This window comes from Scardinius erythrophthalmus (assembly GCF_964197995.2).
Source record: "Scardinius erythrophthalmus genome assembly, chromosome: 24".
Lineage (NCBI taxonomy): Eukaryota > Metazoa > Chordata > Actinopteri > Cypriniformes > Leuciscidae > Scardinius > Scardinius erythrophthalmus.
The window spans coordinates 13,539,711-13,681,499 of NC_138244.1; the positions used below are offsets into that span (position 1 = coordinate 13,539,711).

The 141,789-nt window shown below is 37.9% G+C and overlaps 11 protein-coding genes across 18 annotated transcripts; 4 read left to right on the forward strand and 7 right to left on the reverse strand.

Annotated features, from left to right (window-relative positions):
* Window positions 1-6,432: 6,432 nt before the first annotated feature.
* Window positions 6,433-23,281, forward strand: cnot1 (CCR4-NOT transcription complex, subunit 1). Of its 5 annotated transcripts, none has more exons than XM_081356389.1 (48): window positions 6,433-6,668; window positions 7,176-7,283; window positions 7,392-7,490; window positions 7,603-7,671; window positions 7,764-7,818; window positions 7,919-8,122; window positions 8,249-8,417; window positions 8,664-8,790; window positions 8,910-9,023; window positions 9,489-9,659; window positions 9,761-9,888; window positions 9,975-10,215; window positions 10,301-10,420; window positions 10,515-10,637; window positions 12,649-12,800; window positions 12,894-13,044; window positions 13,142-13,343; window positions 13,475-13,597; window positions 13,994-14,118; window positions 14,232-14,518; window positions 14,629-14,707; window positions 14,836-15,087; window positions 15,173-15,313; window positions 15,410-15,589; window positions 15,683-15,799; window positions 15,910-16,020; window positions 16,124-16,201; window positions 16,289-16,466; window positions 16,545-16,693; window positions 16,784-17,080; window positions 17,184-17,324; window positions 17,406-17,510; window positions 17,590-17,709; window positions 17,794-17,988; window positions 18,264-18,406; window positions 18,497-18,605; window positions 18,680-18,849; window positions 18,942-19,173; window positions 19,256-19,501; window positions 19,590-19,753; window positions 20,041-20,158; window positions 20,449-20,550; window positions 20,642-20,815; window positions 20,935-21,129; window positions 21,269-21,449; window positions 21,530-21,662; window positions 22,065-22,199; window positions 22,287-23,281. In XM_081356389.1, exons 1-48 carry the CDS (start codon window positions 6,567-6,569, stop codon window positions 22,363-22,365), a joined length of 7,194 nt encoding a protein of 2,397 aa, XP_081212515.1. In that variant the 5' UTR covers window positions 6,433-6,566; the 3' UTR covers window positions 22,366-23,281. The 5 variants fall into 5 exon arrangements, with proteins under 5 accessions (XP_081212515.1, XP_081212517.1, XP_081212516.1 ...); XM_081356391.1 differs by having other exon boundaries at window positions 20,935-21,084; XM_081356390.1 differs by having other exon boundaries at window positions 14,836-15,066.
* Window positions 23,282-23,749: 468 nt separating this feature from the next.
* setd6 (SET domain containing 6, protein lysine methyltransferase) lies at window positions 23,750-28,857 on the reverse strand. The gene is made up of 9 exons (XM_081356394.1): window positions 28,666-28,857; window positions 28,446-28,529; window positions 27,661-27,805; window positions 27,438-27,579; window positions 27,154-27,348; window positions 26,385-26,511; window positions 26,130-26,310; window positions 25,903-26,045; window positions 23,750-24,860 (listed from the first exon to the last, which is right to left on the reverse strand). Exons 1-9 carry the CDS (start codon window positions 28,690-28,692, stop codon window positions 24,534-24,536), a joined length of 1,371 nt encoding a protein of 456 aa, XP_081212520.1. The 5' UTR covers window positions 28,693-28,857; the 3' UTR covers window positions 23,750-24,533.
* Window positions 28,858-30,307: 1,450 nt separating this feature from the next.
* LOC308684773 (cytochrome P450 2F2-like) lies at window positions 30,308-34,147 on the reverse strand. Of its 2 annotated transcripts, none has more exons than XM_081356047.1 (9): window positions 33,939-34,147; window positions 33,689-33,851; window positions 32,787-32,939; window positions 32,497-32,657; window positions 31,962-32,135; window positions 31,661-31,799; window positions 31,132-31,319; window positions 30,918-31,059; window positions 30,308-30,818 (listed from the first exon to the last, which is right to left on the reverse strand). In XM_081356047.1, exons 1-9 carry the CDS (start codon window positions 34,098-34,100, stop codon window positions 30,625-30,627), a joined length of 1,476 nt encoding a protein of 491 aa, XP_081212173.1. In that variant the 5' UTR covers window positions 34,101-34,147; the 3' UTR covers window positions 30,308-30,624. The 2 variants fall into 2 exon arrangements, 1 of the variants encoding a protein (XP_081212173.1); XR_014029397.1 differs by having other exon boundaries at window positions 30,310-30,818; window positions 30,918-31,019; window positions 33,939-34,146.
* A 623-nt stretch (window positions 34,148-34,770) lies between these two features.
* On the reverse strand, window positions 34,771-38,422 carry LOC308684772 (cytochrome P450 2F2-like). The gene is made up of 9 exons (XM_081356046.1): window positions 38,150-38,422; window positions 37,822-37,984; window positions 37,483-37,635; window positions 37,232-37,392; window positions 36,866-37,039; window positions 35,672-35,810; window positions 35,407-35,594; window positions 35,195-35,336; window positions 34,771-35,107 (listed from the first exon to the last, which is right to left on the reverse strand). The coding sequence occupies exons 1-9, from the start codon at window positions 38,309-38,311 to the stop codon at window positions 34,914-34,916; spliced, it is 1,476 nt and encodes a 491-aa protein (XP_081212172.1). The 5' UTR covers window positions 38,312-38,422; the 3' UTR covers window positions 34,771-34,913.
* A 749-nt stretch (window positions 38,423-39,171) lies between these two features.
* On the forward strand, window positions 39,172-47,323 carry e2f4 (E2F transcription factor 4). Its single transcript, XM_081356049.1, has 10 exons — window positions 39,172-39,654; window positions 40,734-40,843; window positions 41,733-41,894; window positions 42,561-42,604; window positions 42,732-42,796; window positions 43,040-43,340; window positions 44,528-44,677; window positions 45,105-45,149; window positions 45,293-45,337; window positions 45,634-47,323. The coding sequence occupies exons 1-10, from the start codon at window positions 39,499-39,501 to the stop codon at window positions 45,747-45,749; spliced, it is 1,194 nt and encodes a 397-aa protein (XP_081212175.1). The 5' UTR covers window positions 39,172-39,498; the 3' UTR covers window positions 45,750-47,323.
* A 1,198-nt stretch (window positions 47,324-48,521) lies between these two features.
* Window positions 48,522-70,731, forward strand: elmo3 (engulfment and cell motility 3). Its single transcript, XM_081356714.1, has 21 exons — window positions 48,522-48,800; window positions 51,343-51,444; window positions 52,927-52,967; window positions 53,082-53,154; window positions 55,568-55,618; window positions 55,769-55,938; window positions 56,043-56,142; window positions 57,044-57,195; window positions 58,638-58,716; window positions 59,600-59,650; window positions 60,496-60,618; window positions 60,707-60,829; window positions 60,923-61,027; window positions 61,137-61,245; window positions 61,480-61,616; window positions 67,051-67,214; window positions 68,130-68,242; window positions 68,329-68,433; window positions 68,543-68,622; window positions 68,928-69,008; window positions 69,103-70,731. The coding sequence occupies exons 2-21, from the start codon at window positions 51,367-51,369 to the stop codon at window positions 69,313-69,315; spliced, it is 2,148 nt and encodes a 715-aa protein (XP_081212840.1). The 5' UTR covers window positions 48,522-48,800; window positions 51,343-51,366; the 3' UTR covers window positions 69,316-70,731.
* A 799-nt stretch (window positions 70,732-71,530) lies between these two features.
* fbxl9 (F-box and leucine rich repeat protein) lies at window positions 71,531-77,324 on the reverse strand. Of its 2 annotated transcripts, none has more exons than XM_081356715.1 (8): window positions 76,914-77,306; window positions 75,594-75,695; window positions 75,169-75,483; window positions 74,158-74,829; window positions 72,894-73,112; window positions 72,580-72,792; window positions 72,040-72,257; window positions 71,531-71,963 (listed from the first exon to the last, which is right to left on the reverse strand). In XM_081356715.1, exons 1-8 carry the CDS (start codon window positions 76,938-76,940, stop codon window positions 71,795-71,797), a joined length of 1,935 nt encoding a protein of 644 aa, XP_081212841.1. In that variant the 5' UTR covers window positions 76,941-77,306; the 3' UTR covers window positions 71,531-71,794. The 2 variants fall into 2 exon arrangements, with proteins under 2 accessions (XP_081212841.1, XP_081212842.1); XM_081356716.1 differs by having other exon boundaries at window positions 71,532-71,963; window positions 72,580-72,738; window positions 76,914-77,324.
* Window positions 77,325-79,731: 2,407 nt separating this feature from the next.
* Window positions 79,732-103,593, reverse strand: LOC308684577 (uncharacterized protein; the record flags this gene model as incomplete). Its single annotated transcript, XM_081355841.1, has 39 exons — window positions 79,732-79,800; window positions 81,134-81,156; window positions 84,132-84,318; window positions 84,481-84,673; window positions 84,819-84,965; window positions 85,067-85,185; window positions 85,296-85,379; window positions 85,583-85,680; window positions 85,786-85,945; window positions 86,034-86,175; window positions 87,410-87,532; window positions 87,631-87,695; window positions 87,790-87,876; window positions 88,170-88,220; window positions 88,309-88,517; window positions 88,970-89,161; window positions 89,748-89,902; window positions 90,116-90,214; window positions 91,575-91,728; window positions 91,980-92,275; window positions 92,397-92,793; window positions 93,982-94,015; window positions 94,331-94,601; window positions 95,429-95,488; window positions 98,054-98,194; window positions 98,287-98,563; window positions 100,223-100,247; window positions 100,330-100,402; window positions 100,492-100,552; window positions 100,661-100,770; window positions 101,248-101,338; window positions 101,452-101,476; window positions 101,921-102,026; window positions 102,129-102,157; window positions 102,273-102,375; window positions 102,452-102,515; window positions 102,643-102,664; window positions 103,001-103,079; window positions 103,589-103,593. 39 exons carry the CDS (start codon window positions 103,591-103,593, stop codon window positions 79,732-79,734), a joined length of 4,626 nt encoding a protein of 1,541 aa, XP_081211967.1.
* Window positions 103,594-107,447: 3,854 nt separating this feature from the next.
* mmp15a (matrix metallopeptidase 15a) lies at window positions 107,448-119,124 on the reverse strand. The gene is made up of 10 exons (XM_081356086.1): window positions 118,128-119,124; window positions 116,727-116,875; window positions 116,042-116,164; window positions 115,647-115,951; window positions 115,295-115,456; window positions 112,697-112,956; window positions 112,282-112,420; window positions 111,517-111,664; window positions 109,430-109,545; window positions 107,448-109,071 (listed from the first exon to the last, which is right to left on the reverse strand). Exons 1-10 carry the CDS (start codon window positions 118,242-118,244, stop codon window positions 108,629-108,631), a joined length of 1,962 nt encoding a protein of 653 aa, XP_081212212.1. The 5' UTR covers window positions 118,245-119,124; the 3' UTR covers window positions 107,448-108,628.
* Window positions 118,781-122,530, reverse strand: zpd (zona pellucida glycoprotein d). Of its 2 annotated transcripts, XM_081356088.1 has the most exons (10): window positions 122,228-122,371; window positions 122,090-122,138; window positions 121,914-122,018; window positions 120,998-121,206; window positions 120,762-120,919; window positions 120,657-120,693; window positions 120,451-120,566; window positions 119,439-119,622; window positions 119,257-119,362; window positions 119,034-119,173 (listed from the first exon to the last, which is right to left on the reverse strand). In XM_081356088.1, exons 1-10 carry the CDS (start codon window positions 122,249-122,251, stop codon window positions 119,061-119,063), a joined length of 1,101 nt encoding a protein of 366 aa, XP_081212214.1. In that variant the 5' UTR covers window positions 122,252-122,371; the 3' UTR covers window positions 119,034-119,060. The 2 variants fall into 2 exon arrangements, with proteins under 2 accessions (XP_081212213.1, XP_081212214.1); XM_081356087.1 differs by having other exon boundaries at window positions 118,781-119,173; window positions 120,451-120,693; window positions 122,228-122,530.
* Window positions 122,531-122,920: 390 nt separating this feature from the next.
* Window positions 122,921-131,155, forward strand: vac14 (vac14 homolog). The gene is made up of 19 exons (XM_081356089.1): window positions 122,921-123,581; window positions 123,948-124,098; window positions 124,213-124,380; window positions 125,886-125,948; window positions 126,025-126,132; window positions 126,233-126,342; window positions 126,448-126,569; window positions 126,645-126,782; window positions 126,906-127,046; window positions 127,823-127,886; window positions 128,070-128,214; window positions 128,648-128,713; window positions 128,795-128,942; window positions 129,054-129,186; window positions 129,347-129,521; window positions 129,616-129,734; window positions 129,954-130,033; window positions 130,108-130,258; window positions 130,372-131,155. Exons 1-19 carry the CDS (start codon window positions 123,478-123,480, stop codon window positions 130,532-130,534), a joined length of 2,349 nt encoding a protein of 782 aa, XP_081212215.1. The 5' UTR covers window positions 122,921-123,477; the 3' UTR covers window positions 130,535-131,155.
* The last annotated feature ends 10,634 nt before the right edge of the window (window positions 131,156-141,789 follow it).

The following is a 141,789-nucleotide window of genomic DNA, read 5'->3' on the forward strand; positions in this document are numbered from 1 at the left end:
TAATTTATTTTTGTGATGCAAAGCTGAATTTTCATCAGCAAGTACTCCAGTCTTTGGTGTCTTATGACCCTTCAGAAATCATTCTAATATGATGATTTGATACTCAGTTATTATCAATGATGGAAACAGTTGTGCTGTTTAATATATTTTTTTTTTGGAATATTTTTTTCAGGATTCATTGATGAGTAAAACGTTAACAGCATTTATTCATAAAAACAGCATTTATTCAAAATAAAAGCATTTCTAACAATATAAATCGTTACCATCACCTTTTATCAATTTAACGCATCCTTGTTGAATTAAAGTACTAATTTCTTTAAAAAAAAAAGTTAGTAGTGTATTAAGTTAAACGGTAGTGTATATTGTTACAAAAGATTTATATTCTAAATAAATACAGTTCTTTTTAACTTTTTATTCATCAAATATTCCTTTAAAAAAATATCTCTGGTTATAAAAAAAATATTAAGCAGCAAAACTGTTTCCAACATTGATCATAAATCAGCATAAATCAGACTTCTTTCAAAAACATTAAAAATAGTAATGTTTCCAAACTTTTGACTGGTACTGTATATATATATATATATATATATACATATACATATATATATATATATATACATATACATATATACATATATATATACATATACATATATACATAAATATATATATAAATATATATATATATATATATAAATACATATATATATATATAAATACATATATATATATAAATACATATATATATATAAATACATATATATATATATATAAATACATATATATATATACATATATATATATATATAAATACATATATATATATATATAAATACATATATATATAAATATAAATATATATAAATATAAATATATATATATATATAAATATATATATATATATATATATATATATATATATATATATATATATATATATATATATATATATATATAGAAGTACAGTATATAAAACTTAAACGAGACAATTAAAAAATAACTGGTCAAAATTAGAGCACTGATTCAGATACCTCCAAGTTATTGGTGATAATGTGGAACCTGGTGCTAATTTCTTTAATAATCTGGCAAACCCTATTTAACTGGCAGCAAACTTTCCAATTTTAACTGACTTTGTAAGACAGCAAGCCACTCTAAGGTGACTGAAATCCTACGACACCAGGTTGTCCAGATGAAGCCAAAAGGATGACCCTTTCAGCTATTGCAACAGAAATTGGTCGTTCCAAATCTGTGGTTTCTATTGAAGCTTTACAAAGACACTCACGCATTCATTCAAGTCCTCCAAAAAGGCTGGTCGTCCACTTAAGACAAACGCATGAGAGGACAGGACGATGCGGAGACTTCCAACACTGCAGCTGGAATTGCTCGCCAGTTCAGAGTTCTCTGCATACAGTGTTTCGTCGTTTAAGAGAATTCGGACTGAAAGCTCTCTCTGCAGTGACCAAGCCTCTCATCAGCAGAAAGAATAAAAAGGCTAGACTAACCTTTGCGGAGGAGCATGTTGTGTGGACAGAGGAGAACTGGTCAAAAATTCACTTTAGTGATGAAAGGAAGTTTAATTTATTTGGGTTATAAACCTGATTGAAAATCTATGGGAAATCATTGGCTACAAAGTTATGGCTAAGAAAGCCACTAGTTACCGAACTGTGGAAGAGACTAGAAGAGTGGACCAAGATCACACTAGAGCAGTGTGAGAATTTAGTGATGTCCTGCAGCCGCAGATGTGCTCAGGTCATTCAGAGCAAGGGCCTGTACACTTCCTAATAAATTGTGACTGCTGTAAGCCTCAAATTTGAGTTGTAATGTTTTCTTTTGTGCTGCAATGGTTATTGTTCTCTAATTTTGATTTTGAAGTACCTTGGTTATTTTGTAAAACATGCCAGTAGAACAATGGTATACCCACAGCTAATATTCCTTCAAATTTCAAGTAACGAAGATTAACAATATTTCTGAAAATAATCAAGTGTTTCTAATTGTTCTCTAATTTTGATCTCTACTGTATGTATATATTACTATTACTAGAAACATTACTATTTCTGTGTTTTTGAAGTCTCTTATGCTCATCAAGCCTGCATTTGTTTGATCAATAAGAATAATAATGTTATATATATATATATATATATATATATATATATATATATATATATATATATATATATATATATATATATATATACATACATACATCAATTGATATTATAAGATATTTTACAGCTGAACATAACTAGAAAACATTACTTTCACTTGAAATGTTCATTACTTTTTTTACAACTTTTTTGTGATCAATTTTTATTTTTATTTTAAAATAAATGTTGTTATATGCAAAGCAATTCTGGCATTTTAAAACTAATTTCCAGGACTGGAAATCACAGCTTACTCCACAATTGATTATTAGCCTAACTCCATTTTAATTTTAGAAGGCATTGTTGAAACAATTTTTGCATATTTTTCATGAACAATCATAAACGGATTTTTCATTAAAATGTGTTTTTAGAGATATTCAATTCTTATTTAGAAAAAAAAAAATAATGAAACCACAATCTTGCACAGCAGAGATCCAATCCATTCACACAGCAACAGGTGTGCGTTTGCATCTGCGCGAAGCCTCCATCACTTTGCACCACTTGTGCGCATGGGGGGGGGGGGGGGGGGGGGTTGCGTAGTCGCGAGCTCGTGCGTCGTGCGCGAGCTCAATAAGCACCGCACTAGGTGCGCGCGCGTGCCGTGCCAGTCGCCATTTTACTTGAAAAACCCAAATCGAACCGAGGGAGAAAGCGACCTTTTATCAGTCAAGATCAGAACGAAGAAATACGACGAAAATGATCATCCGCTCGTAATTTTTCCAGGATCGAGGTAACGCGTCCTCTCGCTGCGATCGGGGTTTCGTTAAAATCTTACAAATAGCTGAATATATGAATTGCTCATCATATGTTGTCTGCTCGGCTAATTTAACGTTAGCATTTAGCTTACCTTGCTGGTGGTTTTAACGGCCAAAAAGTCTTAAAATCCCAACCGGCTCTGCGCGCACTGGTACGAGCACAGTTAACGGTCGTTAGTAGTTCGGTGGATGTGACCATTAATGTGCATTTTTGAAAACATTATGAATATAAGTAAAGCTCTTGTGGTGCGCGCTATAGCTAACTACATGGTCACTGGAGTGATTTCAGACACCGAGTTTGTTGCCTTGCTCTGTTTCTCCAACCATATAAATGTGTTGAGTGAGGCCCGGGCGACAGCAGTGTAGCTTTATGCAAACCTGCTTATGTTCACTTGCACTGATTTACATGCTCTTACATGTATACCAAATTGTTTTTACGCAACTATCAGTGCATTTAATACGACTTTATACATGAGTTAGATGTTTGTTTGCCATATTTTAGCAATATTCATGTTAGAACTGTATGGTATGGAAGTGTTTGCCAGTGTTTTACTTGTAGTGCTACTGGCAATCATAACTCTTGTCTGTTGTACATTTCTAACATTAATGCCCAAAGCAAACAAGCAGACTGGTCCTGTCAGCTAACTTAAGTGATCTCGATGAGCATGTCGGGAACAGGCTAGTGCTCGTCACCGTTCGAAACAATGAGGTTTTAGGCTGTTAGCTTAGCCTAGCTGTTAGCCAGCTCTGGATTAGCACGACTGCTGTTGGATCTGACAGAACTGGCCGTTAAAAAGCTATTGGGAGTTAATTTCAGGATAATACAGTTGAGTAGGGGATAAAACTTTATCCGAAGAGGCGTTTCGTGTCATAAATAGGTAGATATTGATAAATAAGCAACTTGGATGAAAGATGAGTTAGCACTAGGAATGCTAACGGTGTTGTCCACAGACAAGTTGGGAGTGTTTGATCGTTTGAAGTCAAATTGTTGTTGGGAGTTGTTTCGTGAAAACGACAAGTTACCCATTTGTAATACAGGTTAATCTCTTTGTAAATTATTGAACGTTTTCGCCAGTCATGTGGTGTTTTACGTGACTAGTGTTTGTAACTGAAACTATAATGTAGTATTGCTTAATTATTACCCTTAATAATCATTTGTCTTTTTCTGTATTTTATTTCGATTGTTTACACTCAGTATTTCAAGAAGGTGCTTTAGCAGTTAACGTAAATGAGTTTAGAAAACATGTTGTTGTGGAAATCAGTCTTGCTTGTTTTATGTTTCAAAACGTTACATTTCATGCATCTATTTTCTCATAAATGTACTTGCAAGCCCTTGGCGGCTTTAATGTAGCAGGAACCGAACGTTCTAGAGGTTTATTTACTCTGTTTGTGCGACCCTTCAACTTTAGTCGAGGCCTGTGAGTCTGAGTGTGTTTGACTTCCGGTTTTGCAGCTGTACCGTTCAGTTTCTCTCCGCGCGTTAAAAATAAAACAGAAAGTGACAGAAAATTTGGAACTGGAGTTTTGAAACCTTTTTAAATTTAAAGTGGTGCAATTTACTTATACACTGTAAGGTTTTAATGAATTGAGCGTTAGAATCTTAGTGTGTTGAAAGTTTTTAAAGGGACAGTCCCCTTCAAAATGAAAATTCTGTTATTTGCTCACCCTTGTGTCGTTACACACCTGCATAGCGGCATCCTAATTTGTATACTTATGGAGTCTATTATATAACATTGTGTAATATAAGTAGCGTTCAAACTGAAAAATCTAAAAAATAAAAATATTTTTTTATTTAGCTCGTGAGATACCTCGATGGTGCACTTAATTAAAGGGTTAGTTCACCCAAAAATGACAATTCTGTCATTAATTACTCTCTCATGTTGTTCCAAACCCGTAGGAATTTCTTGGAACACAAATTAAGATCTTTTTGTTGAAATCTGAGAAATTTATGTCCCTCTATAGGGACAGAATGCAGTCCCTCGCAACTGACAATTCGACACTTAGAAAAAATTCATAAAGACGTCGTAAACCTTATCCATATGAATTGAACGAATTTAGTCAATTTTCTGAAGACACCCTCGCTTTGTGATTAACAGATTGAATGTCGTCTTTTATTCACACAAACATTGATCCGCTAACATAAACAGACGAACCTGATAAACGTGTAAACGAACCTGCTTGACGCGTGAGAAAAAAACTCTTGCGGAAGCTCAAACGTGCTGTGTAACGCATAAGAATGAACCTCATTGGTTCTTGCTGAAGCTCAAACGTGCTGCGTAACATGCAAATGAACCTCGTTGGTTCTTGCTGAAGCTCAAACGTGCTGTAACACACGAGAATGAACCTCATTGCTTCTCATGCTTCAAGCGAACATGCTTGAGCTTCCGTTTACCACAACTGATGTGCGAGTAGATGAATATTTGTGAATAAAAGCCTAAATTCAATCTGTTCATCATATAAATCGACCGAGTCTCTTCAGAAAATTTTAGAAAAAAAACACTTAATTCAAATGGATTAGTTTTAAGATCTCTCTATGAACTTTTTGAAGCGTCAAAGTGCTATTTGTGTAGTGGTCTATGGAGGGACAGAAAGCTCTCAGATTTCATCAAAAAGATCTTCATTTGTATTCGGAAGGTGAACGAACATCTTACGGGTTTGGAACGACATGAGGATGAGTAATTAATGAAAGAATTTTCATTTTTGGGTGTACTATCCCTTTAACCGGGGGAAAAAATGAAGCATGGAATGTTGGCCACTTCATGCTGTCAACTGTTGCTGCTTTCCTTGTGTAGTGGAGGGACAATCAGACTCTGATGTCGAATGACAAAATAACCTTATAAGACTAATACATTAGACAAGGGGTCGGCAACATTAAAGCACTCACTGCGCTCTCCTAGCTAATTAGGTGCTAAGACAGATGTATCGGTATATAAAAATGCTAAAAAGTTTGCCAACATTGGCGCGCAGAGGGATAATAGCTAAAGAGGTGTATGTACTGGTATTTGATTTAAATAAAAGCTCTCAAACTTGCATACACATGTACATTTTGTTCTCACAGCCTGTTTTATTAAGTTAGGTGCTATAAATACTATTAAAGCGTGAGATTTTATCCTGTGCTAGCGGACTAATCCCTCTGTGTGCCTTGAGGTTCACCGATCGCTGCATTAGACCGTGTAATGCATTGTATGTGTAGTACGCCATTTGAGTTCCACAGAAATAATTAAGTCCGGTCCCAAAATAAGAGATTTTGATGAATGTTGACTCATAATATATGGACCAAAAACAAGACATTTCTCAAAATATCATCTTTTGCATTCATACAGGTTTGGAACAAGTAAATGACTATTTGTTTTTGGGTGAACTGTCTCTTTAATGTGTTATGGACATATTGTTGAATGTTTTATATGATAACTGAAGATCTACTCGTTTTAATTTACCCTTTCTTTTTGTATCTCATTATGTTTGTCCAGATGTTACACTAAGAAGTGCACTGAAGGACATTACTTGGAATCAGCATCCACCCAGAGACTCTGCTTGTTGGAAACTAGACACTTTTCACACCTTTTGGGGGGGGGGGGACCGACAGAAGTAACCTATCACTGAAGTGACTAAAGGGGAATAATGGTGATTTTGCGCCGGGCTCGGCCGCCTGCTTCCGCCCCAACCAGCAATGAATCTTGACTCGCTCTCGCTGGCTTTGTCTCAAATCAGCTACCTGGTGGACAATTTAACTAAGAAAAACTACAGAGCCAGCCAGCAAGAAATACAACATGTGAGTGCATTAGTGTTTTGGTGTCATAAATACATTTATGCTATGTTCAGACTGCAGACAAATTGGATTTTTTCCTCAAATCAGATCTACAGGCAGACTGTCCGCACTATTATTTGCAAGTGATCAAATAAGATTTGTCCAAACAAAACCAGCACTGCTGCATGGGTTGCTTTGGTAAAGATGTACCCACGTATGTGATGAGGCTTTCAAAAAGGATGCAGTAAAAATGGTGCCTCATCTCGCTCTCCAAATAGGCACCCTATCGAGTTCGGACAGGAAAATGGCAAAATCTTGGGACATACCATTTAAACATCGTATGAATAGCAGCGTTGCCGTCACCAGTTTTGATGTTTTGTGTTGTCAAGTGTGATGCAAAAAATTAGTTTTTTGCTTGCAGTCTGAACATTGCCGTAGTTATCAGTTTTTAACCTGGAATATTAAGTGAACATTGTTAGTTCCATCAGTGAACTAAAGTTATTTACAATTTGATGCATCACTTTTTCTCAGATTGTGAATCGTCACGGCCCTGAGGCAGACCGGCATTTGTTACGCTGTCTCTTTTCCCATGTGGATTTCAGTGGCGATGGTAAAAGCAGTGGCAAAGATTTCCACCAGGTAATATATGTAGCTTCTGCTTTGAAAATAGAGACTGTTTATCAAAAATAAAAGCATATTAGTTTCAATATTTGTTTAATGTTATCTCCCATCTCTTATTTGCTTCAGACACAGTTTCTGATCCAGGAGTGTGTCTCTCTTATTACAAAACCAAATTTTATTTCAACGCTTTGCTACGCCATTGACAATCCCCTGCACTATCAAAAGGTTTGTTCATCTACCTTTCAAATTTAACCTTTTATATTCAATGCCAGTCTTGTGATTAAGTGCTTGTTTATAATACATTTTGTTCATTGGTTGCTTGTCTGCTTGTTTGTAGAGTTTGAAACCGTCACCTCATTTATTTACTCAGCTGAGTAAAGTTCTCAAGCTAAGCAAGGTTCAAGAGGTAGGCAAAAAGCTTTCCAATATATTTCAAAAAGTAAAAAATAGTAGTTTTCATCAAATTAATGTGAGAACTAAATCGGTCTCTTTCACCAGGTGATTTTTGGCCTTGCTCTGCTGAACTCCAGCAACGCAGACCTTCGAGGGTTTGGTAAGTGTTCACTTCCTGAAGTATTTGTTTCAGTTTCGCTTCTGGGGCATTAGATGTGAAAGTTTTCGGCGCAACAAACCCTGGTTGCTTTCTTTCACAGCTGCTCAGTTTGTGAAGCAGAAGCTTCCTGACCTTCTCCGCTCGTACGTGGACGCGGACCTCGGAGGGAATCAGGAAGGTGGCTTCCAGGACATTGCCATAGAGGTTCTGCATCTGCTCCTCTCCCATCTTCTGTTCGGGCAGAAGGGCACGAGCGGAGTCGGACAAGAGCAGATTGACGCGTTCCTCAAAACACTGTGCAGAGGTTAGTAGAAAAACCTACTACAAGATGGCTTCTTACATGTTAGATTTTGCTAGTTCTCCAGATTGAAATCAGTTCTCATGCTGTGCTCTAGAGTCATTTAGTCCTGTGTTTTTGTTTGTGTCCCAGATTTCCCGCAGGAGCGCTGTCCTGTGGTGCTCGCACCACTGCTGTACCCTGACAAACGGGACATTCTCATGGACAGGATCCTGCCAGACTCTGGAGACTTAAACAAGACCATGATGGAGAGTTCCCTTGCTGACTTCATGCAAGAAGTTGGCTATGGCTTTTGTGCAAGGTATTAACAAACACCTGAAAATTAAATTAGTCATTTGCACATTCCCATGTTGTTCCAAACCTGTAAAAAAAACTAATTTTTGAAGGATTTTGGCATGTTTTTGCCATAAATGTGGTTAGTGTTTAGAAAAAGTTTTGCGCTCCATTGGGGAAAATGTAAATTGATAGAACTTTTAATTGGAAAACACCTAAAATGTGCTGTTGACATTTAAAGGGATTCACATGTATTGATTGATTGTTTCCACAGTCTTGAAGAGTGCAGGAACATAATCCTGCAGTATGGGGTGCGAGAGGTGACAGCCAGTCAGGTGGCCAGAGTGCTGGGCATGATGGCCCGCACTCACTCCGGGCTGTCAGACGGCATTGGCCTACAGGTACGTTCTCTGTCTGGGTGTGTTTTTGGTTCTGCTGGAATTCTATTGTACCAAAGCTTGATTTAAACCGAGATTAGGGAGTGTGAGCAGGTTTGAGTAACTGGTTTGTGTATCTGTAGTCCATTTCCAATCCAGTGGGCGGAGGGATCTGGAGTGATGGGAAGGACAAGAGTGATGGCTCTCAGGCCCACACCTGGAATGTTGAAGTTCTGATTGATGTGGTCAAAGAAGTGGTAAGGTTCTCGTTATTTTAGATGGGACTGCAGCTGCACAGTCTGTGGGGAAAATCTAATTGTTTTTATCCCTGATGAAAATTGTGATTGCAAGTAAAAATGTTACCATTAAAAAAAGCTCCATGTTTGCGGTGCTTGTATGTAGGGCAACATAATTTGGCAAAAAATGTATTGTATATCAATATGATATTGGCAGAAAACCACTTAACTTAAGCTAGTTTAATAAGCGCTTGTTCTTGTCCTAAATGCATGTTATAAGCGACAAAAAAAATCAGAGCATAGCATTGCAGTGCATACATTTAAATCAGTCTGTTTGCGATTGGATAATTGCACTAAGCCATATGATGATTTTATTTAATCATGCAGCTCTCATTTTTAAATGCTTTACAAGGTCAAATGTTAGTTATTATGCAGTTAAATTTCCCCATATTTTTAGCTGTATTTGACTGTGCTTGTTCTCCCCAGAACCCCAATCTGAATTTCAAAGAGGTGACCTATGAGCTTGATCACCCAGGCTTTCTGATCCGGGACAGTAAGGGGCTTCAGATAGTGGTATATGGGGTCCAGAGGGGTCTGGGAATGGAGGTGTTCCCAGTGGATCTCATCTACAGACCATGGAAGCATGCAGAAGGACAGGTAAAGTTTTTAATTGATGCCAAATCATATTAAATTAGTCGTCCAGAACTTTGCAATGGAAATGAAGTAGCATATTGAATCCCTGCTGTTCTGTTCTCCAGTTATCGTTCATTCAGCACTCCCTGATGAGTCCTGAAGTGTTCTGCTTTGCTGACTACCCCTGTCATACGGTTGCTATTGACATCCTGAAGGCCCCACCTGAGGATGACAACAGAGAGATAGCTACATGGTTAGTGTTGAGCAATTTAAACAATCTTTGTTTAGTCCAAGTTTGGTCCATCTTTGTTTAATATCTTCTTTCATTTTGGTCAACAGGAAGAGCTTGGACCTTGTGGAGAGCCTCTTGCGCCTATCTGAAGTTGGGCATTATGAGCAGGTGAAGCAGCTCTTTAGCTTTCCCATCAAGCACTGCCCAGACATGCTGGTGCTAGCGCTGCTACAGATCAGCACCTCCTGGCACACCCTGCGTCATGAGCTCATCTCCACCCTCATGCCCATCTTCCTGGGCAACCACCCCAACTCCGCCATCATCTTGCACTATGCCTGGCATGGACAGGTGGGTGGATTTGACATCTGTTTGAACGGCACAAAGTTTCATTATAGTGTCACCGTGTACTAATGTGCCTGGGTTATGTTTCCAGGGCCAGTCCCCCTCAATCCGCCAGCTGATCATGCACTCTATGGCCGAGTGGTACATGAGAGGAGAGCAATACGACCAGGCCAAGCTATCTCGCATCCTGGATGTGGCTCAGGACTTGAAGGTACCAATCTTCTCAACTCCTGCACGACATAGAGAATAGGTTTGCAAAACTGGTTCTGAAATATTTTTTTTAATTATGTTTCTGTACATTGCAGTCTCTATCGATGCTGCTGAATGGTACTCCATTTGCCTTTGTAATTGACCTTGCTGCACTTGCCTCTCGCCGTGAATACCTCAAACTTGACAAATGGCTCACTGACAAAATACGAGAGCATGGGGTAAGTAAACATTCAAATTTACACTACTGTTCAAAAGTTTAGGGTCTGTAAGTATTTATGGTCAAACTTTAGTTTGTCCAATTCTTGCTATTAACTAACTATTAACTATGATTTTTGCCTCAAATTCCTAATTACTGCTGCTTATTAATAGTTAGTAAGGTAGATGTTAAGTTCAGGTAGTGGGTAGGAATAAGGGATGTAGAATGTGGTCATGCAGAATAAGGCATTAATATGGGCTTTATAGTTACTTATAAACAGCCAATATCCTAGTAATATGCATGCTAAGTAGTAGCTAGTTAATAGTGAGAATTGGACCCTAAACTAATGTGTTACTGTATTTACGCTGACCATAGCTGCATTTATTTGATCAAAAATACAGTAAAAGCTGTAATTGAGATTTTTGCCATTTAAAATAACAAATAAAATAACTGCTATTTTAATATATTTAACTTATTATATAAAATGTAATTTATTCCTGTGATGGCAAAGCAGAATTTTCAGCAGCTATTACTTCAGTCTTTAGTGTCTCATGTTCTTTTAGTTTTGTTTTCAAGAAATATTTTATTTTTATCACTGTTGAAATTTTTTTCGGTTTTGATGATATATCGGTAGCGTTAGTTGATTGGTGGAACTATCGTTATCGACAAATCCACACCAATAGTTTTTTGGGGTTGCTAGAGCGGCTGAGAAGAGTTTGCTGTACGAGAGCACTGAGAAGAGACTGCTGTCATTATACAGAGTGAGAGTGGCCTTTAGAGGCCAAATAACAAACGATCACTGGCTGAGTTGTTTATGTTAACGTGAGGCTACGCGCAGCACAGAGAACACGCTGCATGGAGAGCGCTGAAACTTCAGATGCACATTTAAGACTTCGACAGTAAAACAGTTTGAATACAGAACACTGAACTACATATTGCCATATCTTTATAAAGTTGCTGCATTAGCAGAGAAAGAACAGCAGTATGTTTGCCATCGAGGCTGAGAGGTCTAACATTAGTACTGGCTACCTCAAGCGATTAAAGCAATGACAAAAACGAACACAAACGTGACACAAATGTTTTGTTGCAATTGCTACCATCTATTTCCATTAGTTTATATCCATCTGGTCACTTATGTATTCATTAGCTGGCGAAGTTGCATATTTAAAGCTAGTGACGTGATTGCTTTCTCAACATTGATATGTTCATGCAGCCGACAGAAACAAACAAATCAGAAACGCATTCGATTTTAAGTTCTTTTTTTAATCACTACAATACATAAGTTATTTTGATTAGATAGTCAAGTGTTTTAAAATAGAAATAAAATAAAGTGAGAGACTGTACATGTAATACTGGTCTACATTTGTTATTTTAATGCTCTGGCCCTTGCAGATATTTAAATATGGCCATCTTTAAGCATGACTCTTATATGAAATGGTAAAACTTAACAAGATTCCATTTTTAGCATTAACTAAAGTTAATAAAGTTTGTAGAAGTATTATTCATTGTTAGTTTAATTTCAACATTTAGTAATACATTTTAAATTAAGGTAATAATAGATAAAATAAAAAAACTCAATGTACTATGAACTAACATAAATGATCAAGGTACAATTGTACTCAAAATGAATACATGCAGTAAAAACGTATATTGCATATAGTTCATGAAAGCTAGCTTATATATGTTAACAAATGGGACTTGCAAAGTGTTACCTAGAAATTTACGAGAAGTATATTAAATTCATATTTATACATTTCTTTAATTTAGCACATTTCAGTTCAGCACTTTTACTTTTGTTTGATTTTAATCCAGTATCCATTAAAAAAAATATCGGTTGAATAATCGGTTATTCGCGATTATGTACGTACGGTCAAACCTAAATATCAGGATCGGTAAAATCCACTATCGGTCGACCTCTAGTCTAAACAATTGATTTCTTTCCAAAAACTAAAAATCTTACTGACCCCAAAACTTTTGACCGGCAATGTATTTGAAGTCACTAAAGACTGACGTGTTTTGTCTTCGTCCATTAGGAGCCGTTCATCCAGGCGTGCGTCACGTTCCTGAAAAGACGATGTCCCTCTATCATGGGTGGTTTGACCCCAGAGAAAGACCAGCCGAAGAGTGCTCAACTTCCTCCTGAAACACTGGCTACAATGCTTGCATGTCTGCAGTCTTGTGCAGGGTCCGTATAGAGCCTTTACATGTTACTAAGCATTTCAAGAAATGGTTGGGTTGCAGTTAAACACTTAGTTTTGTTGCTGGCTTCTTTGAGCAGGAGTGTGTCTCAAGAGCTGTCCGAGACAATCTTGACCATGGTGGCCAACTGTAGCAATGTGATGAACAAGGCCCGACAGCCGCCACCAGGAGTCCTGCCAAAGGGACGAGCTCCCAGCACCAGCAGCTTAGATGCTATCTCACCTGTTCAAGTAACTGTGACCTTACTTACTGAAGATTGCTATAAGTGTCAAGATTCCCTGAACTGATTTTTGATGATGTACTCAAATCTGTCCTGTTGTATTCCAGATGGACCCTCTCGCTGCAATGGGCTCTTTGAGTCTAGGTGTCTCGTCCACCTCTCATACCCCGAGCATGCAAGGATTCCCCAGCCTGCAGGGCTCTGCCTTCAGTAACCCCCAGTCCCCAGCCAAAGCCTTCTCAACCCTACCAAACCCAAACCCCAGCACAGCTTTCCCAGGAATTAACCCCCTCTCTTCGCAGCTGCAAGGTACATAAGACTCGTGTGAATTTATAAACTCTGAAAATAAATAAATTTTGATAAACAGTAGTTCAGCCTCAAGTTTGGACCAATTACAAATAAATTAGATTTTCAACCAATTTCTTGAACTGCTTCTCAAGGTCCTCTGAGCTCAAGCTTGACTGGGATTGGCTCAGGTTTGGGCATGCCTGCTGTCAGCAGCGACCCCTTCGGCACCAGGAAGATGAGCACACCGGGGCTAAACCCTCCCACATTTCAGCAGAGTAAGATGAAGGCCTGTAAGTGGTGGTGTGGCTGAGAGAGTGCCAGGTGCCTCAAGCTGTATTTCCTCTCAAAACTGGCCCTCAGTTTCTCAAAGTCCTTTTGACATCCATTTCAAAGTGTCTTTAATCTGTGTAATTTTCATCCCTGGGCCCAAAAAAGTAATTACAATCTAAGAGGAAATACAGGTCAGTCTACATTACAGCAAGATGTTTTTGGCAACTAGTTTGGATCTGTGTGAAAATATCATCCGTTTTCTTCCATTAGACCTATGAAGGAAAACAAGCTGTTTGCCAGAAACTTCTGTTTTGTTTTCTCTGAATTTGTACTTTTGTAGTTCTTTTAACATGTGATGTTTAAATGCATAAAGTGTGGTAACTGGTTTTTCTATGTTGTAGCTGACCTTTCTCAGGTGTGGCCCGAGGCAAACCAGCACTTTAGTAAGGAGATTGACGACGAGGCAAACAGCTATTTCCAGCGCATCTACAACCATCCGCCACACCCCACAATGTCTGTGGATGAGGTGAGATTGAATTGGAACTGAATGAGAGGAATGACACACTTGTTCATTCCTAATACCTCAACACTAATTTCCCAGGTGCAGTCTTCACATTCATAGTTATTCTTTTAATGTAGGTGCTGGAAATGCTGCAGCGATTTAAGGACTCGAACATCAAGCGGGAACGGGAAGTTTTTAACTGCATGCTGAGGAATCTGTTTGAGGAGTACAGATTCTTCCCTCAGTATCCAGACAAAGAGCTGCACATCACCGCATGCCTCTTCGGGGGAATCATTGAGAAGGGCCTGGTCACATACATGGCGCTGGGCTTGGCCTTACGATACGTCCTGGAAGCCTTACGCAAACCTTTCGGATCTAAGATGTATTACTTTGGGATTGCTGCACTAGATAGATTTAAAAATAGGTACTGTCACTAGTTCATGCTTTTCCAGCCAACATACCATAAATATCTCATTTTGACTTACTATACTGAGTTGTGCATTTGTTTTAAATCTGAGCCACTCTCTTCCTCAGACTGAAGGACTATCCCCAGTACTGTCAGCACTTGGCGTCAATAGCCCATTTCCTGCAGTTCCCGCACCATTTACAAGAGGTAACCTAGTTCAGTTTTATTTTGGTAGATGCCTATAGCATCTTTCCATAATTTCTCACTCTGCACTAGTCGGTTAAACTTCCAGCTGAATAAGTCTCCAATGCATGTTGTCCATTTTCTCTGTGTAGTATATAGAATATGGCCAGCAATCCAGAGACCCTCCTGTGAAGATGCAGGGCTCCATCACCACCCCAGGCAGCCTGGCTCTAGCCCAGGCTCAAGCTCAGTCTCAGACCCCTAAAGCCCCCCTACCTGTCCAAGCCAGCACCTTAGTGACCACAGCCACCACGACCACCACTGCTGCCAAAACCACCACCATCACAAGACCTACAGCTCTTGGACCGAAGAAGGATGTGCCAGTAAGTGAACACAGATCAATGGTAAATATAAGAAAATTACATTTATGGAACAGTGACTAAGACTAAGACACTCATCTGTTATTTGATGTTTTAATTTCTTCCCCAGCCTTCAATCAACACCACAAACATTGACACCTTGTTGGTGGCCACAGACCAGACAGAAAGGATCGTTGAACCCCCAGAGAACGTTCAAGAGAAGATTGCGTTCATCTTCAACAACTTGTCCCAATCAAACATGACCCAAAAGGTTTGTTTTTACAATTGATTTCATTGGCATGCTACATTTTATATCAAGACGTTTGTGTTTTTAAATCCTAAACCATCTCTTGCTGTTTGTTTGAAGGTGGAGGAACTGAAAGAGACTGTGAAAGAAGAATTCATGCCCTGGGTGTCTCAGTACCTGGTCATGAAGCGCGTCAGCATTGAGCCCAACTTCCACAGCCTGTATTCTAACTTTCTGGACACACTGAAAAACCCAGAGTTTGTTAAGATGGTTCTCAATGAGACTTACAGAAACATCAAGGTAAACTTTTTTTAAAAAAAGCAAGTTCAAGGACATACAAAAGGGGTATAGCTATGTTAAGGTGACTTCATGTTGTCCTTTTTTGTTTCTCAGGTCCTTCTTACCTCTGATAAGGCAGCTGCTAACTTCTCAGATCGATCCCTGCTGAAGAATTTGGGTCACTGGCTTGGAATGATCACCCTTGCTAAAAACAAACCCATCCTATACACAGTGGGTTCATTATCAATCACCTGTGATTGAAACATTTATAGATGTTTAAAAATGAATCAAATTAGTTTATACCTGCAGTGTGACTGCATTTGTTTTGCTCTCTTCTATAGGATCTGGAGCTAAAGTCTCTCTTGCTGGAGGCTTATGTGAAAGGTCAGCAGGAGTTACTGTATGTTGTTCCCTTTGTGGCCAAAGTCTTGGAATCAAGTCTGCGGAGTGTGGTAATCATGCAATTTTCTCTACCAATCTTGCTGTCAGGTGTTGTGTGGGCCAGTTTTGCAAATACCTGGACGACATAACCTTAATCTGTGCACTGTTTTGTAGATCTTCAGACCGCAGAACCCTTGGACCATGGGCATCATGAATGTACTGGCTGAGCTCCACCAAGAACATGACTTAAAAGTCAGTCACTTCTCATTGACGCTAAGCATATGGTGCCATAAGCATCTAGTGTAGTTTTCACTGAATCCCACAATTCGTTTGTTACAGCTTAACCTCAAGTTTGAGATCGAGGTGCTCTGCAAGAATCTGTCTCTGGACATCAGTGAGCTGAAGCCAGGAAACCTGCTGAGAGACAAAGAGAAGCTGAAGAATTTGGAAGAGCAGCTCTCTGCACCAAAGAAAGAGACCAAGCCTCCTGAAGAAATGCTGCCTATAGTTACTACAGGTATAACACTAAAACAGGCACATTTAAAGTTTTATACTCTTTCTATAATTTTATATTTCCATGTCTAACCATAAGTAGACTCAGTTTCATTTACAGTTGCTCCCTCGACTCCGGCCACCACCACAACCTGTACGGCCACTGGGCCACCCACGCCACAGTTCAGCTACCATGACATCAATGTGTATGCCCTGGCTGGCCTTGCCCCGCACATCACCATCAATGTTAACGTAAGTCTCACTTATATAAAGTCAATTTATAAACTTTATTTTTGAATGCTTTTAAATTGTACTCTACCTTTTCTTCACTGTTTTTTATAGATCCCACTGCTGCAGGCCCACCCTCAGCTGAAGCAGTGCGTGAGACCAGCAATTGAGCGTGCCGTACAGGAGCTTGTGCACCCAGTGGTGGACCGATCAATCAAGATCGCCATGACCACCTGCGAGCAGATAGTCCGGAAGGACTTTGCGCTAGACTCCGAGGAGTCTCACATGCGCGTGGCTGCCCACCACATGATGCGCAACTTGACCGCCGGCATGGCCATGATCACCTGCAGAGAGCCGCTGCTCATGAGCATTGCTACCAACTTGAAGAACAGCTTTGCAGCAGCTCTTAGGGTACGGAATAACTTTCTCTCATTCAAAATTTACACCCTTCCTAGCTCAAAATCAAGACTTCTAGTCACTTTAAGAATTTTGACTGGATGAACATACATTTCAGGCTCCCACACCCCAGCAGAGAGAAATGATGGAAGAGGCAGCTGCTCGCATCGCACAGGACAACTGTGAGCTTGCGTGTTGCTTTATCCAAAAGACAGCAGTGGAGAAAGCTGGACCTGAGATGGACAAGAGACTGGCAACTGTAAGTCCCTGCTCTGTCCTAATTGTTGCAACAGTTGCTTTTCACGTCTAGTGTAATCTGATTAATTTCTGTATCTTGCAGGAATTTGAGCTGAGGAAGCACGCTCGCCAAGAAGGCCGCCGCTACTGTGACCCCATGGTACTCACCTATCAGGCTGAGCGTATGCCAGAGCAGATCAGACTGAAGGTGAGCGCTCTTTGCAAAGGTCATTGAGTGTATGTACTGCTCTCTGACTGTTAGATTCTAACTGGCTGCTCCTCTCCAGGTCGGTGGAGTGGATCCTAAACAGCTGGCTGTTTATGAGGAGTTCGCCCGAAACGTTCCTGGCTTCCTACCCAGTAACGACCTGTCGCAGCCCACGGGTTTCCTTGCTCAACCAATGAAGGTACAGCCCCTGTCGTTCTTGAAGAGATTTTGTATGGTTGTCACATTGGGTGAGTAACTCACAGGTTCTTTTTCTACATTGCAGCAACAGGCATGGCCTACTGATGATGTGGCTCACATCTACGATAAGTGCATCTCGGACCTTGAGCAGCACCTGCATGCTATTCCACCTGCGCTGGCCATGAACCCACAAACCCAGGCCATACGCAGCCTCCTGGAGGCAGTTGTCATGGCTAGGAACTCCCGTGATGGCATTGCTGCCCTGGGACTTTTGCAAAAGGTTAGATAAACTCTGGGGGAAAACTTGGGGAATAAGCCTATATGGCAGTGTTATCCAATCCTGCTCCTGGAAGGCCACTTATCTGCAGAGTTTAGCTCCAGTCCTAATTAAACACATGAAATATCTGAAAGGTCTTCAGGATCACCAGAAACTTCCAGGCAAATTTTTTTAAGCTAAACTCTGCTGGACCATTGGTCCTCTAGGAGCAGGATTGGACACCCCTGCAATATGGTCTCAGCTTAAATCTAACTTCTCTTTTGCTTGCTTGCTCTCAGGCTGTGGAGGGTCTGCTGGATGCCACCAGTGGTGCTGATACTGATCTGTTGCTAAGCTACAGGGAGTGCCACCTGCTGGTGCTGAAAGCCCTACAGGACGGTCGTGCCTATGGTCCACAGTGGTGCAACAAACAAATCACCAGGCCAGTACCACAACTGTGATGTAAACTTGTTTGTCTCAGGCATAGATGGGTCTTAAAGGTCCTAACCCTTTCTTCTATGCCCCCCTGCAGATGCCTGATTGAGTGCAGAGATGAATACAAGTACAACGTTGAGGCCGTAGAGCTCCTCATCAGAAACCACCTGGTCAACATGCAGCAGTACGACTTGCACCTGGCTCAGGTGAGGATAGTGTCTCTCGGACTTCAAAGGAAACCGTTGTAAATGAGCCGATTCTTACTCTTCTGTGTTTTCAGTCCATGGAGAACGGGCTGAACTACATGGCTGTGGCGTTCGCCATGCAGCTAGTGAAGCTACTTCTGGTTGACGAACGCAGCGGGAGCCACATCACTGAAGCAGATCTCTTCCACACCATTGAGACGCTGATGAGGACCAGTGCCCACTCCAGAGCCAACGCTCCTGAAGGGTAAGATACCACTTATGCCACTGGTTGAAGTGAATGTTAATTTTTTTTCTGAACATTTTAAGTAATCTGGACAACTTCTGTGTAACCACTAGTTTGCCCCAGCTGATGGATGTTGTCCGCTCCAACTACGAGGCCATGATCGATCGTCACCATGGTGGGCCAAACTTCATGATGCACTCTGGGATTTCTCAAGCCTCTGAGTATGATGACCCACCAGGTCTTAGAGAGAAGGCAGAGTACCTGCTGAGAGAATGGGTCAACCTGTACCACTCAGCAGCTGCAGGAAGGGACAGCACTAAGGCCTTCTCTGCGTTTGTTGGACAGGTTAGCCAGGTTAAAGAGCACTCAAAAAGGCTAGAATTGGCCTGCATTACTTCATTGTCACACCTGCATTGTTCTTTCACAGATGCACCAGCAGGGCATCCTGAAGACCGACGACCTCATCACTCGCTTCTTCCGGCTGTGCACAGAGATGTGTGTGGAGATCAGTTACCGTGCTCAAGCCGAACAGCAGCACCCGACCACCAGCCCTGCCATCATCAGGGCCAAGTGCTACCATAACTTGGATGCTTTTGTTCGGCTCATTGCCCTTCTGGTCAAACACTCCGGAGAGGCCACCAACACGGTCACCAAAATCAACCTGCTCAACAAGGTTGGAATGCTTACAGTGGTTTGTGGCTCAATGTTTACTTTTATTTTTTGAGGTCTTGATTAATGCTGCATTTCTTGTCTTGGTGCAGGTTCTGGGCATTGTGGTGGGTGTGTTGATCCAAGATCACGATGTGAGGCAGACAGAGTTCCAACAGCTTCCATACCACAGAATCTTCATTATGCTCCTGCTGGAGCTTAATGCACCAGAGCATGTTCTGGAGACCATCAACTTCCAGACCCTCACTGCCTTCTGGTAAGCACACGGTTTTAGACTTGGGACCTGGTTAAATTTATCATTGTTCGGCCAATTTTCATGGGCAAATTCCAGTCATTTCAATAGGAATCCATGAGGTTGGGAATTTGATGTAGGTAAAAGATTTTTCCCAATATGCTTGGTTTGAAAGTGACTTCTTTGTGAGCTTGGCTTCATACATCTCTACACTATTGATAATAGATAATGGTTAATGAAATCTTGCTAATGTGAACACACCTTTATGGTTCTGATCAGTCTGAGTATTAAAGGACCATCGTCTCTTTCAGCAACACCTTTCACATCCTGAGGCCGACTAAAGCACCTGGTTTTGTGTATGCTTGGCTGGAGCTCATCTCTCACCGCATCTTCATTGCCAGGATGCTTGCGCACACACCACAACAAAAGGTCTGTATTTCCTGTATGATATACATCAGGGGTTTTCAATCCTGCTCCAGGAGGACCACTTTCCTGCAAAGTTTAAACTAAGTTTAAATAAAACACACCTGAAATGGCTAATCAAGAGCTTTCAGGATTACTCCGAACTTAAATGCAGTTGTGTTGGAGCTAAACTTAGCAGGAAAGCAGCCTTTCAGGGGAAGGATTGGGCACCTCTGACGTCCCTCCACATCCCATATTCGTGCCAGTCAATCGCTGACTACCCTCTGTGCCTTAAACGTCTCTTTCCTCTCATGCAGGGTTGGCCAATGTATGCTCAGCTGCTGATAGATTTGTTCAAGTATCTTGCACCCTTCCTAAGGAATGTTGAACTCAACAAACCTATGCAAATTCTCTACAAGGTATTAATACAGTCTTTCCTCCAAAAGCCTGTCTGGTGGTTCACTGGGTCAGTTTGTGACCTTGCATTGTTTTTCCTCTGTATTCTTCAAGGGAACACTTCGTGTGCTGCTTGTCCTGCTACACGACTTCCCAGAATTCCTGTGCGACTACCATTATGGCTTTTGCGACGTCATCCCGCCCAATTGCATCCAGCTGAGGAACCTGATCCTGAGTGCCTTCCCCCGCAACATGAGGCTTCCAGACCCCTTCACCCCTAATCTGAAGGTAGAGAATTGCACATCACATTTGACATCATATGTAATGCTTTGTGGTTTAGTATGTAATCTTAAAGTATACTTGTGGTTATATTGTGGCGTGTGTAATAATCGGTGTCTCCCCACCAGGTGGATATGCTGAGTGAAATCAATATCGCTCCCCGCATCCTCACTAACTTCACCGGTGTGATGCCGTCCCAGTTTAAGAAGGATCTTGACTCTTACCTCAAGACCCGTTCTCCTGTCACCTTCCTCTCTGAGCTGCGCAGCAACCTGCAGGTAGAGGGTGCCACTCTGAATCACAAAACCGTTCACAACAGACTCGTAAGTTAATCTTTTGTGGCGTTATTAGGCTCTTGACAGTAAAACATTAGTTCGCTGAGTCTAAACACAAACTTGACTTCATAACCCTCAGCTGTTTATTTTTAATGAATAATTGCATACAAATGCACTGTACCTCCAGGTGTCCAATGAGCCTGGAAACCGCTACAACATCCAGCTGATCAATGCTCTCGTGCTGTACGTTGGAACCCAGGCCATTGCCCACATCCACAACAAGGGTAGCACTCCTTCCATGAGCACCATCACGCACTCGGCACACATGGACATCTTTCAGAACCTCGCAGTCGATCTAGACACCGAAGGTGAGATGCAAAAAAAGTTGTTTTTTTTGTTCCCTCTCTCTAGTTTTAGTTTACATTGTGACTTATTTTCCTCCTCCCAGGGCGCTATCTATTCCTGAATGCGATAGCCAATCAGCTGCGTTATCCAAACAGCCATACACACTACTTTAGTTGTACCATGCTGTATCTGTTTGCCGAGGCCAATGCTGAAGCCATTCAAGAGCAGATCACCAGGTATGACATTTAATGATTTATTTTAAAAAAATATATAGTTTAAACATTATTTATATAATTTTTATTTGTAAGAACGAATGCAATTATTTGTACGGAGACAATACTTTAAACGGATTGCTTTAGAAGGAATTTAGTTACAATCATCAAAGGGGTCATGAATTGCTCAATTTAATTTTCCTTAAAGTTTTGACATCACTGCCTCTTTAGCCCCGCCCACCGATTCGCTCATTTCGTTTTTGTTCCATTTTAATGTATTAGTAAATAAATGCTTTAAAATAATTTTTCATTGTTAGTTGATAAACTGTTAACAAATGGAACCCTTTGTGTAAAGTGTTACCAGGAATTCTTAGAAATGACAATAAAATGTAATAAATGAAGTTAACTGAAGTGCTTGTCGTGCAGGGTCCTGCTGGAGAGGTTGATTGTGAACAGGCCGCACCCATGGGGTTTGCTCATCACCTTCATAGAGCTGATCAAGAACCCTGCCTTTAAGTTCTGGAGCCATGATTTTGTGCACTGCGCCCCAGAGATCGAGAAGTAAGGTGGCCAACATGACACGATCCATTCATTCAGCATTGTTACAACAGAAGATCTGCAACGTTTCCTCTCTCTCTCTCTCTGCAGGTTGTTCCAGTCGGTGGCTCAGTGCTGCATGGGGCAGAAGCAGGCCCAGCAGGTGATGGAGGGAACAGGTGCCAGTTAGGCTGCAGGAACTGCTCCTGTGCCCAGAGAGAGCTCTTCCTCTCCCCAACCCTTCATTTGCCCCTCCAACACACCCTGCACATCTGATCCACACACAGCCGGCACTGGATTACCGCTTTCCTTCCACCTGGCGGCATCTGACCTGAGGAGTTTCTTTTTTGGTTATTTTTTTCCTCCCTCAACAATTAAAAATGTTCAATGTAAATATTAAAAAGGGACATTTAAGAGCAGATTTTGAGTATTTCTTTGTCAAAGGTGAGGCACACGCTTGAGCACATTTCACTCCTTGCTGTTTGGCTCCCCCAAACTCTCCATAAATTATTTTTTTGCCTTCAAGACGGATTGACTTTTGTTTGGAAGCTTGGTAGTGGCTAAGGAAGCTGTCTTGTTTAATTTCTTTTATTTTTTGAGGTTTGGTTTTTAAGGGGAGAGCTATCAGTGTGGTGAGCTGATGGGATCGGACCGATGTCCTGGACTGCAGGGTGGGGGGGGGTCACTAGTTTTGCACCTGTGAGGAAACAAATCTTGGGTTGGAGGTTCTCCCTGGCACTTGTACAATTGTGGAAATATTCAGAAATTTGTTGGTAAATTGGATCTTTGTTGTTTGTACAAAGATTCAACTTGCAGAACAAAAAAGGACCAATACAGCTCATTTTGTAAGGATTTCGAATGTTTTGTAAATGTATTGGTCCGCGTGTTGTATTTTGTAGTAATTTGTAGTTGCCTTTAGTTCCGCTACTTATTTCCTGTATGTATGCATTCTGTAGTTACTGCATTAAACACTTGAACTGCACCTTTGTTTGCCTGCCATTTTGATTGCATTGGGTTTGTCTAAAGTTGTTCACACTATCATTTGTGACAACTAAATTTTTTTTTTCTGATTTCATTCTAAATTTAATGCAGTATGTAATGTTGTCTGGAGTTTAATGCATTTTTTCAAAGTCAAAACTGCATTCAAGTCCTTTTGGGAAGTTCATAAATCATAATTGGGATGTGCGTACAAGTGATTTTGATTGGAGTAACTGAATTTTGCTGGACTGGATTCTTAGTGGAAAGGAAGGGTTTAAATTGGGTGTATAATTGATTGAATTTAGAATTACCTTGACAAACTAATGAACTTCAAATGGAAAAATGCTAATTTTTCATTGACATGCCTGAAAGTCAGGCTTAAAATTCTCACTGGAAGGACGTTACAGTCGCTGTTTCCATCCACCTATTTTTATGCACATTTTGATATAACGCAACAAAAAGGTAGATGGAAATGCCAAGATGCGCATAAACCTTAAAAATACACAACCTTTTTATCCGATAAGATGACTTGCAGATAAACTACTTGCTTCAACAGTGGATGTGATTGGATATCTGGATTAAACTGTGGACAAATTTCACCTCAAATGTTGGTTTGATCATTCTGAAATCCCGGAGCCAAAGTCTGTCGTGATGTGGTTCAATTCCCTCCCAGAAGCATCTCACATGATGGCGTTCCCAACACCAACATCCGAACAGAAGATAACAACGTTTATTGCGAGATGTTGGGGAAAAGCGCTGCATTTATGATGTTGCGGCATTTCCCAGGAAGTGACAATGTTTTTCTCTTGAAATCATTGGATTGAAACGCTGCTTTATTCGCAAATGTTTTATGCGATAGCCTACTACAATTTTGCGCACAAGTTAAATTCGCATCTTTGGATGGAAACATAGCTAACGACGTTCATGCTCAATGTTCTTGTAAATGTCATAATTCTGACGTGACTGAAGCTCAAACAGTCGAGCTTTTTTTATATTAAAAAAAAAAGTATGCCTTCAATGCAACATAAAAGCGTATGCCAAATGTAAATGGGCTTGAACCCGCCAAGTCACACAGAACGACGCAAGGCACGAGCGCAACGGTTATACACGTCCGTCTAGCACGTGTTTACATAGAAACAATGGAAAAGTACCGCATTGGAATGGAAAAACGCGTTCTTACACCCCACAACAGCTCAGAATCAAAACACAATCTGAAACGTAAGATTCCAAATTATTTTACTTAAAGGGAAATGTAAAGAATACAAAATGAAAAACCTACAAATTATACAGTGAGCAAATTCAGTTACACCATGTTGCCTGAGGACTTCTCTCCTGTTTTCCCATAATGCAGTATCAGGACTTGTTTGTGGAATCCGTCCATTAAGACGCAGGTTTGGTGAGCTGTTGCAAGCGCTGTAGGATGCTCTTCTGACCGTAACGCACATGCAGAGCTCTCTTCTCTCTGCTGCCGAGTTCAGCCAGAGCTCCCTGATCCTCCAGCCGCCTCCTGTCCATCTCTACATCCTCAGGATAAGAGTCCAGCGTCAAAGCAGATGCTGTGTGCAGGAGACACTTCCACTCCGCTGACAACCCGGCCAGTCTGCTGAAACTCAGAGCCTCCTCCATCTCATCATCGTCCTCTTCGTCTTCCTCCCAGCCTTCGTTTTCACAGAACTCCTCGAAATCTTGCACTGACATGCAAAGGACCTACTCAAGAAAAAAAATTATATATACACTACTAGTCAAAAGTCTGGAATCATTAAGATTTTGAAAGAAGTCTCTTATGCTCACCACGGCTGCAATTATTTGATCAAAAATATAGTAATATTGTGAAATATTATTACCATTTACAAAAACTGTTTTCTACTTTACTATATTTTAAAATGTAATTTATTCCTGTGATGTCAAAGCTGTGTTTTCAGCATCATTACTCCAGTCTCCAGTGTCACATGATCCTTCAGAAATCATTCTAATGTGCTGATTTGCTGCTCAATAAACATTTCTTATATGTTCAACATTGATAATTTATATAAACATAATGTATTATAAAACTTAAGCGTTTTTATGGAAACCATTTGTTTTTCTGGATTCTTTGATGAATGGAAAGTTCAAAAGAACATCTTTTGATAGTAATAGAAATCTTTTTGTAACATTACATTTCAAGGTTTCTGCAGGTTTTATGAAGATAAATTTTAGACTTTTTAAGACTAGGTAAAGAAAATGTAAGAAATAAACTGAAGGGAACACCACACATCATTATGTTCTTTAAACGTAACGTCAAAGGAGAAACAATGAGTTGTATTAGCAAAATAGTGATGTTCTTCCTCAGAATAAAAGATGACAAAATGTGAAGTCTGTGCAACTGATCAAAATAAAGTGAGTTTATGATCAAAACAAGAACAAATATCTACCAATGGGCTAAAGTTTTAAACATAAACTGCTTAATTTTGATACATTTTTTCAAGACTGCATTGTATCTTAATTTAAAGATGTTTCGATATTTGTATTGGTAACAGGACAAAAATACTGAGGAGGATATTCATTATTTGCCATGCATGCAACATTTAATTCCACGACTTCATAAATGTAAGACTTTCTGCTCTGATTTAAGACTCGCAGAAACCCTACTGTCACTTTTTATCAATTTAATGTGTCCTTGCTTAATAAAAGTATTCATTTCTTAAAAAAAAAAAACATAATTCAAGCAAAATATACTGTTGACTTTTTGTCATGTGGATCAAACGGTTACCTTCAGAGTAGTGTAGAGCTCATTGTAAGTGAGGGAGCCTAACTGTCCGAAGATAAAGACTCCTTTCTCCCCGACGATCTCCATCTCGCACAACATGTTCCATTTGTCCTCTAAGAGCCGTTGATCTGCTTCATTTTGTGCCACTGTAAAAGCAAAAAAAACGTCACGAAATGTATTTCTATAAGCTAAATAAGTTCCTCTTTTTATAAACACCTATAAAGTCACACCTTGCAATGCTGCTTTGTACACACTGGACATCTGTATATCCGCGGTGTCATTGCTATTCATAGGAAACGGCTCTGCAAAGCCGTACATGTGGAGGAGCTGCCAGTTCGCCATCTGTCCGTAGGTGTTAAAGACCTCCTCGCCCTTTCCAATGTGCCGTACGGACACCATCTTTAGGCACTCCTGTTGGAACATGTGAGCCGTGAGATTTAAAAGCATTAACAATCAAAAAAAAGCAATACGTCTGCACCACATACAGGGGTATATTCCAGATTGGCGTTGTGCTTGGAAACGTGATTCAGCATGTCAGCCATGGGCACCATCATTGGAGGGTTAGGCTGTTTTTCTTCTTCATCATCCTCATCCTCTACAGGCTCTTGAAAACTGAGACATGGAAATGTTGAGAAACATACCATTTCTGTCACATCAGAAAAAAAATAAACATGCTTTGGTAAATCTTAATTATGACAGAAAAAAAATAATTATGATATACCAAGTCAAAATTATGACATTAAAATAAAAAAATATAAGATTATACAGTCAAAATTATGGCATTGTGAGATTAAAAAGTCACAAAAATGAGATTAAGTTAAATTTATAAGAAAAAGTAAAAAATTATGAGATAAAAGTAAAAAAATCTGAGATAAAAGTAAAAAATAATAAGAAAAAGTAAGGCTTTTGTCATATGTAAGAGCTGACTTAAGTCAGAATTTCAACTTAAGTGTGTCATAAATCTGACTTTTTATGTCATAATGATTTACAAAGCATGTTTTTTTTCTTATGTGGCGTAAACATGCTTCCATAGAAACGTAAGGAAATATTAAAAAAATTAATTAGGGATGATTATCAGTTTTATTTATTAGTCACTTTAGTGAGTGTTAGATAATAGCAAAGCTCATTTAAATGTATAGCATGCACAATTTAAATATCCAATTTGATCTATACCGATACATTTAAATATCGCCAACAACCGATTTTAATTGCAAATTTAATTTAATCAAATCTTAAAGCTCATTGATACCTCACCTATAGGCCATTACAAATGCTACCAGGCTCTTGTAGAGCTCCAGGTTGTGCTTCTCGGGGTCCCACAGGTCAGGATGGGACTTCATGAAAGGAAGGACTATGTTATTGTACTCATCCTGGAGTTTTTTCAGATCAGTGTTGACAGCCTCAGGAATTCCCGTGCCTTTCAGGGCTTTATCACGCTCCTCCTCGGACCTTCAAAACAGAGACATCATGACCATGAAGAACTGAAGGATCCTTGAAGGATATCTTGAAGGTCTGCAGATATTCACTGCAAAACTTACCAGAACATGGGCTGATCCAGTGTTTTAAAGTCTGGCCAGAGAGACAAATATGGTTTCCAATGGGATTGTGAACATGTGTACTCATATAGGAGACCCAGAAGAAGCGGAACCCAGCCTGATGCGCTCTCCAAAGTTTTCTTCCCTAGAAAATAACCATCAAAATTTGGTGGTTACAAGCCAGCTACAGGAGGTGGAATTGCAATAAACCTGAATGTTCTCATACCTTCTTCAAGCACTCCTTTGACTTTAGTGGTGCCCTGATGTAGGAGTGTCTCTCTGGGAATGGAGAACAAGATGTGTCCCTCTTCAATGTCCTCTTTGGCAAGCATGCCATATTCAGCTACTGTACCCTCTTTACTTAAGTACACCTAAATAAATTAATATCAACTGTGGTGAGTAAATATAAAAGTCCCTTTAAGGCAAGGCTCGGGCCACTTGGCGGCCATCTTTGAAACGCCTCTCAGGCAGATAATTAATAATATTTCATATTATCTCTTTGAATGAGGAAACATCAAATTCTCCAAAGCTGTTCACCAAGCTTAGTAGTAATATGAGTGCACAGTCTTTGTATATCTGAAAACATTGGTAAATATCTCAAAGGGTTTTATCATCATGACCACAATTTCTATAACCATGTATTTGTACTTAAGGATGTCACAGAGCTCACTGAAATTAAATAAAAAATATTAGATGGGGATGGAAAACTTAAACTCAAAAATATATATTTGAAACGTTGCCAACTAACTGAAGATATGTATGAGTTGAAGTACTAAAATTACTCAAAGAAAATAAATAGATAACAAATTAATGCACAACAAAAGTACTAACACCAGCTCAAATGAAAATGAAAACTGAAAATATAAAAAATAAAAGCTAATTTAAAATATATATAAATACTAGTGTATGAATAGAACTAAAATAACCGTGATTATTTTATATTACTATATTACTAAGCTTTTGCTATCAATTTTATTTACAATATACATTGATATTAAATGAACAGGTTACCTTATCGCTGAGCGTCAGCTTCACACTATCACACCACAGAAGGAAGTTTTTCAGGGGGTCCAGCACACAGATCTCATCATCTATCTGAAACCACACATGATGCTATGCTGAAGCCTCATCATGATTATACACAACAACTGTAAAACATCTGTGTTTCAAGCTAGAGGCAATATTTGAATCTAAATTATGAATTAATAACTTGAGGAAACGTTGTTTTTACCTTTGGCCTTTTTGTGTCTGTCGCCATATTTCATTAAAATGCAAGCTCGTCGGTGAGATATTAAAATATATATTGTTTTATGGTGACCATCCATGTGAGGAGCTTCGGTCACTTCTTCTTCTTCTTCTTCCTGTACGTCTGCAGAAAGTAACATATTAATGTACAATGGCGCCACCTACGATACTGTTAAGTGAACGACAGAATAAAATAATACAGAAATCAACTTATTGTTATTACATATACGTAGGCTATATAATCAGTCCAACAAACACAGGGTTGAAGTCTGGTTCTCATGCATCCTCAGGCCAGATAAACATAAGACTAGATCCTCACTCACTGAGACAAGTGTAAGGATATGGAAAGAATTCACTAAGCAAACATACATAAATTTACTATGACAATAAAATAAAGCATATAAACAGAGACAATGTTATCTTTATCTGGCATAAAGGCTTCAGATTTCTCAGGTCAGCCCTGCTCATTCATTTAAGTCATGAGGAAATTTCCACTTGTCCATCTCAAACAGCACTCAGCTAACAGGGAACATTCTCAGAACTTTGGCTATTGTTCTGGCAAGGTTCTCTCATAAATATTAACAAACATTCTTCCAGTAACATTAACAAAATATTCTTTAAAAATTATCCAGTATTCAATAATGTTCTCAAAACATTAGCACAAAAACATTATTTATACATTGTTTGTGTTTTTTTTTTTTTTTCTGTGATATTTTAGTTGGATGTTCATCTGTTTGTTTGTTTGTTTTTTTATACATATATTATAGGCTTCTTGTTACTTTTGAATGTTCTCTGAACATTCTGAAACTTTAAAAACATTTTAAAAACTGGATGTTTTAAACGTTTAGAAAACAGACAAAATGACTTTTTAAAAACGTGGGTGGACGAATGGAGGGATTGGTGGATGGATGGCTGAGTGGGTGGGTGGATGGATAGATGGATGGATGGATGGGTGGCTGACTGGGTGGGTGGATGGATAGATGGATGGATGGATGGATGGCTGTCTGGGTGGATGGATAGATGGATGGATGGATGGATGGATGGATGGATGGCTGGCTGAGTGGGTGGGTGGGTGGGTTGGTGGATAGGTGGGTGGATGAGTGGATGGATGGATGGATGGATGGATGGATGGATGGATGGATGGATGGATGGATGGATGGGTGGATGGATGGCTGAGTGGATGGATGGATGGGTGGATGGATGGCTGAGTGGGTGGATGGATGAATGGGTGGGTGGGTGGATAGGATGGATGGCTGAGTGGATGGATGGATAGGTGGGTGATATGGATGGATGGCTGAGTGAGTGGATGGATGGGTGGATAGGATGGATGGCTGAGTGGATGGATGGATGAATGGGTGGATAGGATGGATGGCTGAGTGGATGGATGGATAGGTGGGTGATATGGATGGATGGCTGAGTGAGTGGATGGATGGATGGATGGATGGGTGGATAGGATGGATGGCTGAGTGGATGGATGGATGGTTGGGTGGAGGTGTTTTTCCCTTGCATTATTTCAGAATTTAGCTATTGAGATATAAACCTATATTTCAAAATGAAAGCAGTGGAAAGGGAAGATTTGCTGGGATATTTGCTAGGGATGTCTCAAAAACAGACACAAAGGCCACATATAACAACTTGAATAAACATTTATTGTGGCATATATAATAGACATATAATGTAAATTATTGCAACATTCGCTTAGACTGACTTGATAACATCCTTTGAAGTGCTTTATGGAAAGGGGCAGAACATGTTGAGCTTTTTATTGAGTTTCCAAAAAAGTTTCAAATCCACTTTGGGATTATGGGTAGTGTAGATGAACAGGAATCACAAATTTATCACAAAGTTTTTGTAGATAATGTTATAATTAATATTAGATGTTCAAATGTAATTTGTTTATCAAATTATATCCTATGCAGAGGGAAAAAATATTTGGCATTATGATTTATTGTTGGACTGTCTGTCTGCACTTGATGTGCATTCTGTAGGGTTTTGGCATCAGGGTGACCCCGTACACTGGGGTGTAATCTGGTTCCCCGGCATCATCGGGCCACACAAACTGGAAGCGGCGCAACAGAGTGACCATGACCAGGAAGAGCTCCATACGCGCAAGACCCTCACCGAGACACACACGGGGACCTGTAAAACACAAACCATGATGATCACAGAACAAGTCTGGAAAAGATACAACACAAAAAATGTTGTATCATTTTGTAAAAAACATTTCTGAATGGTTACCTGTAGAGAAGGGTATAAAGGCCTCAGGCTTCTCAAACTGGCCCTGCTCATTCAGGAAGTTGGCTGGGTTGAATTCATGAGGAAACTTCCACTGGCCTTCTTCTTTTAGTACAGAGGTGAGGTTGGGAATGATTAAAGTTCCCTGACCGAGGAGAAACAGTTTAAATTTGATTTGAAAGAGGAAAAACTCTGATTTCTAGGCAAGTTTCCTCACCTTCGGGATGTTGTAGCCCATCAGCTCAGTGTCTTTGGTGGTGCAGTGAATCACACTTAGCGGTACAGTGTTAGCGACGCGCTGAACTTCATGAATCACAGCCTGTGTGTACGGCATATCATGTCTGTCTTCATACGATGCTTGATCTTTACCCCCCAGAACATCATCAATCTCTTGCTGACATTTTGCTGATGAGAAAACAAGGCCATGTTTGTCTGTTTAAGTTCTCTAAAAGGAGTTAGCTAATATGTTAACATATACCTGAGTTGACAATATCCAGTTAAAAAAATGTCAAATTAGCAATTGAATTCAAAACATCATATATTTAGCTTTTTTAGTTAAATTCAGACTTAAAAACGGTAATGCCTGTTCTTGCGTCGCTAGTCAAAAAAGCGATTTAATCCATTCCTACAGCCGTCATATTGAACAACATTATGGTAGCTGTAGAGACTGCTCTACTATCTCTGGTTTAACCGAAACCTGCTTTAAATTAAGCAAAAATGAATGTGAGCTTTTTTTAAACACAGACCTTGAACCTCTGGGTGGGTCATGAGGTACAGAAAAGCAGTTAGGAGGGTGTTGGAAGTGGTATCAGTCCCTGCAAAGTGCAAATCCAAAATGTTCATGATGAGCTGTTTCTCAGAAAAGGTGGAGCCATCATTTTTTCTCTGGGGAATGTAAGATATCATTCATTTGAGTCTCAAACTATGGTGCATTTGTTCAAGAATAACGTGACACAGTATTTCCAGATTTAAATTAGATTAGATTTTGAACCTCTGGTTTTCAATTTGGTCTTAGAAGTTTGGACCCTTGTCAGAAGAAACTCTCACCTTATCAAGCTCATCCAGATAGCAGTCAATGAAATCTCTCGGCTCTCCTGGAACTCTTGTGCTCTTGTGTTCAGCAATCAGACTTATATTTATATCTTTTAACTTCTTCACATTATCAAAGGCTTTTTTAAAAGGCAGGGGCAAGATTCTCAATAAAGGAAATGTGTCATATATCTGTTAGGAAAGGACATACAATCTTATACAATTACTCTAAAATGCAAGCCCAAATTTGAATGTCAGTCACATTTAGTGAAATGAAAATATTATATTATTTATTCTAAAAAAACATAACATAAAAAACTCTAAATGTTGACAAAAATACATATATAGCAGTTATACAGGCTTATCAGACAGAAAAAGACCAATTATACATTCATGACTCATCCTGCACTACATAGATTTTTGTCCAATCAGATGCTCAGAATGAGAATTTCCCTCCCCCTGTTAGCCAACTTTACCAACTTCCTCTGATTAGCAATAGCATGTAACTGCAATTGTCAAGCAATTTAATGGGTGTTTTGATCTAAAATCTTACCATGTTCCATGGTCCATTGAGGATCTTTGAAATCTCTGTAAAGAGCTGAACGAAGCACTGAAGGAATTCACTGTTGTAATCAAAACGGGATCCGGACAGAACCAAGCCGATAATATTTGATGCAAATTTGTGGAACATATTTTGAGGATTCACAGTTCCTCCTGTACAATGTAAATCAATTTAAAATATTGACATTTTCCTTGTCAGCTGATGTATAAAAGAAAGAAATAAATCACATTGTCTCCATCTTGTCGATCTAAACTTTTTAAAAAACACATATAAATAAATACCAGCATTTTTGTCTAAGTAAGCAACAATGTGTGAAATCTCTCCCAGAATTCTCTCCTCCATGGACTGCTTCCCCAGGCCAAAGTTCTTCATGGTCATCAAAGCAAAGCGTCGATGATCCTTCCAAAGGGGGCCATAGTTAGCCAATATAATACCTTTAGTAAAATGATGTTAGTTAAAAGTTGTAGGGTTTCTAGCACTAAACATATTCCAACAGTTTTTATTTATCTCATATTATGACATGTAGACCTGGTTTCACAGTCAGGGCTTAGATTAAGCCAGGATTATGCCTTAGTTTTCAGTTAGAATATTTAAGTAGCTGTTATAAACATGCCTTAGAAAAAAAAAACATTACTGGTGTGCATCTTGAGACAAAACAATGGCACTGACATATTTTAAGATAGTGCAAGTTGCTTTCAGTTAAAACAGTTCAAACATGCATTTTAGTCTGGGTCTAGTCCTGAAACTTGACTGTGAAACCGGGGGATTGTGTTCCTGATCCTGATATAAACTGTAGGCTACTTTTTACTTAGTCCTGTTGTGTTGCGTTGTGCGCAATAGCCTACCTTGTGGACCAACTGCTCAAATCACTCGTGCATGCTTGGGCGACGCGGAGTGATACTAGCGGAAGGCGGAAAAGGTATACTTTCGGCTTTACGCCAGTAGGTGGCGACAAGTTTCTGTCGTGGGTCATGCACGCGGCTAATTTGTTCAACATTCAGGAACGACATAATTGATGCAGTACGGTTGGAACTATTTTCGCTGGCGGAGCAAAAGAGTCATGTTGTGTCTGTCTGACTAATATGTAAGTCACTCTTTACTGAACTGTTGTATAACAGAAATTTCACACTCGCTAGGCTAGACTGTTATTTACTTAGCTGATACAGCTTGTAGTAGGAGTTACCTTTATTCTCCGAGATATGACTGATCATGAAGTCTTGAGGCCGTCCTGAGAAGTCTTGAGCCTTTGTCACCAGAGCTTCCTTGATAACCTCAAAACTATTCAGAAAAACTGCTGGTTTTGATCCAGTATACAGACTGAAAATATTCCCATATCGTTCTGCAAACTAAAACAAAACAAAAGGAAAATTATTTTACAAACAAGATAAAAAAAGAAATGTTTTAACTTTAGATGACATAAAATAAAGCCATACTCTTTCAAAATCCTTCAAAGGATTGGCCATGTTCACATGAAGCAGATTCCCAAATACTGGCAAAGGACGAGGTCCTGGAGGAAAATTCTTCGGCCTTTGGATCCGGACTAGCAGGAAGATGAATAAGATACCTGTCCACAGGAGAATCAAAGAGCCCAGCATGCTGACTGATGTCCAGCTGTTGTCTCTCTGTTTCACTCAAGCAAAACAAGCTTGTGAACTCCAACCACTCAATATCTTGGTATATCTCCTATCTGAACAGATATTGGCAGTGTTCCAGAAAGATAAAATGAACCCAGACAAACAAGCACTGCTCAAATTTCTGCATTTCTATATTCACCTGAATTCAACTGGTTTGAACTCTGTAATTAAATACAAATCCCTTCACAGGGATTTGTGCATCTTGAGACAAAACAATGGCACTGACATATTTTAAGGTATGTCAGTGCAAGTTGCTTTCAGTTAAAAGAGTTCAAACAAGCATTTTAGTCTGGGACTAGCTTAAAGCCTAGGCGTCTGTGAAACCGGGGATACAAAAGATTTCTATTTCAAATAAATGCTGTTCTTTTGAACTTCATGTTCATCAAAGAACCCTGAACAAATGCATCACAGTGTCCACAAAAATATGATGCCGCAAACTTGTTTTCAACATTAAATGTTTATTGAGAACAAATTATCATATTTGAATGATTTCTGAAGAATCACGTGACACTGAAGACTAGAGTTCCAGTTTTTCATTTTTAGATTTCAACAATTATTATAACCCTACAAATGATTAAGTGAACAAAATAAAACCACTCTGGCAAACATTCAGACAAGAGCCAACTATTTTGTAAAAGCTTTTTATTTAAGGACTGTCTTGATGCATTGCGATTCTTTTTATGACCTTTTTTTATAATATACAGTATATGACCAGTCATAATACATACTGTTATTAAAATAATAACATCAAATCATCTTTTGCAACAGATAAAATTATAATTTGACTGTCTTTCTGCACTTGATGTGCATTCTGTAGGGTTTGGGGGTGAGGGTGACCCCGTACACTGGGGTGTAATCTGGTTCCCCGGCATCATCGGGCCACACAAACTGGAAGCGGCGCAACAGAGTGACCATGACCAGGAAGAGCTCCATACGTGCAAGACCCTCACCGAGACACACACGGGGACCTGTACACCATATATGTGCGTATACGATTTACAAAATGCACTCAAACAACTCAAAACTATACCTGTATCCGATTCTAAATCCTTTACCTGCAGAAAAAGGTAAAAAGGCCTCAGGCTTCTCAAACTGGCCCTGCTCATTCAGGAAGTTGGCTGGGTTGAATTCATTAGGAAATTTCCACTGGCCTTCTTCTTTTAGTACAAAAGTGAGGTTAGGAATAACAAAAGTTCCCTAGAGAAGAAAAGGAAACAAAGTTATGATTTTAAAGGGTTTAAACTCTCTTTATATATGGTTTCCTCACCTTCGGGATGTTGTAGCCCATGAGCTCAGTGTCTTTGGTGGTGCAGTGAAACACACTTAGCGGTACAGTGTTAGCGACGCGCTGAACTTCATGAATCACAGCCTGTGTGTAGGGCATATCATGTCTGTCTTCGTACGATGCGTGATCTTTACCCCCCAGAACATCATCAATCTCTTGCTGACATTTTGCTGGTGAAATAAAAGCTATTTTAAGCTAAAGCAATGATCGAATTAATTAAAATGCATTAATTAATCAAAACACAAACCTTGAACCTCTGGGTGGGTCATGAGGTAGAGAAATGCAGTGAGAAGCGTGTTTGACGTGGTATCAGTCCCTGCAAAGTGCAAATCCAGAATGTACAGGATAAGTTGAGCTTCAGTAAACGAGGAACCATCGTTTCCTCTCTGGTGAAATAAAAATAACCACTGATTAGAGATTAATACAAACAACTTTCTCATTCAGGTAAAATAGGGATGCACTAACATTAAAAATCACCGGTTTCATAAATTCGCGTTTTTGTAGTTTACAACTGACACTTTGAAACATTTTCAGGCCCACAAAACGCTGTTTTCATGTAAAAGAATGACCAAAACGCATAAAACGTTTTCCTTTTTTAGCTGAAAACGGTGTTGTGTAAAAGTAAAAAAGCCCCTAACTTTAAGGCTATCTACATTAATCCAGATACATTTGAAAACTGCGTTTTTGTTTCAAAACGCTCTCCATCACACTAGCGTTTTCCAAAAGTTTCTCGTCCACACTGAAATGTCGGAAGACACTTAAATCATCTTACTGTGCATGCGTTAAACATAATAAAAGCTCACTGAGATGATAACAAGAGACCAGACATAATAAAGTTCTCATGTTATTCTTCTGGCACAATCACCATTAGCAAAATATCTCACACTTACTTGTGCGTTCAGGTCACACTCATTCACCACTCCAAGTATGTTCTAAAACGCAATTGCCCTCATATTCATATTTAGCCTCAGGACAGCAATTGAGAGTAAATTAATCTTGGCAGGAATGTAATATGAAGATTTTACAAAGTAACGTATCTTTAGCAACATTATGCTAATTGCAGGCAAATACCGATATAAACATATCTATTGGTCCAATATGCGTCACATGACTGAACATGTATCCTCGTGTCCAAATACCTCTGTTTTCAGAGTCCACACTATAATGCAAAAACTGAGTTTCAAATGTTTCAACTTAGGAGAGCGTCTTCAAAAAGTGTAGTTTTCAAAGATGTTTTTAAATGTATCCGGATTAGTGTAGATGTAGCCTAAGTGATCATTAGATAATGGTAAAGGTAATGTAAATGTAAAAATAGAGTAAATGATGTACAATTAAATATCCAACATCAATCAATACTAATAAATGTAAAACATGGTGATAACCAATATGGTACCGATATATTACGCATTCCTAAAAAATACCATTACAGATGTGCAAGCACCTTATCAAGCTCATCCAGATAGCAGTCAATGAAGTCTCTTGGCTCTCCCGGGACTCTTGTCTTTTTGTGTTCATTGACCAGTTGTGCAGACAATTCTCTGGCCTTGCTGGCATTTGCGAAGGCCTTCTTGAAGGGTAGAGGCAGAAATCTCAGCATAGGAAATGTATCGTATATCTGCAATAAAATCGAGAAAATTCTTCATACAAATTCCAAAGGCCAACTACAGAAAATATTTTTATTTCAAATTTCTTAGATAATCCTGAAACTCTTATTTAATCAATAAAAAAAGATATAATAACAATAAAATGAAATGTGGTTTCAGACTTTTAGGCAGAAGTGAAGTGATGAAGTGATAAAATGCCTCACCATGGCCCATGGTCCATTGGCAATCTTTGCATTCTCTGTATAGAGGTGAATGAAAAGCTTGAGGAATTCGTCGTCATAATCATAACGGGATCCAAACAGAACAATGCAAATGATATTTGATGCAGCATTGTGGAACATAGTCTGAGGGTCGAAGGAGTTTCCTGCAAGTACATTGATCTGAATGTCAAGTCAAGCTCTTGTGTGAGTTTGTTTTGAGATTATGAAAATAAGATTAATGAGTACATTATTACCAATTATTTTTTCCAATTTAGCAGTAACATGTGAAACCTCTCCCAGAATTCTCTCCTCCATGGACTGCTTCCCCAGGCCAAAGTTTCTCAGGGTCATCAAAGCAAAGCGTCTGTGTTCTTTCCAACTGGGGCCATAGTCAGACAAAATTACACCTGCGATAACATGTAACGATTATTTACGGGCCTCAATGGTACTAAGTGTAATCTCAGATAAGGCTGAAAATTGCTCTGTGGACTCTGTATAAAGAGGAGATTGAGTGAACAACCTCAAAAACATATTGATTAACCGTAGTCTGCACAGAGGTATAAGAGTGAAGGTTGATTTGGAAGTATATTTACCGCTTCCCTTTGTAACACGGTTGACCAAGAGGTCCTGAGGGCGTCCTGCAAAGTCCACTGCCTTCGTAACAAGAGCTTCCTTCAAAGCCTCGAAACCGTTAAGAACTATCCAAGGTTTTGATCCAAGGTACAGACTGTAAACTTTTCCATAGCGATCTGCCAGCTAAAAGGTTTAGCGTTAAGACATCACACAGGGCTGCTTATTATGCAATACATTACCAGATGTTTTAAACAGATAACTCTTGAAATCTGTATGGTTATTCTTAAAGTATTTATTTATATTTAATACTAAGGAGTAAGGAAGTGTTCAAATGATGTAATACTGTACCCTATCGAAATCCTTCAAAGGATTATTGATGTTTAGCTCTAGCAAATTCCCAAATAATGGCAGAGGACGAGGTCCTGGAGGAAAGTTCTTTGGCCTCGGGATCTGGATGAAGAGGAACAGGATGAAGATGCATATCCACACCAGTATCAGAAAGGCCAGCATGCTGACTGATGTCCAGCTGTGAACTGCTCACGTTTCACATTTAAACTCACAGATAATAACGCACCGAGCCCTCCCACTACAAATACTGAACATGGAGCATGCTGACTGAAGGCTGACTATCTATCTATCTATCTATGACCAAAGAGCACCAGAGTTAATGAAAGTATAAAACCTTAGTTTAAACGTGCTCATGTGAATGGCCCTTATATAGAGTAGCCTAGCTCTGTTGTGTTTGTTTTATATTTGTTCTGAGAATAGCCTAGACATGACTTTCTTTTCCTCACTGGAATTCCTCCACAACTTATTTAGTTGTCAATATTAACTATTGGTTTATAGTTATTAACTTATCAATATTTTAGAACAACATTCAAGGCAATAAATAGCCTACTACATTACGGCAATACTCCAATTCTAAGATGAAATTCTATGTGTCGTGTGTAAAGCCTGTCAATCAACATTAGAGCGCCACCCTCAGGCTGAATAACGCAAAAAAGTGGCTAGTAGCACATAGTGCCAGAAATGTTCTGCGTGTGTTCAGTCATTATAAAGCTTACAAAATATCTATCTATCTATCTATCTATCTATCTATCTGTCTGTCTGTCTGTCTGTCTGTCTGTCTGTCTGTCTGTCTATCTATCTATCTATCTATCTACTGCAGCAAGTCAGAAAGCCTTATAAAGTTAACAAATGCCTAATGATAAAACATTCATTGGTTATTCAATCACATAAACACTGGCATTTTTTAGTTCAGCACAGAAAAACCGGTATCTGTGGCCCCCACATGGCCGCTTCAGATCAATGCGCCGTTCTTATCGCCCCCTACAGGCCGTTCCACAGAGCCTTCCCATTTTTAGCAGGTCATCCCATGATGCATCGCGCCATCAACGGCTTCAGTCATTCAAGCAGCTCAGCTCTGGTGCTTGTGAGAGCGCCTGTTCTTGTTAGGCCATCTGGGTTCGGGTAACCTGTGTCCTGAATCGGACCGGACCCTGAACGGGGGCTTAACTCACTCATTTTGAGGTGAACTTCCCCGTCCATAGGAATCACCGGCCGGTGACGGGAAGCGAGCGTTTGGGCGGCAGAAGCGGTGCTGTCAGCGATATAACAACAGAAAGCGTTCACTATACCAACATAAACCGACCGCAAGCAGAACTGTGGGGATTTATTACTACTTTAAAAGCAACTTGATGGATTTAGAGACCGGAAGAAACGAACTGGGAGCGATGGGAGATTCGCTGCAGCCGCAGACCCCCAGTCGCCACGAGAAAAGTCTCGGGCTGCTCACGACTAAATTTGTGACTCTGCTGCAGGAAGCGAAGGACGGAGTGCTGGATTTGAAAGCTGTAAGCACGAGACGAGCTCATCATCACTATCACCGTCATCAGCTATATGTTTTCAGTATCGTTATCGCACGCGCGAGACGCACAGCGCCTGCTGAAAATACGTCGTTTTTATTGTTTGCATGCAAACAGATGCACTCCAGGTCGTATAACAACAGAAAAGTTGATTAAAAAGTTTCTCTGGTAAGGGAGGAGGGGGTCGCGTGCATGTACAACCCCTCTCTCAACTAGCCGACAGCTCGGCTTAAATAAAGTAGTTCCTCCACTAAACCAGGCGAGCCAGCTAACAGGTTGCAAATGTAATGTCATTGTCACTACTTGTCTGCAAAGCAAACCCGCTCCTGTGGTGTTTGTTGTTGTATCCCGGAGGGTTCTTGCGGTTAAGCTGATCCCAACCGGACTGAAAACTCAAACAAAAGCCTTCAAAACAAGCACGTGCTCTGGAGTTTGGGATAGTTTAGGCCTGTGCGACCAGGCGATGCGTTTCTTTGCTGCCATTGGGGTTTAAACGCGATATAACGCGTATTAAAATACTAGTTTGTTCATTTTAATGATCTTTGTGTATTCAAAGTATTGAAGTCGTTTAGAAATGAACAGGTCCTCCTGGAACTTGATTGCTTCAAGTTGCTTGCTTGTCAACTTTTCTGGGCTGTTTTTGATAGTCGATACGTCTTAAAGGGACAGTTCAAAGAAAAATTAAAGTTCTGTTATTTATTCACCCTCATTTTGTTACAAACCCATATGACTTGCTTAAGTGAGAACACAAAAGTAGGGGTTAGCCTGTATGACAGCCTCAGTCACCATTTACTTTCATTGTATGGAATAAAGATTCAATGCAAGTGAATGGTGACCGATGATGTCAGTCTCTCACATTCTACCTAATACATTTCCCACAAAAGAAATAAAGTCATAAAAAGTGAGTAAATGAGTTTATTTTTCAGTGAACTGCTCTTTTAAAAGCTTTGTATGCGAAGCATTTGCAATGTCCAAAACACTTGTGTGTTTTGTGTAGTTAGTCCAGTTGCATGTGATGAGAAGAATCAATAATCTGGTTTGGTTTCTTTTGTGTGAATGTGATTTAGGCTGCAGATACTTTGGCTGTGAGGCAGAAAAGGCGCATCTATGACATCACCAATGTTTTGGAAGGCATTGGACTCATTGAGAAGAAATCCAAAAACAGCATCCAGTGGAAGTAAGGCAATTCTGTGGATGCTTTCTGGTGTCTTTTTTATGTTGACATCTATTTTGATGGTCTCTGTCGGTGCATTATTAGTGTTTTGCATCAACACATTAAATATTTTAGTGGGCCACTAAGGACGTCAGGCATCTTTTCCTTGTGAATCTAATTAGAAGGATGTAATCTTAATGTTAATTATGCAAATATTTGCTATTAAGCAAGAGTACATATAAGAAGATAAGAGGTCAAATGCTTTTAATTCAAGTAAAGAAAGTCATAGTTTTATTAAGAAAGGATGTATTAAATGGTCAAAAGTGACAGTAAAGACTGTCAAAATATTTCTATTTCAAATAATTTTTTTTTTTTGCAACTTTCTGTTTCAAGTATTTTAAAAGTACAAAAATATTAAGCAGCCTAACTGTTTTCAAATGTTTCTTGAGCAGCAAATACACATATTAGAATGATTTCTGAAGGATCATGTGACTGAAGTAATTATGATCAAAGAAATTAATTACATAAAAAAAATTGATAGAAAAAGTAATTTTGAATTGTAATATTTCACAATATTAGTTTATTTTTTTTATCAAATAAATGCAGTCATGCTAAGCATAAGAGACTTCTTCCAAAAACATTAAATAATTCTTACAGACCCCAACATTTTGAACAGTATATATTGTTGTTATTATTATAATTATTTGAAAAAATGCATAGCAAGAGCAAATTATAAAAAGTTTATTTTAAGAAATAATCCAACCTAAACATAAAAAAAATCAGCTAATTGCTCTTCTGAGACAACTGTTTAAATGAGTAGGCTGTGGCTATTTATGTTTTAGAGAGCTGTCTGTTCAAGTGTCAACTAATTCACTTGATCTAAATGTCTGTTTCTATTTTTGTTCATCTGAAGGGGTGTTGGTCCAGGTTGCAACACGCGTGAAATTGCAGACAAGCTGATAGATCTCAAGTTGGAATTGGAGGATCTTGACCGGAGGGAACATGAACTGGACCAGCAGAGAGTTTGGGTTCAGCAGAGCATCAAGAATGTGACAGACGACTCAATAAATAGCCCATATCCTTCTAGCTACACCTTTGTCCACTGTTTTCACTTTACATGCTCTTTGATACTTAAAATTGATCCTCAAAGTGAAGTTTTTATTTGAAAAGGTTGTGTTTGCCGTAGTCTCGTGTAGCCAGACCTTCAGACTGATTGCAGAAGGTCCGGACTCCATAGCAGTTTTCATTGGAGAAGGACCACCCAGAGGCCATCTAACTGACATGTAAAGCAACCAATCATGGTTCGTTTTGTTCAGCGTCATGTTTAGAGGCGTGCAAATTGAATGACGATGTCCCTACAATAGACCGGACTGGCGTGTAAAACTCTTGGGACATATTTTAAAGAGTATATGCCGCGAACTTCACATACTTTTGAAAATCCAGTGTTTAGTTGATTCTGATATTTATCTGATATTTAGTCGCTCAGCATCACAGTTATAAACATGGCAGCTTTGTTCCACGAGGGAGTTTGGCTTCACGGCGGGTTTGTTTCCAGGTGGACCGCGACACACACACGTCTCCTAGAAATCCTGTAAAATTCAATCAGATGATGACTTTGAAACTCCTGAAGTGTTTCCAATTTTCTGAGAACCACATACTAGTACTCTTACTATTCTAGAAGTAAGAGTAAGATGTGGTTCTGAATTCAGCACGTTTGCTGTTTGTCCTTAACTTGACTCACTCTGGCATATGTAACGCATCAAGACCTCTGCAATTGCTTCAAAGGTTGGTTTTTCCCATCAGACACCCAACAAAGCTGCATTGTCACTGGAACAACAAATATTAGTTATAAAGCTACATATTTATGTTTCCTTATTGCAGTTTAACTCTATATATGTTTGTCTGCCACTAGGTGACACTCTTCTAGCAATCAGAGCTCCCTCAGGAACACAGTTAGAGGTCCCTGTGCCTGAATCTGTAAGTGCTGCTTGTATTTCCATTAAAATCCACTGGATATCTGATTAATTAATTTAGTATATATATATATATATATATATATATACACACACACATCACCATGGTAGCCAAAAATCCATATAGTAGTACCATAATACTTTTTAGCACTGTTTTATAAGTGTTATGACTCTTTCATATAATTTATGCTTCTTAAGAGAAACGCCCACACAATCCAGAAGCTAAATACACTCACTTTTTTTGTAGCATGTCAATGGACAAAAGAAGTACCAGATTCACCTGAAGAGCTCTGCAGGTCCCATCGAGGTCCTCCTGGTGAATAAGGATCCCTGTAGTTCTTCTCCTGTGGTGCTGCCCGTGCCCCCGCCAGACGACATGCTTCAGAGCCTGTCCACCCCTGCTTCAGCTACCTCTGCTGCTGTCGCACCCACCAAACCAGCAGCCAACAGTACGCCATCGCCCGCCTCCACCTGCCAGAGTCCTACCACCTCCTCCACCACCGCCCCTCCCAGCACAACCACTGTCTCTGCTGCGAGGGCAGCCACAGGTTGGACGAAATTAATGAAAATTTGTCATTAACGAAATAATGTTTATTAAAATGTACTATGATTTTAATTTTTACTAATTGGTAGTGAAGGCTTGTATTTGTGTATATACATGCATACATATGTGTGTGTGTGCGTGTGCTGAAAAACAGCAACTAAAGTTATTAGTATAGTTACTATAGTATACTATGATATAGGTAGTATAGTTTCAATTTTTATATTTTTAGGTCAAACCGTTGTCAGTCGTATAATGCAGGTCTATGGTCACTGTCTCAAAGAGCATGCACAGAGGCCAAATTAAAACAATTCCCCATCGTAAGTACACATTGATGGTCTAAGACACGAAACGAGTGGTTTGTGTGAGAAAACGAACAGTATTTATATAGTTTATACCTCTTATACACAGCTACGTCCAAGTGATCTGAGGGCGCGGGCGCTTCCTGGTGTGTGACGTGTACGCAGACTGGTGCATAGATATATATACACTAGATGCCGCCTTGTCTACAGCAGTTCATTGGAACGAATGTCTTTAAGGCGACATCTAGTGTATATTTCTATGTACCAGTCTGCGTACATGTCACACACTAGGATACGTGCGCGCCCTCAGATCACTTGGACGTGGCCGTGTATAAGAGGTAAAACGATATAAATACTGTTCGTTTTCTCACACAAACCGCCCGTTTTGTGTCTTAGGCCATCAATGTGTACTTACGATGGGGAATTGTTTTAATTTGGACTCTGTGCATGCTCTTTGAGACAGTGACCATAGACCTGCATGATATGACTGACAGACAAGAACGGTTTGACCTAAAAATATCAAAATTGAAACTACTGCGGAAACAAAGACACCTACATCTTTGATGCCCTTGAGGTAAGCTAAAACATACCAAAATTTAATTTCAAAGTGAACTATCCCTTTAACCAAACACATCCTATATGAGAGAAAAGGATTTCAATCATATTTTAAGCAATTCCATCATGGCGAACAGTGTGCATCTGAAGTGTCTTAGCTGAAGGAAATGATACGTTATCTATCGGCCTAATTTACTTATTGCGTCTATAATGATAACATTAAAAATTAACATCTATCGGCCGATACCGATATGGTTGCAAAAACGATAATTTTTCATGCTTTTGTATTATGTACTATTACTAAATATAATATCTTTTTTCCCCAATGGGGTTGTAGACATTTCAAGCACCACCTCCTCTGATACAACAGCCAATCCGGCGTCTTCAGCGGACACTCAGCAGCTGCAGTCATCTGCTTCATTGGACAGCTCTTCACTTCCTGATTCATCAACACTTTTTGAACCAATCAAAACAGACCCTTCCGATCGTAAGTGCCCATGCATTTGAAAATGCGATCACCGTTTTAATTTGAGAAGTTTCTTGTTTTACCAGTCTTCATAATGTAGAGAGTGTTCATTTATATAAGTAGTCTATAATAAATTAGGAAACTAGATGAGGTAAAATAAACCATATGCATGAGTTGATATTCTCTTGATTTGTGCTTATGTAAGTCCTATAATTAAAAATAAATAAATAAACAAGACAAGGTTGACTAAATATGATAAAATAAAAAGTACATTTGACACAGGACTAAGACTAAATTTCAAAACAGGTGACGAAATTAGGACAAAAGAAAATTCTCATCTGAAATTATTTGGAAGTTTATGTTGGGAGGTGTGAGTTTGAATCTGGCTCATTTGCTATCAAATTGGCTTCTTTAACCAATTGTGACTCTGTTTTCCCTTTTTCTTCAGTACTGGACTTCCCCAAAGAACTTTCAGAAATGTTTGACCCTAAAGGTGAGGACCTGTTTAACATGCTTGAGATTTGCAGATCGTTGTTGACGTTTATCACATTCTTCTGCTAATGTGCTTGACTGAACAAGTAACACACAAGGAAGAACCTTTTCATATCTGACATGTTTCCTTCTTCCTCCATACAGAAATTATGAGTACAGATTTGCTTGAGGAGCTGATGTCATCAGAAGGTAAAGCCGATCATGAGTCAGCTCACCTGTACCTAGTCTATTACTAAACATGAAATGGAAGTTTGAATGTTGAATGAATCAAAAGTCACATGAACTATGTATTATATCATGTTTATATAATCAATAAAACTAATTTAAATTTGACCATCAGCTGAAATGAAATCCCGTTTTAGATGATAACATAAATGGACTCGGTGATATCATGATGGGTGCGATGACAAATAAAATGAGCAACAGTTAGACACTGCTTACACAGACGGCCACAGCATCACTCTTCTTCTCTTTCTCTCTCATAGTTTTCTCTCCGCTTCTCCGTCTATCCCCTCCTCCGGGTGACCATGACTACATCTATAACCTGGATGAGACGGAGGGCCTTTGTGACCTTTTTGATGTTCCCATTGCCAACCTTTGACCTCCAAACACACCGTACAACGAGAGTAGTGTACTTAAAAGAACTTTCTTTTTTTGAACCCTTTTCAAAGGAGGAAAAAAGAAAGCGTGGCTCTGCGTCAGATCCATGTGTATGATAAGCTGATTCTGTGTGTATATAAAGCTTTTTTTATACGTGTATATTTACTCCAACCCCAAACTGGCAGACTGAAAATGAACTTTCCCTTCTAAATTCAACTGCTCCGATCTGATGAAGAGATCAGACATCCACGGAAACCATTTTTGTTAATCATTTAGTCCCAAACTCTTTATAAGGCTGTTGTTTTTATACTACTTTTGTATAGACATGTGTTTATCAGACAATAGACTAAATTCACCAGCAATGGTTAATGGTTCAATGAAAATACCAGCTGGATGTGTCTTTTTAAATGGTCTTCCTGTTCTAAAATGGCACGTTTTATCACAGCGCATTTACTGACCTGGACGCAACTAGTATACAGATTATTCATGAAAAAGTGTATTGCTTCCATAATTTTGCGTTTGAAGAATGCATAAAGTTTGAAGCGCTTCAACCAATAAGAAACAGTTTGTTCTCATCTTACAGGAAATACCAGCTCTCAGAAACAATGTGGAAGTTAAGTTACACTACTAACTGAAGAGGCAGCGATCATCATAGTGGGGAAGCCTATATTGTGTGAAATCTTTACAGTTTGGTGCTACAAAGCAAAAATATATTTATCATAGCGTAGATCCTCAGAAAAAGTGAAGGAACACATTTAGTGTTGGATGAACCATTCCTGCTTTGTCTATTTCAGGTGTGTATTGTTAATACTTTGTGTCTGACTCACCAGTGTTGGCATATGATTTTAACCTTGTTTAATGGAATGACTGCTGTGAACAGGTCACGCATAAAGCCCTGTACAAATGTTAAATTAGATGCCAATTGCTATTTTTGTATTTTAAAAAAGTCCCTCCTGTGTTTTCAGTCCATACAGTCCATTTGTTCTTAACCCGTTTATATGTGTGTATAGATACTTTTGAAAGCAAGTGATGTCTTTATTATGTCTGTATATGAGAAAAACTGTCTAAAGAAGGATGTGGGTTTATGGGGGAAGTTTAGAGAAGTCACAATATGACAAATGGAGTATCAACATGCTGTGTAATGAGCGCTGTCCGAACAGAATGTCATTATGTGGGTTCCTCACAGTGTTTGTACTAATGGTTGGCCCCACAAAAAAAAAAAAATCTTGTTTTCTTAATGTTCCTACCTGCTAAATAATATTTTTATGCTTGTACACAGTAAGCATTTACCATTTATTTTTGTATCGATAGATTTCCAACTGATCTGTTTTTCAGTAGATGAATAGTGCGCAAGTTTCCTCTATCTCCACATTGCACTTTAAAACAGTTTATCGCGCAGGTAACTTCCAGCCCTATGCATTGAATGGGTTTGGCGACTCAATTTTACAATATCTAGGGAATTTGAGCAGTTTTCAAATCCTCACTGTGTCATTGCAAAATACCGGAATCCTTGTTCTTTACTGGAATTGTCATCCCCATGAAATAAAAGACCTTTTTGTATTTGTGATGCTCTTTAATTGGTCTGATTTTAGGGTGTTTGCTTCCCTTTTTTCCTTCACTTAATTCCTTATGAGTCTGTCATACTGCTTCTAGGTGCTTGAGTCATATCCTGCAGATCCAGGCATTTCTGTTTAAGTTTCACTTGAATAGGCCTATTGTATGTAGTGGTTAAAAAATTGGGTTGGTACATAGCTTGAATCCCTCAAGGATTGATCCAAAGGTATTTCCAATCTGCTTTGATAAAAGTACCAACCTTAGGTTTTTTGTTGCACGCAATACTATGTAAATACAGAAAAATGACCAGAAAAGGCATTCGTTAATGTGTAATTATGGCACTGGAAACAGCCATTTGGGTGTCCGAAACCATTGCGGACGTTATTGAGTGCACTTATTCAATCTCAAATTCAATTCCACTACTAGAACTGTGTTCTAGAAATAAATTTGATATTGATATGAGGGTAGGTAGGCAAGCATAGATTCAGAGGCATGAGGTACTGTAAGTGTTACATACAACAATGCAACAACAGTAAAACAATGCATTGACTTTTCATACTTAAGTACTTTTAAAAACGAGGACTTCTGTACTTTAACTAAAGTAAAAATCGGTCTTTACAACTTTTACTTGTAAAGGAGTAATATTTGACCAGTAGTGTCTGTACTTTCACTAAAGTAAGGAAACTCACTCAAACTTTGTCCACCTCTGGTTACAGTGTTGGGTAGTTACACTAAAAAGTAATTAATTACTACTAATCACATCTTAAAGATTATACTTTACTAATTACTCTCTTGGAAAAGTATTGGGTTAATTATTACAAATTGCTTTCTAAATTCCATATCAACCTCGCCCAGATGAACAATAGCCTACAAGGATAGACATGAAACTGCTCTTTTAATTCAATAATGAACATAAAATTGCATTAATTATTCTTGAACTGACCAAAGGGAGAAAGTTACATTTAAAACATAGATTTTAAGATTATATTTAGATGTTAAATCCATTGTTTCATATAAAATTATTCTATAGTCTATTAATGCAACTACATTAGGAGTAACTTAATAAATTACAGAAACATTTAGAGTAGCCTAATCCCTTACTTAACTTTTTTATTAAATTACATTTATTAAATTACAGTGATTAATTAGGCTACTTAGTCATGCAAGCATTACACCCAACACTAGGTTAATTATAACTGGAGTGTTTCAGTTTCTGGTCTCCTCTCTCAGTCCAAAGAAAATCCCATCAACTCTTTTGGAGAGCCGAGTGTCCGCTCCCTCCTCCAGGGGGCGGGAGGGACACTATTCAACCCGGAACTGTGAATGTGGTCAATTAGAACTCTCCGAAAACTTTCAACGAAATGTAACACCCAATCTATCGAAAAGTAATCAAATCACTGTTGCTGTGTTTCGCGCGACCAAAGCGCAAATGTTTACCCGCTTCGCTACTCCACTTTCTCGCAGAGTGTGATTTCTCTCTCTCTCCCGCTTCCAACAGGTAAGACGAAACAAAATAACTTTTGTTCGAAACACTTTGGTTGCTACTTCTCTCTAACGTTTGTAAATGTTTACGTTCATATGTTCGTTTTGTACTGGAATCTGAACTATTGTTCTGAATAGAACAACAAAGCTTCTGTTTATACTTCAAGACTGTAAAACAGCGTTATATACCGTTTAAATGTAAATGCACTGTCGGGTTTTATGCAAAAAAGTTTGAATTATATGTAAATGTCTCCCTATACATCCTTTATACCAGACGTGTAGTTATTACTGGATAATATGCACAGCCAAGCGCACGAAATCTTCAAACATGTGACTAATAATCTTTCTAGAACTTTTGGATTTGCTGAAGAAGGGTGTGATTGAGAAAATTAAATCAAACCTGGAAGAAAAAGTGTGTGTGGTGTTGGTGGTCTGTCAAAGGGGGGCATGGATGAAATTCCAGGCAGCCTGAATCCCTCCATACACTCCCACTGGAGATCAGACTGTATCAGACATGCTCATGCTTCACAGGGCAAGGATCAGTTGGGAATGCTGTCAGCAGACCCTAAAGTAGTCGATGTAGCCCGTTTTGACCATTTCTTTCTTGTTGCAGCCATTTCTCAACCCCAAAAATAGCGTCGGGAGGGCTGTGCTGTCACAACTTCTCTCTGAGCGTGCTGAGGCATGCTGGGAATGGAGTCTGGGAAACACAAACATTCGGTCTGTGTCGGACTCAGCAGTTCTTATCCGAAACCTAGACGGAAGGCCTTGTCTTAAAAGTAGTTTAATCCGCTTGAAAGAGCTCATTAATGTGTGGAGGCTGGTTCTCAGTCATGTGGTTTAGATTAGTATCAAACTGAGTCTGAGTTAAAGGGATAGTTCACCTGAAAATGAAAATTCTGTCATCATTTACTCACCCTCAAGTTGTTCCAAACCTGTATGAATTTCTTTGTTATGTGGAACACAAAAGAAGATATTTTGAGGAATGTTTGTAACCAAACACTTGTGGGTCACCATTGACTTCCATAGTATTTTTTTCCCCCCATATTATGGAAGTCAGTGGGGTCCATCAACTGTTTGGTTACCGACACTCTTCAAAATAGATGTACATCTCAGTCTTAGATGGCACTTTCACGGGCCGCCCACAGTCTGTTCACTGACTACCGGATGCATATTACATGTAAAAATAGAAAGAGCTGGCTGAAATCACAAGCTTCATACTGATTGGCTGGCTTTAAAGGGATAGGTCTAGTTCACCACAAAATGAAAATTTTGTGATAATTTCCTCACTCGTCTCATGTTGTTCAACCTTTATGACTTTAAAAAAACTTTAAAAAAAGATTTTGAAAAATATCTCTGTTGTTTGTCCATACAATGAAAATCATTGTTTTTTGGACCCCATTGACTTTCATTAGATTGACAGTAACAGTTGAAACATTCTTCAAAATATGCTTTTGTGTTCCGCAGAAGAAAGTTGTACAGGTTTAGAACGACATTAGGGTGTGTAAATGATCACAAAATTTTCATTTTTGTCTTTAAGGGATAGTTCATCCAAAAATGGAAATTTCGTCATCATTTGCTCACTCTCAAATTGTTCCAAACCTGTATGGATTTCTCTCTTCTGCTGAACACAAAAGCAGATCTTTTGAAGAATATGGTTAGCCAAACAGTTGATGGACCCCATTGACTTCCATAGTCTCCCCCCCCCCCCCCCCCCCAAAAAAAAACTATGAAGAATGAGTTTGCAAGAATTTGCAAGGTTATAATTGACGTCAAATCCTTGAAAGATATTCAGAGGTTTTTTTAAAGGCCAATCACACCAAGGATGAAAACTATGACAGTAGTTTAATACACAATTATAGAATCTTTCTAATTCTATGAGAATAGTGAAGTCCACAACAATAAAAACAATGAGAAACTATTTTGCTTTAAAGAGCTTGAGTATTTAAAGTGGCAGACTTATAATAAATAACCAGAATATTATCGTACCTTTGTGTGAACACAAATACAGTTATCGTTCTTGGTGTGAAAACTGATCTGAAAACTGATTTCTGATCACAAAGTCTAATAAGACTCTTGTAGGATGGTGTGTAAAACTAACTATGGTTGGGCATTTTGTGGACATTTCTGGACCAGGATTATCTGACTGCAAAGTGGACTAGACTTAATGCTGATAGTCAGAAATGTAGGAGTGACGTAAAAAACGAGAGCACATACTAGTACACCTTTAATCCCAGTATGCCTAGTTAAAGTAATATAAAGCACAACGCGAGAGACACACAAGTTCTCCATTAAAAGAGGAAGAACAGAAAACACAGTCAACCTGAAAATAGAATTAGTGACCTATTTAGCATCATAGTGAATGTACATTTCACCCCAGTGGCATTTTGGTTTTGAAATGTGTCAGTATACTTGTGTTAGGGTGGTACCGTTTCAAGTTTTACAGACGAATGGTATATGCTGTTAAACCACCCAGCACTACACAGAATGTGTTTGAATACTTGTACATTGTTTTTAGTGTTTATTACCTGTATTTCTCCCCCTTATCTCTCTTTCAGGATTGTAGACGCTCATCTCTCAAAATGCCGCAGCAAAAGGATATAGTAAAGATTGCCATTCAGATGCCGGGCGCATACCCGCAGCTCATTCAGCTAGACCAGGTGAGCCGCCACGCGCTTCCCCTCATAAAAGGGATGTTGACCAATGTGCATGCAAAAGTCCGAAACTCGTCGGTAGTCAGCATTTGAGGAATAACAGCACTGTTCATTCAGTGTCATACTGAAGTTCACATTGATAAATTACATAAAGACCAAGGGTTTTATCCAAATGAGGAAGTTTTATGTATACATGCTGTGCGTTTGATTTTGCAGTTTGCTTACAAGTGCAATATATGTGTAAAGCGTTAAAACAGCATGTTTAAGTTTTGTAATAGCAACATTTACTTGGAATTTGAATGCAGACATGATCATTATTCATTGTATCAGAATTATGGCTCATTCTCACTCGTTACAATTTGTATGAGTAATCAATACTAGATTAAAATGTATATTAAACTTGAGAAAAATATGGATATGTAGCAGAAATATAAACATGTATGCATTACTAAGTTCTGAAGGAAGCCTATATATAGCCTATAAATAATATTTTATTAATTTATAAATAATTTTAGTCATTTATATACTTTTCTTATTATAAAAGGTTCTTATAATAAAGATGCAAAATATCTTGTAACACATTTGTAACTGAAATTGGTTTGGTCTATGATCAAGGGCTTTCTGTTTCTTACAAATCATAACCAATTAGTTCATTCTCAGATGTTTGAATAAGCTATTATTGCGTCTACCCGGTCGAAACATTGGGTGGACAAATGCTGAGCATATTCAGTATCTTCAGAGGCTTTGATCCCATTGTTTGGGACGTCCTAACGGAATGTGTTATTGTCTTGAGGACCAAGCCATTGTCAGAGAAACTCTCCTTTGGGTTTTCTAAACCGTCTGATAACTAGTTTGAAATATGAATGAACCCATTGTGTGACTCTTATTGGTACTTAAGGATAAGAAAGAACCTCAAACCCTCAATGACCTTGCCTTCTGCACTTCCTCGCCATTCCCAGCGCTTCCACTCGCTGCCAGCCCGTTCACCACAAATTACAGGCCACCGATGGGTCTACCACCCAAACACTAAAATGTCTAATCGGTGAGCCACAGGAGCTGCCACAAATGATGAGATATTTCAGTTGTTGACTTTGGAGAAGTTTTGACTTTGTTTTAGTTGTAGTAACTTCAACTTATTGTCAGTTAGTTGTCAAGGCACTGTTTCTAATTAGTTTTTTTTTAAGTTTACATTTTTCATCCAACGCTTTATTTCAGCTTAACAAAAACAATCATTTTAGTTTACTCTACATTCATTCATTTCAGTATCAAAAAGCCAGAATACCAAAATGTTTCATTCAGAAATGAACAGCATGCTTATCACAAGAGTTGTATTCAAATCATTGTATGTATGAATTATGTTTTTAATATTTTTTTTAATAAACTAAGAGATCCAGCCAAAAAAAAGCATCACCTAATTGACCCTTGCTCACATTTTGTCTTGCTACCTAGTGTACTGTAAATAAACATCATATTTCTATCTTGTTTCAGAAAAAGCCCCTCACTGCCGTCATAAAAGAGGTTTGCGAAAAGTAAGTCTGTGTTTTTGACTCCGGAGGGGTTTGTGTGTTTTTCCATAGCTGAAATATGTCCATGATGTAAAATACCTGTTTTTGTAAAGGGTGTTGTACTATTTTTTTTTTAAGGTGGAATCTTCCGGGTCCTGACAACTATGCTCTCCAGTATGCAGATGGGGTCCAGACGTACATCACTGAGTCTGTAGGTCATTTCCATCATCTCCAGTCTGTGTGTGTGTGGACTTTAATCCGATGATGTCAGTTGCTCTGGTTATATATTTTTTGTTGATCTTGGGTGGGGTCAGACATGGACTTCATGTTGTGTTTGCTCTGTTTCTGTCTGTCTGCCTGTATCCTATGGATGTGACTCTGAGAGCTGATGATGCTGGGTTTTAATGTACTCTTGTTCAGTTGTATCATCGTGTGTGTGTGCATAAAGTGAGTGTGTGGAAACAGTGAATTCCCAGACAAGTTGAGGCAAAGGCTTGAATTCTGATTGTGCACATAAACCAGCGAGCCTTGTCCTGCACTCCTATTGGGCTTTTGAACACCCTAATAAGTAGATTCCATCATAGAGCACCACAGTAATGATGCAATACTGTAGACAAAAACAACACATGAAGTTTCCCCTGACATATTTAATCTACACTGTACTTAAGACTTTCTTTCTTTCTTTCTTTCTTTCTTTCTTTCTTTCTTTCTTTCTTTCTTTCTTTCTTTCTTTCTTTCTTTCTTTCTTTCTGTAATTCTTTCTGTAATTCTTTCTGTAATTCTTTCTGTAATTCTTTCTGTAATTCTTTCTGTAATTCTTTCTGTAATTCTTTCTTTCTTTCTGTAATTTCTTTCTTTCTGTAATTTCTTACTTTCTGTAATTCTTTCTGTAATTTCTTTCTTTCTGTAATTTCTTTCTTTCTGTCTCTGTATTTTTTCTTTCTGTCTCTTTCTTTCTGTCTTTCTATTTCTGTCATTTTTCTTTTTTATTTCTTTCTGTCTGTCTTTCTTTCTTTCCTCTTCTGTCTTGTTTTCTTTCATTCAGTCTGTCTGTCATCTATCTGTATCTCTTTCTCTTATCCTCCTGGGACCCAGGAATATACCTTTTCCACTGTAGTGGACATTATATTTTAGTGAATTTCTCTGACACCATACATGTCACAGTTTTAAATCTGGATGTCCTGTAAAGAGATATCACATTTTCTACCAAATGGTTGGAGTTTTCACCAGGACAACAACTCCTCCTTGGTCTTTAAAAATGACTGATATTAGTTTAGGGATCAAATGTAGCACTCTTATGGAAATATGATAATATATTGTAATTATCATTTAAATCAGACTAATTTTCAAATTGAATTTCATAAATCAACATCTCAAGAAAACATTATGGGGTTTCAAATCAAAATATGACTTTCTGTTACAGAACAGGACATTGATTTCATACATGGTCACTGTAGTGTATAGGGAAAGAAATTATTAATCAATATTCCTATGGAATATTAGATAATATTATTAAAATGTTGCCAATTATTACTCCCATTCTTACACTTCTTTTTTTCCCAAGAACATATAAAAATGCAAATTATATAGGCTACAATGTACAGTTAAATTGTATTGAATGGGAAAACCCATTTATGTTAATTTTGCCCACATATTGCATAAAGTAAAATGCTGTATCAATTCATTCTGTTATATCTTTCAAAACATATTAGTTAAGAATAATTTTTATACAAAGTTTGGTTAAAGAAATCCTGAAACCTAAAAATTGATTGGTGAATGAAAAAAAAAGTCCTGGGGTCTCATTTATAAAACTGGGCGTAGGAACCTTACTAAAAGTGTACATGTGCCCGAAAGACAAAAATGGTGTACGCAAATAAATATTCAGACTTATAAAACCATTCGTACAGCAGAACCTGTGCAGAATTCACTTTATAAATCCCAGTCAGCGGAAGATTGTGCGCACATGCGTCTCCACCCCGAAATAACCATATATGGAGCTTACAACGCCTAGTTTTACTATGCTGATCCTCATCTGCATATCATTTGCATATGATTATTCATTCATGTGATAACGTTTAACGGTACAAGACACATTACATTAATACAAATCAAGTAGTTGCCTATCCTTGCCTTGTTTTTGAATACATAAATCAAATAGTGTAAAATACATTATTTTCTCAGACAATCTGGTTATCATGATAAGCAATTATATGTGTGGTTAAAACATTAAAAAACAGCTCATTTTCCCGTCAAGTTTGTTTTTATAAATCACAACTTATGCGTCGGAAGTGGCGTACGCCTCTTTCAGGGCCTGTTTTGTGCGTACGCAACGGTTATAAATGAGGCCCCTGGTGTCCACTACAGAGGACATTGCATAACATATGAATAAAAATATAAGTTTTACCATTTTTCTTACGCTCTAAACAATGTGGTGACATAAAAAAAAAAAACTCTAGGTCAAATTCTAGGTCTCCGGAGGTTGTTTTTCTTTTTAGCTTCTTGTTGTCTATCCGTCTGTCTGTAAACTACACACATACGATGTGTGCAAGTTATAATGAAGTCTAATAATAGCAGCATCACTTCCTGTACACTAACTGTTGACTGCTTTATGACTTTTGTTCTAGAACCGCCTGGACATCAAAAACGGCAGCATCCTGCATTTAACCAAAGCACCAGTGAGTGTCTTTGTGAGATTGTGACAGCGACAGTATTTAACTACTTCAGTATATCTGTTCACTCAGGCTTTGTGTTAGAATCAAAATGTACACAACCATACTATGTAATAGCCATGTTTGCTTGATGATTTATAACATTGTGTTTGTCAGGGCCGTCACGCTGAAGATCTGTATAAAGGCATTCAGTGTTCAGACTCCGGCGTGCGCTGTGACTCTCTGAAGCTGCTGGCCACCGTCTCCACCGACATCACGTTCGCCCAAGAGTTTATCAGTCGTGATGGACACTCCCTGCTCGTCAAGATAGTGGAGGACGCTCATGAGTCAGTTTCCTGCCTGTCTTCGCCCCATTTCTCCAGCTTAGAGTGTTTTATTGCGGCCCAATATAAAGATCAAACAGGTGAAAGTGTGATTTTTCTTTCTCCAGGGCTCCTCTGATAATGACACACACTCTCACTGCCTTCATGGAGCTCATGGATCATGGCATTGTGTCCTGGGAGAATCTGTCCAGTGTCTTTATCAAAAAGGTGCTAAGCTACTCTCTTCACGTCCATAATACAGTATGGACACTGTAACAAACCATCCGTCTGTCATTAGATGGCTTTATTACACAGCTTTCTAAATGCTGGATTCTGATTGGTCAGTTGTGGCATTCTGCAGGCACAATTTCTATATTATATATTTTTTTCAACATTTTTTTAAATGTTATGCCTTGTATTTCTTAATCATTATTAAAATATTTATATACACTACGGTTCAAAAGTTTGGGGTAATATTTTTGATATTTTGTATTTATTTGATGTTTGTATTTCTTTGATTCATTAAAAAACTGTAATATCGCAAAATAGTATTACAATTAAAAATAGCAGTTTTCTATTTTAATCAATTTTAAAATGTAATTTATTTGTGTGAATTAAGGCTGAATTTTTAGCATCATTACTCCAGTCTTCAGTGTCACATGATCCTTCAGAAATCATTCTAATATGCTGATTTGCTGCTCAAGAAACACTTATTATTATCAATGTTAAAAACCGTTGTGTTGCTAAATAGCTCTGTGGGAACAGTGATACATTTTATTTTTATTTTTCAGAATTCTCTGATGAATAGAAAGTTCAAAAGAACAGCATTTATTTGAAATAGAAATCTCCTGTAACATTATAAATGTCTTTACTGTCACCGACCCCAAACTATTGAACAGTAGTGTATCTATTAATGAATTGTTTTTTATATTTTAAATATTAAAATAATAATAATGATAATAAAACAAGTTATTGCAATGTATCTCTCATGTATACCGTTTCACCCTGTCATACATGTTCACACTGTCTGTGTTTATTTTGCGATAATAATGGCTTACTGTGAACATTATACAAGCCTCATACCAGATATCCTTCGGTCCTATCCTATTCAGTCATGTTTGTTTTTCAGATTGCCAGTTTTGTGAATGCGAAGGCGCTGGACACGTCTATCCAGCAGGTGTCGCTGGCTATCCTGGAGAGCATGGTGCTCAGCAGCAGTAGTCTGTTCAATGAGGTCAAACTAGAAGTCACCCTCGAGAGACTCCTTTCCCATCTCCAGGTGTAAGTACAGAAGAGTGCCTGATTATTTGGTTTACGTTTTAACTTTTTGCAGTATTGGAAGACAAATAGGTTCTTTAAACCGTGAAATGCATCAGATAAATGACAATGATGATGCTGTTCTTTTGAACAACAAAATTATTATTCTATTATTATTGTTTTGTATTGTTTTTTTAGTTCGTAACACAAAAATAAATCTTTTACTTCCTTTGTCATGCAAGTTAATGGTTTTTCCTCATTCAGAAAATACCTTTTGGTGTAGTTCATCGTGTAGATAAGTGTCAAGATTAGCATGTTTTTTTTTTCTCTCTCTTTTAACATTACCATTAACACTAGTAACAAAGACTACCTCAGCAAGCCTATTTTGAAAAAAAAAAATGTTTTTTTACATGGTGTACCTTTAAATCAGCGTTCTAACATTATTATATCAAATGTATTTTATTAAAGCATATGATTTGACATACAATTCACTTGTACATTCTGAGAGCTTTTTTTAACTAATTCAAAATAAAACAACAAAGACAATAAAAAATAAAAACAAACAGTAAGCTTAAAGTGGTATATTCAAAAGGCAAAACAAAACAAAAGTAAGAGAAAAAAAAAAAAAAACACTGACCACAATCACCCACACTATCCCAATCCCCTATCCACCCGACTAACCCCTCCCCATTTATCTCCACCCTTCCCCGTAGAGACCTTCACTCAAAAACCATTACCATTGTCCTATATTGTGTGCTAGGATGCGGACTGTTGTACTGGATTTGTAGTTTTTAGGTATGATATGAGGGGTTTCCATGTTTTATTGAATAAGTTGAGCCTGTTTCTCAGTGTATATCTTATCCTTTCTAAATGAAGTGTGTTAGTTAAATCCTCTAACCACGTCTTAGAGGTAGGTACGGTTGCGCTCTTCCATAAGATGAGGATTAATCTCTTTGCTATTATGAAGCAATAAGAGATAAAACGCTGTTGTGCCACACTTAGTTTTCTGAAGGTCTCCGATATTCCAAGAATGATAAACAGGGGGTCAGGTTCGATTGAAGTATTTATGACCTCAGACATAACGTTACATATATCAATCCAGAATAATTGAACCCTTGGGCATAAGACAAAACTATGGAGAAGTGTTGCTACGGAAGAGTGGCACTTATCACACATGGGTGACACTTCTGGGTATATGTTATGTAGTTTCTCTTTTGAATAATGAAGTCTATGTATGATTTTAAATTGGACAAGACAGTGTCTTGTGTTAACTGAACAATTATGTATGTTTTCAAGACTTTCTTTCCATAAATCATCTGGAATAGATTCACCAAATTCCTCTTCCCACTTTCTTTTATACTTTTCAGTTGACGGGGAGCTTATTAGTAAGAGATTGTTATAGACGCGTTCTAACATTATTGATTCTCATTTTCCCTCCCTTTTTCTTTCATCCAAATGCACTGTAGAACAAACCAGCAGCTGCAGACTAAGGCCATGGCTCTGCTGATGGCAATGCTGCAGGCTGGTAGAGAGGCAGACAGACAGGTGAGTTCTGTCTCTCTGATATCTTGGTTTCGCTGACACTGTCTGTTGGGATTACAGTAGTGCAAGCAAAATAAAGAACCTTTTTAGTTAAAGGACTATTATTGGTGACTTAAAAGCTATTTAGGATAAAGCTTTAGTATCACGTGAATATTTTTTTATACATATATATTAAAATAGAAAACATCTATTTTAAATGATGATATTTCACAATATTACTGTTTTTACAGTATATTTGTGACCCTGGATCACAAAACCAGTCACAAGTCGCACGGGTATATTTGTGGCAATAGCCAACAATACATAGTATGGGTCAAAATTATTGCTTTTTCTTTTATGCCAAAAATCTTTAGGATATTAAGTGAAGATCATGTTCCATGAAGATATTTTGTAAATTTCCTACCGTAAATATATAAAACATTTATTTTTGTGAGTGAATGCAGCACAATCAGGAACATAAATGGACAACTTTAAAGGTGATTTTCTCAATGTTTTGATTTTCTTGCACCCTCAGATTTCAGAATAGTTGTATCTCTGCCAAATATTGTCCTATCCTAACAAACCACACATCAACGGAAACTTATTTATTCAGCTTTCATATAATGTATACATCTCAATTTAAAAAAATTGAACCATGTGACTGGTTTTGCAAAAATCTTATGTAAAAAAAAAAATCTTACTGGCTTCAAACAATCGAACAGTAGTGTATGTTTTTGTGGCTGATGATAAAACATGGGCAGATAGTTGATTTCTGGACTCTAGTTTAGATTCAGAAAATCAGAAAACTGACTCTGATTTTTGTAATAAACCTGGTATATGTCTTGTTTTGAATGGTTATAGCACTTTTAAAGAATGTTTCTGATTTTTTTATTTTTAAATGTTTCAGGAGCTCTTTGAATTCCTCGAGAAGAGGAACCTGCGACAGTATATTCACAAGGTGAGAAAGTTTTGAAGCTCTCATCTATTCATATCATACTTCCTATTTTGTCCTGTTACAATAAACATTTTCCATTGCATCACAATCTGTACATGACTATGTTGTTATGTTGACATGTTAAAGTGCCGCTGTTTATTTTAATATACAATATATTGCAGCATGACCTCTTTTCTCACAGTGTCTGAAACAGTTCAATAAAAGAGTTGGTCTCTCTAAAACCCCTCATTTCTGAGAACCTACTTTGCTCTAATTGGTCAGATGGCCCAGTTTGTTGTGATTGGTCTACTCTGCTCTGCTCTGATTGGCCAGATGGCCCAGTCTGTTGTGATTGGTCTACTCTGCTCTGCTTTGATTGGCCAGATGGCCCAGTCTGTTGTGATTAGTCTGATACACCGTGATACGAACATTAATGACAGGGTCTGTTTTACCTTATCAGTTCGAGCTCATGTCCTCATCCTTTAGAAGTGCATGCAAAGTGGATTTGCTTTCGCAGCGCATAAAACAGCGTCTTCTCGACATGTCAACATCACAACCAAACTTAACTCAAAGTAGACATTGTTCGTGGGTAGCCAATCAAGATCATAGGTGCACATTACGCAAATTTGTTACAAACCTGCATAGGTCCCTGCAGGAAGTAAGACTGGAATTACTGACGACTCGTTTCAGGCAGTTCAGAATCGCTTCTTTCTTTTAGGAGACAATAACTCCATTTATAACGCACTTTGAACTTTGAAACTCTGCAGACCTTTCACATTCACTAACAGCTATATTACACATTACATGAAAGGGAATTTCTGAAAAAAGCATGATAACAAATACGATGTAACAACTGTTGCTGTTTGCAGAACATCATCCACAGCTCTAGTTCAGTAGGAGATGAGATGGCCCACTACCTCTATGTGCTGCAGACGGTGCGTCTAAACCACCTGGAGCCCCGTATGAGGACGCCTCTGGACTCCTACAGCCAGGTTTACTTTCATTCTGCGTCTTCGTTTGGTTTCTGAGTCGCTCAGTCACTTTTATTTCTCACACACACATTTCTCCCATATCCTTCAGGAGCAGAGGGACATGCTCCATGGGCTGCGGCAGGCCGCGTTTGAGACAGAAAGCGAGAGCGGCCTGAGTAATGAACGTAGACGGTCGCTCTGCGCTAAAGAGTTTAAGAAGCTCGGCTTCTCTGTGAGTTTCCAAGAAGTCGCAGAAGTGTGAATACTGCACAACAAACCTCAAGGCCTAATTTAAAGTATGTTTCCTGTGATCTTTGTTTGTCAGAATAACAGTAATCCTGGTCAGGACTTGAGCCGGTGTCCTCCGGGTCTCCTGGCGTTGGACACCATGGCGTATTTCGCATCCCGTTACCCTGATGCTTACAGCAGGGTGAGTGAGCCCACATGGATATTTTGTTATATAGTGCAAGACAAAGACTTTTTGAGGCCAGTATACATTACTATATCAGTATGCATAAGTCTCTGTTTCACTGTCTCAGTTTGTGCTGGAGAACAGCAGCAGAGAGGACAAGCACGAGTGTCCGTTTGCCCGCAGCAGCATCCAGCTCACGCTCATCTTGTGTGAGATCTTGCGCATCGGAGAGGCCCGTGAGTGAATTGACTCAGCTCTGGAGATGGTGGCAATGATCAGATGAAGATTTGATAACTATAAATATGTGTTTTTAAGGGCCAATATGACTTTTCATCTCTAGAAATTTTGTACACTGGACATTTTTTGCAAGGCATATTTTCCAAGTAAATATATTGATATATATAATATATTGATGTGCTGATATGCTTGTGTTGTTGTCATAAGTTGTCATATACTCATCTTTCTCACAGCCTCTGAGACCGGCTCAGACTATCACCCCATCTTCTTCGCTCAGGACCGACTGCTGGAGGAGCTTTTCTGCATTTGCATTCAGCTCCTCAACAAGACGTGGAAGGAGATGAGAGCCACGCAGGAGGACTTTGATAAGGTAGATCATGACATTTACAATCTCTGTGCTTATAGGGACTTTTTCCACATCCTCTTTCATTTCATTGTATAAAAGTATTGGTCTGCTGTTACTAAAACTAGTGTATTTTTACAGTATTATTTTCCCACTTATAATATTTAGTTTCTTGAACCATAGAATGTTGCACATTTGTTTTATTGGAGGCTTGGGGCATTTTCCACCTTCTCCCTGAGCCTCAGAATTAAACTGGCTTTTTTGCTACTGTACCTTGAACACTTTGATATGTAAATAGCCTCTTTTATGATTAATGTAATACTATAGCTAACACTGTCATTTATCATGATGTCAAGTTTTTAAAAACTGAATATGTATAGAAATACAAAGTGGACCAAAATTACTTTTTAATACCTGTGTTGTTATCGCTTTATAAGAGTAAAAAAAAAAAAAAATTATATATATATATAATTATTTTTTTTTTTCATTAAAAGTATAGCTGAAATAAAATGTAAATATTATGTTGCCTTGGCAACAAACTGAAATAAAGTTGAAGTACTAAAATTACTCAAATTAAAATAGTAATTAAATTAAAGCTAAATATTTTTATAAAAAAAACTAATTAAACTCAAAACTGAAAATATAAGAATAAAAGCTAATTCAAAACATTAATATATATTATAATAATACATAAATAATACTAAAATGATACTGCTTAATAGACAAAAATAATTTTATTATCGCTCCATTTCACAATCCAATCAATTCCTGTTGGATAAAATAAATTTCCCCTCTCCGTCCGTCCATCTGTCCGTCATTGTTTCATGTTAACTTTAAAGATCCAAACAAGTCATGAGAAAACTAGAGCATTTTTTAAGGTTTATTGTTATTGCCTATCATTTTAAGATCAAAGTGTGTTCTTGAAAGCTTTATGAGTCACAATAGATGTATCTGAGAAGTGACCAGCTGCAGCAGTGATTTATAGGTTACAGAACAAACGGATATTGATCGGTTCATCTGGATCCGGAATGACAAGCATGCTACTCCTAGACCGAAGAGACAGACTCCTTCTTTAAGTGCCTTTGTGTACATCAACATTCCCTAAATTGCTATGTCTCCTTTTCTGATGTTAAAGAAAGCCCCCAACTATTCAGCAGTGCAACAAAACAGACCTCCGTTTAATAAACGCTTTCAGGCCGTAAACCTCGTGACCCTCGTGACCTTTGGGATGGAGCGAGTGTCCAGCTGACCGGCCTGTCTTTTGTTTTCACTGACCGTCGCCCCCGCCACACCGACCTCATGGACAGAGACTTTATAAAGGGGTATTAGAAGAACAAAAAGAATCCCGCTCCCTAGCAGAAATACAGATCAACAGTAAACCACATCCCAAAAATAGCTCAGTTTTAATGTCTAAATGATGTTTTCAGTGCATAACCCGGCCTTTTTTTCTCTGTGCTGTAAGTTTTTTTGGGGGGGAATTAATGTTCAGAAACAAGTGGCTCATATTTAACAATTCAACAGTTCTCTTGATGTCAGGCATGAGAATGGTAGCCGAAGTTAAGCTGTTATTTTGCCTCTAAGGGGAAATTACTCACAACGTGTGTGTGTGTTTTCTCATCAAACTTACTCAATTCACTGCTTTTTCCCCCTATCTGCACACCCTGACTGTGCTGTTTCTCTTTAACGCCAGTTAATTGTTGCTGGCATAGTGCTATGAACTGGTTTGCTGAGGCCCGTGTGATGTGAAGTGTGTGTGTGTGTGTGTGTGTGTGTTTTAAAGGGATGTGTATGAGTTTAATGGGGGGTATCTAGAGGGAGGGACCATACAATCTCTAACACATACACACACCCAAACACCTACACACACACACACACACACACACACACACACATACATACAGTGTCACTGTGGTTGTGAAAGGGATCACAGCTGCTGCTTTCACCAAGGCTGAGGTAGGATGAGTGTTTTGTCTCTGTGTTGTAGGACTATTGACAGAATAAACATTTTCTTCTTTTATTTCAATAACTAAAATATTGAGGAAGATGTAAGTGATGTGAGGTGCTATCAGTATGCTGTGCATATGTACGAGTTGTAATGTTAATGTTAAAGTTTGTAATATTTAACTCTCTATTGCATTGTTGATGACAAGTCCATATTCTTTACATTGTAAGCATGTTATGCATATTAGATGGAAATTAAATGGTTAGTAGTGTAGAGATAACCTTTTCTGGCATTTTTCAGCACTTAGAAAAGACCTCAGAAACTTGGTATAAAAATTGATAAGTAAACTTATATTAAACCATTTAGTCATACTTTTTTTTTTTTCGATTGTTAACACATGCACAAAATTTCTGAAATGAAATAAACTCATATTATACAATATTTATTTAAAATTCACCAAAAACATGTTATTCGACCAAGTGGGCAGTATTATTTGTCGAGTCACTAGTCAGACAAATATATGAGTAATCAGATAATTTTCAGTCACATACACTACTGTTCAAAAGTTTGAGAACATTTTATTCAGAAAGAACGCATTGATCAAACGTGACCGTAAATACATTTTAATGTTAGAAAAGAGTTTCATTTTCAAATAAAAGCTGTTCTTTGATCTTCTATATTTATTAAAGAATGTATCAGTTTCCACAAAAATATTAAGCAGCACAGCTGTTTTCAACATTGATAATAATAAGAAATGTTTCTTGAGCAGCAAATCAGCATATTAGAATTATTTCTGAAGGATCATGTGACACTGAAGACTGGAGTAATGATGCTGAAAATTCAGGAATGAGTTATTGAATTTGTAATGTTCTTATTTATTTTTTTTTTTTTTAATGCTTTATTCAATAACAAAACATACAACAATTAAATACAAAATAAAATAAAATAAAAAATATATAAAAATATAGTAGGCCTATATAGATATCAATATTAATAATAATACAAGTAAATAAAATAAAAAAGCAATTTAACAAAAATAAACGACTATATACACAGGGGTATTGAAATCAAATCCATTTCTCTAACCACAAAATAATACAAAGGTCTTAAAAAGGATAACATTTCAAGGCTTTACAATAGTCTATAGTCTTTTTTGCCTTGGTGTTCCTCACACCCTCCAAAGATTTAAGATACTGACAGAGCTCGAATTTAAATTGTATAAAACTAGGTGTAGTTTTTGCCCATCGACATTTATGAATGTGATATTTCCCTAAAATAATAAACAAATTAAGAACAAAACAAATTTTCTTTTCTAAAGGCTTATCGTAGAAAAATATTATAGTCTTATCCTCCAGAGTAATGTCAATTCCAGAAATCCCCTTAAAAAAGATCTTAAAGTCACACCAAAACAATTGAGTACAAATACAATCAAAAAAAAGATGACAGACAGTCTCGTCAATTAAATTACAAAAAGGACATTTCAAATCAATATCTTTCTTAAATCTTTTTAAAATGACCTCATTAACTGGATAAATACAATGAATGATTTTAAATGAAACCTCACGAATCTTATTAGTGACACAGTATCTCCTGGAAACCATAAAAACCTCCTCCCACCTAATGTCCTGGAAGCGTGAATTCCAGAAGCTTTTAGCTGGAGGAATTCTAAATGAACAACAAATCTGTCTAAGGAAATTATTGTTGCATTTTTTATCAACAATACTTATTCCCTCTAACCTCAAATTGAAATCAAAAGTTACATTCAAATCAACAGCATTAGCAGAGCGCAACAACTGAAGGAGACCAGAAGGTATTGCATCAAAAACTACTGCATAATCCTTTGCAGATATCGGAAGTTTGAATTTATCCAGAAATTCTCCATATGAAAGCAAATGACCATCATGGTGAAGCAACTGTGTCACCAATAAAATATTGTTTCTAAACCAATATTCCAAAAAAAGTGATTTATTCCTATATTTAATATCTTTATTATTCCATATCAAACATCTATGGGGAGAGAAATTGTGTTTGAATGCCAGCAACCAGGATAACAGAGCTTGCCTATGAAAGTTAGACAGCTTAATAGGGACTTTATTAATATCAAAGTTGCAATTGAGGAGAAACTTAATACCGCCAATTTGATTAAAAACTAAATTTGGGATATAATACCACAACTTGTTATTAGATTTGATACAATTCTGAATCCATTTAATTTTATAGACAGTATTAGAAACTTCAAAGTCAATGACATTTAAACCACCTTGATGAAATAAATTGCCTAATATACCCCTATTTAAGTAATGTGGCCTATTCTTCCAAATAAAATTGTACATTTCCTTATTAACTTGCCTAATAATTGACTTTGGAGCATCTAAAACCATTGCTGTATAAGATAATCTAGACAACCCTTCAGCCTTTGATAGCAATATTCTACCAGTCAAAGATAAATCTCTAATTAACCACATATTAAATTTCTTATGCACTTTATCAATTAATGGAGGATAATTTATGTCAATTCTTTCCTTTTGATTTTTACATATTTTGATCCCCAAATAAGAGACTTGGTTTTTAACTGGTATTCCACACAATTCCACCACACCATCAGGTATATCTTTCAAAGGGAACAATTCACACTTATTAATATTTATAATTAAACCAGAGACTGACGAAAACATATCTAAACACCTAAGTGCTGCATCTATTTCTTTATCACTTCTTAAAAATATGGTTGTATCATCTGCAAGCTGTGAACATTTAATTTCTTTGTCAAATAACCAAATACCTTGGAATGGGTTCTTTTTAACATGAAGGCACAACACTTGCATAACTAACAAAAATAAGAAAGGAGCAATGTTCTTATTAAAAGCGCTGTGTTGGACTGATTCGTGAGATTGTTGTTTTTACCAGATGGGGGCAGCAAATCCCACAATCTGAGATTTTAAATTCAGTCATTTGCAGGACCAGAGATAATACATTTTCTTTCCCTGCTGTTTTTCATTTATTATTATTTTATTTTTTAACATATTCTGCTAAATACATTTGACCAAATCTGCAGAATTAGACATGCAGTAACATACAAATACCTCAAATTAACTGACTGCCATTTTCCAAAACATCAGTACTTGAATAATACACTGACAGTTTTTGAATAGTGTTTTGTATCTCTCAGGACCATAACATGTAAAAGATATTAACATTAACCTCAGAGTCTAAAGTGAGCAGTGTTGTTGTCGGCTAACGTTCCCTCTCTTCCGGTTGACCGAGCGTGTCATTGCAGTTCTGTCTGTGTCACAGCAGGACGCTCTCTTCAAGAGAGACCCATATTTTCATTGTCCGTTTCTTCCCCCATCTCCCCTTTTCTATTTTTCTTGACCTGAACCCCAGAGACATGTTGTTTAGGGGTGAGCGAGGCCAAGCAAGCCAGTGTTTATTGGAGGAGATGGACACACTGTGGGACTTTTTCAGTCAATCTCACACATTGCAAATATAATATCAGATTCTCTCGTTCTTTGTCTAAAGGTGATGCAGGTTGTCCGGGAGCAGATCACCAGGACTCTGTCCAGTAAACCCACGTCTCTGGAGCTCTTCAAGAATAAGGTGAACGCATTGAACTACAGTGAGATTCTCAAACTCAGACAGACGGAGAGACTCCACCAGGAGGAGACGCTCGCTCCACCTGTGCTGTAAGTAGAGATGGGAGAAACCAAGCTTTTGATTCACTGCCCTGAAGTGCTCAAGGGCAGCCGCTGCAGGTCAAAACAGATGAAGAGCTTTGTTAATCATCCAATAAAAGACTATTAACTATTAACTTAACAAATGTGTCATTACAAATGTGTATGTAGACAATATATAGACACTGATTCAACTGTCAAAACAGTTATGACATGATATAAAGCCTCTTTTGCTGAAGATTTGGCAGTTTGATACAGATGTTTCAGAATTATGAGATCATAAGGTAAATTCACAATTTCAGATTTAACTTGTAGATGTAAACTTGCATTTATGGGTTTATACCATGCTATTTTTATGGAAGCTTGTTTCCGCCACTGAATAAAACATTTTAAAAGATAATTGCAACTTTTTATCTCACAATTGCGAGTTTACATCTCGCAATTCTGACTTTATTTCTCAGAATTGCGAGATATAAAGTCAGAATTGCGTGAAATAAAGTCAGAATTGCGAGATATAAAGTCGCACTTGCGTCTTAAAAAGTCAGAATTCTGACTTAAAGTCAGAATTGCATGAAATAGTCGCAATTGTGAGATAAAAAGTCGCAATTATTTTTTTTATTTTTTTTGTGGCGGAAACAAGCTTCCATATATTTTGATGTATAACCTCACAATTGTGAGAAAAAAAAGTCTGAATTGTGAGATTTAAACTCAATTGTGAGGTGAAAAAGGCTCAATTAAATTATTTTTTTTTTTTTTACTTTTGTTAGCCTGTGGTGGAAATAAGCTTTCATGTGCTTGTCATTAGATGTGCTCTCCTAATCACTGGTTCGAAACAAATGATTCGCAGAAGTTATGAAACAGTGTTTCAAAAATGGCCGCTCTGATATCGCTCCACCACTTGAGTTTTCTCGCTGTCTTTGCGTCCAGTGAGCTGAAGGAACGTCTGAAGCCGGAGCTTCTGGAACTCATCAGACAGCAGAGACTAAATCGTCTGTGTCTTGGGACGCTCTTCAGGAAGATCAGCAGCCGACGGAGGCAAGGTGAGACGCCAGGATCCTCTGAGGAAGACATCAGAAAAATACTATTAGGTCATTTTTCATTGTTTTGTTTTGTTTTTGTTTTTCAGACAAGCTGTGGTATTGTCGTCTCTCTCCTAATCACAAAGTCCTGCACTACGGAGATGTGGACGAGGACACGGAAACGCCCTCCATCGAGGCTCTTCAGGAAAAGAGTAAGTGCACTTGAGTCCAAGAATGAGCATGTTCACAAGACTCTTTTTGAGTAAATGACCTTTGACCTCTTTGTCAATAAAAATTCACTTCATTTTTACGTCCCCTCAGTTCCTGTCGCAGATATCAAAAGTGTGGTGACTGGAAAAGACTGTCCTCATATGAAGGAGAACAAGGGAAAACAAACCAAGGTATGATGCTAATGTTCATCATTGACTTCTATTCAATATTCAAATAAATATGAATTTAGGCATCACAACATTATACAGGATGAAAAATGAGAAAAACTGTTTTATTACATTAAAGATGTATTTAAGTGACGGCAAAGATAATGTAAATGCAAAAATGAAATGTATAATATCGACTGATAAAATCTCAAATATTATTTGTTGACCAGTATATTATAGATATATTGTGCATCCCTGAAATTGACCATATTAATGTCCTTAATGCACATTCTGAACGGTAAAACTATAATTCCTGTGTTGTTTGGCAGGAGGTGTTGGACTTGGCTTTCAGCATCACGTATGACGTTGAGGAGTACAGCTTGAATTTCATTGCCTCTTCCAGAACAGATGTGAGTTTAAATGTGTTTTTCCACTACTGAACTGCTGGAAGTTATTAACTCAGGGGTAAAAACGAGTATTATTTGTCCTGTTTTTGTCGTACAGTTCTGTCTGTGGACGGACGGGCTTAACGTGCTTCTGGGGAAAGAGATGAGCAGCGAGAGCATGCGCAGTGAACTAGAGATTCTCCTTTCTATGGAAATCAAGCTCCGCCTCCTGGACCTGGAAAACGTCCCGATCCCAGACACGGCCCCGCCAATCCCCAAACCGCCCAGCAACTTCAACTTCTGCTACGACTTCAGCCAAGCTGAACAATAACACGAGACCCATAAGCGTGCAGTCAGCGGCGGTTACTGCATTGTCAAAAACGGGAAACAACTTGAGGCTGAAAATGGCCACTTGGCGGCAGCAGAGATGCAGGTTCTCAGATTGGGAGACATTGAATTCAAATTTCAGGGCTTGATATGAAAAAGCACTTTGAACAATCATAGTGAGGTTGCAGAGCGTGTTTGTCTGTGGTGCTGTGCTATAATATAAGTGCCTGCGGTGAATATGATAGTCATGCATTGAGTATTTTTTTACATTTTGTATCTGACGTGCCTTTTTAGACCGGTTCGAAATTCTTAACGCACACTTTTTGCCTCTTTTTTTCCCCCTTTTACATGGTTAGTTTCTACCAAAATTATACTAAAAGGCATTAAATTACATTGAGCAGCTTATTAGGGAGGGAAAAAAGATTAAAATATGTATGTTATAAAAATTCTGTGCTTAATGTTGACTTCCTTCATAATGGCCTTGGGACTCAATATGGTACTCAACTGGTACGATGTTATAGAGCTTTTAAAACAATCGCAGATTAGGAGTTCATAAAGAAAAAATATCCATTGATGTGCTTGGAAATTTTCATGTTTCTGTTCCTTTGTAAATTGTAGGTACATATGCAGATACGCACAATGTGAAACTGATGCATGGCATTATTGCAATGGCAGCATGCGCTGTATGTTGGTTTTCATACAGGTTGCATTATTAGGTACACATAAAAGGTCAGTGTGTGCTGGATTAAAGTGGTGACAGATTGTTTCTGACAGGATTTGGTACTGAAGTGGGATTAAGCTGGTTTGTGTGTTGTTAGAGGAGTAGTTTGACCAACCGTGCTTTGAAAACACTGCATGAGTATATTGGCGTGATTTGATACTTTCAGCCATGTCACATAATCATGTTTTCAACTTACACTTGATGTACATAACCTCACATTGTATTTTTGGTTCATCTTCTCCTTTTTCCCATCAGTTCAAAATATCATGTTTTGTGATCACATGATGTTTTGTCATGTAATCATGTTTTCATTTTAAAAGATTTAGCATTTTATCAGGGGCCAGATTTCAAGCACTTCTTTGTATGCTAAAATAGATCAAAAATATATAATTCAAATAATCTCTGGTTTCTTTGTATAATGCATTAATGGAGCTGACGACTTTAATTTGTGGGAAAGCATGCAAGATTTGCTATGAACACTTGTGTAATCCACTGATTTTGTGTTCTTTTTCTGTGGTAGTCACAAATTTAATGTCATTGATCTAGCAAAAAACAATCCTTTTACTGTATTTGCTGTTTTGTGTAAAGCTTTCCTTGTTGAACTTCTGGTATTGTGTAACAATCTTGATCAATGATGTGGCCGTATAAATTCAAGATTTGTTTGTTCTTTGTATGGAATAAAAGAATATAAATTATCATAAATCATCTGTTGCAAATGTGCATCTTAAACGACACATGAGTCTTTCAGTAATGATGGAATTCAAATGGCTGATTGATTCAGTTCAGCGAAAAATTCGTTAGACTGGTTTAAAATTGTAACTCGTTTTTTTGAACAAATCATTAAAAGAAACGGCTCGCGAGAGTCGCTCGTTATGCTTTTGTTCGTAAAATCCGGTGTTTTTGATTCTGGTTGCCCGTCGCTCAAAAAGTTGCCTTGTGTATCATCACCTTAAGAAGAGTTGTTGTTTTTTTTTCGTCAAACCCGGTGTGTTTTTGATTCACTAAGAGTTTTTTTTTTTTTTTTTCGTGATTCGGTCATTGGTCTCGTTTTCGACAGTTAAACCCGTGAGGACGTGAACAGAAATGCGTTTTTGCGGTATACCGTCGTTTTATTTCCTCACTTCAAAATAGACTGAACAGACTCATTAACATCTGATGTCAACATATTTCTTTTTATGTGGCAGCACAGATTCACACACGCTGATAAAACTTGCACTTTTAATGCTCTGTCACTTTAAAAGTGTCAGCTGCAATGTTTAAATAAAACAAACTGAATCAGAAGTCAGCTGTATGTCTATAAAATGTTTTCAGGTTACATAGCAACAGATATCATAAAACTAACGACCTTTGAACATTACTGTGTGTCATACAGTTTAAAGTTCACCCTTATTATCTGGTGCTGCCGAAATACAGAAGTTGTAAGGTGTAGACTTATAAACGCAGTATATGCAAACCACAGTGGGACAGAACAATTTATGAAAAAGACAGAAGCAAGCATTAATTCTTATAATAATTTATTGACATGTACTGCCCGGAATACAGCCAGGAAGTGGAGTTTTATATCTACTAATCAATAGCAGATCATGTTTATACTGGAATAATTTGAAATGTGTGAACACGAGAGCTGAAACCCTTACATTCAAAAGCAGTGATTCACCACATAAATAAATTATGGTCCTATGCAAAAAAAATAAAGCATTTAGAAATGCATTACTCTTTTATTCCTGAGTAAAAAGTGATTCACTTTCACTGTATTACAGAATCAGAGAACCATAGTGAAATCTGTGCCATTGGCGAAGCGACACTGGACTTTCTCAAGGAAGGGCAGGCGGGACTGGAGGAGGTCCACCTGGTGCACGGTTATGTCCTTGCACATGGACACATCGAGGGTCCGGAGTCTGTCGCAGTGCAGCGCGATTATGGAAAGAGTTCTGCAGGAACACATTAACCATGTTAAGCAGAGCTCAATAGTTTAGTATGAAAACAGCGCTGGATGAGGTCACTCACTCGTTGGTAACCGCGTCGCAGCAGGCCAGGAACAGATGCTGCAGTCTGTGGAGGAGCGGAAGCGCCCGCGCCATACCTTGGTCACTGATCTGGGGACAGAGGTTGAGTGCCAGGCTCGTGAGGTTGCGGCAGTGAAGAGCTACGGACACCAAGCTGTCGTCGCTGATCTCAGGCAGCATGGAAAGCGAGAGACGCTGCAGGTCTGGGAAACGGAGTACCTGAGGTGGCCAGGAACATTTTGGTTATAAATATTCAGTACCGATTACCCTAATAACAAAATAATTGTTGATAAACAAAAAAAGTTTTTTTCTTATTTTTAATATGGTACAAGATTATCCTATTCAAATCAATGTTATACACACGTTAGGTCAAAAGTAATCTAAAAGTAATCGGATTACATGACCTAATATGTGCAATGTAATAGATTATGTTACTAACTATAATGTTCATAATGTATTTTGTATTCAGTAATGGACTACGATTTGTAAGTAATCTACACTTTAACCATTATTGCTCATTATTATTATTGCCCATTATTACCTGTGTGATACTGGTGTCGGTTAACTTGGAGCAGGCTGACAGGTCCAGTTCCTGAAGACCCCTGAGGGCCAGCAGTGATGCTCCTTCCTGATCTCTAAACGCACTCAGGTCCTCGTCGGTTACGAGACGTGGCTTCTCCTGGAAAGGCAGGCTGGGAGGCTGGAAAAAGCCCATGTTTCCAAATGTCCTAGTAAAGCTTGGGCCTTTATCATCCTTCACATTTGAGGCATTTATGAGAAATTTTTTACATTTTGTGTGCACTGACTATCAAAACATTATATAAGTCCAAAAAAAAAAAAAAAAGTAAATCCCACCTCTTTGTCTCTTGGTTCACAATTTTGGGTGGGCTCCACCATCCCCAGCAGCCCCCAGTCGGAGATCTCTTTGCACCAGCCGAGCCGCAGCACCAGCAGCGCAGGAAGATATTTCGCGATGGCGTGAACACTGAGGTCAGTGAGATAGACGCAGGAGGTGAGGTCCAGCTTTCTCAGGTTACTGCCCAGCAACTGCGTCACGGAGAACATGACTGTGTCCTGCTTGAGGACAGAGGGCGTTAGCAAGAACAGGGACAATACAAAAATCTTTTTTGATGGGTCATTTGAGGAAAATATTCAAATAAAATTTTGTGGTATATTCAAATGATCCTAAATATGCCAAGAATCATTTTAATACTGTTTGGTTAATTACAAATTATAATTTTTATATAGTAATCATAATATTAAAATGTATATACAATATTATATTATTAACATTTTTAACACATAAACAAAAAATAAAACACTAAATACTAAAATCAATTATTGTAAATATGAATTTAGGCATCACAACATAATTAATTAATGGATATTTAATTTAAGATATTTTTACTAATACATAAACAAAAAATGTATGATATATTCATATCATCCTAAATTATGGCAAATACTCGCTAAACATTTATTTTTATACTATTTTGTGAATTATAGTAAGTATTAAACAATTATAATATGAAATATAATTATGACATTAAAATGTATCTATTAGTTTATAATTTCTATAAAAAACTACATTTTTTTTAAATAACTGAAAAATAAAACACTAAAATGAATTGTCATAACATTATAATTTACAGTATAGTTTTTTATTTTCAATACAAAATGTCAAAACAAAAACAGAATAATATATTAATATTACCCAAACATTTTTAGCCAATATAATATTTTTATAATATTTTCTATTTTTTATACTATTTTGTTTTATATATATATATATATATTTTTTTTTTTAATAAATTATAAAAGAAAATATTACATTTAAATTAAATATTTTTGTTAATACATCATAATTTTTTTTTTTTTTTTTATTGTGAATTTAGGCATCACAACATTATAATTTACAGTATGAAAATGGATATTCATTTTGAGATTTGTTTAAGATTATTAATGTTTGTTTAAGTAAGGGTTAGATATTGACACAGGTGAATGAACTTTAAAAATAGGGGAAATGAGCAGGCACAATTAAACAATATCAGCTGATATATTGGCTGATAACTGATATGGTACAAATTTTCTTTCATGTATACGTGCACTTTTGCCTCACCCTTATGTATGAGCAGTTTCTTAGGCTAAGGGCCTGCAGCTGCGCCCTGGGCTGTGGACAGGACAGTCCCTTCACCAGGTCTGTCCCGCTGACATGCAGACACTCCGAAAGATCCAGGGTCCTCAAACAGGGCAGCGCCATCAGCTCGGTCAGGCCTTTATCTGTAATCTTCCAGTCCTGTGAGAGCGTCAGCGACTGCAGCTCCTTCAGCTCAGTGGACACCGCCAGCACCGTCCTACTGGTCAGCTCAGTGCACGCGCCGACGTCCAGCGTCTTCAGGCCGTTCTGGTGCTTGCAGAGGATTTCTATGGAGTAGTCGGTCAGCTCTTTACAGCCGCGTAGACTCAGATCCTCCAGACGGAGGCCGGGCACCTGAGCTATGGAGCGGAGGGATTCGGGGGTGATGCCGGTGCGACTCAAGTCCAGGCTGTGGAGCGTACCGGCCTGCTTCTGCAAGAGACTCAAGAGGTTACGGAGGGAAACTAGAGCCGAGGAGCCGGACCCAACAGGGCTCCCTCGGTATGGGTCAAACTCGAAAGCGATGTGGCATCCGGCCAGGGCCAGACCGCGCAACCTGGGCGTGCAACTCGTCAGCCGGTTGAAAGAGAGATCGGAGAGGTAGCGGAGATCAGACAAGTCCAGTTCCTCCAGGTTCCTCAAAGCGTTCTCCACCTAATATTGCACAAATATTAGATTGCACTTAATACAACATCATTTAGACAGATTTATACATTTTTATACTATTTCATTAATGAAAAAAATACAGTTAATTTGTCATTTCAAATAAAATTATATCACTTAATTGTATAATTAAATATATTTAATTATATTTAATAAAAAATAAAAATATTTATCTAAAATAATATAAATTCAAATAAAATATTACATTATTAATATTATTTTTGTTAATAAATAAAGAAATGTTTACGTTTCAATTTAGGCATCACAAAATTAGAATTTACATTATGAAAAATAAATCTAAATTTTGAGATGTTTCTTGAAAGATGTAACCTGTCGACGGTGCTCCTGTTTTGACAGAAAAGCTCCAGACATGAAGAGGCTGTCCAGGCCGTGAAGGTCCAGCTTGCGGAGGCCGGTCAGATGTGGCAGGAGGCCCAGCAGGGAGGACTCTGTGATGCTGCTGCCGGGTAGAGCCAAACTGTCCAAGTGAGGGCCGAGGTGAAGCCCCACTTCCAAAAGTACTTGTCTTGACAGGCTGGATCCATCAAGATGACTGATGACTAGGCCACAGCGAGGGCGCCTTGCAAGTGCACGGATAAAGTCCAGTGAAGATGTGGAAGCATGGAACTTGAAGGTGGCATTTTTCTAGATTAAAGCACCCAAAGGCAATTTAAACAACTGTGGAAGTGGACTAAACCAAAAAATTAATGTCTAAATTTAGATCATCTTGATATTCGAATGAAAATGAGAAAAACCTGAAACCGGTGGTCTTGGCTTGCCTCGTACCAACTCCTGCAGACCAGTGACGCCTCCTTTCGATCCGTTACATGAAGATAACTCAATATGTAGGAGATAATCTGGAGCAGAAGGGAGAAAATTGACAGGTTACGCACTCTCTGGAAAATATGAAGACAAGACTCAACTATATAATGAAAGTTGTCACATTTTGCTCATGTTATACAGTACAGGCCAAAAGTTTGGACACATTCCTCCAGCTGAATTTTCTGGATCATTCTGGAAAGCTGCATTTTCAGGATCATTACTCCAGTCTATCACATGATCCATTAGAAATCATTCTAATATGATGATTCATTATCAAAGTTGGAAACAGTTCTGCTGCTTAATATTTTTTCATAACCTGTGATACTTCTTTAGGATAATTTGATGAATAAAAAAATAAATAGAAATATTTTGTTACAACAGTATTGGTCAGTAATTTGGGGTCACTATTTTTTTTTTTTTTTTAAATAAATCCATACTTTAGTTCAGCAAGGATGTGTTAAATTGATAAAAAGTGATAGTAAAGAAGATTTATATTATTAGAAAATATTTTTTTATTTTGAATAAATGCAGTTCTTTTTAACCTTTTATTCATCAAATATATTAGGCAGCAGAACTGTTTCCAACACTCATATTAAATCAGAATATTAGAATGATTTCGAAAGGATCATGTGATTGACTGGATGTCACATGTGACACTGAAGACTGGAGTAATGATGCTGAAAATTCAGCTTTGCATCACAGAAATAAATGATAATTTCTAGTATAATAAATTGAAAAACAATTATTTTAAATTGTAATAATATATCACAATATTACATTTGTTTCTGTATTTTTGATCAAATAAATGCAGGCTTGATGAGCAGAAGAAACTTCTTTCAAAAACATTAAAAATAGTAATGTTTCCAAACTTTTGCCTGTACTGTACATTATACACTTTTTTACATTATACACTTTTTGTGTGTGTGCATGGGGGGGTATGCGAGTTTATTAATCTATATATATATATATATACTGATATTAATATAACTACGCCAACCAATGTTTGTCTGTTCGTCTATCTATATAACGTTATCGTTTTTTAATTCTCATTCTTAATATCCATTCTGTGCTATGGTACTGAGTCAAAAACACAGTAAAACTATGGTTCATTTCAGTAAGGACATGCTGTCGAATAAACAGAAAGGTAATGAAAATACAAGTTGGGAACTGTTAGCTTACTTGTTCTTTCAGCTCTAAACCACTAACTAGCGGCTAGCCTATCCAGTGTGTGATGTGTGGATGGACGGACTCACCTCAATAGGTAGGTGTGCACTCTCCATAACTGCGCTCACTTCCGAAATCTGGTCTTATTAATTATCATTAATATAAACGTAATATCAATATTAAATCGTTGACTCAGATCAACGCTGTTTATCATTAAAGTGGCAGGTCGCGGATTGTCAACGTGCTAAACATTCAAGAGCACGGGATGATCTGATAACACCCGGCCTCTCGTTGTTCCTCCTTACACAGTATTAAACGATGCACCAAACCCCAACATTATCCACAACACGTTCCGCTACACATCCTAAACCCCTCAGAAATGTGAGCAAGAAAACATTTTTCAAAGAAAATAATAAAGAACTGTCACAAGAACAACACTGGACATCACGTGCAAGAAGCGCGCAAAGTCACCTGGGAAACGTAGTTTGATGAAAGACACAACCTGACTTTGTATTTGTGTCGACAGATGGCGCAGTAATTCATTTGAACGTGACGTGAGCACATAAAAATGAGCCATATACAGCTACATTTCTACGAATCACTTCATAATATAATATGTTGCTTTTTGCATAATTGTTTAACATTTTTGCATCGATGCTAAGTATGCTAGGCTACCTCTGCAGTAATTGTGCATTAATGAGCAGTAGGCTATTTTTGTATCAATACACAGGTGTCTTTTTCTTGGCCTGGTGTTGGTGCCACACACTCTGTCAGCTAGATATGGTTAATCATAAAACATTCACCACAGTATTATAAAAACACAAGACTGCTGTTTGTACAGAATATGAGTAAGCAATTTATCGAACAATTTTATCCAATAAAACATTTATTCATTTGTCAAGGGCTTGTGTTCATGTCATTTTTCCAAATAATAAATAAATAGGCTAAATAAAAAGAGGAAAAACCCACACAATTCATTCATTCTTTCACAAAATAGACAATAGCCTATACAAATTATTATGATTATTGATGCAAGTGCAGTCACTGTTTCTTTCTCAGTGTAATGTTTCTGTCAACAACGATAAAATAATGACTAATGCAGAAATAATAAATCATCATTGTATTTTAACAAGCTATAATTAGTGCTGTCAAGCGATTCCAATTTTCAATCTAACTTTTTTTTTTCCAGAAACTGCATCTGAAGTGGTATTACTGTTCAGCTATATTAATGCAGCTCAGAGCGGTAGCATGAATGCAGTTAGAATTACATAAATATAAAGAAAATTAATAATCAAATGTAAAAATAAAACTGCATAGTCTTCACTAAATGAATGAAATAAACACTGAATCTTATTAAAACTACGAAATGTATTCAGTCAAGAGCAATGAGAGATTTTCTCTTTCAATAACTGTAAAATTAATCAGTTATGCAATGAGAATTCATCTATAAGCCGCTCTGGAGAAAACAGTGTTGTCATCGTCTAGCTCAGTTGCAGTAGGCCTAATATTGCCGAATATCAAGTGTCTCCAACTGAGCAAGCCAAAAGGCGACTGTGGCAAGGAACCCAAACTCCATCTGTTACAGAATAGGCCTACATGGAGAATTTTTTTTTTTTTTTTTTTTTGGAGAAACCAGGCTCAGTCAGGGGCCAGTTCTCCCCTAGATAAAGAACATGCTGTGGTTTAATTCCAGGCTGCATCACAAGTCAAACGGTGGATCGATATCATTAAGTATATTTCATCCAGTTCTGTCTGCTTGAAGATCGGGATAGTAGGCTACATGACGCCAGCATTTGGTGGGAGGGAGTTGAAGCTGGCCATAGGGTCTGTGCAGAGGACTTGTCTAGGTCTTGTGGTCGTCTATGCGTTCAAAGTGCAAATCCTAACTGAAACACAAATTTGTTAGTGGTTGTCTTGATTCAAAAGCTTAATTTCAACACTTTAACATAGTATGTAGTAGTTTAAAATAAGTGTTTTTACCTTAAATCAAGACATATTTGGCACGTCTGCTGACCGACAGAAACGTGTGCTCCACTTTTCTCCATTTTTTTCATGTTGGAGTCGGACACACCCCCCCACATTTTTTCGGCACTGACGCTGCTCCCTCTGGCAGCCGCAGCTCGCTGCGGGACAGTTGTTACTGCAGCTCGCTGCGGGACATTGGTGCTCACCGCGGGACAGTGCTCGCCGCGGTACAGTTGTTCCAGCTGCATACCGCGGGCCAGTGGTGCTCACCGCGGGACTGCAGCTCGCTGACGCTCTGAATGCTGCTCATCCGCTATTCTGCACATCACTGCCCGCACTGATTCACTCACTGGCGGAAAATTGACCACAGCCAGGAGTCTTACTGGCTTTTGCGGTTGGTCTTTACATGGCTGCTTCTTTTTGGAGCCGCTTTTCTTTTGTATTGGAAGAACAGGGCTCTGCTTTCCTTCACTGGCTTGTTTCCTCACACCGCTCCGGTTCACAGGTGCTCTCCGGCCAATCTTAAACTGTGGGAGACGAGCAGGAGCAGGGGGTCGTAGCGGAGCTCGACCTGTCACTACTCGGGGCTTGTGCGTCTTGAAAGCAGCCGCACCGGCCAGTGGAGGCAGAGTCAGGACTGGAGATTTGTTCATTTCCCAGTGTGGTCTTTTAGTTGTAGTTAAAATTCTCGCATGCGGTGTCTGGTTAGGTCGGGTCAAATCATTATTATGCCCATATCCAGTGAACGTGGGTGTCTGGCCAGTCACCCGAGACACCGGGTGGATTGACGGCATCTGCTGCACACGGTGATGCTGCCTGTTGGTTACTTGGTTAGGTGTAGTCAGATAATTTTTATGCACATTTCTAATCACCATGAGTGGTGTTGTGTGCGTGGGTGTCTGGCCAGTGGGCTCCACAGACTCTCGTCGAGTTGACGGCATCTCATTCTGCACACAGTGATACTGCCTGATGGTTGATGATGGCTTTAGCGGGCGAACGATAAGGGATGACCTTAAATAAGGTAGAAACATTTTCAAGACTAAAATTGCTGTTCTCTGTGAAATCCTTCTTTATAGCTGTCAATGTTCTCTCTCTTGAGCTTGTTCACACTGGAGCGCAATAGTGATATTCACTCGAAATGGCATAGTCTACATTGTAGATGACGTCACATTGTGTTGGCATTCTATGACGTCACATCGTGGCGTCATAGAATGCTCATAGCGTTGGAATAGTGGAATAGTTGCTCTTTGGTATTTGGGTTTAAAAAATGCTTATACATAAACAAGTAGCCTAACATTTCTTGTATATAAATTGGTGCATATAAATCATCTTTATTTACCCAATTCACTATAGTAATCTTTGTAGTCATTATTTTTAAGTTTGAGTTATGTGTTAATCTAACTAATTATAGAAAAATACCCATTTTGACATACTTTTATTACTTTTTTTCAAATAAAAGTGCTTTATTTTTATTTTATTTTTTAACTTTAACGGTATACATGCCCCATTTTGAAAATGGGGTTGCAAAAATGGAAGTGGTGGATTTACTTCCTTCTTAGTTTATTGAGTTGATTAAATTTGCTAACATTTGCTATTATTGTGTAATCAATAATAATAAGTCTTCCTAGTCTAGTGTTTTAATAAAATATATTCGTACTTCTAACCCTACCAAAAACATGTTTTTGTTCCGTTTGAATTCATTTGTCATTAATCGAGAGTTACAATCAATAAGCTGTAGAAAGTTATTTTTTAATCTTTATGAAAGTCACAAACATGCACCACACATTCATTAATACAATCTGAGCATTTCTGCATTTTAGTTCCACTTGCAAGCTCGAATGTTTGTTCTCAACATACAATTGAGATTGCAGGAATTGTTTTAATTAGACTATATCAGTAACATTAACACTTAATCCACATTATCCTTGTGGCGGCGAGCACTGATTTGATCAATTTAAAATTTTCATCGATAGTTAAGAGGAGAAACTATGGAAGCTTATTTCCACCAAGGAAAAGTCTATATCTCACAATTCAACAAGTCAGAATTGCAAGTTATAAACTTCTGAGATAAAGTCACAATTACCTTTTTTTAATTGTGAGATAATTATATTTCACAATTCTGAGATAAATAGATATATAATATCAGAATTGTGAGTCATAAACTTAGAATTGTGAAAAATAAAATCAGAATTACGAGTTTATATCTCGCAATTCTTATTTTTTCTCAGAATTGTGAGATATAAACTTGTAATAGAGAGAAAAAAAGTCAATTGTGAGATTAAAAATCCCAATTACCTTTTTTATTCCATGATGGAAACTAGCTTCCATAAGAAATTCTGCTTACCTCATCATTGTGTCCTTGAAGTTCTATTGAAAATTTAGGAAACAGTCAGGAACAGATTTTAGTTTTGTACTTCTTCAGTTTAATACATTATTTTAAGGTTAGAATGTATAGAAAATAGTTTTTATTTATTTATTGTTAATAGTAAATAGTAACATTGTTGTTATTTATTGTCTAATGTACTTTTCAAGTTGTTTATACTGTACATCTGTACTGTAAAAATCATGTTTGTGGGAGGAGGGTGTAAAAATGGCAGAAGATGATAAAGCGTTTATAATGCACTTAATAGTTCATTAAGCATGGCATTTTCTTCATCATCCAAAAGCTGGGGAAGAGGCTTAAATAAAGCCTTGATCTGATTTCCCAAATGGGTTGCATCGTCCTGAAAGGATTCACATTAAACAACAACAAAAAAACCTACAAAAACATGTTGCAATATAGAGCTAATATTCATAATCATCACCTTAGTTGATTATATTAAAGGTGCACCAACCAATTTCTGTTTGATTTACTGATCGATCACATGGGACCAGGTTGCTGTAGAGCAGAATTTGACTGGTTATGTGATCTAAAATCATTTAAAAATCCCAAAACATTTCCCTACACAGATTGCATAATTTATACGCATTGATCAATAGAAAGCTGCTTGGTTTAAAAGTGACTTTTGTGTGAGCTGTGCTTCATGCATTGCTACACTGTTGACAATAGACTATAAACCTTTTTTTTTTTTTGTAAGGCTTTTCTGTAAACTTCACACAGCTCCTCTAGATAGCGCCTGTGATCCAGGAATGGATAGGACAGGTTTCTCAGAACCAAGTTAAGGGAAGGATTATTAGCAGATATTTATCTGTCTCGAGTCACTCCGGTACTGCTCAATACAGTCTTTGCAGCCACTGTGGCCGCACGGAAGCACCACTGGGTGATCGAAAAAAATCGCGACAAACGGGACACAAAAATTCTACATCGCAAAACGGACGTTTCGACGCCATCTCTAGCACTTAACCCCTAACCCACTCTTTCACTTCAGAGCCGTGGTTCACTTCAATCAATTGCCTCACGTCACTGACGTATGAACTGCAGTCCGCTTTGAAGAATGAACAGCGATATCCGATTATTTTCAGTGTTTCGAATCAACCCCTTTACTAAAAGAGTCTGAATTGATTGCTTCAAGAATTGGATTTAATCGGTTCAAGTGGTTCTCGAGTCAATTCACCGACTCATTTAACCATTAGGTTTATATAACCATTTCATTCGATTCTTTATGAGTCAATTTATTCATAAACTGAACAGGGACATATGAAAACAATTATAAAATAACACTCTTATAAAAAAAATTAAAAACATTTGCCGCATCAGTGATGATGTAATTGGGCTTGGGGCGTGACGTCACAGCAAGAATACGTACGTTTTCTAGTTTAATCATTTAAACTTATTCCCTGGATAATTTATTTGGTTAATTTGTGTTATTTTTGGTTTATTTACTTTGATGCTACTATTATTTTAACAGTAGTATACTGTAATATACCGTGTATGTTTTTTTTTTTTTTGTAAGTGTTCTTGTTCTGTAATAAAAAAATGGAAAAGGAGAAAATAATTCAAAAGAACAGAAAATATTTGGACAGCAGAGCACCAAAGGCAGATACATAGACAGACAAACAATAATTTAACTTTAATTATGTGTAAATTTTCCAATAACCATGCCATGCTGTTGACCTACAGTACTATTATTTACAGTTATTGAATTATTTACAGAGTAGTAGTTACTCAGGCCATAAAACTTTTAGCTGCTTAGAACGTACTAAACATATTAAACATTCTGCAACAGCAATATAATACAATAAAATAAACAGATTCAGCATTTAACACAAGTAAAATTAAATAAATACTAAAAATAAATAAAGCTTATGCATAATATTCAGCTGCTAGCTCTAGTCTAAAGTATTTATTCTATTTTACATGTGACTGTCCAACAAGCATCACTAACTTCCCAGCATTTGCTGTATACTTATACATCAAGGAAAACAAGTCATCAGAGGTTTATATAAAAAAGGCAGTTTTCATTTTCAAACCTTCTGCCTATCTGGTCTTGGTTCTGAAAAGCTGTTAACCATTTGATTTGATTTTGTTAATGGCAGCAAAATCTTTCAACATTGTAAATGCATAAAAAAAACCTTTTAGGCCTACATCTAGATATCATAAAAAATGCTTGTATTTCACACTTTGAAATGATCACATCAGAGCACAGCAGAGAAACTAACCATAACCAACCTGATAAGAATAACAATAGTTCCAAAAGATGCATTTTATTACATTCAGAGAAAATGTCTTACAGTGTAGTTGTGCATATCATATTTATCATCTTTAGTTTAGACCTCGAGTGTTTCAAACAGTCCACACTGCTAAAACCAGTACATTTATAAGTGAACTGTCGGGACACCGGGATATACTTTATATATACACCGGGACGTCTGGTCACCTTACAGAAATGCTACAAAATGCAACAAAAAAATTTTTAAATATGAATGCGAACTCGTATAGCAATGCGCACTGCTGATTATACTGTTTTAAAAGGTATGTACAGTGCTTGACAGTGATCAGGGTTTATTAAGGCACTTAAGTATTGGATAGCAGGAGCAAACGATGGTAAACCTGAATACTTCCGTTCTATTTTATTAAATGTAACTAATGTATGTTATTTATTAAGATGAAAATAATTGTATTAGACGACCGTTCTGTACAGTATTTTAGAAACGACATCCGACAAAAGCTGTAAGCATCCGGATGCCCCAGGTAGATATATAAAATAATTTATATTCTGCTTATTATTATATTCATTAGTATATATTCTGATAGAGAAAACTTCCTGATGAGAAGACAGTTTTGTGCATTCCAGATGTTCACTTGCGTGACCGTACCTGACCTCACGACCCGTTTCAGAGGTGAAACACTGAGCACAACGGTGTCCTGCAAATGATGGCTTATTTATTTGCCGCTGGATTACCTCTGTGCAATTTTGTTTCCTCCTCTGCTGGGCCCTCTTCAGCAAATTCATTCCCTTCTCCAGTGCCGGTGGGGGTCGCGGGGATTTGAATTGAGCTGTCTGACATCTGAGACAGTGTGTCTGCGTCTTGCTCCGATTGCGGTTCATGGACTGGTGAGTTGGGCGTCGCAGTAGAAGAGATGGAGCGCTACATGGTAAAAGTGTGAAATATGTTTGATAAATACATGATTTATATATATATATATAGCTTTTTAAAGATCGATCAGCAGAGGCCAATCAGGTAAAAACCTGCTCAAAATAAATAAATATTATAGACTTACATTGAAGTAATTCAATTCAAGGTACGTACCTGCAAGGAGACACTTGATCTGTTGGTCCTGTCCTTCAGTTTGGACCATGTTCCTTTCATTCCTGATTTCACGGTCATCTCCAGCGCTGCTTTTAACAGTTTGGGCGTCTCTGCACGAGGAGGAATAATCGGGATGGGCTCCTTCTCTTCCTCTTTCTTCTCAGCGGGCTTTTTATCCTTCATCAACATTTTCCTAAAGGGCAGATAGCAGGTTACACCTTATTTAAACAAAAGCTTAGTGACCTAGTGAAATATCGTTGAATCATCATAGTGGAAAATGAAAGTAAAAAGGGGAAATATTTATCATTGATGATTTTCCTTTCAGCAGTTGCACTCACTTTGCTTTCTTACGGAGCAGTTTCTGGGATTCCGGATAGTGCACAATGATATCATTCAGGTCCTTTTTGGTCAGGATGAGTAGGTTAGCAAAACCACGCGCTACAACGTTAGCTGTCCGTCGGTTAACTCCGCCTACAGCAAGCAAGCTTTATTTGGGGAAACGGACAGAAGCTAAGATCAAATTTGGCAATAAGGGATTTAAGACTATGTACAGTAAACCAACTAAATTAGATATAGCCGCCCTCACCTGACCTCTCCAAACACCGCTCCTGCTTTTAGGGTCACAAACACAGTCTTTCCATCGGGACCACCAACTACCTGGACTTCCCCTGCCTTTATGATGTACATCTCACGGCCCACTTCATCCTGTAAACATGAGAGGTTGACATTTCTTTGGTACAATGACTTGTCTTTACAAACACAAGTACGTTTAAAAGTCTGTTATGTAGGCTAAACATCTTCTTTGTGTTTCTTGCCTTCTTGCAGACATAGTCTCCTGGAAGATACACCACTGATTTGAGCCTCTTCAACATGTCAAAGATCATCTGTCTATCGCAGCCCTGAGAAAGACACAATGAAAAAAGTCAAGGCAGGTTAAAGATCGGTTCTGGGTTCCCTCCAGTTTTAAAAAAATACATAAAAAAAATCGAAATCTGTAGACTGGCTCTGACTTTTGGTAACTAGCATTGTCTTCTGGAGATTGCAAATCAGGGCAAAAACGTAAAACAAAAAGTGTGTTGTGTATTCCAGCCATAGCACTTGCCTGAAAGAGTGGCACTTTGCTGATAATGGAGTAGCTGACATCCACCGCTATATCCAGCCTCATCTTATCAGGAAGTTGATCTAGTAGCTCTTGTTCATCTGTGTGAAACCACAAAAGTTTAATTTTTATCATATGATAATGGATGGCCAGAGGGATTATGGATGAATGTCTGTAATGTATTTTGACGTTGATGTCTGTCTTACCCAGCATGCCTTGGGACTGCCACGTGTAGCTGTACCAGGTTTTCACTCTGTTCTGCACGTCTTTAGGTATGCGGTAGGAGGCCATGTATTTAACTGTGTTATCCACACAGGCACGATAGTTTGTCTGAGCCGCCGTGGCTGCACCCACAACATCTCTCATCTGACACAAGACAAGCCTCAATCAATGATATTAAACACTAAAGAAAACCAGTCTTTTGATCCCTTTCACACCATGATAATGGCCTTACCTGACCAATCATGATGGAGAACACAAACACTCCAATAAAGTAATTGATGAGTTGAAACACAATCTCAAAAAGTGTTGTGGGTCCTGGCAGGCCGCCAATAGTCAGCAGAGTCTTCACAGCAAAGTAGTAGCAGCGAATGTAACTGAAAAGGTCACAAAGCAAATATAAATGGTTATTATTTAACTTTGAAAATATTATGAAAAAATTAAAAGGTCATTTTTTCATGGAAAAAATAATATCATTGATTTTCCTTTCAGAAATGTTGTGATTATGACATTATATGAACATATTCCCGCCCACATTTACATATTAAAGGAACACTCCACCGTTTTTTGAAATAGGGCTTATTCATCTTCTTTCCTACATTTAGATAGGTGGGCAAATGCATTTTTGTGTCAGTGCATGCATTGTTTTAGTTTGACAGGGTCGGTGCTAGCTTAGCTTAGCTTAGCTTAATGAATGGAATCCTTTGTTGCCAGCTAGCATGTCCTGAGTAAATGTTATATAAAAAATAAAAAAAACACCTAATTACTTCTTGTGGCCTGCGTATTCACAATGAGTACAAATAGCGATGCAGATTAACACTAGGTGATTTCCTAGGCAGATATTGACATATATATTAAGGACTATATTAGGGGGAAGCACAGGCGAAGCACTACTACTTGGGCATGATATCTCTGCACCCAAGTAGCAGTGCTTCGCCTCCCCTAATATAGTCCCAAGTCAATATCTGCATAGGAAATCGCCTAGTGTTAATCTGCATCACTATTTGTACTCATTGTGAATACACAGGCCACAAGAAGTAATTAGGTGTTTTTTTATTTTATTTTTTATATTACTTTTACTCAGGACATGCTAGCTGGCAACAACGGATTCCATACATTATGCTAAGCTAAGCTAGCGCCGACCCTGTCAAACTAAAACAATGCATGCACTGAGACAAAAATGCATTTGCCCACCTGTCTAAATGTAGGAAAGAAGGTGAATAAGCCCTATTTCAAAAAACGGTGGAGTGTTCCTTTAACGCCTATCTAGCAGGTTGGCCTACTATGATAAACAACATTATATTGATGCATCAATCCTAGTTAGTCATAACAGAGGTCATTTACATATTCATTTCCTTAAAGGTACATCAGATTAATATGGTTCATCATAGAGAATGTGGAAAATGACCATGTAAAACTGTTTTTGGTGCAGAAAGCTGGACTAATATTGTAAGTGGAATGGAAGAACATATTAACACACACACACATTTTAATTAATGTAAAAAAATAGAAACCTTTTTGAAGCTAAGAAAGTGGGACTTTGACTATAATGTGAAAGATCAATAGTAAGTTGATGTAAATTAAAGCTAAAAACAAAATTGATTCACATACCTATTACCCGTCCCATCATAGGCCCAATCTGAGAAACCCAGACCTTCATATGAAGAGCCCCAGTAGTACAAACAGGCATTGCAGTGGACCGCATAAAGCAGGTAGGTGGTGGTTCGAATGACTCTGATAAACGAAATAAGAGATATAAACCAAGATAAACACTCCAAATAAAATGTCAAACAAATGCCCAATACAAAGGTTTATAGAAACTAACAGCTAACCTGTAAACATAAGCGTTGGTCAGGATAGCTTCCAGACGCTTGTTGAACTCAAAGAAAGACATAAACTGCAGAAAGGAAAGACACATTAAAGAATTAACAAAAGTTCATCATGGACTGATCTTCCTAAAGCCCAGTTAAACGGTGAGAGTAGCAGCTTGCCTTCAGGATCCTGGGTAAGCGGAGAAGTGGATTAATCCCTGTTTTGAAGTAGAGAAGCTCTAGAGGAAGTAGACTGACAACATCCAGCTGCAACACAGGAAATGAGACCCTTAGGAGACGTTCACACAGAACGCATTGTTTTTCAATGTAAATGCGCTAGACAGACATCTTCAACCGTTGCGCTCACGTCTCGTGTCTTTTGCAGCATCTCGCGCATGACACGGAATTCTTAAAACACGGCGTTCAAGTTAAAAGTTCAACTTTTAAAAAAACTTAACAGCAAAAGCGCATTCAGTGTGAACCACCCCTTACAATACAGAATGTGTCCAGTACCTCAGAGCATAAACATGAAACGATAAATGGCATAAATGTCTCATTACCTTGAATCGTACAGCTTTGATGTAATTATCTCTCATTTCTTTCTTCCCGCTCTAAAAACAAATAGTTTGCAAAACACCAGGTGAAAAAAAGCATTTATTTTACTTTACATATTCTAATATTTTGCCTGACTATATTTACCACGATGTCCCCATGCTGCACAAACTGAAGTCGGGGTTGAAAGGCCAGGACGTCCAGAACATAGACGGCATCACATAAGTAGTCAATCAACAGCCACACGTGGATGTTATCCGGTGTTTGATAAGGAAACGCCCAACGCACAGGAATCATCCACGCGCTCCAGTTAAACGCCAAAGACACGCAAAACAGCCAAAGTACGTAGATCAGATCTACAGAGAACATAGAGCAATGTGAGATTTTATTGTTTGTTTTACTCAAATGGTTTGTGGAAAATATTGTGGTGCACTAAAATCTTTATTTAAAACTTGTTGAAATGTTGAATACTGAATGTATTAACAAAGTAAACTAAATAGTATGACTCATTAAGTTCAATTCAATTAATTAAACCATCAATGTGCACCAAAATGTAAATTATGCAAAAAATTATAATTTATAAACCCGATGCCTAGTTGCCAAATGCTATTAAAGTTTTAAAAAGAGGGAGGAATGTGAAGCTTAGGAAAAGGGTGTGAGAACAGAACAAAGAATGAAGGAAAATCAGTAACTGATCGGATTTATGTGCAAGTATGGAATGTCAAGACAGCTAAAATGTAGACAGCTGTAGGCAAGTCTAAATGAGTCCACAGGATTACAATGAAGAGAGGAGAGAAGGAGTGCTCACTAGTGAAGGGGTCGATGCTGGTTGGAAAACGGTACTGCAGAAGCCGAGCAATCCTGGACTGAGGTTTCATTTTACAGCACAGGAGCTTGGTTTTCTCCTCTTCTTTCTCGGCGGGGGCCTCGGGCACCTCCTGCTCTGTCTTCTGCTCTGCTGGAGGTTCAGGAGGAGGAGCTGGAGCTTGCTTAGCAGGGGCTGTTCATAAAAGACCATATTATTTGCTACGTTGACTTAGATATTTGGACACTGAAGATTAAAAATCTAATTAAGTGGCATCTGCAAACAAATGATGCTACAGCATCCAATTACTTTTAACCCCCGCATTAACTAGGAACTTAGCTTATTAACTAACCTTTGACGACCAGTGTTCAAATTCTGTACTTTTTGTCTTGATAAAGATCAGTATATATTAGGGCTGCACGATAATGGTTAAACTAATAATCACGATTGTTAGTTCTCATTTGAGAAATTTCCGTCATCAGAATTATTGCACTTTCACAAGCACAAATCAACAGAAAATCAACTCTGCATTTGTTATTTTTCTCACTTACATTAAAACACTCTCTACATCAATTACTTTTAAAACCTTAAAAATGTCAATTGAAACTTTTTTGTGAGGATAAATAACCATCGTAATCACAATTAAAATTCGATTGCAGCCCTAGTATATCTCTTGTCTTGTCAACACATTCCTCTGAGAAACAACTTGCTTGAAAAGTGTGCTTCTGCTGCTGTTCTTTAAAATAAATGCCATTGGCGTGTTATTTTGGACTTAACTCACAGCCAGGTGGTGTCTCATCGTCTGAATTGTCTGGATCAATCAGTTTCTCTTTGACCCGCTCTGTTCTCTCTTTGAACAGCTTGACCAGCTCCTGTAATCTATCGTTTACTACGGTACTAGTCTGGCTGGCAGAAGAGGATGGCCGTTGATTAAGCCTTAAAACAGAACATAATTAGTAAATTTAACATTTAAATAATTAGATAATTACTGCAACAACAAACAACAAAAAACCCACCAAAGCAATCACGTATTTGTATATATTGTTGCTAGGTTTCCAACCAACCTATATCCATGATGTGTTTTTTATTATATCAATTATATCAATATTTAATTTTTGTGCATTCATTTTAATTTAGTTTATTTGTTACCCGTCATCTGCACTTGAGATGCTACTCTGGCTTGGCCAGGCCCGGACTGAGGTTTCTAACTCCTCCTCTTCCTCGTCATCTTGTGAGTAAAGTCTCTTGCTGTAAGAGAAAGTTAAGAGCAAGTTATGATGGACCTCTATAGGACTGGAATTATAAAATAAAGGGCAACAAGTTACATAAATGCTTTAAACACATTTGCATATGATAAGTAAGGAAATGATGAGTAGTCTTCACAAACTCAAATATGCACACAAATGTACAGAATGAAGTGGGGAATATGGAGTAGATTGAGATGAGTCCTGAAATAGACTTATTTAAAGATTCTTACATCTTGGTCCAAATTGTCTGTGGTTTTCTGTCTCTGCATACACCGTTTGCATCCAGAGAAATAAGTGTGTGTATGTACGCAAGTAAGTGTGTGTGCAGACAACAAAACAGAAAAGAAACAAAACATGAAATGTATATTTGGATATCAGTAGGGCTTTTCACAGTTGAACTTGTGAACTCAATGATATTGTCAAACTTGTTTCACATTTTATGCCGAGGGCTTATAGATTTTCACATTGTACGTTTTAAACCCTGAATTAACATTCTAATTTGCATATTTATGAGATCAATCGCATTAGCTGCTTTTCCACCATCAGGCTGAACAGTTCTAAGAATGGTAAGGAACGGTTCCAGTTATTTTCCACTTCAGCTTGGTTCGGCACAGCTATACATAGGTTACAAGAACGCTAGGGTATGCATACAATGCATGTGACAAATTTCATCAGCATAGTGATGATCGAAGCCAGATTTTTCTAACTACGCAGTGTCTGTACGCTCAGCTGGCACATGCACCTTCAATTTTTTTTAACTTAGTTTGTCCACAAGATCATAACACTACCCAGGGACATTGTTTCACAGTCGAAAAAGAAACTGATGAGACGGAACAACAAACTTCTGGAGACATAACAACAATAGATGCACACATTGGCAAGCGCTTGTGTCTTGAGTCCAAAGACATTTTTATCTGCCAAAACTTCTGGAGAGATATAGCGCAGACACGGGACAATGATGAAACTTTCTACTGTCCATGGGTTGACCACCCTGTGTTCGCACGCGCTATCAAATGAAGTATACTTTGAAAGGATATATGTTCCGCTGTATTCATACACTAGCGTTCGAGTCAAATCTGAAATATACTTTGGGCTTTATGCTAGCTCAGGTCAAGTGCAGTGCAAAAATTTTCACAGGCAAATCCAGTCCACTCTATAAGAATCCACACGATCGTGAATTTTGCGTGAAGGCAAAAGATTTCAAGTTGGTCACATGAATTGGCTGACTTGATTTCAAAGTGACTTCTGTGTGAGCTTTGCTTCATACATTGCCACATAGGCAATAGCCAACTGACAAAATTTTGCATAAAACCACACCTTTTCTAGATTCAGTGCAATTAATGAAAACAAGGCAGATTTACCTGGTTCGATTGGCTTTACGGACACCAGGCACAGTAAGGGTTTTGAGGTTGGGATCCTGTGGGTTTATTATAGGGGGTATAGGGCGAGATCTCCCTCGGTCAGAATCAACATCTTCCACATTCACAGCTGGGTGCACACTCAGTCTGGAGCTCGCTGAAGACATAAAAGATTATACATAAAAGACACCTTGACAATGACACTTTCAGTAGCGTCCTCTTCAAGACTTACCTAGAGGTAACCGGGCCTTAGAGTTTGAGGTCAATGATTGGTACATGAAGAGGTCACTTTGGTCACTACAGGCACCCAAAATCTAATGTTCTCTAAGTCACACCTGGCAGCAAGGCATAGTACAGCAAAGCATAGCACAGACTAATCTAACAGAAAAAGGCGACAATGTGGATCACCTGAGGGTCTAGCAGAGGTGGGGTCATCCTCAATGTGGAAGGCAGGGTTGGAGACGCCTGACAACTGCCTGGAAGGGGTGATGGGTGGAAGACGGGGGTAAGAGGGCACATTGGGCAGGTCTAGGATGGAGCATGGGGAAGAGGGCGAAGGGGTACGGGGGGAGTGAAGCGGGGACTGGCGGACAAGGCGGTCCAACTCCAGATCCCTACTCTTCAGCGGTTGCTCCTTGGGCATCCTGTTCCGGCTTAAGTTTGTTGAGACGGCTCTGAATGTTAGTGTAGCACTGCTGGGCACACTGTGGAATGTTGCTTATCTTTTGTGGAATGCTGGATATTCTTTGTGGAATGCTGAAGAGTTGTTGTGGAATGTTGGAGATCTGTTGCGGAAGGATGGAAAACCGTGGAATGCTGGTGAACCTTTGTGGAAAGTTGGACAACTTTTGCGGGAGGTTTGATATTTGTTGCGGAATGTTGGACAGCTGTTGTGGGAGGCTGGATAACTGCACGGGGAAGCTGGGAAACTGAGGAGCACTAAAAAGCGTCTGGTTGGGGAATTGTGGGGTGATTTTGGAGAAGCGCTGGGAAATTTGTTGGGGTAGCTGAGAGATTTGTTGCGAAAGCTGTGCCAGTTGAGGAGGGAGCGACGGCAGCTGTTGGGTGATCTGAGAGAGAGCAGGGGGCAGATCGGGCATGGAAGGCACTTTGGGCGGGGTGACTTCAATGTCTATCAGGAACTGGTTGAAGTTGTCGAGGGCTTGTGATGCATATGGTACACGCATGAAACAGCTCTTCAGCGCATCACATCTGGAAGGGACTGTGGGGAGAGCAGCACACATTAAATTATATTATATGTTGCATGATTTGTTTACAATTTTTGATGCTCAGTCGTACAGAATATTCTGAGAATAACGTCGGGAAATGCCAACTACATTGGCTCCAAAAAGTATTGCATTAGATAAATGATCAAACCAAATGGCGTTTATTTTATTTTTTAAATAAAATATCACAAGCACATTATTATTTATAAAATAGCACAAGCACACTTTTTAATCATAATAAATTCACAAAAATAAATCTGTTAATTAACAAAATAATAAATCTAGATACTAGAACTCAAGAGTAAGGATTTTTTCACTGGCCCAAAAAACTGAGAATTATGAAACTGTAACTTTTTTTATTTACATTTATAAATAAAAATTAAACAATTGTTATTTTAATTTAACATGAATTATTTAATATGTATTATTTAATTCTTTAAAAAATACTATTATTATTATTATACACAATTTTGTTAAACGAGTTTTAAGCTTACTTTACAAGGAAAATGTGCATTAAATTAGCTGAAAATTATACTGTTATTATAATTAGGCCTATAAAGGAAACTCAGAGACGGCAATTAATTAATAATCACTTTTGCTGGAAATCATACTAGTTTACATTACACTTTCTGGTTGTCAAACGTAAGTAATCAATAATGTAAACTACAATGCACTGATATTAATCCATCTTTTTAATGTAATCTGAGAGCTTTCTGTCCCTCCATTGACAGCTTTCGCAACTACCACTTTCAATTTGTAAGTGTCAAATAATTTTCTCAAGGTAAATTATGTTTTTTGCACTTCATAAAATTGAGATTGAGGATGTCTTTACTATCTTTCTGGTGCTTGAAAGTGGTAGCTGCGTAAGCTGTCAATATAGGAAAAGAAAGCTCTCAGATTTCATTAAAAAGATCTTCACTTGTGTTCAGAAGATGAACGAATGTCTTGCGGGTTTGAAACGACATAAGGGTAGAGTAATTAATGACAGAATTTTTATTTTTGGGTGAATCACTTTAAGTGTCAAAATCCTTTTTTTAGAGCCACTGTATGTGAATTATTACATCTGAGTAATAAAAATGTAAAGAAAATATATGTAATTTGGGATGCCATTCTGTGGCTTTTTACCATGTTAGCATCAAGGTGTTTGCGTGATCTATTTCCGAATGACTAAGATAAACACTCACCACTACTTTCCTCTTCAGTAAATGTACTCTCCACCTACATAAAGCAAAATTACAGAATTATGAGACATTTATTTCAAACACTGTAACACAGAGAAGAAAAAAGCAGCACTAGTACAAAGAGGAAATATGATCAATGCAGTACGGTGCTTATGAGCACAGCATACTTTATTCAGTGTAACTTCAGAGAGTTTTATGTACTTGGTATAAACAATGGATAATAATACCTGTGAAAAGCCATTTACAATCTATTTAAAATGACATCTGTTATATAACAGTCAGATATAAAGCCGGATGACCAACGTGATGAAACTTAAAGTTTAAAGTTAGATGGACAGTAAAAATATATTACCGGTGAATCAGTTCGTGAAACGGAGGAGCTGGTAATGGACTGAGGTTGCTGAGTTATCGGGTCAGGTTCTTCTTCGGCTTCACTGGAGTCTCTGGGCTCCTCCTCCTCCTCCTCATGAAGCTCTTCAGGTTCAGGTTCAGGCTCTGGTTCCTCCTGAAGAGGTGAAGAGGACTTAAACTCCTCCACAGGGGTTTCAACTGTAAACGCAGTGTCTACAGCTTCTGCCTCCTGTCCTTCTGGAACAAACTCCTTAACTAAAGGTACTTGACACCTGTGGATACAAACAGCATGACGCAATTATCAGCTATTAACGTTACATAAACAACAGGCTAATCACATATGTAAGCAACTAACGTTAACACATCTGTGTCAGCTATAAACAAATTAGCATAAGCACAATTTTCGCATGATGGAACAACACGAGGCGAGGTCTGATTTGTTTCCCAAAAACCTCCTTTAAATAGTATGGTCATTTATTTGAAACATTCACAAAATATTATAAACGAAAGCTATAAGCTAGCTTCAAGCGTCATCGTCGTTTTATTATAATTAACTTACTTTGAAATCAGACCCGGTCTCTGAGCGCTTCAGGTGATGCAGTGTTCATATCCATCCATTTTTGTGTCGTTTGTTTATAAATGAACGTGATACAAATTCTATATGTTGACGCGATTAATTAGAACGAGATAAACGTTCATTCTGGAAGTAAAGAACCTGCGCCATCCATCACTGCGACGAGGCAGAAAACAAGCATCAGAGGCGGGATTAGTAACTATAACAACCGAAGAGAGGCCACCGCGCGCCTCTAATATGGGATGCAATGCGGTTGCTAGGAAATGCGTGTATTGTAATTATGTGTATTGTAATTATGTGTGTGGCCATATTAATATAAAATACAAATCTACAAATACGCAGAAGCTACTTTCAGTTCAAGTTTGTATTGCAAACACTAATGTGGATAGCAGTTAAGGGTCAAACAACAATGAAAGCATGACAACAATTGATAGAAACTATGATAACAAATGATTCTTCCCAGCTGAAAGAGAAATCCCAGCTTGTTCACCATGATGTTTATTATACTATTTTCAGAAGTCTTACTCTTCAATTTGACTCCGTAGGACTTCTATATCACTCTCCTCTTCCTGCAGCACTTGTAATCTGTGACACAGAAACATTAAAGGTATTAGACGAGGCCAATATGAAGGATGTTACAAAATATTTCAAGCCTATGTTGACAAAATGTAGAATTTTAAGAATCGGTAATTTAAAGACTATACTAATGGACGGTTAATCTTAATATTGGGATGTGTCCCTGACATACAGTAGCCCTAAAAAGTCACACTTAAAAGTGCATCAGTTTCATTGCAGACGTCACTTGGCTTGATATTTTATCTATGTGTGTGTGTGTGTGTGTGTGCATATATATATATATATATACAGTGGGGAGAACAAGTATTTGATACACTGCCGATTTTGCAGGTTTTCCCACTTACAAAGCATGTAGAAGTCTGTAATATTTATGATAGGTACTCTTCAACTGTGAGTGACGGAATCTAAAACAAAAATCCAGAAAATCACATTGTATGATTTTTAAGTAATTCATTTGCATTTTATTGCATGACATAAGTATTTGATACATCAGAAAAGCAGAACTTAATATTTGGTACAGAAACCTTTGTTTGCAATTACAGAGATCATACGTTTCCTGTAGTTCTTGACCAGGTTTGCACACACTTCAGCAGGGATTTTGGCCCACTCCTCCATACAGACCTTCTCCAGATCCTTCAGGTTTCAGGGCTGTCGCTGATTTTCTATTGGGTTCAGGTCTGGAGACTGGCTAGGCCACTCCAGGACCTTGAGATGCTTCTTACTGAGCCATTCCTTAGTTTCCCTGGCTGTGTGTTTCGGGTCGTTGTCATGCTGGAAGACCCAGCCACGACCCATCTTCAATGCTCTTACTGAGGGAAGGAGGTTGTTGGCCAAGATCTCGTGATACATGGCCCCATCCATCCTCCCCTCAATACGGTGCAGTTGTCTTGTCCCCTTTGCAGAAAAGCATCCCCAAAGAATGATGTTTCCACCTCCATGCTTCACGGTTGGGATGGTGTTCTTGGGGTTGTACTCATCCTTCTTCCTCCAAACACGGCGAGTGGAGTTTAGACCGAAAAGCTCTATTTTTGTCTCATCAGACCACATGACCTTCTCCCATTCCTCCTCTGGATCATTGGCAAACTTCAGACGGGCCTGGACATGCGCTGGCTTGAGCAGGGGGACCTTGCGTGCGCTGCAGGATTTTAATCCATGACGGCGTAGCGTGTTACTAATGGTTTTCTTTGAGACTGTGGTCCCAGCTCTCTTCAGGTCATTGACCAGGTCCTGCCGTGTAGTTCTGGGCTGATCCCTCACCGTCCTCATGATCATTGATGCCCCACGAGGTGAGATCTTGCATGGTGCCCCAGACCGAGGAAGATTGAACGTCATCTTGAACTTCTTCCATTTTCTAATAATTGCGCCAACAGTTGTTGCCTTCTCACCAAGCTGCTTGCCTATTGTCCTGTAGCCCATCCCAGCCTTGTGCAGGTCTACAATTTTATCCCTGATGTCCTTACACAGCTCTCTGGTCTTGGCCATTGTGGAGAGGTTGGAGTCTGTTTGATTGAGTGTGTGGACTTTATAAGTCTTTTATACAGGTAACGAGTTCAAACAGGTGCAGTTAATACTGGTAATGAGTGGAGAACAGGAGGGCTTCTTAAAGAAAAACTAACAGGTCTGTGAGAGCCGGAATTCTTACTGGTTGGTAGGGGATCAAATACTTATGTCATGCAATAAAATGCTAATTAATTATTTAAAAATCATACAATGTGATTTTTGTTTTAGATTCTGTCACTCACAGTTGAAGTGTACCTATGATAAAAATTACAGACCTCAACATGCTTTGTAAGTAGGAAAACCTGCAAAATCGGCAATGTATCAAATACTTGTTCTCCCCACTGTATATATACAGTATATATATATATAGATCAATAGCAATTGATCAATAGCAGTTGATCACATCTAACAAAAAAGTTTGTATATATATATATATATATATATATATATATATATATATATATTGTATATATTGTGTCTATATATATATATTTATATACATATATATATTTACAAACTTTTGTGTTAGATGTGATCAATTGCTATTGATCTATTTGACAGCACAAATTTGTAAATATATATTTTTATATTCTGAAACCTAACAAGTTTCTTTTTGAGAAATGTTTTACTTGAAAAGTGCATCTGTGCCATATTTCCTTCAGATAAATGCCACTTTTCAAATTATAATAAAAAGTTAAATTAATAAATTCATTTGATTCAACAAATGAATTATAGTATTTTAAATATTACAATTAAAATATTATAATACAATTATTATAATAAATAATTATACAATAAATGAATTATTATAATAAAATATTTTAATATTTTAAACTTTATATAAAATGTATATACATTTATCATAATAAAATATTATAATAGATGTATAAATAATTTATTTATAAATAAATATAAGTTTGAGCCCACTGGATACTTTTGCTATATATATATATATATATATATATATATATATATATATATATATATACAGCATACTGTATATGTTTGTCATACTCAAAAAGAGTATAGGTCTGATCGATTTCTTGTTATTGTGGATGAGTTTGCATGAATTACTCTTGATCATCATCTTCTGGCTCTTCCGCAATGGTCTGAATGCTGTGCTGGGCCTGTGTTAACTCCCTGACAGCCATCTCTGCTGTGTGCCGTGCCACTTCCTCTGCCATGCGGGCCATTGTTAGACGCTCCTGAATCAACCTGCATCAGAGAACAGCACCACGAGTAAGCCTGTTTCTAAAGTTACTTCAATTATTTGATCATCATGCTGCCACTGTGCTTTTAGGCATTACCGTTCCTCCATGATCAACATGGCGGTGTCCTCCGCCTCTCTCCTGATGCTCTCGATCATGGGCGTCCATCGTGCAGTTTGGGTCTCTGCGTCCTCCAGCTCTATGTTTGCTTGTGAGAGTGGAAGAGATTGTTCCGGTGACCAAGGCGTCTGTGGATGGGACTGATGTTGTGAATATGGAGGTGAATTCGCTGCTGGACATGTTTCCCTTACTTGAGCCTCATCTTCAGAGTCAACCTCCTCAAGAATGAGATCTGCAGGAACTGATCGAGCACTGCCTGCTGAGGACACAACCATGCTTGAGGACTGGTTTTCATTACTTTTGTTCCTTTAAATTTAGTGTGATAAGGCATTTTTGAACTAAACAGTTATTCAAGTCAGTAATTTAAGCCTGGTTTGTTTTTCCTTTACTTTTAACATTTCAAACATCAGGATACATTGGCATTTGAGTGCTTAGAAAATAGGGAACATCTGTAAGATTAAATGAGGCCCCCTATAAAAGGAGTTAAAATGTTCCCCTCAAATTTTTATTTATTTATTTTATTACTTATGGTTAATTACTTTGGTTGAGAGCAAAGTTATTTTGCATGCGTTTTCCATGGAATTTAATTGTAGCCAATAGAGACTGAACCCTTTACACGTGTGCAATCATGCATTTTCCTTTATTAATGCAATGTATTAATACAATATTAATAATTATTGACATGAAGTATATCAAATATGAATATATATTAAATACATAAAGATTAAATTACAATGAATAAAAACAAAGTGTGCAATACTGTTCAAAAGTCTGGGGTCAGTAAGCAATGATGCATTAAAGTGATCAAAAGTGAAAATATTTATGTTACAAAAGATTTCTTATTCAAATACATGCTGTTCCTTTGTATTCATAACTTTATACTCAATGAATTCTGAAAAACTACATCATGGTTTCCACAAAAATATTAATCAGCAGAATGTTTTCAACATTGACAATAATAAGAAATATATTAGAATGATTTCTGAAGGATCATGTGACACTAAAGACTGAATGGCTGTTGAAAATTATTTTTTTCCATCAAAGAAATCAATTAAAAATTGAAATATATTAAAATAGAAAACATTTTTTTTTAATTGTAACAGTATTTCACAATATTACTGTTTTTACAGTATTTTTTATGAGCAGAAGAGACTTACCAACCCTAAACTTTAGTTTATGACTTAAATCAGCCACAAATAGCTACATATACAAGTCAAGGCAATTAAATATTTTTTTTAAATAGTGGTTTCTCACGACTCTCACGATTTAAGTAATTAAAACAAACAAACATATACTAGTCAACTAATGAAACATGCAGTAAAATGAATAATAATTACATCTCATGAGGATTACAATTGTTTTAAGACATGTACAGTCAATCTAAACGTCATTTCAAAAAGATCACTGCAGCAACAACACACACCCATCTGAGAGATGCCAGCCATTCATACAATATTTAGAGTCTAAAAACATCAGTCTTGGCTAGTTTTACAGTACAGAGAATGTCAAGCATTACATTCAGTAGATTTTCATAGCTGCCTGGTCATTCAAAAGAGCTACAAAGCCACTATTTAAACGCATCTGTCTCCACTGTCCAATTGTCTGTGACTTTGTGTAATGCTGTTGCGTGCTCTCTCTCCTTTTGTTTAAGGGGTTCTCAGTGTCCTCCCCCCTGTAACAGAAGGAGAAGATGGACTGAGTTATGAGTTGGTCCTACACTTCAACAGAATCGCTCACCCTGAAGTCTTTCTACTTGTATTCTGATGTCTCACAGAGTGGGTCATGTTGTTACGCATGCAATGATCTTTATGCGTGTTCATATTCTACAGAAACCACACTAGAGTTTCCAGGAAACAAACTGAGTTTGTTATAAAAAACAGCGTAAACAGTGTTGAAGGAGGAATGTCTTACTCACCATTTTGCACAATCATCCCGTCCTCCTGGTGGAAAGACAGAGAGTCAGTGCGGATAAAGAACTATTAAAACCAAGGTAATAACGTCAAAGCATTGACCCTTACTTACCAAACATTCTTTGTTTTTAAGCACCGGCTGTGGCATTGAAAGTCCCAGGCCCTGAACAATCCAGCCCACCATACTGAAAACAAGAGAACGCATGGGACATCAAGTGGACATCTACGCCTGTAATCACTTGCAAAAGAACGAATCAAATTTGACATGACTCACCTGGGAGTTTTTAGATCAATCTCCGTCATGCTGGTTATTGACTCTGGAGGAGGTGAATATACTGTTGATTTGAGAAATAGTGGTTTTTTTTTTTTTACCAAACATGAAGCTAAATAGTAACGGCCTTTAAAAATCGAGCTTTTTCCAGATCATACAGTTTGAGCAATACCTTTGTTTGAGCATTGTGATGACCTCGGTGTTGAAGAATTGGAATTTGGGGGTCTGGTCACATGGTGCGGTATAGCATTCTGGAAGCTGCTCTTTATCCAGGTCATTACTCTGTTCACACATTGAAATAAGCAATAATGTTTCTTAAAAGAACTTTTGCAAGGGGCTTAAAGTCACTGTGAAATCAAAATGGACAATTCTTCTTCTTCTTTTTTTTTTTTTTATTGACCTCATAATCTTTAATCAAAATAACTTCCCCTCCCTCTTGCAACAACATCTCTTCTCTTCTCTGATGATGTGTTTACTGGCACGAGGGCAGAGCACAACCACATGAGATCGACCAATAGCAAACCTCAACCATCCAATCATTTGACGATGGTCAAAATCAAGTCCCGTCCTACATTTCTTATTCGACAAGCTGTTTCACACACATATACGTCACAATAGGGAAGAAAAGAGCGTCGGAGCTACCGTTGATACCCTACATGCGATTTTGAATGTAATAATGATGCTTGCCTTAGCAAAAAAAGGCACCTAATACACCAATATCACCATTTTCCCCTGTGTGCTTTACAGAATGACACTCACTTGGGAGGGAACTGAGCAGGGATTTCCACCTCGGACACCTCGTCTTCTGACACCAGCTCTACTACTGGTATATGTGGCAAAGGCTCTTGATCTGGTGGAAGAGATACACAAGCATGAACTCACTGATACTAATTCAACCATAGAGCTTATTCATTTAACTCATGCTTTCGCTGTTTTCCATAATGCAAACTGTCTGATACACACCTGGGAGGTCCTTGGCTTCATAAACCTAAAGTAAATAGAAAAACAGAAAATAGCAGAACATTATTCATTTTGATTTGCAAGAATTCCATGTTTTTTTCTTCAAATGTATCATATAAAGTTACTATTCATAACCCTAATTAATAACTATATATCTAATAAAATATATAGCTTCAGACAAGTGAATAATCAAAGTTCCATTTGAGCTTTCCATTTCTAGAGATATATTATTAAATAGATTTTGTTTACAAATGAATAATAATAACAACAATTGCATTAGGATTTTCTATTTACATTTTAAATATGTTCTCAATAACATTAAATTGAGAAACATAAATTAATCATTATTTTTGATGCAGACATTTTAAGTTGAAATGACTTAAACATTCAAGTTGATTGTACTTGAAAAATTTTTTACGGTCTACATCATCGATCTGAAGTAAATGGAAAAAGAAAATGAAACGTCTTGCACCTCTGTGACTTCTTCAGATTCTCGAGTCTCTCCCTGTATGTATTTCTCATCAGGCTGTGGGACCACCTTTCCAATTCCCTGCGCGATCCAGCCAATACCTCTAGCCCTGGCAGACAGAGAGCACACACTTTATGGACACTTCATGCACAAGGATTCTTCACTGCTGCTGGACTGATGTTGCTGATAAGAATATTGTTCATTGCCATACCTGTCAGCAGAACCTTCCTCCTGCAGTGACTGAAAGATGGTTCAAAGAACAGTTCATTTCCAAAGAAAAGATTTGCTTTGAATGCACACTAATGCGCAATACCAAATGGTGTTAACTATCAATTATTTGAAATGAAATCAATACTTTAGCATCAGCGTTGGCTCTCGTAAGATGAGGACTCCCTGCAGGTTGTGGCAGCGCACTCGCAAAACCATTGGAAAGCCAGTTCAACATGCCATTCTGAACACTGAAACAGAAGCAGGTTTCAGCTTCAAACATTCACAGAGTGTCTTATTTTATGGATAAGGTCAATCAAGACTCACCTGCCCTGTGAAGTTTGGGATGATTGGTCTTCCTCCCTGCCTGTTTTTTGTGAATTGAACTTATCTGCATGAGAAGAAGATAGAAAGAGGCTCATTGTGCATTAGTATACTATTTTGATTGATTGTATAGTACAACCCCCCAAAAAAAACATTTTAATACATTTAAAGCAGTAAGGGTGCTGTAAATGTACCTTGATTTGATGTTTTCCCATTCTTCAGAGGAAATAAGATAAGATATAAGAGAATCAGAGATTTAATATATGAGAGGACATGACTTATTTCATGTTTTTTTTTTACGTGAAGGGGTTTGTGAAGTTAGAATTGCCCTTTTTGACATTTTTTAAGAGAAAGGGAAGACAAAAAATTATAGGGTAAAAAAGAGGGAATGGGATCATACAATGTAGAGTGCCAGATTTGAACCTGCATTACCGACGTGGGTCAATACAATATGTCAGAACGTATGCGCTAACCGCACTGTTACTGTGAAATTCAGTCACAAATATTAGTGAGGTGTGTATTATGAGTGCAGGTTAATGGGCTTGGGTTTACCGTTGTGATTGGCTCGTCCTTCAGGTCGTCCTGTGTATCAGGAGGATGTGGCACGACCTTCACCACCCAGTTAAACATCCTGAGAGAGGGGGATAAAACTCTATTAAATCAATAAATATCTCTTAAACACATAGTGTCTGTAATAATGGAATATACTATGGAATAGTGGCATAAACTTGCATTCTTTGAATCAACATGGAGTAAGTATAGATCTTAACCTGAAACAAGTTACAGTTAATTATGTTTCATCCTCATCAAGCTTAACTTAAAACCCAGGAACCTCGCTGAGAGCTAATGCTTGCTTCATATGCTTCAGTCCATAATGTTCAAAGAGATTTATTTCTAGGACAAGGATTCATCTTTGGGAAAAGCCCAATGAAGTTCCTCAAACCTACAGAGCATCTTTACAGGGAAACCACAACCGTATTAGAAATAGAACGATGTCATGTTTGTCACATCCATTAGCAAACATAAGAGGTTTGATAAGCTTGTTAATGAACAATGAAAGTAGTTTTTCATGTGTCTACAGATTAATTCTCACGACAGACTCGCTCTAAAATTCCCAGACAGATTTGGACACAGTTGTACCGCATAATTGAAGCACACAAGATATTTTGTAAGATTGTTCAGGCCCATTATGGCAGCCATTAAAATGATTAGCAGTCAGCAGTTGCACAGCAAGGGGTGACCAGGAAGTCAAGCAAATGTAGTTAATCACTTCCTTTATCTTCACTCTGTCCAACTAAATGGACTCGATCTGTCTTTTATCTAACACAAAGCAAAATGAACAGTCCAATCAAGTTTAGCCTAGAAGACCAAGATGCTAACTATCAGAGAGCTTAGCATAGCATAGCATAGAATAACATAGCATAGCATAGCATAGCATAGCATAACATTACATAGCTGATGTTTTACCATTATTTTATTTGAATGTACATTAAGCTTGCACGACTTATAAAAAAAGATATACACGTTCACTTTGCTAATGCAGTGTTAAGAATGTATTTGTATAACCTACTGTTCGAAAAATTGGGAAGAAATGAATACTTTCTATTAATCAAAAAATCTGGAAAAAATGTATTACAGTCTGCACAATAATATTAAGCAACAAAAACTCAACATTAATAATAATAAGAAATGCTTCTTAAAACAGCAAATCAGCATATTAGAATGATTTCTTAAGGATCATGTGACACTGAAGACTGGAGTAATGATGCTGAAAATTCATAAAAATTCATGATTTGCCATCAGGAATAAATTACATTTAAAAATATATTAAAATAGAAAACATTTTTTTTTTAATTGTACAAATATTTCACAATATTATTGATTTTACTGTATCTTTGATCAAATAAATGCAGCCTCGGTGAGCATAATGTGCATTGCACTGGTGCGCATAGCTTGAAACTTCCAAAACACAGAAAAATCTTACACCCCAAACGTTGGAATGGTAGTCTAGAAATTAACATTGAGCAAAATGAATAAATGTTGAAAACCTATTGTTTTGTAAGTTCATGTTACTATTGTGCTAAGTACAAGCCAAAATGGCAAAATATTTTAAACACAAATCTCTAGTCAGGAAATTAGCAAGAGTTGCATAAATTCTGTAGATAAAGTAACTTTGCATGGAATAGCCTTGCCTACTTGCAGGCAGCTTTGTACAGGAAGAAGAGTTAGTGTTATTCCACTCAATGTTAATGGCTCAAATTAAAAGCTTAGCGTTTAGCCATTTTGGGTTTGCCTGTTTTTTTTTTTGTTTTTTTTTTTGCCCTGGATATAGGCTAAAACCTTATCGGATATATAAAGTAAGTCCACTTGCTAAAACGTTTAGAAATGTATTTTTTCCTAAGATAGAAAGGATCAATATATACAATTACTTGTCATAATCAGATCTAAATTACTGCTCCCTTCTAGATCTAGAGCAACATCAGCATACATAATTTGAGTGATTCTGGGGGGGAAAACAGGTATTATCAAATATCAATTTTCTTACCTGAATGCTCAGCAGTGATTGGGCATTCCGTAGGGATTGACACCATCCAGAGCGGACTTCAGCAGTCTGTGAGGATTAGGATTGAGGCAGGACTGGGCAAACGGGATTAAATCTTGAAGGACAGTGCTACCCCACATAAGATTATACTTAAAAACACTGGTAGCTGTTAACCAAGTAGTCAAAGTTACAGTCATTGAGAAGACAATGCTGAAGTTGTAAGGTTTCGGTTAAGAATTTGTTTTATCTAGCTATCTTATCTTGTTTTGTTTTTTTAATCATGTAAGTGTGCAAACCACAATCTTTCCCTCTGAAATGACTTCTAAAACTATTGTTTTGCACATAGTTTTAACTATGACAGAATGTCAACATTTATAATTTTTTGTAAAACTTGATGTGAAGGTGTTCTGTGATTGTGCTAACTTTCCCAGTTAAAAAATGGCAAAACATTAAACCATAAGTTTTTATTAGCGCACACAGCTAAAATATAATATCATCAGCCATTATCAAGAGTTTATTGAGTGGATCAAAGTAAACTACATGATTTAGAAGGAGCTTTGAGTATCAAAGTTGATTAGCTCTGTGTCAGTATAAGGGCTAACACAGTTTTAGATGGTAAACACACTGAAGCAAAGCCTGCGTCATCAGTTCCCCTCTCTGAGATTAAGCCTGTAGCTAAGCTACTAATAAAAGTATGCTACATACAGAGTACACGTTCTTCTCACACCCAATTGGTAAGATTTGGGTTTCATGTAATTAACTAATCAGAGCTGACAGCAAAAGAAATTAGCAGAAAGTAGCATCCAAAAAAGCTATTTCATGCTACATGCTAATTTTGTTAGCTTAAGATGCCTCTCTTTATCCTGCACCTGAACTATTTGTTCCTGGTCCAATTAAGTGCTACACAAGTAACACAGTTACCGTGATTCTTTGACTTTTGAGGGTGAGCGCATCTAACTTGTTGCTTTTTGAAGCCAATGCCATTGCTATGCCAGGTCTGAGCAGCTAAACAGCAGCAGATCCAATAATGAGATAAAGGCAGGATAAGCTCTGACCCAGTGAAGGGCCAATGCAACTGATCAAGGGCAGGATATTGCCTTGCAAACACAAACCACAGCAGTTTTCAAGCAAACCATGAACTGATCTCAGGTAAATCCCTAAAGAATATCTCTTATCAGCACCCACAGACCAGTGTCACCACCGTGTCCTTGAATGTGATTGGAGGAAATGTAGAAGATAGTTGAAGAGACATCTAATCCTTTAACAGGATACTGGTGGAGAGAGTGAAGCAAGGGGTCCTGTGAGTTTATTTTGATAATTAAAATGAGAAATGAAGGGTGTAGCTTGTTTGGTCTGGTTGTTATAACTAATTGTGGTCTTTAAAGTAAATTATGAGTAAGATTAAGATAACCATAGATAGATGAAAATACAGAATGTCTGAACTTATTGTGGTGATTATGCATTTGCCTCATTTGACAGGTTTGACGTCAAGAAAAAAAAGAACCAAAATGGCTGCAGCCTCAACCGCTGATCCCGTTAGCCTCTACTGGTAGATGTCGTAAATACACCATCTGACTCTAACAAGCATCTTTTTAAGATTGATGGTGTCATCATTAACAATTAGATCTAACCAGTAAGTCCACCTAAAACCCTTACGGTTAGCCCTTTGTAATGCCTGATCGAACAAAAATGTATGATACGTACAAAAAAGCTAGCGTACTAATTGGCAAGCGGTACGCTAAGCTAGTTCACTGAAAGGGTAGCTAGAGTAGCTGTTTATGATGCCTAATCAAACAAAAAAGTAAAAGTAATACGTATTCAAATGTATAATTGAACATTTGCAAAGGATATAGGCTAAGCTAGCAGACTATTTGGCTTGCGGTATGCTAAGCTAGTTCACGGAAAAGTTGCTAGGATAGCGTTTTTTAACGCCTAATCAAACAAAATAGTATAATTGATAAAAATGTAACATTTGCGAAGGGTAACTGTTAAGCTAGCGGACTAATTGGTTACCGGCATGCTAAGATTGTTCAATGAAGGGGTTGCTTTGGTAGCCGTTTTAATGTCCGATCAAACAAAAATGTATAATTGAACTTTTGGGAAGGGTAACTGTTAAGCTAGCAGGCTAATTAGCAATCAGATAGCTAAACTGCCATCCTGAATAGTTAGCTAGCAAAATTTAAGCTAAAAATAACAAGAAATGTTTGATTACACAATATACAGTTTTGGTTACATAGTATATTACAGAATATTCTATGTAAATGTAATTTAAAAGACTTTTGTCCAGGTTCACAGACAAGGCTTAAGACTAGTCCCAGACTAAAATGCATGTTTGAGCTGTTTTAACTGAAAGCAACTTGAACTGATATATCTTATAATATGTCAGTGCCATTGTGTTGTCTCAAAATACACTGGTAATGTTTGTACTCAAACCAAAAAAAAAGGAAGTACAAAATCAGTAGAGGAAGTTAAAAAAGGCATACTTACAGCCATATACTCCATTTTATTGTAAGCAAGCTATATACCAGATAATATCTGTGAACAAAAGCAATACATGCCCTGCATGATTTACTCAACTGTTAATATAAAACAATGCAAATCAAAAACAAATCAAATAAAACATCAAATTAATAGTCAAGGGAGTTTTTCATTTGGCACTACAAAAAGCACAAAGACATTCATATCGACACAAACTACAAAAATGACACAGGTTTAAAACACAGAAGGCCATGTGGACAAAGAAAAGCATTTGCGCTTTTCGCTCAAACTGTGCAGCTACTACGAAAAGCCTGTGGCGGTCAGTAAAAAAATGATATTTCCAACACAGTGGTGATGGTCTGCACTATTAAGGCACAGATTTAGCCTTGAAAGGCACTGATAGACACAATCCGAGGCCAGAATTGCCTCTCAAAAACAAAAAACCTCACAACTGGGGAGACTGAAAGTATGGCGGGAAAAACAAAGGAAAGTCCCACAGGAAGACAAACTTTGAGGGGGGGAAAAGAAGTAGGGGCGCGCTAATGTAGGTCATGATGACAGCACAGCCACGCCTCGAATCTCCTCATTTCCCCCTCCTCCTTGTCTTTGGCACGCTCAGTGGAACTCAGGCAGAGGAAATGCTGGCAGGCTACAAGCCCCCATCCCCCCTTTACTCTCCATAAAGTAAAAAATCAGCAACATCTGTGTAATGCAAGCCAGGCTCCACAGGGAAGAGACTATAAACCCCGCTAAATGTGCGTGAGACAATTTATTAAGCCTGGCTTTTCTTTTAACCCTGCACTTTCAGCAAGACCTCGACACAGAGTTTGCGGTTTCCTCCATTATTGAGGCTGGTTAGCAGAGGATGTGAAAGAAATGTGCTGATCTAAGCTTGTTTTCATACATCCAATGTTTCCCACAGTGTACAACCGAACGGTTCGGGCTCAACAGGAAAACAGAAACCTCGCAGACGGACGACTCACTTGCAACATCACACACAACCGTAAAATGACCACAAAACAATCAAAATACTATCAAAAGTGCAAATTCTATGTTGGGAAGAGGGTTTTTGATTGGATGAGCACCATAAACAATTGAATGACAAGGTGTGTGTGTGCAGAAATACTTGGCTATTGGTTAGCGAAAGTGTGCGAACTTTGTCAGACCCACTGCTGCAGGGACCTTTTGCAGTGAACCAACACTTTGGGCGTCTGTTTCCTCTGGAGTGTGGTGATTATGATGTATATCACTCCCAGAATGCACAGCACCAGAACCAGAGGCACAGTCACCAAGATGAGGGTCATGATGTGTTCATCAGTCTCATTGACTCTTAGAATAACATCTACTTCCTTTTTCTCGTCCACTTTGTTATCATTTCTGTCCTCTGTATCTTCTTCATCACCATTTCTGTTGTCGTCAGGGTCTTGACTGTTGTTGGTTGTCTCTGGCGATCGGCGGTCTGGATTTACATTCGTTTCCACATCAAAGTGCACCCGGCAGCCCATGAAATCATTTAAAATTGATCTCGGGTATCCAGCGTCAACCTTCATTCGCTTGTTATCAAACCTCCAGTACTTGGTGTCTTTGTAGAAGTAAGTGTACGCTGTATGGAAAAGAGTTAAAATGGGAATTAGTGTAAATAAATACACTAGTGACTAATGATGACATAAAATTCCATTTCATGATCACCAAATGTTTGATCAAACGAGATTCTAGCCAATCGTAGGCAGGCTCCGAATTCCAAAGCTATAAAAAGATGTGCCAAAGACGATCATGAACAATGGCGTGAAATTAGAAGTGAGAGCAGAAAATTTCCAAGTCAAAGGTCTTGTTGCGCCCCAGTTTTTCAGCAATGAGGTCACATTTTCCCTCTCAGCTTTGGATTAATGGACTTGTTTCTCTTTTTTCTTGCATTCAGCTGTGACATTTTCTCGGGCAGCCGTCCCCCCAGCCTGACTCACCTCCATCATCGCTGAGGAAGGCCCCTTTTGGGGAGCCGGGAATGGAACCCCACACACTCACTGGTTTAGGGTAATCTTTATCCATGACACGGGATTCTTCACTAAACCGCCAATATCTTTAAGAGAAAGCAATAATGGAAAACATTTACAACTTCTCATTTTTAATTCTCTCTCTATGCTAATGCATAAAGTGTTAGTTCACCAAAAAAAAAATCATTAATGAACAAAATTTTAAATGCAGCACTCAAGTCATAAAGACAAATTTTATGGTACTTTGTCTGTCCAGATCATATCTCATTCCATAATCAAAAGAAGGAAAATAGAAATTTACATTTTGCTTACAGCTTGCTTTTAGGAGCATTAATACGTTTTGCATTGTGGTATTATTGTTATGACAATCTTAATTTTTATCATCGTAAAGGAAAAAGCTCAAATGTATTAAATAAATTTTATACATACATAATTATATATTAAACAGACGGGGCAGAAAGTAATGAACAGAGTGGATTGGTTTGGGGATTTGTTTTTAATGACCCAACAAGTTTGATTATTAAACGATTAAAATCTGAGGAAATTATTTTATATTTTTAAATATTTTAAATATGAGGGAAGAACAAAACACTAAATTTGGTTCAGCTATTTACCTGACAAAATTATTTGGCAAAAACGGGGTAAACAACAGCTACAGTATTAGTTTTACTATGAAAAAAAATGCATATAAAAACAAAAACGTGTTCATAATTTCATTTTATGAGAGTCTGGCCAAAAAAAGATATGTCCGCACAATTTGGCATGTTTCATTGCGTTATCACAAATAAAACAATTGACTCGAAGCCCAACTATGCAATATGCTTTAAAAAAAAATCTTGAACACATTATTAATTATTTGAATAAAGGGTGAAGATATACATTTTCCTAGGCCGTATACCACTTTTGGCATATTAGTGCTGTGAATTCGATTAACCGCATCTAGCATAAAAGTTTGTGTTTATATAATATATGTGTGTGCGTGTATATATACACGTATATTATATTTTATATACAGTATTAAATTAGTCTTTAAAGGGGGGGTGAAATGCTATTTCATGCATAATGAGTTTTTTACACTGTTAAAGAGTTGGATTCCCATGCTAAACATGGACAAAGTTTCAAAAATTAAATTGTACGTTTGAAGGAGTATTTCTGTTCCAAAAATGCTCCTTCCGGTTTGTCACAAGTTTCGGAAAGTTTTTTTCGAGTATGGGCCTGTTTGACGTCAGATGTAGCGGAATTTCCTTATATGGGTCCTAAGGGCACTTCTCCGGAAGGACGCGGGCGCGCGCGCAACCGTAGACCAGAGCGAGAGAGCGAAAGCAGTACGCCCATCAAAGCACTATGCTCGGCTTTAGGGAAGTCAATGTCACCAAAGAAGTGGGTTTTTGGTTGCCAGGGCAAGACAACCCTGCACAGATTCCCAAAGAACCCAGCGTTAAGGGACCCGTGGATGGAGTTTGTTTTTTCGAAGCATCAACGGAGGTTGTGCAAGACTGTTTGTTCCCTGCATTTCGACGATGCTTGTTTTATAAACAAAGCCCAGATCGACGGATTTGCAGATAGTCTAATGCTTAAGGATCGAGCAGTCACAATGATAAAGGTTCGCGGTCGTGCGTTGGAACCGGGCGGTGAGTAAAACTGCTTCAAATGTCTCTGTGTGTTGTTAGCTCGGCGCGTTAGCACAGCTTTAGCTCCGCCCACACGGCCCGCCTTCAGCCGCTCGTTTTTTTCCGGAAAGACTCGGTACAGCCTATCTTTCTTTTATAAATATAATAAAACTAAAGACTTTTTGGAGATATGAAGGATGCAATACTACTCTATAGGTACTCAAGATTAACAGGAGATTGAGTGAAAATGAGCATTTCACCCCCCCTTTAAGCTATGCTAATTCATATTCAAATAATACATTATTAAACATTTTTTTCACATTGCAGTAATGATAATCCCAGATCAAACTGCACTCTAAAGCAAGATTAAATTAAATATTATGTTGTTCTATTGACGGCTCTGTTGATATCTAACTCCCAACCTCTTGACACATCTGGCATGTTTACCTGTCTCCTCTGAAGAAGTAAGTATAGCCAGATGGTTCCCACCACACTGCCGTGTCCACTCTGTCAGGCATGCCTTGACCATAACGAAACAAGTCCTGAGGGTATCCAGGTTCCACGTCTGCTTCTCTGAAAAGCCAGTATTTACTTCCTGCAGGATTGATACAAAACACAAAGAGCCACATTAGAGGGAAAGGGAGGGGTTGCATGGCTGAGAGATGATATCACAGTGCGTTCTATTCAACTAGTGAGATTGCACAAAAGATGTTTTGTGTTGCATGAAAGCAAATTTCCTTTCAAGCAAATGCACAAATGAAACACGAAGTCTCACAATCTGCATCAAAACAAGACAATACACATTCCCAACTGCAACTTCTCAAGGTTTCTTCTCTCAAAATGACAACAGAGCAATCAGCATCTGGAGCTGAAGCTGACGCAATGCAGACAAAGTCTTGTGATGCTGCCAGGCTTTCCTTCTCTTCTCTCGGAGTGTTTTACAAGTGACATAATTTGACTTCAAGATGCTGTTACAGCAAGAACAGATGTTTAAAGGAGAAGAGGATTGATATCTAGGAAATTTTTGAAGATGTCAGTCTATAATTCTCATTCAAACAAGATGCACATTCTCTGCTTTTTGGATCATAATCTGCAGCTTCACTTCAACTGTAAATCTCCTAAAAAAAGATAAATACTTGAGAAGCAAAACTGCTTAAGATAGTAGGACTTCACAAAAATGAAGTTTTTAAATATTTAATTCATGACTCAGACCTTTAAAGAATACAAATTTCCCATCATGCCGTTCATAGGCAGCATCTATGTTCTCTGGAAGCCCCATCCAGAAGAAGGAGATCGGCATTGGGTAATTATCCAAAACCCGGTTCCTTCTAACCCTCCAGAACCAGCGACCCTGAAAAAGCAAAACAACATTCATTTAATCATAACACCAAACAGAAAGATGTGTGGATTTGTATGCTTTGTTGGAAAATGTTCCTAACAACAACCATCTTCTTGCAGACACCTGATCCAAATTGTTATCAAAACCAAACAAAAGACATCGCTAGAGTTTTACAATGCTCTTATGCAGTTGCTAAGGTGTTTTTCAGCACTTTGCAATGCAGTTGCTAATATGTTTTTTTATCAAGAACCACTATAACTGCATTTACTGAAGATCACTCTTTCTAACCTTGAACACAAACATCTCCCCTCTCAGCATGGTGACCGTGTCAAAGTTCCCCTCGCAGATGTCAGGTGCATCCTGATCCGAGCGTGCCGTGGGCCGGGGTCTATGGGTGGGGTTGACCGGAGGCACCCAGGGCTTGGTGGGCTGCAGCGAGGGTCTGGTGGTTTTTGGTTGGGCCACTGTAGTGGTTGGCTCTGGCTCGGCAGTGGTTGTAAACAGGGTTGTGGTGGGAGTTGCTTGAGTGATGACAATCTCTGGAGGGCCTGTAAATACCAAACCATAATGCATTTTCACACTTAGCTAATCATACTCTTTTCCACACTGAATAGACTCAGAACGCGTCACATTTTTCCATCCAGCACCAGAAGGCCCATGAGGCTCATTCAGCCTGCAGTGGAAGGCTTTCAAATGGAGAAAACAGACTCAAACAAAGACACATACACTGAGAAATTCGTTGGTGCAGAACCCAATGCAACTGGACTCAAGCTCATAAAACAGAAAAATGTGGATAACTAAATTATGATCTACGTTGTGAGAACTGCAAAATGTGTCATTTGGACTTTTGCATAAAAGGGGCATTCACACTGACAGCAATTCAATCTTTTACTTTCTTTACTTTCATTAATGTGGCGTTCCACATGTATCACTCTGGGTCGCTTTTCTGTGTTAGTGGTGGGGATTTTTCAGTGGCTCTTTTTGCAGGTTTCACTGTTACACCAGACAATCGACACTAAATCTTCACTCAAATGATTCATTCAGAATTACTGAACAAAACAAGTGACTTTCATCATGAGTAAAACATTGAATCATTCAGTTAACTAATTCATTCAACCTTCTACAATTCAAGTAAATCAATCACATATGCGACCAAATTTCATGTTAGGCAACAACAACAAAAAATCTTTAATTAGCCAACGATTTGTACGATTTCACTCGCCTGTGATTCATTTAGAGGCAAAAAATTTTAATTTAGCGCAGATATAATTTCATTGCCTAATGTTCCGATCGGACCAGTGCCGCATTGTCATGAAAGTTTATCATTGGCAAGGCTTAAAAACACATGCAAAAGTAAACATTCAAGTGCAAGAAGATGCGAAAGAGAGCTCAATTCGGTACTCGTGCAATGTGTGACAAGTTTTGTCTGCGTACATATGCGAAGTGAGTGCCCAGAAAGCCGTGTCTGACAGCACACGAATACTAAATTTATTTTCCCGTCTTTCACATCTTCTTGCGCTTGAAAGGACAATTTCATACAAAATTATGTCAACATGCCTGTCTTGGCTAGTATCCTAGTAAATATAGTTGGTTATGTCTTAAGTGAACAAAAACAGTGGAGAAAGACCACGCATGTGTAACAGTATCAGTATATTCCGTGCATTGTCTTAAAGTAATAGCAGCCTAATATTCCTGCTGCTGTCTGATTTTTTTTTTTTTGTTGACTCACTGCAACAAAAAAAAAAAAAAAAATCACTCTTATAACTTTTGATTTAATAACTTTTGGGTGACTCAAGAAAACAATGGCGACTCAAGCTTCAGAGTGTCTGTAGAGGGTTGTCATTAAAAACAATGATACATTCAGGAACAAATCCCTGCATATCTCAGTAAACCAATTATTTAAAAAAAAACATTGATTCACTCAGGTACGAAACTGTCTTTTTGAGTAAAAGATTGAATCATTCACTTATTTATGAACAACGCACCACTACTGTGTGTTACTCGCAGACACACAATGTTTCCGTTGTTGCTTTTTTGTTGGTAGAACAAAGTAACTGTCAATAGAGCTGGTAAGTCCCGCCCCGTCCGCTAAACCTCTAGGTTGAAAAATCATCATTGCAAGTGAATGGGAGAAAATAATTATTTTCTGGTCCCGTTTGAATTGTGCCATGAATGTGAACATATGTTGTCTGTGAATTTTTTATATAATCTTTCGTGTGAAGAATGCTACAATTTAGCGGGTAGAAGTTTGATATGGTTAGACTTTGTGTGAGAGCACTTTGTGGACTACAACTCTTCGCTGCTTTCGACGCGTTTGAAACGTCAACATCACTCGCACACGGACACTAGCTCACGGATCCCGCTAAACATGTCTGTGTCCCACCGCCTTCTTTCAGGGAGAGGACAAAATCGTTGAGGTTGGCGAAAACCACGGGTAAGTCAACTTTATGGGGTGACGTCACATAGGCGACATGTAGTCTTTCTCGTTATGTCTTTTCCACAACTGGTAGCCGAAGAATCATACCATATACTGTCAAACTCGTAACATGAAAAGTTCTATAAAAAATTCACAGACAACATATGTTCACATTCATGGCACAATTCAAACGGGACCAGAAAATAATTATTTCCTCCCATTCACTTGCATTGACGATTTTTCAACCTAGAGGTCCAGCGGGGTTAGCGGAGGGGGCGGGACTTACCAGCTCTATATTGGTTCTCAAATGCAAGTAACTATATATTAACCTCTCGTTTATAGAACTGTTCTTTAAAACCAGTATCACACACACAAATGAATGTGAATTCACATCATGGATCTAACTGAACTAACTATAATGGAGAGTAAGATAAATTAACTGAAACAAGGAGTATATTAGACTAGCTTACCATAGATCTGGTGAATGCCATTTATATCATCTTCAGCTAATGAGAAGCTTTCTGTGTCCATCCACTGGTAGAAAGGCGACATGATGGCGGAAAGGTCGTTGGAGTGCTCCAACCCAAGTGCATGACCCAACTCATGAACAGCGACCAGAAACAAGTCGACACCTACAACCACAAACAAAAACAGTGAACCAAATGACTAGACCATATACTAAGAAAAAACAAACTGTTAAATTTGTTGGTGAACATTTAAATGCTTCTAACATCTAAAGGTTCTGTGGGAAAGTAAATGCTTAGCTAATATTAAGTAAATTTTCTTTGAAGTAGGAAAATGACTGCAGAAAATTGTTCACACCTGAGCCCTCCCGTTGGTTCAAGGTCCATGGCTCGTCTATGTCAAAATGTGTGTCTCCTCCCATTCCGGGACCTGGGAAAAAAGCATGTGCCAGAGACCCTCCTTCCCCATCGAAGAGAGACATATCGCCATGATACCCAGAGGCAAACAGTAGTATTATGTCAGGCCCCTCACTGCCATTCTTTATCTCATGATATGGGACCTCCTCGAACCGCAGAGGCGTTACTTTCTCCCATACCTGAAAGGCTTTGCGAATAGCCTCATAGGTCTGCTCCTGGCCAACTTTGGGTGAGTGGTTCTGAATACTTGAGCAGGAAATAAAGACGTTTTTTTCTGGTCATTATTGACTTGATCAATGCAAGTTGAATTTGTTTTTGTGTTGATGTTTCATTCACCTGTAAGTCAGCTTGTCCTGATCCCACTTGTGGCCAGTAAGCGCGTACCGCTTACGCCGAGCACCTCGCTCCGTTGACTCCTCAAAACGATCAGGCACTCCACAGCGAGGTCTTTTCATGGCTCTAAAAAATAAAAAAATAAATATACATAAATTTATATTTATAATATATATAATTTAAATGTATATAATATATATAAATTTTAAATTATTATCTCTATTATTTTAAAATAAGTATAAGCAGTGTTATTTTAGTATTAATTAAATACTATCATGTACCATGTGCTTTTAAAAATATATATATTTTGAGTTTTCAATTTAATTTTAGTTTAAGTTTTAGTAATTATGTATGTGCTTTTGTCATTTTAATTCATTTTTTGATGTCTATTTAGATTTCATTTACTGTATATCTTGTCCAGTTTTAGAAATTTTAAATGCATTTTAAATTTTAAATGCATTTTTAAAATAAAATTATTTTAATAATAATAAAATTATTATTACTGTTGTTATTAAAAATATTCATTTTAATGATAATTATTAAGTATTATGGATAATCTACATGACCTAGTTACATTGTAGGACAGTAACTCATGAGACTTTCAATATTCTCAGTTAACTCCACACAATTAAAACAGACTGAGCTCTTGTTGTTGTTCCATGAGCAGTTGAATAAGAGGAAATCATACTTCAGAGTGGCCAAGTCGATGTGTCCGGTAACCTCCAGGCCATAGAAGCGCTGCATATCCTTGATGGCGCTAGAAAGGATCTGGGCTGACTGCATGGTGGACATCTGTCTGCTAGCCTGGGACAGGTAGCCATATGTCCTCAGCCATGACTTTAGGAAACAACAGACACAGATAAAGTTGGAGAGTGAACCATGTATTGAAACAACTACTACCAAGTAGTGTGGTGAGAATGGGATTACACAGCAACTATCCATTAGAATCCAAACTCAAACCATATTTTAAAAAATGCACCAGAGACATGTTTTGAATGTTTGGTTATGCACTGGATATTAATAATCTGAATATGTTCACAGTTAAGACTTCTGCCACATGGTCAGGCTATGAGTGAGGACAGATGTAAACATCCTTAGGCACATCCTTACACACAGATGTTCACCAGGGGTTATACTGTATGGTTAGTAAACAGACAGGATAAGATTCTGAGTTGTTTCTGTAATACAGCCCTAGATTTACATAGATTTAAATCCTATATGATTCTATGAGTAGCGAAAAAACACTTTAAAATGTGCTTTTATTTTAAAAACTAATAAAAAAAAAGCGTATAAATTAAAATTCTAAGCTTAAAGAGAGACATATTGAGATTGCTTTTTTTATGACAGATACTGCTTATTTTTATGTATTGGTTTTATGTCCAATAACCAATATTTGGAACCATTTATTGATGCTTTCTGATGCAATTATAGAATGATCAATAAACTATGATAGAAAAAGCTATAATATTTGTAATAATAATAATTACTATTGTTATTTATACAATATCATTTTTATTCAGAGTTGTTCTCATCTATATGACCATACATATATTTTCATCTTTGTTTTGGGATGTCTAGTTGTAAATTGTCTGCATTTCTCACTTTACAGTGAAAGGCTATTTAAACCTGATATTAAAGATTGAGAAGTGAAAAGTAGGAATGTCATAAAAATAAAAACACCCATCTCTAATTGTAAAGTTTTCTTAAATATGCTTTTTCCCCTAAACTGAACCTAAAACTCATTTAATAATGCTGCTGTCAAATCGATTAATCGCATCTAACATGAGTTTTTGTTTACATAATATATGTACATATTTAGTGTGTGCGCGTCTGTGTTTACATATGAATGTATAAATGTGTGTATATACACATACACACACATACATATATACATATATATATATATATATATGTAGCAAAACTTGTTAGATGCGATTAATCGATTTGACAGCACTATCATTTTCCAATCCTGAGCACCGAAAAATACAGCCAAACAGAATTTCACATGAACAAATAATAAAGCCAGTTTTTTTCGTGTATTTTTTTTTTTTTTTTTTTTACAACACTCAAAACGAGGTATTCTACAAACCTCTGCGTTGAAAGCTTCTTCTTCTGCAGCTGTTTCAGCAATGTTGACAAACAGCAGGATGAAAATCATACTAATGGATCTCAGCGAGCGATGCGATCTACTCCTGCGGGCTGACATCTCTCCACTCCCGGGACAGCAATGAGAAATAAACGCAATCTTCTCCTCGCTTAAATGGAAACCCGAGAGATTGTACAGTCTTTTACCACCAAAACAAGGTCATTGCTCTTCTCTGACTACAAAACCACCAATTTAGCGCACGTTTCTCTTCTCCAGTCAAGTTTTCCCTCGTGCAAACAGTTAGTAAAGGTCTCCAGTGGCGCGCGCACGCTTGTAAACTACATTAGCATGAGCAGCAGCTATACCCATGAAATACTGAATAAAATACTACTTGTTGATATTTGCATTGTCTATGTTGGTGTAAGTGCCGCCTGGAAACCCATCCAGAAATGTCGAGGACCAGGCGGCGCGTCCTCGGAGTGAGCCTCAATTTTTTTTTGCAGGACACCAAATATGAGCATGAAATCTCACCAGGATCTCATGCTGATCCGCAGCACGCAGCCGCACCCGATTCCCTGCCCACTTTCTCGGTTTACCCCTGTGATGTTTTTGCTTTTATAATACACAAACCACATATTTAAAAAGAAAATCTAGATGAAGGGAACAGTACAGAAATCGGTTTATTTACAGAACGAAAAAATTAAGCAAATTTGTTTAAATTTTTGTTCACCTGCTGCCACCTGTTGGCCATATTCAGTACTGCAAAAATAAAGTTCGATTTATACGCAAAAAAAAAAAAAAAAAACTATTAGTAGCCCTGATTGATCAATATGCCTCTCTCTGGAAATCATATTCAAGCTTATTTTAAGTCAAAAACTGAATTTTCTTGACAGAGCATATCAAATGTGTACGGGCCCATCATGAAATTAGTTTTATTTAGGCGTTTGTCATGTGTCGTCTTATTCCAGCTTTAGCGATGCTGATAAGGATGAGAAAGAAGATGCCCAGAGTCCAAATCACTCCCAATGGAAGCACCAATGTGAGGAGATCTAAAATGAGAATCCATACAGTTCAAACATGATATAAAGCATTGCTATGGTATTTATATATTAAACGCCATATATAAACATACTTATCTTGGGTGTAACTGGTAGCTCTCGTCTGATTGGTCCATAAGACAGTAGGCCTTGAGCCTGCTCCTCCACAACCACCTCTCTTTTGGATATAGTTTTACATTCCTAAAAATAAATCCGGTCAGGTTAAAAATTGAAATCGTGAATGTCCAAATCCTAACAGGTTAAAAAAAATGCTTACAGGAATACAAGACTGTCCATCCTCAGGTGTGCAGAGATGCACAGTGCAGTGCAGGTAGAAACTGTGGTGCTCGTTTATAAACCGAAACATATCAAACGAGTAACGGACAGTCGACCCCTCACCGTTTCTTCCTGCAGAGTGCGGCGTACCATTACCAAATGAAGTCGTTTTGTCATTTGCGCACCTTAAAGACAAATAGGAAAACGTCAAGGCATTTTCTGAAGGGTGAAATATTTATGTGGAAATTATTGCAACTCAATCTCGTGAGAAAACGTAACTATTTTACAGCGTGGTGATTTCGTACAAAATTATACAACACGGTTCGTATGGAAACGTACAAATATTAGGAAAGTAAGCATGAAAGCGAGTGGTGCTCCCTGCAGAGCCAAATGACATCCAGCTCCCCCTCTCTGGATGTCATGGGTTGAGCTGACCAAGTCCAACTAATCTATCTTTCTACTGGGTGGAGGGATAGAGTTAAGGATAGGGTGTAGTTGGACCTTCTAGCTCCACCATTACACCCAAATTACATATAACCATCACTGGGACGCAAGCAGATTACAAACAACATACAAATTAGATTTTGTGAATTCATATGAATTAGAGTGCAGTCACATTTACCACTGTTTGTTGAATTTTCGTAAGTTTTGCCGAAACATTTTCGTTTGCATATCTCCCATTGGATTCAAGTTTGTTGAACTTTAAGCAAACTCGCCGTGTTCACCAATATAATTTGGAAGTGACCTCCGAGCAAAGGTCCAATCACACTTTTCGGCGAAATTTCGCATTCAATATCCAGTCATTTAAATCGAAATTTGCATGATCTGGAGTTTTGCATGATCAAAAAATTGTGATCTTGCTTGTGTTCAAGTTGGTCGCACAAATTTGCCATGTTGACCAACAGAAAAGCTGCTTGGTTTGAAAGTGACTTCTATGGTTATTTATGCTAATTAGAGACACTTGGTCTTGGATTTAACATTTAAAGACAAAACGATTTCCAATACTAGCTCACCCGTTTGCCAGCAGCGTGTGGATAAAGCCTGACTTATCATTAGCTTGAGGAGTCTGCGAAGCCCAACACTCATTGACTTTCAGATGGAAGAAGTCTTCTGGCTCCGTCACTTGAATCTGCACGTAGATTTGATCCCCGAGCTTAATAGTAGGTGGGCTGGTGAAAGCCTCAATGTATGTGTGATCTTTGAACAAACTCATCTCCACCTTGGCATCCACTTCATCCACCTTGAACATTCTTTCACTTTAAAAACAAATCAAATCGGTTGAATGCACTTCCTTTATCAATGTAGTTTAACATCAGAGCATTACCTAGAGAAAGAGATGATTGGAAACGCCAGGCTAACTCTGCGGATGTATGGATAGATGCACTTGTACTCAATCTGCACGACCGGATCTCTCACAATGTTCCCGTAGACAGGTGGGTCAGACATCAGTGTTAAAGAGTAAACAATGTGCGTTATGTTCTTCTGTTAAGAAGAGTAGATGCCATTTAGGAATATGTAATATGTAAATGCTTTTTTTAAAATGAAAAAACAGTACTTTACCTCCAGAGGTTTGCCTCCACAGGCAGTGTACTGGTCCATTGGTGTGTGCACTGTGAAATAAGCTGATCCAGAGATCTCCTCTCTATCTGCACGGCAGCTGGCGTTAGTCAAATGAACCGCTTCAACTCCCACATTGTAGTATTTGAAGTACTCTTCGTCCACCAGGATGGAAATGAAGTCTTTTCCACACGTCACATTCATTGTTGCGACTTGAAAAGAAAATTGTCCAGTTAAAACAACATAACAAAGAAAACCGCTGGTTTAGTCTTAGCTAGTACTTGGCAAAGAGATTGGGGCCAGTTGCTTAAACAGCTGTCTTAAACTAGTCTGACCAACCAGCAATTAGTGAGGGCTAATCAGTCATACTTTTTAGCCCAATCTACCTTTTTATGTAACTTTAAAAAAAGGTTAAGACCAGTCTTAGAAGTTAGTCATCTAAATTGTCTTATAAGACTAGACCAAGCAGTTTATTCAACTGGCCACAGGGTCAGATTCACAAAACATTCTTAAGAATGAAAATCATATTAACTGCCATTTGCTTTATTTTCTAATTTAAGAGATATTTTTTATTATTATTCACACAAATACTTAATGTGCTTGTCTTTTTTCTTAAGACATTAAAAATCATTGAAAAAACGTATAAGATGATTACCTCCAACCTAGAGCCGGTCATTTTATATTTAATATATTTTTAATAATAATAATAATAATAATAAAGGACACATTTCAAAACTTAAGATGTGTTCAATACCTGCTTTTAGGATTATTTAAATGAACATTTTAGGATTTTTCAAATTTCTCTTAAGCTTTTCGTGAATCCAACCAGCTAAACACTAGGCTGGGAGATAAGTTTAAACCAGCTAAGCAAATCAACTGGTTTAAGCAGAATCTTTCAGCAAGGCTGACTGTCCTTTACCCTGGTCACAGAGATCCCCGAAGTAGCCAACTGCACATTTACAAGTTTGCCTCTGCGACAAAATGCAGGTGGTCGGGTCAAAACACTGTGATATCTCACATTCACCTGGATGAAAAAAAGGCTTTAATAACTAGACTTCACTGAGACGACACCATTTGCATCACATGTTACCTCACCAGAAACACTCCCAACAGCACAAAGTAATGCTGCAAGATGCAGAAACACCTGTGTGAGGGAAAATGACATGTTAAATCTTACACTAAAACGCTGATATTATATTTCACCCCAAATAAATTAAACGTAGGAGTTCACACCTTTGATTTCTGATAGCATGCCATTTGTGTTGCAGAATCCTTCTTTATTTAGAGTTCTTTCTTTTTTTGATTAGCGTTTGGAAAATTGTTTTGTAAAACAGCAATGTTAATATAAGTAGCCTAATATTTAGTCTATATGTCAAAGGGTTCTTATTGAAGTAAACATGGATTAAATACTTCAAAGACGAAACACTAAGTGAATTTGATGAGTGACACCTGCTGATCGGTGTATTTCATCAAAGTACCGCGAGAGCAGACGGTTCCGTATGCTTTTGAATCGCTCTCGCGGTACTTTGGTGTCATACACCGCTTCAAGCCGAACGCACCTAACTAGTAAACAGTGCAGTGGCAGACGTTAAACCACCAAACACACTCTTTTGAGGTCGGTCCAGCTAAACAAACAAATAAATTAAAAACTGGCGATTATTAAACAGATACACTTAAAAAGACAACATTATAAATAATAGATAGGTCATACATACAATATGTACAAATATACACACAACAGCAAGAAATAAAGAAGAATATATATATTTTTTTTAAGAAATAAAACCTCAGCCATTTATATTACTATTTTTGCCATATATTTCTGTGGCAAAATTAGTAAAAGTAGTATGCTGTTCCGAATTCAGCACCAGCCATGTGATTTCAAAGAACATGTGACTCTTTTGACGTAATCAAAACAAATCCATTAGTCGGAGCTCGATTTACCAGGCGGTGATGTTTGTAGGAAGTCATGTGAGCCGGGATATATGGCGGCTATGGTCAATTTCTTACATTGAAAAACACTGCGATCTGCTTCTTTCATCACTGGCGAGGAAATAATTATCTGGTTTATGTTCTGTACAGAAACAACCGCGTTTTCCCCTCGGCTCCAAATTATTTAAGTTATAGAGGTGTTAAGTCTTTTATTCTGCTTTGGCTGTAACTGCTCATCATCTCCTCTCCGCTTTCAGTTCAGTGTCGCAGACTGCAGGTCCTGTTATTTTACAAGTGATGCTTGTGATGAGATTCTGCCTCGGAAACAGATTTTAGGGCGCCGTTTTTGTTTGTAACAATACAAGCGCGTGAGGACAAAAATCTCTTAGATGAAATATTAACACATGTATTCCGTCATACACTGACCGAACTGTCATCTAATGATACTTTCTCTTTATTAACCCTCTGAGCTGTATTCAAAGATCAGTTTTATCATTCATAGTTGTGTCCTATGCGTAAGTTAAGTTTTTTTTCTGAAATACTTTGAAAAAATGAACACAGAAAAGGATTTTTCTCCTCTGACACCAAACATTGTGAGAGCTCTCAACGACAAACTGTACGAGAAGAGGAAGGTTGCAGCCCTTGAGATTGAAAAGTGAGTCATAACCTATTGTTTGGTAGGTCAAAATACTCATAAATAAGAGGATATGCTTTTCAATGGATCTAAATATCATATCGTTTATCGACTTGTTTATTCTTCCTTATTGCACTGATACACATTCTACTGCATGCAGTAGTTTAACATGTATAGTTAGTTTCTCTCTGTAATAAGTCGTTGGTATTTGTTAATTTGCCCAATGGAGAGCTGGTCATCTGACATGCCACATGATCTCATTAGTCATGCTTATGATCAATAGCCCATAGTCCAAACAGCGTCTATTACATAATTACAAGTACTCTAGAAGCCCAGCCAGTATTTTCAAATGAGTTATTAGAATGCTTTCCCCCAATCTTCTAACAGGCTTGTGCGGGAATTTGTAGCCCAGAACAACTCTGCACAGATCAGACATGTCATCCAGGTATTGGCCACAGAGTTTGCGCTGTCCCAGCACCCTCACAGCCGAAAAGGAGGCCTCATTGGGCTGGCGGCGTGCTCCATTGCCCTGGGAAAAGTATGTGAACTAATTGTGCAAAACAGGAGGTCTTTGATTCATTGGTGCTTATTGAAATTGACTGCTATACGCTCAGTGTGCATGCTTGTTTATCTTATCTTTTGTGCTTCTCAGGATTCTGGATTGTACCTGAAGGAACTCATTGATCCGGTTCTTACCTGTTTCAATGACTCTGACAGCCGTCTGCGCTACTACGCCTGTGAGGCCCTTTACAATATAGTGAAGGTTGCCAGAGGAGCAGTGCTGCCCCACTTCAATGTGCTGTTTGATGGGCTTAGCAAGGTAAACGGATGCCCCTTCATGTCTAGATGCATTTATCATGCTAGTTTTGAATAGTTTAGTAATCAGTACCATTTAAGTATTTAAATGGAAAGTAATATTTCTTAGGGGTAAAAAGCAGTGTTGTCGTCACCAAATAAAGGGTTATTTTAGTTAACTAAAACCATAAAACACATCGTTTGTTATTTGAATTAAAAAAACGTTAACTAAAATAAGATATAAAAAACTTAACACGACAACATTGCTTATTTTCTTTTTGTTTACCGTGATGTACTAATTTAGTGTACCTGATGTTACTAAAAATAAAACTGTGTGTTTTTACAAACAAACACTCAATGAAACTTGTTTATGGTCATTAAAATAAAGCTGAAATGAAATAAAAAAAACTTAAAGAACTTAAAGGGTTATATCACCCAAAAATGAAAATTCGGTCATAATTTACTCATCTTCATGTCGTTCCAAACCTGTAAAACTTTCGTTCATCTCCGAAACAGAGCTCAAATGCTCAAAACAAAATGACAATAATTTAAACTAAAATTAAAAATGAAATTATTAATAAATAGTACAATACCATATAAATAATACTATGGAAGCTTGTTTCCGCCAAAGAATAAAACATTTTAAAAGATAATTGTGGCTTTTTATCTCACAATTGCGAGTTTACATCTCGCAATTTTGACTTTATTTCTCAGAATTGCGAGATATAAAGTCAGAATTGCGAGATATAAAGTCAGAATTGCGAGATATAAAGTCAGAATTGCGTGCTATAAAGTCAGAATTGCGTGTTATAAAGTCAGAATTGCGAGATATAAAGTCAGAATTGCGTGAAATAAAGTCGCAATTGCGTGTTATAAAGTCAGAATTCTGACTTTTTTTCTCTCAATTGCGACTTTATATCACGCAATTCTGACTTTATAACACATAATTGCGAGTTTATATCTCGCAATTCTGACATCTTTTCTCCTTAATTCTAAGGAGAAAAAAAGACTGACTTTTTTTTTACCTCAGAATAGTTTATCTCACAATTCTGACTTTATAACACGCAATTGCGACTTTATATCATGAAGTTCTGACTTTATATCTCCCAATTGCGTATTATAATGTCAGAATTGCGTGATATAAAGTCACAATTGCGAGAAAAAAAGTCAGAATTCTGACTTTATAACACGCAATTGCGACTTTATTTCACGCAATTCTGACTATTTCTCGCAATTCTGACTTTATATCTCGCAATTCTGAAAAATGAAGTCAGAATTATAAGATAAAAAGTCGCAATTATCTTTTAAAATGTTTTATTCTGTGGCGGAAACAAGTTTCCATATAATACTGACATAACACTGGTAAAAAAGTTTCTGTTGTAATCTTTTCTAAAAGACAGTATAACTGAATGATAGGGAAAACACAGTTTAATTGTGTTACTGACATTTTGAACATTATTCCTTTTGTAACTTTTTCCTGCTGTAAAGTCAGTTTTTTGTTGAGTGTCGCATGTGATGTGCTCTTTATAGCTTGCTGCAGATCCTGATCCGAACGTAAAGAGTGGATCTGAACTCCTGGATCGGCTTCTTAAGGTGAGTTTGATGAGAAATGTGTGGGATCAATTGAATTAGTGACATAATCTAACTAGCATTCGTCTTTTATTTTAAGGACATCGTAACAGAGAGCAACAAATTTGACCTAGTGGCTTTTGTCCCTCTGTTGCGTGAGAGAATTTACTCGAACAACCAGTATGCCCGCCAATTCATTATCTCCTGGGTGAGTTGAGCACTCTAATAGTTTTAGTTCACGACAACAGAATTGATAATAGTTGCATTATGCTTTTGTGACTTCCTGTGATGGTTTGGCTCTGCTCCAGATCCACGTGTTGGAGTCAGTTCCTGATATCAACCTCCTGGATTATCTGCCAGAATTTCTAGACGGACTCTTCCAGATTCTTGGAGACAGCAGCAAAGAGATCAGGCGGATGTATGTCTCACCATCTCCACCTATACCTGAGATTGTCTCTCCCTCTTCCTCTTTTCTACTTCCTTTTCTCAGTTTTAAAGAGCATTAACCGTTGCTGTTCAATAGGTGTGAGGTGGTTTTGGGGGAATTCCTGAAAGAAATTAAGAAGAATCCTTCCAGTGTCAAATTTGCAGAAATGGCCAACATCTTAGTCATCCACTGTCAAGTGTCTGATGAATCAAAGTCCAGTGAGTCAGATGTAAAGATATGTACAAGGAGTGTATACGGCAAGTAGTGTAATTATCTATTTTGTCTTTCTGCAGCTAACGATCTCATCCAGTTGACGTCTATGACATGGATGAGAGAATTCATCCAGCTTGCCGGGAGAGTTGTACTGCCGTATTCCTCTGGCATACTGACTGCAGTGCTGCCTTGCCTTTCATATGATGACCGCAAAAAGAGTATCCTACACTACGTTTGCATATACTCTGTCTCAGCACTGCATTTTCTGTTAGATGTTTTGTGTGCGGTGCCATATTAGGTTGTCACCACTCAGATCTATTTCCTCAATAAACTCTTTCCAGGTACTAAAGAGGCAGCCAGTGCATGTAATCATAGCCTGATGAAGCTTGTGACCCCTGAAGACGATGAAGATGATGAAGAATCACAGACCAAAACTTCTCCTCCAAGTGATGAGACTCCAAAGAAAGAGGGAGATCTGAATGGCATGTTTTTTATTATATATATTTTTTGGTACATTTTATTTGTACTATTTTATTTCTATTTGTGGAAGAAACTTGAGATGAAGGGGTAAGAAAAAAGAAAAAAATTGACTGCATTGGCCGGGAATCGAACCCGGGCCTCCCGCGTGGCAGGCGAGAATTCTACCACTGAACCACCAATGCATATCTGAGAAGATAATGTCGCCCCCTGGCTATCAATAAAAGGAATGGAGGGATGGAAACAAGCCACCTAGTGGTCAAATATGGTAATTATCTTTGACAGGGGCCTCACTTTGGAAGCCAGAGGGCGACAACAGGATTTCAGGAACGCATTGGTGGTTCAGTGGTAGAATTCTCGCCTGCCACGCGGGAGGCCCGGGTTCGATTCCCGGCCAATGCATCCAAGCTTTTTCTTTTTGCACATGCTTCTCCATATTTTCTAAATAGGTATTTTATTTACACTGTTCAGGTCAGTTTTTTTTTTAAGATAGAATGCATTAAATTGAATAAAATGGACGTTTTACATTCTTACAAAAAAATTATAGCTCAAATGCTGTGCTTTTGAACTTCCTATTCATCAAAGAATCCTGAAAAAATGTATCATAGTTCCCAATGTTTTCATCATTGATAATTATAAGAAATTCTAATTTTTAGAGGATTATGAGATCCCATGGTAGTGTAAATTAATAAAATAACCCATAATGCATAATGTTAAGTATATTGCAATACTTTTAGTAACATTGCCTGCTTTGATTTGATATGTCTGTTTTTGATTTTAGATTCCCTAAATGAGTCTCAGGACTCTGTAGGCTTCAGCAACATCTCTTTCTTCACTCCAGCAAGGTACTTCACTGACTATAAAAACACATTATGTCTTTCTGTTTTATGATGTAACACATTAAACATAGGAAATAATTTATGAATTAATAGTAATTGTAATAGAAGATTCGACCAGTAGCTTTAAACCTGAGTAGTTTACTCCTCGGAATAAATGCAACATCAAGTTGTTTACTCTATGCTGTGTAGTTCTGACAGGTCTGTGGTAAATCTGGATCTGGATGGCATAGTTCAAGTACTGGACAGACATTTACACGATTCATCCACCGGAATGATGACTCGCATCGCTGTGTTGAAGTGGCTGTACCATTTGTACATCAAGACCCCTCGCAAGGTTTCTTTAAATGTCCTTTTAAAGGGATAGTTCACACAAAAATGAAAATTCTGTCATCATTTACTCAGCCTCATGTTGTTTCAAACCTGTATGAGTTTCTTTCTTCTAAAAAAGATATTTTGAAGAATGTTGGTAAACAGACAGTTGTCAGCAACCATTGACTTCCATAGCAGGAAAAAAATACTATGGAAGTCAATGGGTGCCGTCAACTGTCTGGTTACCAACATTCTTCAAAACATCTTATTGTGTTCAGCGGAAGAAAGAAACTCATAGAGGTTTGAAAGAAACTCATAGAGGTGTGAAATAACATGAGGAGTAAATGATGACAGAATTTTAAATTTTTGGGTGAACTATCCCTTTAAATATGCAGTTTCAGGTAATACTAAAACATGCAATGCTAAAAGTGATTAATTCCACTGTATGTCCATGGCAGATGTTCAAGCACACAGACAGTTTGTTCCCCATGTTACTGAAGACATTATCAGACGAGTCTGATGAAGTAAGTCATCATAACTTCCAATCATCTCAGTGCCGATCTATCAAGGCGAAAGCCATTTTAAAGAACAAATATGTCTCACAGGTGATTTTAAAAGACTTGGAGGTTTTAGCAGAAATTGCATCATCACCTGCTGGGCAGACGGACACTTCTGGGTCGTGCGACAACTCTGATAGCAAAACAGAGCTCCATATTCCAGGTGGGGTCCAAGATGGACAGCCAATGGTGGTTGGTGAGTAACCAATTTCTAGTACTATTTATATCTGGCTATAAACCAGAAAAGCCAAATAATACCAAAATTGTGATTTGTGAAATCAAACCAACCATTTTTTTTATTTGACAGGATCTAAGATGACAGACTTGTCTCCCTCAACTCCCAGCATGAACTCATACTTCTACAAGTTCATGATTAATTTGCTCAAGCGCTTCAGTTTAGAGCGGAAACTTCTAGAAGTAAGAGGGGCCTTCATTATCAGGTAAAACCGTCCTTGTTCCTTTTAACAAAGACTAGTTCCTCAAAGATTTAAACCTGTGCGAATTGTAGTAGTTCAAGAAGAAACTCCTGTAAATCTGAGGACACCCCTAACCTTTCAATGTCCTAGATTATTTTAGTAAGTTTCCTCTACTTCCTAACAGGCAGCTATGTCTCCTCCTGCACGCGGAGAATATATTTCACTCTATGGCGGACATCTTACTCAAAGAGGAAGATCTGAAGTTTGCCTCCACCATGGTGCAGACACTTAACACTATTCTTCTTACCTCGGCCGAACTGTTCCAGCTGCGGAACCAGCTCAAGGACTTGCACACACAGGTAACATTTGCTTTGAGGTCTAGAATCTTTAAAACAGATCCAAATCCATTGTGCTAATAATTATTGTTCTCCATTTCTACTTTTTACCCTTCAGGAAAGCTGTGCTCTTTTCTGCTCTCTCTATCGCTCGTGGTGTCACAATCCAGTGGCCACTGTGTCCCTCTGCTTCCTGACCCAGAACTATCAGCATGCCTACGACCTCATCCAGAAATTGTATCCTTGCTGTAAACAGTCTATATATCTTTCTATTCCAGACTGACTCCATATTTTTGTGGAAACTGTACAGGATTCTTTGATAAATAGAAAGTTCACAAGAACTGCATCTATTTGAAATATTTTGTATCAGAAATCTGTTGATAGCATCTTTACTGTCACTCAATTTAATCCGTCCTACATTTAATTACAAAAAACACCTTTACTTGAGCTGATCAGCGGAGATCTGGAGGTAACTGTGGACTTCCTCATGGAGGTGGATAAACTTGTGCAGCTAATTGAAAGCCCCATCTTCACCTGTGAGTGTTCCTCAAACTGTTTCTCATATATTCTCAAACTGTCTCTCCACATTAACACTCACTCTTCTTTGCAGACCTTCGTCTTCAGCTACTGGATGTAGAGCATAACCCATATCTCATCAAGGCTCTGTATGGCCTGTTGATGTTGCTTCCTCAGAGTCAGGCGTTCCAGCTGCTCTCGCATCGGCTCAGCTGTGTGCCAAACCCTGAACTCATGAGGACCGTGTAAGTACCACACTGAACAATCAGAGTCGGTCTGTTCTCATAGTACTTAGTAAAAAGTTTGATATCTTCTAGATTGAATAGTCGGCCTGTTCTCACGTGTTTTAATTTTCCAGAGATCACCCAAAGGCGCCCGTCAAGGACAAACGATTGGCCCAGCCGCACATCGACTACAGTGAACTGCTCCAGCACTTCGACCGAGTCCAGAGCAAACATCTGGAAGTGAGGCATCAGAGGGCGGGTCGCTCTGAGCACCCAGACAGGAAGCTTATGTTGTAAAGGGTCACAGACAGGATGAGGATACGTAGCCTTCGTCCAAAAACTATGGTACATGAGCCTCAGTAGGACCTGTAGTGGGCATTCATGTATCACCTTGTTCAGATTTGTATGTATTTGAGCAACTATAGGCATGAGGGACTTTGATGTGCTTTATTTTTAAGATACGTGAAATGCTTTACGTTCAGGTGCTGGAGTTGTTGCTTTATGTACCACATACACACTTGGACATAATTTGACTTGGTAATCTGTTACAGATTAAGGGCCGATGGTTATATCATTCCCAAATCACTGGTTTAATCATGTAACCCTCCATAGAACATTTGTACAGATCACCTTGCACGTCCCCCTGACTGATTATTATTCAGAACTTTTAATCTCAAACATGACATGTACTGTAAATGTGTCTTGAATGGATCATGTCTTTTTTTGTATTGTGATTTTATCCCACACAATCCACATCCAATAATTTTCTCACTGTTTTCTTAGCATTCCCATTGGAGTCTGTTTGTTCATTTCATCGTTCTTTCTACATTAACACATTCACTCTTGGCCTTATGTAGATGCAAGCCTTTTCTCTGTAATGTGAAGACAAAGTTACAATAAAGTGGAACATGATCATTACTTCGTTTTTGTTGTCTTTAATCTGACTCATCACAAGAACCCCAGAAAATCTTCCTTTATGCAATCCAGCAGGTGGCGCTTTTGTTTTACTTTTTCTAAGAAAAACCTTTCAACATCCGGCTGTAAGATTAACATAATTTCTCACCGAAAATCCGTTGACGACGCTTCTTGATTGATTAAATTTAATTATAGTTCGAACTTATGAATTTATTTTACGAGGAATTTAATAATTTCACATTTCCAAACGTTGTTCCAACATTTTTTTAAATGCCCATAAATAACCGACATTTACTCCTCGTTAGTATAGTGGTAAGTATCCCCGCCTGTCACGCGGGAGACCGGGGTTCGATTCCCCGACGGGGAGAGATTTGTTTTATTTATTTTTTATTTTATTTTTAAGGGATGGTTCACACAAAATTTTTTATTTAGTCATTTACTCACCCTCAAGTTGTTCCAAACCTCTTGAGTTTCTCTCTTCTGTTGAAAACAAAAGATATTTTAAAGAATGTTGGTAACCAGACAGTTGACGGCACCCATTGACTTCCATAGAATATTTTTTCCTACTATGGAAATCAATGGGTATGACTAAGCTTGTTTATAGTTTAAACACTTTTTTAATTTTTAAATAAAACACATACATAGTAATTTTATTATTTATTATTTTATTAAAACGAGAACAGCTCTTTCCGTGTGCAGGGCGAAAGATGATTTATGCGCTGCAGTAAGAGGACGCAGGAAAACCAACTCAGAACAGCGCCATTAAAATCACTTGTGGCCAAAAATATATCGCATCGGTAGTGATTAGCATTACCATAGAGAAGGAATAGGATACGTTTAGGGAAGAGATAAGCATTTAAGATAATCTGTTTTCAGATCCCAGACCGAGGTTCGACTTCCAGACGGAGAACATTTAAAGTAATCGAATTTGTTGAGCATAGTATTCAGAACTGTGATGTTTAAAATTACTAAAATTGTCTCACTGTTTCGTTCAAATAGTATATTTTAATTTTACACAAAAATATACCCCATACAAAGAGTTACCATGGTTACTAGATTTCACCAAAATACACTGCAGATCACAATAGGTTAATTTGATTTATACTACAGGGCCGTTGAATGCTTGAATGAATCTGACTGATTGACGAACGTTAAGTGAAGTGTGCAATTTTCAAGGAAACGCACGGCTAAAGCAGTTCCAGGTATTACAGTTCCATATCACTTCGCGTAGTTAACTGTAATAACGGAACATAGGATACAATCACTGATCTAGCTATATAATGTCATTATATAGATTCAGTGGATACAATTCATTACAAGAAAAAACATGCACTTGATTGCAATTTTCGATGTCTAACTTCACAATCAATGGAAACATGCAGTTTAATTTTAATAAATAAAGTATATAGTCCTATCTATAATCAAAAGAAAATTAAACTGAATACATAAATAAATTGATAGTCCTGCTGCACGGGTTTTCGTAATTATTGCAGATGATATAACAAATAATTATTGATAGGCCTACTTGTTAAAATGGCTTTCTTTTTGTTTCATTTATTAGGTTAGTCTACCGCCAATAATAGAAAAAAATAATGAATGAATGAATTAAAAGGAATTTAATTAATAAATAATAATATTGACGCACATGCCTCTCTCTCTCTCTCTCTCTCTCTCTCTCTCTAATAACTGCATAAAGCCGGGGACACACTTACTGTAAGGCCGGTTATGAATGTAATTTGATACGATGACTGATCATGCCCAAACGCGTGTTCAGCGTGTTCAGTCTGTGTTCACAGTCGGTGTTTAAAATCTGCTTCAGTCGATGGAAACAGTCAATCTTTGAATATTTCAGTTAGTCGTTAAGTATGTCCCCAGCATTAGTCTGCTATCACTGATCGCCTATCAGTGGCTCAAACCTCTGTTACTAACTCTAAAATTACGTTTTGGAATTAGAAAAGGAGGCATGGGATTAGATGCGTAAGAAATTAGTCCTACATACAAGAGCGTTTTAATGACAAAAACTTGACAAACGTATAGAAATACATCATCTGAACTATGTTTCGAGGTGTGGTAACTGTAGTATAAACGGAATAATTGACTTCAGGCCGTTGAATTATTAGAAAAATAATGCACACGCAAGGTGGTAATGCGGTCACGACACGAAGCGGATTATTTTTCTAATAATTCAACGACCTGTCGTCAATTATTCCTTACCTCTTTCACACTGTAAAAAAGGGGGTTTCGGGGTGATTTTATTTAAAATGCATTAATTTTTGTAAGGTAGACTAAGCCTGAGGCTAATGTTATAAAATGCATTTAGTCTACTTAGTAGTATTTACAATCTTTTTTTAGCTTTTAAAACTAATAGGCCTACATGCTTGCACTATATTAACACGAGAACACAAATCTGCCATGTTTGTCTGAAGTAGACATGAAGATCTGCTTTTGAAACTTCTCTTTTTCCTCTTGCCCTTTGATCATGGATTCTTTTGAACATTCTCCATTCCGCACAAAAAAATCTAACTTCACATTAAACATAACACTTCTCTCAAGTCCTCTTATTGCAGATTCATCCACCCACTGAACAACAATTTGGCCCAGAATAGCCTAGTTATTTGAGTTTTCACCCTATATGCTTCTATGCTCTATGATCAAATGAATTTCAATATTTTTAACCATAATATCCCGTCACAGTGTAGCCCTATGGACATACCTGAGAGAAGCTGTAATTCAACGTGATTTCTGGTGATTCACTCTCCACATGAACATTAAATATGGGTGGAATGAGCAATGTGATCACACTGAGAGTCTTTGAATTATCTATAACTTACACGGACTTACTTATGCTACAGTAGGGTTTCTTATGTTTGGTTTTGAGGAACTTTTGGCCCTCTGACGGTTAAAAAACAAAACTGCATGCATTTTGCGGAAGAACATTGTTTTGGTTGTGGTTCAGCTCTGCATGACGGTAGCCAACAGATGAATATGTTTATTTTCTCATAACAACAAAAAGAAAGAGAGATTATTCTACATGCTCATAAAACATTCACTATAGGCTTAAGAGATATAAGCAGTTTAAATGGAAAGGATCTCAAGATGACTAGCACATTAATAGACACGGTAAGTCCTTGAAAATAAATTCAAGCATAGCGCTATAACAACCCATGAAGTGTTTCTTCACAGTAGATAATGCTTTATAACTCTGTTAGAGACAGGTACAGTACATATAGCTGTTCAATAAAATACTTTATACTCACCGTGTCGCTTTTACAACATTTCAAATCCCTCAGTTCCCGCCATCTCCGCATAGCCAAGCCAATGTTGATTCTCGTCTTATTACTCTGTCGCGTTCTCTTTCTGATTACAGACTTTCCTCTGTTCGGTGTGTTGTTTTTTAAATGTGCGATTCCACGGAGGTGTGCGATAGCTGCTCCATGTCAACCCTTCTCGCTCGTTGTGACAACGAACTACCTGTGCCACTCCCACACCAATCATGCCGCAAAGTAGCCGGAACTTTTCTCCATTGACGGATATGACGAGGCAGAGACACGCAGAGACCCCATGCATGGGCGAGTGACGTTTGTATGCAATTTAATTTCGGAAACCATCATAGTGAATCAGTTTAAGACAAAAACACATGTTGAAAGAAGAATTGATGATGTAGCCTATCTCATCATGTAACTTTTGTTAATTTTTAACTACAGAAAAAGTTAAAGCGTATAGGCAACTGGACAAAAAAACATGGTCCTCCCACCCAACAATTCTATCAAAACTATCCCAATCAGGCAGCACACAAATGAAGGTTTAAGTTTAACTAGCCTACCTGTACGTCAGCTACCACTGATTTATGAACCAACAATTAAAACTTATAGGCAAGTATAACATTTCTCTGTCTTCCAATGTCTTTCTACTTTACGAGCATGGAATAAAACAAGGTCAAGTTGACTTTTTCTTTAAGAGTAGGCTGCTGAAAGATAAAGGTAAAAACACCATTATAGACTTAATATATAAGATAAGAAACCATGTATCACCATTCACAGATCAACTTCAAGATTAGTGGCTCAGATGTTAAGAGCAATATTTGCAGTCTACACAGACAGAATAGTAAATAGAAAAACAATGAAAAGTCCAGCTAGTGCAGAGAGAAAGTCTCTATAGAGAATGACAGTGTAAATGGTTTGATAAAACATTTATTAGTTAACTGAAGTCATGCACTCCATGTGGAGATTGTTAAGCATGCTATGTTATGTTTGTTATTTGCTCTGTAAGGTTTAATTGGCTCACTAGGGCTTTTTTATCACACACTGATTCTCTCTAGGGACATTGTAGAATGCACTCCATTAAAAACTTCAAAAAGGAAAAGGGAAATACAAAAATTTGGAGTGAACGAAAGCTTCACTTGACAGATTTTTAGCAAAACTTTGACTCATTTTGGCAGTGTTTGAAACTGTGGACATAAGACAAATGGTAGAATGAGAAAACTGCCATTCTCCAGTGGCCTATCAGTGATATTGGATTAATAATAGATTGCAGGAGATGATCTTTGATATGCCGCGTGCAACTGTTCTTTGTCTGTGCCTTTGCTCGGTTCAGACTGCCTCCAGTGTTGCTGTTCTAGCGGAGCAGAAAACTTCAGATATTCATCATTTCCCACTCCTCAGGCTGTCAGGTGCATCTTGTTGAGTTTCAGCAACACTCTCAGACTGCATTTAATCCGATCTTGTGGTAAAAAGACTGGTATTGAAGATGAATGAAATCTAGATGTAGACTGATGTGAACAAGGTGGGTTTATCTGCTTAACCCTACTGGTAAGATAATGGAACTACGCCATTCTGGAATAAAAACAAAACAAATCTTCCTCCAATTCATTCCTCTATTCAAAAGTAGCCCTGAATTCTGACTAAATTATAATTTTTAAAAACATATTTTAAATCAGATGGAATAGCTAGGTGGCTCTACAAAAGTATGACTTATTTCAAAATAACAATACATAAAAGTAAGTAAGTATAAAAACAGGCTACATGACAAAATGCGGCTGGGAAATGGGTGATCCGAAACATGATTGCCAAGACATAGATGAAATAGATGATAAAGTACATAGACGAACATTGTTTATCATGTTTGAACTGGTTTTGTGAATGGCACATTTTGACTTAAAGGGATAGTTCACCCAAAAATGAAAATTCTGTCAGTAATTACTCACCCTCATGTTGTTCCAACCCCGTAAGACCTTCGTTCATCTTCGGAACACAAATTAAGATATTTTTGATTAAATCTGAGCGCTGTCTCACTCCTCCAGAGTGCTGCGCAAAAACACTACGTTAACTCACTCGAGGCCCAGAGAGAAGGAAATGAATAGTGGAATAAAGTCGCTATTTTTGTTTGTTTTTAGCGCGCAAAAAGTATTCTCGTCGCTTGATAAACTTAAGATTAAGCCACTGTGGTCACTTGGACTATATTAACGATCTCTTTAATAACTTTTCTGGGCCAGCAAGTTTTTAGTCCCTTAGAAGTCTATGGAGGAGTGAGACAGCTCTCAGATTTAATCAAAAATATCTTAATTTGTGTTCCGAAGATGAACGAAGGTCTTACGGGGTTGGAACAACATGATGGTGAGTAATTACTGACAGAATTTTCATTTTTGGGTGAACTATCCCTTTAAACCAACTCAAAGAGCTTGCCCGAGCACGAGCGATCAGGAGATGAAAAGTGAGGTTGTACAGAAAACCCTTATATGGACGTGTTAGCTCCGGACATGCGTCATTTATTTAAAATCATCCACATTAGAACAAAGGTAAAAACAAATGTTCATACTGTACGTTTCAAATCTGTGTGACAACTTTTTTCTGCGTACATAAATATGCATAGCCTATTAAACTGCTAGTGAATGAGGCCAAATGTTTTGTTTATGACTGAGATGATAATAACATCAGTTCATTATAATTAAAATCAAGTTACCATGAAATAAAATGGACAATTCTCATTTTCTATGAAAAATTGCAAGACTATCGCATCTTCATGCCGACATTAAACGAACTCAAACGAATTAAGACATGACATAAAATCAGTAGTTAGAAAAGATGCATACTCACTCCTCCTAAATGAATATGAATAACACCTGCGTAACTTTCGCTAACAACTATAATTTGAATGAATTTCATTTTGAGACATTTTGGAGGCGTAGCCCACCCCAGCACCCTATAAATCCAACCCTGAATGGCCCTATACCAGCCTCTCTTGGAGAATTTTCCCTTCAAACTTTATGTTCCCCACACACAGGCTCATAAGTTCTTGTTAAACCTCACCTTTGGAGGTAAGATCGTTCAACTATAAAATGAGCGCAGGAAGTCATTACCCATTTCCTCCAAATCCCATAAAGAGGTTGACTTGACAATAGGAGACATGCTAAAAGAAAAGCTGCTGTTCTCTGTCCAGGCCTAAGATGATTAATAGGCGGCAATATCTTGCTTTGTCTGAATGAGAATTGTTGTATATTGCTTTCCAGGATCCTCTCACTGTGAGCAAGTCCTTATATATGAGTGTGTCTCAGTATGAAGGTCCTGGGGGCTTTTGCTTTGTACAGAGATGACAAATGACCCTGTAGCCAGTTCCCACTTTCCTTGCTGCCCTCAGGCAAACGGTTTGTTTTTTTCCTGCTCAGAGTTATGCAATGTTTGTTTATTTCCAGATGAATAAAACTGTCTGAAAATACTGTGCCGTGCATAATTTTAATTAATACCGTTTGTATCATGTCTTTTTTAATTTTCATGCAGTTTGAGAGTAGGCCTAGGCTACACAATAAAACAATCAAGGTTAAATAAATCGGAACTTTCACAGAGCTTATATGAAGCCATAAATATGCTAGTGTACTCATAAACATTACGTTCTAGGAGATAGACACATTTAAAAACGTTTGTAACGTTGGCACTGATAGCCTCATGGGTAGTGTGCCGACATATAGCGCTGTTGCGCTTTGGGTGACCCGAGTTCGAATCGTGGCTAGTAGACCTTTCCCGATCCTGTCCCCCACCTTGCTTCCTGTCCACTCTATACTATCCTATCACAATAAAGGCAAAAATCACAGAAAAATAAAAATGTTTGTAACTTCTGGGAAACTGGATCAAAAATATTGATGACTCATCCTACACTTCACAATATTTTGTCCAATCAAATGGTATAAAATGAGAATACTCCCACGACCCCCACCCCCGGTAATGTGTCTACAGGCTATTGGCCATTTAAAAAAAAAAAAGAAAGAAAGAAAGAATAAAAAGGAAGAAATAAAGAAAGAGCCCTTTGATATGCCATGGCCAATATTCCTGTTTCTAAAAGAAAGGACAGAAAACGGTAAAACCTAAAAAACACTTTTTAATGCTCTATTTGTACAGAAGTATTTTAATAGATTCAAAAGATCAACTATTAAAGGTAACACGAATAGTACTGAACCTTTATATATTGCATTCAATAATTGTGCACTGATGCAGAAATAATCAAAAACCGCTCTTTTATTTATAGCAGATCAGAGTCGACATGACCATGACTGCTTTATCTCTGCTTCCTTTTACAGTTGAGAAGTCTGGGAAATTGAAATAACCACATTTGACTCACATTAATACAAGTTATATGAAATTTCTGCCTCATAAAACATCTTTCTTGATAAGGGAAAAAATATAAGGGTAAGTAAATGTTTACTCAACCTAATGTTGTTTCAAACATGGATGACTTTCTTCCGTGGAACACAAAATAACGCAGTGCAAGACTTTTTTTGTGTCATGTTAATGTTTATTTATGCCATCTTTATTTAATTTTTTGACTTCCTCCCTATTACGGTCCCTGCATTAAGCAGTCAAGGATCCTCTTGCTGCAGTCTCTTAAATCATGTGCCGAATAAATGACAGAAAATGATTATATTTCTTGCCAGGCGTGACACTGCATTTTCACCCTGCTCTGAAATACTAATCATAATGACTCAATGATGGAGGGTTTTGTCTAGGCTAGCAGTTTCATAAACCATAGTTCCTTCAATGATCAATAAATAATTATTTATAGAGATGCGTATAGTTCTGTTGCTTCCTGATGATCCAATAGAAGAATCTCGTGCCAGAGAGGGTTTGCAAACAGTTTTTCTCCTCACTGTTTGCAGTATTCACCTTGCTGTGACAGAAACTCCGTTATTTCAGACAAACACACCATCATTTGTTTGGCCTCTATTCTCAAGATTGGTTCCTGCCTCTCAGTAGAGACAAATGATTGTGTTCTTTTTTCTGACAAGCAGTCAATACTTCATTTTGTTACATCTCAGCTCGTTTTAGACGCAAAAGGTTTTTCGGGTAAAAATCCGCAGTGCCTTGCAGTAGACCTAATTCAGCTGGTCTTTTCACCTTTTAAAGAAACAGTTGTTGTTAAAGTCTAAACATCACTTAGCAAGTGAACGAATAACGAATGAGACACTTCTGGGAGGGAATTAAACCAAATCATTTTGATGACAGACTTTGGCTCAGGCATTTCAGAATGATCAAACCATCATTTGAGAAACTGTGTGATGAAATTGGTCCGCTGGTTAGTACAGTTATCCAATCACATCCACAGTTGAGGCAAAGTCACGTGAGTTTTTTGCACGTCCGGTTCCATCGTCCTGAAGTCAATGGGTTTTTGGTTAAATGGCTGAAATAAGGTCTTATAATATAATTTATAATTGTGCTCTTATAAACTATTCTAACTCAGACTTTCTGGGAAAATGTACTTGGAAAATGTAAAACTGAAAGAGTTGTCGGAAGCTTGGTGACGCTGAATTCGAGGGACCGTGGTGTAGTTCGTTTATAGCCCATAGATTTTTACATATTCTGGCGACTGCATTTAGGCTTAATTAATAAAAGTTGTGTTCATCTGTGAAAATTATCTTGATGGACAAAATGTGTAAATATCATAAACTTTTGTTGATTGAGCTTTTTTTTTTTTTGCCATAATCCAAAAGCCTATGGGAAATCCTATTGGGTTTTGTCGAGGGAACTATGATGCTAACTGCCGATTGGTTTACAAAGTGACATCATACCTGCACCACTCTATTTGGTAAATGTGTTTCCATCATAGTTTATGCACGTCTTTTTATCGTTATCGGATAAAACATTTATAAGCCTTAAAGCTACACTGATTTTCTCCCATCTAGCAGTGAAATTGTTTATGGCTAACAACTGAATATTACTTTCTAGCCCCTCCCATTCCGAGGGCATTTTAACTTCTACGGTGGCCGTATTATTTCAAATCTGCCGGCAGTCGCGAGTAATCTCCCCCTCGCATTCGTCACGGTGCCACTGTGTAAAAACGCGAAAGGCAAAGCTTGAATTTCCAGGTATGTCTCTCTTTGACTAATGTATTTTCAAGATGGAGGCGCAACATGGCTGCCGCCATTCGAGCAACTCACTCGTATGTATTCTAAATGGCAGATTCTACGCTTATGAGAATACTTGATTAGTTGGTATAAGTAATTACACATTAAGAGCACATATCATTTTGAAAGAATCAACTTAAAAAATTACACAATGTAGCTTTAATTGAGCGTGTTCGTTTTTTATGCGCATTTTAGAATGTATGCGCATAATGGCGTTTCCATTCAACGTGTTTTTATGCAATATCCCAAAATGTACATAAAAATAGGTGGATGGAAACATAGCTATTGGCATCATTTGTTAATAAGTTATTAATAATTTAAAAAGATACAGATAATTCAAGGGTAACAATTGAAACTACTGCAAAATACGACGTGAAATGCCCTCTTAAAGGAATGGGACATGGATTTTTTGGATGTTCCTTGAGGTTCACTTATATGTGAATCAGAATCAGTTGGGTCTCATAGACACAAGAGCGGATCCTGGCAATAGATTTCGAGGAGTTTCATTTCCACAATTCACCCCTGCAACCACATTCAATCTCCACATTGTGGTGTTCCCTATAGAGATATGCAAATAGGAATGCTGACATGATTCCCTAGTGATGATGCACTAGGTAATGAAATTGAGTGAATACTCTTGAAAACAGATTATGGAAAAAAAACAAAAAAAAAAAACTTTTGTTCCTTGTGTATTCATGAGCTTCACTTCAGTATTACTGGAGGACAGGACATTTATATCTCTTCGTCAAAGAAACTGAATATATTTCTGGGCTTAATTGGTTTAGAAACCTAATCATGCCATCAAATTAAACTGAAGAAGAAGGTCAAGAGTACTTTTCATCACAGAAACTTGTTTACTAAAAACTATTCAGCAAAGAGGAAGCAAAAACACAACAATCAAATATGGTCAAATAATGTCACAACATCAATTGTTCTGCTTTGAAAGTAAACCTTTCCTTCATTCATTTTGAATTCGTGGCACATCTGAGGTGCTTCTTAGGTATAATAGTGAGGAAAAAGACTGCATTTGTTCTCTGTAAACAGACACGTCTCGCCACCTCTCCAGTTTAAGAGGATGACTGTTCCTAGGACAAAACTCTGGCTCTGGATCAACCAGGTGCAAGAGAACCGCTCGCTTTCCCCAGTCTCAGCTTCTATGTCACCTGATCTTCAGAGACTTACTCAGCAATGTTCTCTCAAAGGTTTAGTCTTGTTGACATGAAAAGGAATCACAAAAGAACTCAGTTAA

Bases quoted from the DNA above. Each gene is read 5' to 3' on its own strand.
- cnot1 (XM_081356389.1), top strand. From the start codon at position 6,567: ATGAATCTTGACTCGCTCTCGCTGGCTTTGTCTCAAATCAGCTACCTG. The intron at 8,123-8,248 runs GTTAGTAGAAAA...TTTGTGTCCCAG, and splicing joins CCTCAAAACACTGTGCAGAG to ATTTCCCGCAGGAGCGCTGT. The intron at 19,174-19,255 runs GTTAGCCAGGTT...GTTCTTTCACAG, and splicing joins TCTCTGCGTTTGTTGGACAG to ATGCACCAGCAGGGCATCCT.
- setd6 (XM_081356394.1), bottom strand. From the start codon at position 28,692: ATGGCGACAGACACAAAAAGGCCAAAG. The intron at 27,580-27,660 runs GTATGAGAACAT...GTTATTTTCTAG, and splicing joins CAAAGGAGTGCTTGAAGAAG to GGAAGAAAACTTTGGAGAGC. The intron at 27,349-27,437 runs GTAAGTTTTGCA...TCTGTTTTGAAG, and splicing joins CTGGATCAGCCCATGTTCTG to GTCCGAGGAGGAGCGTGATA.
- LOC308684773 (XM_081356047.1), bottom strand. From the start codon at position 34,100: ATGCTGGGCTCTTTGATTCTCCTGTGGACAGGTATCTTATTCATCTTC. The intron at 33,852-33,938 runs GTATGGCTTTAT...GTTTTGTTTTAG, and splicing joins CTTTGAAGGATTTTGAAAGA to TTTGCAGAACGATATGGGAA. The intron at 31,060-31,131 runs GTGAGGAAACTT...CTCCTCGGTCAG, and splicing joins TGGGCTACAACATCCCGAAG to GGAACTTTAATCATTCCCAA.
- LOC308684772 (XM_081356046.1), bottom strand. From the start codon at position 38,311: ATGCTGGCCTTTCTGATACTGGTGTGGATATGCATCTTCATCCTGTTC. The intron at 37,985-38,149 runs GTACAGTATTAC...TAAACCTTTTAG, and splicing joins CTTTGAAGGATTTCGATAGG to CTGGCAGATCGCTATGGAAA. The intron at 35,811-36,865 runs GTGCTTGCACAT...TTATTTCACCAG, and splicing joins ATCTGGATGAGCTTGATAAG to AGAGGAAACGATGGTTCCTC.
- e2f4 (XM_081356049.1), top strand. From the start codon at position 39,499: ATGGATTTAGAGACCGGAAGAAACGAACTGGGAGCGATGGGAGATTCG. The intron at 42,605-42,731 runs GTTGGTTTTTCC...GTCTGCCACTAG, and splicing joins CCTCTGCAATTGCTTCAAAG to GTGACACTCTTCTAGCAATC. The intron at 43,341-44,527 runs GTTGGACGAAAT...ATGGGGTTGTAG, and splicing joins TGCTGCGAGGGCAGCCACAG to ACATTTCAAGCACCACCTCC.
- elmo3 (XM_081356714.1), top strand. From the start codon at position 51,367: ATGCCGCAGCAAAAGGATATAGTAAAGATTGCCATTCAGATGCCGGGC. The intron at 56,143-57,043 runs GTGCTAAGCTAC...TTTGTTTTTCAG, and splicing joins CCAGTGTCTTTATCAAAAAG to ATTGCCAGTTTTGTGAATGC. The intron at 67,215-68,129 runs GTAAGTAGAGAT...CTTTGCGTCCAG, and splicing joins ACGCTCGCTCCACCTGTGCT to TGAGCTGAAGGAACGTCTGA.
- fbxl9 (XM_081356715.1), bottom strand. From the start codon at position 76,940: ATGGAGAGTGCACACCTACCTATTGAG. The intron at 74,830-75,168 runs GTTACATCTTTC...GTGCAATATTAG, and splicing joins AACAGGAGCACCGTCGACAG to GTGGAGAACGCTTTGAGGAA. The intron at 72,793-72,893 runs GTGGGATTTACT...TCAAATGTGAAG, and splicing joins GTGAACCAAGAGACAAAGAG to GATGATAAAGGCCCAAGCTT.
- mmp15a (XM_081356086.1), bottom strand. From the start codon at position 118,244: ATGTCAGCCCGCAGGAGTAGATCGCATCGCTCGCTGAGATCCATTAGT. The intron at 115,457-115,646 runs GTGTGAACAATT...TTGTGGTTGTAG, and splicing joins GAACCAACGGGAGGGCTCAG to GTGTCGACTTGTTTCTGGTC. The intron at 112,957-115,294 runs GTAAGCTAGTCT...TGGTATTTACAG, and splicing joins TGGCATTCACCAGATCTATG to GCCCTCCAGAGATTGTCATC.
- zpd (XM_081356087.1), bottom strand. From the start codon at position 122,251: ATGGCATGCTATCAGAAATCAAAG. The intron at 121,207-121,913 runs GTAAAGGACAGT...TTTCTTTTCAAG, and splicing joins CGGGGATCTCTGTGACCAGG to TCGCAACAATGAATGTGACG. The intron at 119,174-119,256 runs GTATGTTTATAT...TTCTCATTTTAG, and splicing joins ACCAGTTACACCCAAGATAA to ATCTCCTCACATTGGTGCTT.
- vac14 (XM_081356089.1), top strand. From the start codon at position 123,478: ATGAACACAGAAAAGGATTTTTCTCCTCTGACACCAAACATTGTGAGA. The intron at 127,047-127,822 runs GCATGTTTTTTA...TTTTGATTTTAG, and splicing joins GAAAGAGGGAGATCTGAATG to ATTCCCTAAATGAGTCTCAG. The intron at 129,522-129,615 runs GTAACATTTGCT...TTTACCCTTCAG, and splicing joins TCAAGGACTTGCACACACAG to GAAAGCTGTGCTCTTTTCTG.